General features: G+C 40.0%; 2 protein-coding genes and 1 pseudogene across 5 annotated transcripts; all 3 read right to left on the bottom strand.

Annotated features, from left to right (window-relative positions):
* Positions 1 to 2864: 2864 nt before the first annotated feature.
* LOC125905991 (myocyte-specific enhancer factor 2A-like) lies at positions 2865 to 57489 on the bottom strand. Of its 2 annotated transcripts, XM_049604349.1 has the most exons (11): positions 57356 to 57489; positions 47223 to 47337; positions 32414 to 32594; positions 26165 to 26368; positions 14233 to 14367; positions 13683 to 13881; positions 13082 to 13135; positions 11190 to 11362; positions 5908 to 6034; positions 5034 to 5136; positions 2865 to 3937 (listed from the first exon to the last, which is right to left on the bottom strand). In XM_049604349.1, the coding sequence occupies exons 3-11, from the start codon at positions 32465 to 32467 to the stop codon at positions 3616 to 3618; spliced, it is 1371 nt and encodes a 456-aa protein (XP_049460306.1). In that variant the 5' UTR covers positions 32468 to 32594; positions 47223 to 47337; positions 57356 to 57489; the 3' UTR covers positions 2865 to 3615. The 2 variants fall into 2 exon arrangements, with proteins under 2 accessions (XP_049460306.1, XP_049460314.1); XM_049604357.1 differs by lacking the exon at positions 47223 to 47337 and having other exon boundaries at positions 57356 to 57453.
* A 5655-nt stretch (positions 57490 to 63144) lies between these two features.
* abcc12 (ATP-binding cassette, sub-family C (CFTR/MRP), member 12) lies at positions 63145 to 103550 on the bottom strand. Of its 3 annotated transcripts, none has more exons than XM_049602280.1 (31): positions 103430 to 103550; positions 91752 to 91808; positions 91352 to 91503; positions 91041 to 91187; positions 90648 to 90795; positions 88982 to 89218; positions 86853 to 87026; positions 86159 to 86306; positions 84951 to 85099; positions 82816 to 82923; positions 81114 to 81341; positions 80961 to 81032; positions 80591 to 80715; positions 78151 to 78223; positions 76926 to 77129; positions 76450 to 76584; positions 75177 to 75273; positions 74618 to 74668; positions 73610 to 73702; positions 73402 to 73505; positions 70760 to 70927; positions 70306 to 70532; positions 69970 to 70107; positions 67247 to 67436; positions 67051 to 67140; positions 66719 to 66908; positions 66340 to 66499; positions 66154 to 66232; positions 65077 to 65190; positions 63977 to 64141; positions 63145 to 63899 (listed from the first exon to the last, which is right to left on the bottom strand). In XM_049602280.1, exons 2-31 carry the CDS (start codon positions 91800 to 91802, stop codon positions 63807 to 63809), a joined length of 4110 nt encoding a protein of 1369 aa, XP_049458237.1. In that variant the 5' UTR covers positions 91803 to 91808; positions 103430 to 103550; the 3' UTR covers positions 63145 to 63806. The 3 variants fall into 3 exon arrangements, with proteins under 3 accessions (XP_049458237.1, XP_049458244.1, XP_049458253.1); XM_049602287.1 differs by having other exon boundaries at positions 103458 to 103508; XM_049602296.1 differs by lacking the exon at positions 91352 to 91503 and having other exon boundaries at positions 103430 to 103515.
* Positions 103551 to 113782: 10232 nt separating this feature from the next.
* Positions 113783 to 115191, bottom strand: LOC125904779 (putative nuclease HARBI1; annotated as a pseudogene).
* Positions 115192 to 134781: the final 19590 nt, after the last annotated feature.

Below are 134781 nucleotides of genomic sequence, written 5' to 3'. Positions count from 1 at the left end.
AATCGAACCCTGTGTTGTGTTTTGTGTAATGTGATTGCTCTCATTTCTAGTAACTATTAGATTACTCAAATTAAAGACACTTTCCCCAGATGACTTTACTTCAATTTAGGTGAGAAAAATGGTTGGGTGATGTCACACATTTGGGACTGAGCAGATCTAAAACAAAGTAGTTTTATGTTCATGTAAAAGGAGTAAATTGTGTAACTATACATACTACTGTATGAGTTTACCGTGAACTTTAGTTGTGTGCATGTTAAACTGAATCGTAAGTCAGTTGTTCTCACTAATATGTCCACCATCAATATAAATTGAATAAATAAATATTTGTTGGACGTATTTCTAGAGCAGTCTTTTGTGGCTCACATAAACCTAATCCTTTTCTCAAACAGCTGTTTTGCCTTATCATACCCATTAACCTTGGTACATGTAATCCCTCCACCCCCCAGTTCTCCACCTCAGTGTACTCGGTGAGTGAGGCCTTGGTGTTCATGGTTTTCTTTTTATCTGAGGTAGTGTAATCCTGTTGCTCTTATCTACTGACCAAAGCTCCAAATTTGTAAATGACGTGAGATGGTATCAAAAACATAGCCTGGTGTAGGACTTAATTTCATCAATGGAGCTGCTTTAAGGCTCGACTCACATGTAACCTCTACACACTATTATCTTTTCACACAGTAGATCATATTTTACATGGCAGATAATATCAGCCACAACAGGTGATACAGACACCTCTCACATCAAACAGCCGTCTGGTCTGTATCCTCAACTTCCTCCCCTTGATTCATATCTTACCTCCTGATGGGTTGTAGTAATTCAATTCTTGTTCCAGTTCTTTAACACAAATGGTTTAAGCCAGGTCTGCTTTATGAAGATTTAGTGCACCCACTACATCCTCAGTGAACTACATAGTTCCTGTCTGTTTCCAGCAGGCTATTGTAGTCTAACAATCACAACAATCCAATCTAGTACATACTGATGTTATCAAAGTCCACCCTTCCTGTGCTCTAAGCAGCCAGATTGACACTGTTTTTTGCCCCTTTCATGTCTCATTTTTGCATTCCTATGAACCAAGTACCATGACTTCAACACAGTTGTGGTTTGCACAACTGTATGTGCCACATTTTCCATGTGTGGTCGCCATCCAGAATCCAGACACCTTTGTTTTTAAGGTATCATTGAAATGCTCCATTGCTTTTTACGTATTGTGATGATAGTCTTTTCCACACCATAATCATTTATGAACCCAAGATTTGTTTTCTCTCTTCTGTTAAGAAAAAAGTACACCAGAAATGTGTTGCAAAACTTTCTCTCAGCTGTCAGTCTCTCTGTCTCAGATAGGTTTCTTCCCATCCACACGATCATTCAGTGGAGACACTGTGGTTACTTGCAGCTTTTGCACCCCTAACCACATGCTGCCTTGTACTTACCCACGCCTTCCATTTTCTCAGCGTTAACCATGAAGTTCTCAGTCACACAACCATTCAGTAAATTCCCTTCTCCAATAACCTCAGGAAACTTGTTAACTCTCCTTTTATGAGTTTAAACTGATCCACTGTCATCCTGATGGGAATCAGTCTGTATGACAAAAGCATCTGTGTTGTGTGCATTTACACATTTCTGTACACCATGCTCATCTGTGGTTAGTTATGTCTAATGTGTACATAATTTTTATAGTAACAATGCCTTAACGTCATAAAAGCAGAAATACATCATAACCCTGTAAACATTCATCATGGTATGAACTTCTGCTCATATTTCATTCTGTTTGCATCTTTAAGTTTAGTTCCTTCAATTGTGCCTTTTAAATACACACTAGAGGAAGTGACCTTGCACAATGCACAATCAAACACACAATATTTGCCATTAATAAAGCAGATTTCATCTCTCATCTTATCAGTTTGGCTGGATTTGGCCCCGCTGAGGCTGTCAGACAAAATCAGACAGTTTACTATCTATTGGCATGTTTGTCTTTTCTGTTTGTAAAGCAATAAAAGCTTGATTGATTTTGTTCATTGAAGGTTCTGTACGCAGCACTCAGGGTATTAAATATAGGAGTGAACCACTATTTACTATATAAAGATTGTAGTGGAGTAATGACGTCCTGAGCAGAGAATTAAGTGACGCTATCTCTGTATGTTGTAATAGGGGCTGCTCTGTGGGTTGTCGTGATAGCACTGTTAGCTGCTAGCTGCCAGCTCAGCCACCTCCATGCTGAGAGCCATGTGCAGGCAGTCAGGTGCATATCCATCCATTTCATCCCTTTTTATGCAGAAAAAAAAAACATGGACGGAAATGCCAAAATTTCAGAAAATTCTTTTAGAAATATCACAATAAAGTTTTTACATTAGGAGAAGTAGAAAAGTTGGTGAACTGATAGAAGGTAAATGCAACCAAGTGCAATGAATCTTTGTATCTGGATGGCTTTTAACACGTTTATGTATTACACATGCATTGTTTTCCTTCATTAGCACCTGACTGTAGCATTAGCACCACCTACTGATTATTTTGATGAACCAAAAAGCACATAAATTTGCAATTTCTTTTGCAGATTTTCTGAAAAATCTGTTAAAATTTGTACTACATTCAAATGGAAACCCAACTATAGATACACTCTGAATGTTGCATGCAGCTCCTCAAAAAATTCTAGACTGCATTAACCTTTCCGTACATATTTTTGGAGAGCAGTTTCCACATAATGCAGCATGGTGTACTTCACAGAACAAATGTATCCAACAGACACTTGATGAGACGGGAAAGGACAATGCCTTGTAAATGTGGCAATCGTCCACAAAAATATTCTTTTGTCAGATCTGGTGGAGGTGTCATATTTCACCCTGGCAGACACAAGAGACAGATCAACAATGTAGAGTTACACCAAAAGTGATATATATTAAAGATAGTATATACAAAACAATAACAACATATTTTGGTAGTACATACAGAACAAGTGTCCATGGCTTTGAGTTTTCAATCTAAATGAAATATTGTATTATTCTGTGCACAATATAAAAACACACACAAACATAAAAACAGCATACTGCTTTGGCTGATATAAATAAGTGTTTTTATAAAGAGGAGTAACAGGGGTGATGTGGAGGGAGTATTGCTTTCATGTTGGACTCGTTGATGTTTCAAACCCTGAGTAGATCAGAAATGAATTGGGTGACAACCAATGGGAGACATCCAGAAGGACTTTCACTGCTTTACTACCAAAGTCATGAAGCCACGAGACTGACAGACAATATTTATCTCTCCTTTTGTGATTCCTCTGTTTGCAGTACTGTGTCCCACTGGATAAGAAAATGACAGATTGTACTGCAATTGGACCCACACTATCAGTCTGTGATGTTTAAATGAGTTATATATTTTAAAAGGACGGCATGTTATGACTTAAGTACCACTGAATACTTTCTGAAAGATACTGACATGATTCTGACACGTCCAGAATTTTCAGACTAATTTTGCTTCTGAAAAATTTGACTACCAAATAAAAACAAAAACAAAGATAACTTAATAAAAATAACAAAACACATCAATTAAAATCCACTTTTCATTTGCATAACAGTGTCCTTCCTGTGTTTGCCCTGGTGCTGTGTCGTCACATGACTGTAGGCTCTATGTCACCCAGCTGTCCATTCGCATTCGTTTGACCGTCGGGCTCTCCCTGCCCTCTGAGCGACTCAGAGGGAGTGTGTGGAAGTCCAACCGCTGCTGCTCCTCCCGGTCGCTGCCACCCTCATGGGAGCTGCAGGAGGAGCTGACGCTGTCTGCGGGAGACCTCCCCATCTCTGCTCTGGTGGATGAGTGAGGATGAGGAGGGGCATGAGCCTGGGTCACGTACCCTGATTGGCTGAGGTGGTCACGGGGTGGGGAGATGGGCTCAGCTTTGATGTTGATGTTGTTGTTGGTGTTGATGGAGAGATTGGAGCTCCCTGACCTTCAGATGGAGACAGAAAAGTAGGAATGTTTAAGGCTGAGATGGTGGAGTGAAGGTGCCACCTAGTGGTGAAACTAACACATCTGTAGACAGGGAAGGCTGGCTGATACTGAAACTTGTCCTGTGGTGGAACATATCTGCATTTACCCAAGTGCTGCACCTTATGCACAAATTTGAGGTACTTGTACTTTGCTTGAGCTTTTTTATTTTATGCTATTTTATTTTGCACTATTTGTACTATTTTTCAACTTCACTACAATTAAGAGACAAATAGTTTACTTTTAACTCCATTTATTTAACAACAACAGTTAAAAGTATGTAGAAATGTAAGGTTTTGCAAATAAAACATGAAATCATCTTATAGAATATTAAATATTTTAATAAATTAAACCTACAGTAACAGTGCATACATCAGTTAAAATTAGTTCCATCTTGACCAACTAAAACAATAAAATGCTTATTAACACATGAATGCATGAGCAAAAATAATCTAATAATGTAATTTATAAGAGTAAAATACTTGCAGGAGGCACTGTTTTGCATTTAGTACATGTCTACTTTAGATACTCTAAGTATATTTAGCTGAGATACATGTGTTTACTTAAAGTAACATTTTAAATTATGGACTTAAATGTGGCACCATGTACCTTTTTTAAAGAAGAGGTAACGTATTTTCCTCCTACAAATGAGAAGCTGAACTCATAAGAGAGCATAGTTTGCTCAAGTCACACTCAGGTTTTCCAGCTACTGCTCACTGGTATGACCAGCAGTGATCTATGGTGACTAACAATATCTAAATTATAGCCATATAAAGATCGGCATTGCTGTATAAAGGACACTCCTGATTCTACAACTCTTATCTACTTGTGCTACTGTTTCACTTTGTTTTATCACTAACCATCATTATCCCATAATTGTCACTTGTGGCCACAGTGGCCACTGCTCAGGAAAAGTTACATTGTACATCTCTTGTATATATTACTACTCTACCTGTTTTTGGAGGTAATTTTAACTTATCATTACTACACTTGGTCAACTACCAAAACTGTGTTAACAAACTGTCTAAAGAGAAAGGTGAACTGTGTGAGTTACTGACCCCAGAGAGCTCAGCTGGTGTTGCTGCCATGCTACCATGGAGCCCAAAGAGGGGCCTGCAGGGGAGCTGAAGCCCGACAGGTCTGCACTGTTCAGGGAGTAATCTGACAAAGAGAGAGACAACATGTAGCATAAATAGGGGTGGGGGAAAAATTGATACAGCATAGTCTTGCGATATTTTTGTGTGGCCATATCGTGTCGTCACACAGTGCCAAATATAGATTTTTTTATTATACAAATTATTAATATTCAAATACAAATTAAACTTTAGGTAGCATACTAGAATATTATAATCAATTGCTTTTTAAGTCCAGACATAATTTGCAGCTGAAATAAAGGTAATAAATCACAATATATCACAATATATTTTACAGCAATACTCAACCACCTGAAACTCTTTGACTTTCACTCATGTTTAGCTTTAGTGTCTTCTGATGGCCCAAAGAGGCTCCTCTACCTCAGGAAGAGTGACACACTGAAGATATATGAATTTTGGCATTTGACAATCATTCTGGATAAAAATCCTCATATTTAAAGATACAGATTATCTTTATATGCATCTATATATCTTTGTGTCAATTGAAAACACAGACATAGCTAATCTAACCCTACCAAAATGCCCAAAGAGCTGCTTTCCATATGTAGCTTAATGTCTGAACCACCTGATCTCACAGCCCTGCAGGGTTCTTTGGGTAACAGGGCAGATATTGTGTGTTATTCTGGTTCTCCTGGTCTACCATTTGAAACTTAACAGCATAAAAATAATAATGTGGCCCAATACATAAAGAAAAATAGCAGTATTTCAATGTCCTCTGGTCCTCAGGGGCTAAGCTACTGACAGCAACACAATTCAAATTCTCATAATCATCAGGTACCGTTGTTGTAGGCAGAAGTGATGCCGGAGTAGACCAGACTCTGGTGAGGCAGACTGGGTGTAGTGATGGAGACCACTGGGGTGGACAGAGGCTGGCTGGACTGATTGCTGCTCAGCCTCTGGTTACTCTGAAAATACAAAAAAAAAAACATATACATAGTCATGAAACTCTAAATTGTCCATAGGTGTGAATGTGAGCGTGAATGGTTGTCTGTCTCTATGTGTCAGCCCTGCGATAGTCTGGCGACCTGTCCAGGGTGTACCCTGCCTCTCGCCCGATGTAGCTGGGATAGGCTCCAGCCCCCCCGCGACCCTCAAGAGGATGAAGCGGATAGAAGATGAATGAATGAATGAGGATACATAGTCATTAAGTTTGTCCATTATAGGGGTGAAAGGGTTGCCTATCAGAATATGCTATATGAAAAGGGTAGTAATAATAATAAGCTTCAGCTTTAACCTTCAGCCATTTGTTTGTTTAATTCCTTATTGTTATCTATTCCCTTTATGTGCATCATTTTTGGAAATTTCAATAAGGACGGGAACAGAAATTACTAATACTACTACTGACTATGCAGTTACACTGTAGGCTGGGCGACACACTGCTGCTTGTGATGCCCCATTTCAACCACATGATGTCAGTATAAACTGATTTTTTCATAGTGTCTTTCAACAGCGACTGAAAGCTATTTTCCTTCAAAAATTTTAAATCTCAAACACTTACTTTGTATTCTAGGCATGATCAAAAATGTACCTGCTGGTGTGTCCACTTTTCATGAATCTGCAACATCTACTTTTTATTTAATAATTAACTACATTTCCTAAAATGCCTCCAACTTCCAGAGAGTGTGTCTGATCTTGCTGGGTGTCAGCGTCCTGCTCAAGAAAACACTGAACAACGCATAAGCCTGTTGATGGATGTTGAACATTTTGCTTAACTAAAAGTCAATCAAACATTCATCAACCTGCCAGTGTCTTTCGTTAAGTGTGTAACCCTGTAAATCCATCTGTGATAGATTAATTACTCTGTATTTCAAACACAGAGAGCCTTGCTTGTAAAACATTTCTTAAAATGCAAATCCTTATATCATCTAAAAACTATCTCATCTCCTAAATTGCTTGACTCAGTTTTGAGCTGATTTGCAACATTGAGTGTTTTGCATTTCGACTGGTAGCAGTCTCATTAAGGAATTGTAATCAGGCCTACTGCTGCAACCTCGGTGCTAATTTACTTGAGTGAGTGTTTTAACAATTAATCAAAGAACCACTAAATACCAGCAGGCAATTCATTCTTAATCAGTCACAGTCTCACATTAAGATAGAAACCAAATTGCTTTGGCACACTTCATGTCTGACTGGTGAAGCTGCTGTAATCAAAACTGGTGGCTGTTTAACTTGACACATTTCTAACAGTCATTAGAAGTTCGGTGTTGTTCCTCTCTGGGCTGTTGCCGTTCCAACCTGATAATGTCAGCAATGACATCACCCCGAATGAAGTCATTCCGAAAGCATACGCGCACGTACACACATACAAACAGTGTTACTGATACATGCCTAAAACTAATGTCCTCAAAAACAGAAAGCCAACCCAGAGCTTCCTTCCTCTTTCCATGTGTTGTCTGTGGTTTCCCTGTCACTATGAGTGACAGATGCCATGGTGGAGAAGTCAAGTTCGAGCTAACACTGTCAATGATGATGATTAACACACGCAGCCTGGGCAGTGAAGAAAAGCAAACCTGCTCAGTTCTTTATGGATGTTGTTTGAAAGAAACACAATGATCTAATAAAATAAATAAAAACTAAAAGATGTGTTTTTGTTTGTTTGTGCAAAGCAATACATAAAGCACACTGTACAAACAAATACAGTACACCCACACACACATATCATAGAGAAGGAAGTGAAAGGCAGTTTGAAAATGATCAGAGGAGTTGCTGTCTGACCGCAACTCAGAGACATGTCATCATCTGCGCAGCTACCACCTTCTTCTGTTGCTTTAAACATGGTGGAAAGATTAGCATGCTGTTGTTTATGGTGTTGTCGCATGTTTCAGCTGCACGCCACTGTCAGCCCATAAAAACTGGTGTTTAACACTCTCACACCACTGAAAAAGACCATGCTCATCTTTAACTGCGCATGATGACAAAGTTATTTGTCATCCAGTGTTCAACAATAATCATCTGAGAAAGAGTCAAATGCTATGAAATGATAAAGATTGACAAATGCATGATCACATTTGACTCAGTGCTGTAGAGGCAGTGTGACTGCCACATGTGGCATGAAAGGGCGTGTATTCATTTACGATTTCTACACTTGAAATATAGTCACACTTTATTTCTAACTCTCACAACTATCCCTAAATGAGTCTTAACAAAAGGCTTCAACAGTAACCTATAAAGCACTTTAAATTTGCAATCCATTTCTGACTGCTGTTAACAGCAGATAGCAGGAGGAATAAGAAATGCTGTCCTTTTACTGATGGATCACTGCAAGATGTGAAAATCCCCTGCATCCCACTGCCAGAGGAGTAAGGGAGCTGTTTGGTCACCATAGTAAAGAAGAAGAAGAAGAAAAAAAACTTTCTGTTTGCTAATCGTTACATCATGTTTGAGCACAGTGTGGGAGGGAAGGGCAACAGTAAGGGAGTTAAGGGCAAATCAATAACTTCAATAACCCAGCACAGCTGCTGAATGTACAAGCTGAAGGAAGAGAGACTGAAGACTCCTTCTACACAGAGCAGAGAGTCACTTCACCAAACCATGACCACGCTGTTAGATTTCATATATCTAATCATTGAAACGTCTTGCACAGTGCACTTTTTGAGGGTTTATTTGTGCCACAATTTGAGATGTGAGTAGAATGCAACAGCATATTATTTCCACATTTTAGTTCTCGAGGTGCTGTGTCTAAACCTGACTTGAACAACAAAGTGGATGAGTTGGCAGCCTATCATCATAAATATCATCACCATCATCTTTTTGTGTGTCCAGCAGCCCAAATTTTATGGTAAATTACTGGAATCGTTTGTCTTTCTCTGAAGTGCATCATTTTACTTTATAAGGTTCTTTAAGATAGAGAAATTCAATCTGGCAAAATCTCATGGATACATGAAACATTCTTATCTCGCTGATAGCAGCATAGGAATGATTGGGCATTGATAACTGAGGCAGCTGTAAACAATTGCTATTTACATGTTCAGCCCCCAATATGTTCTGGGTTCAGACACCTCGCCCTAAGAATTAACATCATGGAGAGGTGTAATACGGCCAAGAAGATAATTTGTGAGCTGTGAGTTGCGTGTCACTGTAGGCTTTTACAAAGCATTATATTTTCTTATAGGCTAGTCTACACTTTTTAAAGTGATGAATCTATAGCTGCAAAAACTTGGATGCCAGTCAGAATATGGGCCAAAAACAATTCTCCTACTCAGCCACATTTGCTGTGCTGCACCGCAAGTACATGAGTTGGGACCTGACGTGAGATTTGATCGCAGCCTCCGCTCACATTCACACTGATAAATGCCAAGCTTAGCGTGGAAATGACCATACACCCAGTTTTCTTTCATATACTTGTTTCCTAAATGAGAGCCGTTGTGTGTAAACAAAAACAGCACACAAACAATACAGATTTTTATAGTCTGTAGCAAAAGCTATTGAGATGGTACCTGAAGTCCTCAAACATATAAAAGATAATACACAAGTGATGTGATTACCAGGTGCAACCTCAAACTTTGCTTTCTTTTAAACGCCAGGGTTATAAAATAGAGGATGTCGTCTGTGCTAATGTGTAGCAGAGTTATCAGTCCAATGTTATGGACAACAGGCTGCTATTTGGTACTGTGAGCAGCATATCAAGTCACATCAGTCATGTAGATTTCTAGGATAAAAAATGTGTTTACCTAATAACAACAAATAAATACTGAAATTAAAAGTAAAAACACAGCTTTCCAGTAGGGACAGAATTGTATATGGACAGAAGAAATGGATAATCACAGTGATTTCTAGAGGAGCTTCCGATCACAACAACGTTTTGATGAACAGGTTCCTAAATTGTTTGGATCCTGTCTTATAACCCCAAAGGCATTGGCTCATGATATACATATTGTCAGTTAGTGGCAGTAAAGTGCAGTAAAAGGGAGCAACATGCCATGATAAAAGATGAGACCAAGACTCTAAGCAGCCAAAATGGGGTCGTTTCATGAGATATAAAATGCATGCATCTGTTTGTGAGGCCTTCAGGATGTACATAATGCATTGGGGGTGAGAAAGATTGGATGTAAACAAAACTGTTAGTTCACAATGAAAAGTGAGACTGCAGACTCTACTGAAAGGCACTATGGATGAGGAGGAGGATTACTGGTTATGGCACTGACAACTCATGCCTTGAAGTCAATTCTTTCTGAAAACAGGCGAGCAATTCTTTGCCAATATTGATGTGAGGAACAGAGAGATCCAGTCCTCTTTAAGAGAACAATGATTTCATTTGCACACTCACCAACCATCTGGTCCAGATGGTGTCGAACCAATTGTTCTGAAAAGTTGCTGACCAACTCTGTGGTAATCTGCATCATTTATTTACCCTGTTCTCGTCTGTGTCCAACATCCCTCAGGCTTAAAAAACATTGTGTTCCATCTTGGTTCCTGATCAACCTCAGACTCAGGTGCTGAAAGGTTTTAAAGGGACAGTTCACCTCAAAATCATAAATATATTATTTTTTTCTCTAACCTGTCGGGCTATTAATCAGCATAGATAGTTTTGGTGTGAGTTGCAGAGTGTTGGAGATATCGGTCGTAGAGATGTCTGCCTTCTTGCAAATATAACGGAAAAAGATGGCACTCGGCTTGTGGTGCTCAAAATGCCAAAAACATATATTCTAAAAAACTCAACAGTAATGTCTCTTTCCAAAAATGACCCACTCACTCAAGATAATCCATAGACTTTGCTGTGAGCCGTTTAATTTAGAAACTATTTTCTTTCTACTGAATTACACCCATCAACCGAATCACTGCGCAGAAGGAACTGTCCCTTTAAGGCAACCCTTTGAAAAGCACAACAATCTAGACATGGTTATAAGCTGGCAGCTGTGAATCTATCGGCTAATTTTCATTACTGCCCCCTAGTGGCCACAAATCAAATACGGCAGTTTTAAGTATGACTGTACTATCAACCAGCCTTAAATAGAGCGATTCTTTAAAACAAGTGCCAAAAAAACAGAGGACATTGTTCATTCCTGTTTATGTTTGTGAGGACTTGTGTTAAGGCCCTAAACAGATACCACACACACTTACCAGTGTTTGCATCATTCCTTTGGACTGAGGGATGACCACTCGGAGGTCTGTCTTGCGGCTTGAAGGGCCCAGGCTGTTCCCAGTTGGTGGAAGAGGAGGAGGAGGAGGAGGAGATTTGGGTGGTATGATCTTTCCCATGCTGCCTCCACCAGGTGAGCCCACAAAACCGTTCACTGAACACAGAAACAAAGAAATGACAAGGACATGTGAGATGTGATGGTGAGTAAATACCACCATTCCCTTAAGAATTGACTGACAGGTTGACTGTCTGCGAAGTATGTTAAGTAGGTGCGACCTTTTCATACAAACATTTTGCTGGGATGTTTTCAGAGCCTCTTACAGTCTTTTCAGTGTAAAGCACAATAAATCTAAATTTAAGAATATTCAAAGCTTTGGATATGTGTTAAAAACACGGGGAGTTTACAGTCCCATGTGCTGGATTAAATCCACCACCAGGCTCTGAATGGAGAATGGGGAAAGTACAGCTATATATTATACAGGAGATAATCATGAATAATTAATCTTTTCTTGCTCTTGACATTACATAATTGCAGTGTTCTTACGAGACATGCCGTTCTGGGAGGGAGAGCACGAAGATGACAGGCAGGATAGTTTGCAAGGAGGACAGTTTGTGATGAGGATTTAAGATCCAACAGTATATGTAATACAGCTGACATAAACCAGTAACAAATGACACTGAGGTGCATCCAGACTCGATGAATAACACAGATGCCTCCACTAGCGCTGAAGCTGAAACCATTCAAATGTTCGGATGTTAAGTAGTCACAGAATGTCCTGCAGTACATCAGCTTGCTCATGTGTTTGGTTGAAACTATGCTAAATGTACAGAGCAGACCCTCTAGATTAGTGGTTTCCAAAGTGGGGATCATGACCAACCTGCAATCACAGTCATCTGAACAGCAGATTGCAAATATTGAGCAAAGTGTGACTCTCTCCCTCCTGGGAGGATATGTATACTGTGGGTGCGGCTCAGTGTGCATTCCTCTTTGTTTACTTAAGCTCACAAAATTTGCAAGGATTTGTTGTGTGTGAAATTTTCTTAATTTGCACAGGGATAATGTAGGAAGTTAGGGACAGAAAAATATATGTGTGCTCAGCCTGCACCCTGAGCTGCTAACGCACAACTGTACATGTGGGTTGAACTCACTGATAAGACATGAACACAACAGGGATTTTTTTTGTGACCTTTTATGTCATTACAGCTATTTTTACGTTTCCTCAAGTTTTAGTTCCTCTATAAATAGAAAAAAAACCCCATTAAAATTAAAATGGTATAGTAAATGCTCACAGGCTTACAAATGTTTTGTCATGATTTTTTTGTTCTGCTAGATGATCTCAGATAAACATTTCGGTAACTGTCAGGCATTCTACTGGGTTGAGAGACGGAGGGTAAGAGAGAGAGGTTATAGCAGGTAAACCCCCTATCAGGGAGGATGCTGGGAACAGAGTGAGGAGAGGTGAGGAGAGGAGAGGAGAGGAGAGGAGAGGAGAGGAGCTTACTTAACTTCCTAGGTGACAATGTTCTGAGGCAACCATAGTAAAAAGGTTAGAGAATAATCATAACTGATAATGAGATATTGTATTAAGACAAATGCTTACGTGTTTAGAACATTTTTCTTTTTGCCACGATAGACAAACTTTCATTGTTCAGTTCAGTAATTTTCCAAAGATAAACTACAAAGCCATAAATGAAATTGTTACACATTCTTGTAGACAATTTTGAAAAAAAGTTGCTGTTAAGTGTTAAATGTTAATTGTTTCCTTTGTCCACATTGAGTTAATTTCACTTATTTCAGTACTTATGACAATTGTACTGCTCGAGGGATCAGTTTTGTCAGGGTGTGTCTGTGTGACGCCTGGGAAATACATACCAACTGGTCCAGACCCATTCTGCATAGCCATATCAGAACTGCCCTGTAGGCCACCTGGGGATAAACACACACACACACACACACACACACACACACACACACACAGATTGTTATTTGAATTATTTTCCACCAGTTTGTTTTCTGTAGCCACTGACATGTGTACAACATATCTGGTTTTGATGGACATCAGAATTTGTTTGCTGGTCTTTCCAAATCGTCATCACCTGTGTCATCTGTAATGTCTTCACACATATAGCATATGCAGTTACAAACAAACAGGGACACATCATAGAGAAAGCAAGACTGCACACTAAATGTAGACATCAGCCCCATTATGACAGGGTTTATTCTCTAGAGGAGGTTGGCAATTTTAAAACCGCATCTGCTGGTCAGTAGTTCTTCCTGTTTCTTTTCTTTTCCTTCTGTGGGAACTTATGCAGTCCTATGTGCCTCCTGTGTTGTTTTCACACAGGACCATCCACACAAAAAGTAAACCTCTAAATTTACATGCACAAATTGTTGTGTTTCCTATCATTGAGTTTCATCAGCTCAGTGTGCACAATGCGTTTAGTTACTCCCCTGGAATATTAAGCACACACACCTGTGTTTCCAGTGCTGGGAGGTCTTTGTGGAGGGTTAACGTTTCTGTGGAGGTGTGTGTGAGGTGAGGAGAGGATCCCACTGTCAGCCAGAGCTGCTGTGGCTGCAGCTAAAGCTTGGGAGGTCGCTCCTCCTCCTCCTGCACCGGGGCTGTATGACATGCTGCCATGCATGAAGTTCTGCTGTGGAAGACCGGTGGGCTGCAGAGGAAGTGACAGAAGACAGAGACATGTCAGCATGAGTTGGATCAATACAAGAGCACAATAGATTAGCAACAATCTGATTTGTCTTTTATTTTGCCTGTCTGTGTTCTATATTTCTGTGTTTTTTTAACCAGGTACCTCACTAAATAGGGTAAGTATATGATCACCAACTAACTGACGCACATTTTGTGCCATGGAAACAAAAACAAAGGGGAAGAGGAATCCCAGTCAAAACCAATAGGATTTAGAGCCAGAAGGGAAGATGCCGATGGGCTGCAGTCTCTTAACAGACTTCTGATATTATCAAACAAGGCTTTGATCTGCATCAGCCACTACAGTTCAGCTTACCATTTTATGACTCTTCATCATGTTGTCAAACTCTTCATTAATCTTCTTGTATTTCTCCTCAGTACTGGGGGTGAGGACGTAGGAGGCGTCAGCGTCAGGACTGTCACAGCCTCTGTGCTCCTTCTTGTTCAGGGCCTGTGTATGAAATACAGACAGGGGAGAGGCATTAGAAATAGTGATTAAAAACACTGGTAAAAAAAAAAACAGTGGAAATTGTACCAACATCAAGAGCTCTCTGGCACAGCTTCCAGTGGCCTGTAGTTGACATTCATTATAAAGCCACATCTCCCCAAGAGACAGTGGTGAGCCGACTACTGAGAGCAGAGAGAACTTCATAAATCACAGCAAACCAGTTTGTTAAAAATGATTTACATATCTTATTTTAATTCTGTATGAATTCATCCTGATGGAGAAGTTCTTTATCACAGACCACAATGTCTAAAGTGCAGTAGAGTTTACAGAAAAAAATGCAGCTTTGACACACATGGGTTCAGTGTTTTTTCTAACACGTTACACAGAAATACAGATAAAAACAAAATAAGCACTTCACAAATTTAAATAGAGTCGAGCTGATCGGTTTAAACTTACAACATATCCAGTATTACTATATAATAACATTTGTCAATGTCACAAGCTGAGGCATTGCAGAACACAGGATGTGCATGGTTCTGGTTGCTCCCTATCTAATAGTGGTTTAAGAGCAGGAAGGACAACCAACCACTAACAAGACTAGAAACCAGATCTGATTCTCGAGAGGCTCGCATAGTATAAAGACACTTCCCAAACCCTGAGGCCATGTTTACATTTTTGCACGTCTGTAAATGACATCCTGCTGAGTTCTTTATTGTGATTCTCAGTACAGTAGGACGGGAAACATAAATTTACCCTGTCGTAAAATGCCTTTAACACATTAATCACTTTGCAGCAGCATTAAACAAAAGTTGTTAGTGTGGTTCATTACATATTATTTATGTTTTGTCTAGAAATATATTTACAAGGACTTCTAAGGCAGGATGTTTTACCAGCTGTTCCCATCTGACTGACTGACAGCTCACAGGCTACAGTCATAAACGTTTGCAAAATAGAGTTAGCAATCTAGAAAACAAAGCACAGTAGTTATACAATTTAAGCCACATAGCAACATGGCTCTAGGAATAACATGACTGTCTGTCAGTTCCTCAGTCAGTCAGTCTGTGAAGTTTGACAGTCCCTGAGCTGCTAATGACTTTAAAGCATTCGTGGTCCACAGAGGACACACCCTAATGTCTTTAGTAATCCCGTCTTTTTATGTAGCGTCACCAGGAGGTCAAACACTTCACTTATTCAGTGACACGTCTCTACACTGAATGGACTGGCAAACACCTTTTTACAGACATTCATGGTTCCCAGATGATGCATCCTATTGACTTTGGTGATCCCCTTACCTTACCTCTAGTGCCACCATGTCGTTGACATTTGTGGTTTCAAGCAAACTGTCTCCACAACTAATGGATGGACTGAGATGAAACATGATTTAGACATTCACGTTCCCCACAAGATAAACTGCATCCCCTAACTTTTTATCTAACATCATCACCAGCTCAAAATGTTGTGATTGGTGCTGATTAGCAAATGTTGGCATGCCAAACACGCTAAATTATTATTAAACTATCATTATACTATTAAACTATTATAAATTATAAACGGTAAAACTGTTGTTGTGAGCATGTTAGCATGCTAACTTTAGTGTTTAGCTCAAAGCACTGCCAACCTTAAGTACAACCTAACAGAGCCGCTAACAAGACTGTAGACTCTTTATGTCTACTCAGTCTTTTCATTGTTAGACGACTATGTGCCTGGTATGAGTGAATTGCCCTTTAGTATAATACATTTGTGGGTTTTACAAGATATACATTTGCAAATTGCTCATAAACAGTCTTGGCTACAAACTAGTGGGTGGGTGGGTGGGGGGGGGGTAGATAAATTCATTAAATGTAGGACCTCTTACTCAGTCTGCTATGAGGAGTGAATTTTCTCTCTAGCTAACTGTACCAGCACAGTATGTAGACTGATTTGCTGGTGTGATGTAGAGTTAAATTTATATATACAAGTTCAAATGGTTAAATGCTTTTAAGCAAGACACTGAACTACTTATTGATTATTCTCTGGGAGCTGCTGATGTGGGGTCAACCATATTCAGTATTTTGTGAATCACAATAATAATGGCCTCCACAAATTCAGTTGGTGTCTACTTTGAAAAATGCATTTATGTTTTGCATGTGCAGTAGCTGAGCCACTGCATTCATGCTTTAGCCGAACATCATGTGCTGATAGAGGATATAATATTCTTCTCTCCGGTGTCTGACAGTTTGTTTGCCTTTATGAGCTTTAAAGCAGCGTGACAGACACAAAGCTGGTCTGAGTAGTGCACATATTAACAGTAGTCTTCCTCTAGAGAGATGCTGCTCCACATCACAGACCTACTCATCTATATTCACAGCAGCCTTTTAAACACTACGGACTGGAGTAAGCAGATATTTTTTATAGCGAGCCTGTAACAACTTTGGGTTTGGTTGGGTGTTTATAGTGGTGTAGGGTGGATAGACAGGGAAATAAAAGGCAAAAAGTTGGCTGTTAATGCATCCCCGAGCATGACCAAAGATGTAGCCATCAAATGAGATTCATTAGCACAAACAAATCTGTGGAGGATCATATTTCTGTCAGCAACACAGCTGAGGCAAATATCCACAGCTCTGCAGACACATAGTGCTGGTAAAGAAAACACTGTTTGAGGAAGGCAGAATCTGATCTCAACATCAGCTAAAGTTAGCATTATATTTAGGTTAGGGTTAGGGTAAAGGAAAAATTAAAAATTAAGTTGTGATGGCATAAACAACTATTCGCAACTGTGCACCCAGCATTATCTTGAGATTTTGAGTTGTGTGCACTGTTTCCAAGTACCATAAACAACTATTACACACACACACACACATTGTGGAACTGAAACAAATGATGTTAATATAGTCAGAAATCTCTCTGCTAATGATACCAAATGTATGTGGAACTTCACACCACAGTGGTTTCGACGAAAGTGAACAGCTAGTCACTTTCTGTCATAACATTTTTACATCACTGGGATCATAAAAGTGTCTTTGCATTGCATCATCATTAACGTATCCACCACTTAATCTGACCCCTGTTGTAACAACACAAAGCACATTACATGCTTCTAAAAGGTGTGAGCTCGTCAGTTTTTGAGCATGGAAGCATGACTTACAGATTTGGGTATTGTGTTAGGCAGTTAATAACATTTGAACTTGCATGAGCAGATTTTTTGGCCACTTGAGGGTAGCACATTAAGCACAACACTGACGTATTATCACTTTTTAAGGTGCTATGACAAACTTGTTAGCAAGCAGGTACCTATTTACACATCCGGCAAATACAATGCAGCATCAGCATTCTTTTGGGGGCTGTGTTACTGTCCACTTGATGAATGTTAGTCCTATTTTTACTCTCCATTTAACTTGGTTTTGTCTCCACCGGCTCCTGAGGGAAATATCTGACTCCTCAGCTGCTAAATGCACCACTATGGTCACAAGCTTCTTGCTTATTTTGTCTGTTTATCTCTTGGTGCTGAGCAGGTAGCGTACAGTGGGGTTTTTAAGAGCTTTTTTGCTGGAAAGACAGGAAATCAGCCTGATGAGAGTGAACCAAAACAGTAACAATGAGCTAAAAGACACCGAATGCTCCATGAAGGCTGATAATTCTCAGTGCGTTCGTCACTACAAGCTACACCTATCACATCACACAAAGTTATGTGACCCATTGTTGATATAAAAATATCAATTACAGCAGCTTTAGCAAAGAGAGGAATGCACAATCATACAGCAAAAGCTTCAAATGAAATACCTGTATTTATATTTTGTGTGGATGTATTTCTGTGTGTGTTTATTTGTGCATGTATTTTCTTTTAAGTATTTCATTTTTTCAAAAGCCTCATAGGGACAGGTGTTGCAAATTCACATTTCATTACAAACACTAAACAAAGTGCATCTGGTTCGTCTGCATAAATGTACAATTCTAATGCCAACATGACGTCCATAACAAATAAACTAAACTAAACAAACTGACATTTTATGATGGCACATTTCAAATATTCAAATTTAAAATGTCTATTGCATCATATGAAAAAAACATATGTAATTCCCACTGTAAATAACCATGAAGCCAAGCAAGGACTTGGCATTGTTGAGGTGGTTTAGAAAGACTGGGTTTAGATAATTAGGTTTAGAAACGGGACGGATGAATTGATGGATGTTAATTTACAGCACCTGGACTTCGGTACAGGAGTCACTGTAAGAGAATCAAATCATACCGGCATCATGCGAGCCTGTGAGATGACATCACTTCTCTGGTATCCTTCATCTCATCTCTGCTCCTCATTACATTACACGTCATAGCGTGAAAAGGACAGACCAACACAGCAGCCAGCTGACTGTCTGTCCACCACATGTCCTCAGCATTCCCAGACACTGGTAGTTATTAGGAGCTTTAAACACACACTCGCAAGTCTATTTTCACCACAGGCCTGAAACTACATTTTAGCAAGTGGTGACCAATTAGAGAAGTCACACGCTCAATTCAATGGCTGGTTATTTCCACACTCCAGTAAACATCAAGCTGGCCAGTTAAAATTGAGACACACGCAGTGTTTGGCTTGGTCAGCTCAGGACAAGCTTTCCCTGAAGCTGGCAGTTTGTTTGGTGGACCCTTTGACAGTTCTGCCATTTTGTCTAATTATGGGATGATACATTGTGTGAGTTTACATATAGCAGTGCCAGCAATTTGTTGACAGGTGGCAAAGGACTGATCCATCAGCAATTTAAAAGAACAGTGTGTAAGATTCAGCCGGATTTAGAGGGGATTTAGTGGCATCTAGCGATTGCAACCAGCTGAAACTTAACCAGGCTAGAATTCCTTCCGTTTTATTGTTCAGGAGATTTTTTATCGAAAGCCGAATTATCCGCAAAGGTCTCTCCCTCCCTAGAGCAAACAAACCTGGTGATTAAAACCACTTAAAACACTTAATAAAGCAGTTTCACGTTGTAAATCAGTGTTTCTCCTACTGTTTGGCATGTCGCAGACTAGCCACTAGCCCACCACCTGCTAATGTGTGCTCACCTTTTTCCTTTCATAACTTAGGATCCAGGCATTCAGGAGTTTTTCTTTTCCCTCAAGGTCTTTTTGAGATATTGCATTCATGAGAATGAGACAGATGCAAGGTCACAGTGACATCTGACTATCAATCAGTTCATTGTAACACTTTCTAACGCTCAGTAATGAAAAAAAATACTTTTTTTACAGTGTGAAAGGACCATGCAAAACACACACTTAAGCTCTATCATCAACAATGATCATACTGTGCATACTTTTCCAGCATCAAATGTCAATGGCAATTCAGCACAGACACAAGAATGTGGTGTTCCAATAAACTAATAAGGTTGTGCTGTTTAATATTCAATACTTATTTCATGTAACGGTTAGTGAGAGCAAAGGCCCGGCTCCTGCTACATTAAAGCACTGCATTATCAAGTACCCGTTCTACCACAACAAGTTTATAGCAGGGAAGTACATAACCTGTACTGAGAAATCACACAAAGTCTGCCGAAGCTGGAATGTGCCTGTGTAAACAAGAGGTGCTGTAGTAAGATTAAATATTCATCCCTTCTTACAGGGGCTAAAATTTATGTCTGTCATGTGAAAATAAACTGAGGCACACGCTCTGCTACAACAGAAACAGATGCAGGAGTGATCACAATGTGGCTGTCTGATTGCAATCATAAAATACCTGCAAGAACATCGTAAATATTACAGTAAGTTGACACAGCTCCAGAGCAAAACACAGTGTTCCAGCAATCATATTCCTCGCATAATGACTCAGCTATCGTAATTAATGATGTGAGGAGAAATAAGCCAAATTACCACAGATGGAAAGTTTTTTTTTTTCCTGCTCAGCATCAGGAGTTTGTTACTCTACAATCTTTCTCTGATTCAGGTGTAAACTCTGCTTGACCTTACAAGCAACCAAAGGGGAGGGAGGAGGACAGCTGTTACCAATCATGTGATCGCTCCAGTTTCTTTTAATGTTTCACACCATTTTCAGGTAGATTAACAGTTTATCTTTAAATACAAGGGCATCCCAGCTCCTTTGACAGAAGTTGTTTCCGTCAGAGGATGGACAGTGGGACAGTGTGAGGGCAAAGATGGACATGGAGTCAACCCAGGAGAGAAGGGTCTGGTAGGATTTGGTCCAAGGCCCACCAGGCTATAAGTGGCTCCACAGACACTGGTTTAAACCACTACATCATGTCTGGGCACTGACGACTATCTTAAAGTGTCTGTTAGAGGATCTGAGAGTGTGTGTCTTCTTATCATCTCAAATGTCAGAGTCGGCTTTAGTGGATCTCTAAAGGCATGTGGATGATTGCCACCATGAGGCATGAGCTGCAACGTTAAGCATCTTAACGTGTGAGGGTGATGTCTTGTTGCTGTTGGCTGCATCAAAGATAAAATAAGGCCTCCCTTTTTCCCTGGAGAGAGTCTTTTCCAGTTGGGTGATTGCCCTATGGGCTAAGAATAGGAAAGGTTGTACATTTTAAAGATGCAATTTGACACATCTGTGGCAGCTCACACACGCTCAAAGACCACTCTGTTTCTACAGATTGTTTTTTTATGAACCATCCTATCATACTCGACCTAAACCAAGTAAACCGCTCTGCTGTGTGCCACAGTGTCAGGTTTCAGTGTATTGTAGTTTTCACTTTCTGTTATGGTTCTCATTTATCTCTGGGCTCTGCAGGCTGAAATGACTGCATTGCATACCTTGGACGGCTGCTCTGTTGTTGCAGAAACTCAACTCTGCTGCACACAAACCTGTCTCATTATTATGACAAAAGTAATCTGTCAGTGGGATTAGCTGACCAGTTGACTGACTTTGTAGTTGTTTTAGCTGGCAAACCATCATCACTTAAAAAAAAGAGGCCTGCTGGCATCCTTCATTTTAGGTTGACATTACCCCTTTGTAGAAAGTATTTCAAAAGACTGTTCGCGATAGAGAGGATCCAGACAGTCCAATAAACTCATTCTAGGAAAACCTGTGTATTTTGGAAAAAAAACAAAACAAAACATTTAAATAGTCAAGTTAGGACACCGGCGTCCTCGACTGACATTACTGTCTTTCAGAGGCTGTAGTGGAATGAGCCAAGTTTTAATTATGTGTGATGATGTAAGTCCCCATAGTAGCCATTTCACTGTAGAGAGACCAAGTTTTTAAATGGACATCACTGTATAATATGACCTATTGTGACCTCTCATATAATCACAGCCTCATTTAACTTTACAATTACAATCAGGAGACCCTGGCCATTGGGAGGATGTATGGCTTTCATAGGTAATCTGCCAATAAGCGGGTTTCTCAGCAGTTTCCAGAACAGAAGTACTCACCATGCAAACACTGAAAAAATACAATTCTTACAGAAATCTCCAAAGGCCAAAGGTTTGAGATGCAAAATCACAGCATGGGTTTTTCTGTGGTATTCCTCAAGGTGTCTGTGTCTTAATGTGATAGTTTGTAAGGATTTCTTTAATCAAATCTCAAGTGGCCAAAATTCTTAAATATATCACCAAATCTGTGTGACAAATGGTATCAACCTGAGGGAAATATCAACAACAACAACAACAACAACACAAGGTTTATTACATATTTCTGACAAGAATTTAACACACACATAATCTCAAATTAATCTTCAGGTTCCCAGCTTTCAGATAATGAATACCACTTCAATGTGGCATATACTGTTGACCTGCTATCTCCTCATTAATAAAGGAGACAGGATTTCCTGGACAAACAGTGAGGATCAATTATGATCTTCTTATTTAACTCCAGCAAGAAAGTAAATAAGCGTATTTCCCCAAATGTCGCAATATTCCTTTTACAACACCAAAGTCAGATAGTGGACTCTACCTGGGCTCATTGGAAAGGCAGCAAGGCCTTGTATTAACATTTTACACTACACAGTAGTTTCTCTGGTCAGTAAGGCACCACAATAGCTGAGTAAACACAACAGCTAAAACAGCTTGTCAACAATAGTGAATAACTCTCAAATGTCAGTCAGTGATAGCTTTGGTAAGGGTCCATCCATAGTTTTCACAAATATGCCTCAAATGAATTTATCTTCCTTTATAAATTAAAACACAGACACACCCAGTATTAGCAGATATATTATTATATAAGTGAGGAAAATTCAAATTTCAATCAACTTTAATCAATATTTAGAGATACGTGTTTTTGTTATGTTTATTTTCCCTAGAATGTCTGACCTTGACTTGTGTCTGTCCAAAGTTTGTCACTAGAGAGGTGTTTTTCCCAGTCCTCTACTGAATAGGTAGATCAAGGGTGCCTTACCCTAAAATCTGAGAATCAAATGTAGACAAGGCAGCTCGATTATGTACACCACTGACTTGGAAGCCAGACTTTGACACAACTCTGGCAAAGAAACCTGAAACCTCCAGCACACAGCAGACTTAACACACATACCATAAAGATACATCTTTCGGAAAACTTTAATTAGACTCTGGTATATTTCTGTAACAACAATGTGACACATGGTAACATTGTAGCAGATATTATTGCATGTTTCACAACCACTAACACTGTGTCAGCCCCTGTCACAAGTTAACAAGCTAACAAACAACATACACAAGGAAAAGATGCTAACTTATGATTCTGATACATTTGCACAACAGACTCCTTGCCTGAGTCTGGGTCTGCTGAGGCTCAAACATGTAAGGCTACTAATCTCTCCCATGTTTCCTGTTCCTGTACCATCCTAATGTGCACCACTCAATCTAACGCTACTCTCCTATAACCAGACTGATCTCCCCAGTTTACTTTTTATGTGGGAAAAACACGTTATACATATTGTTAATCATAGCAGAAACACTTCTAGAGGGGGAATTTACACTACTACAAAAGTTAGGAGATACAGTGTTTGCTGGATGTGTAGACTGCTTGTGTGTGACAAAAAACTTTTTCTGCCAGAGAGATAATCATCAGCAAACATCATGTTCCATCAAACAACAACAATGAATCCAAAGCAGGTTTCTGCTGGTCCGTCACGACATGGGAAGTCTGTTGCAGCCAGTGGCGTATTACTTTATTCATAGTCAAATCACATGCTAGAATGTTGCAAATGGGCTGACTGATATGTAAAAGATCAACCTCTCACTTTCCACACTTTGTTTTAACCAGCTTGTCTGTCTGCGTGGCATTTGTGGGGAAAAAAAACAAACAAATAAGAGCTCAAAGCAGGCAAATGGAGCCCGGCTAATGGCTATCACAGCCGACACAGGTGTCTGCATGTGGTTTCCACACTCGATTATGGTATTTAGAATCATAATGGCTATACTGATGAGGCATAATACCACCTCTGCCACTACTATCGCCACATTTAAGAGGATGAATTCAGCATTCAACAGTTGTGTTCTTTTAAGAGGCTTAACTGTTTCACATGCATGTTCCTGTTCATCCCTAAGCCTGTATCGGCTTCGTGTTTTTTTGTCATATTGCCCCTGAGAAATGATGTTAGATTTACATGGAAAGGTTAAGTTTGAGTCTGTGATTCTTCTTATACAGCTGGCTGGATTCTCATGAAACAAACTTTAACAGTAAAGCTTTATCAGGAAGAAGGAAGAGGCCTTTTGAAAATAAACAGTTAGTTTGGGAAGTTTAGCTTCCCTTGCAGTGGACAGTTTCTCAGTGTGTGTGTGTGTGTGTGTGTGTGTGTAAGCAGTAAATTCAAGCTCTCAGCAAGGCAAACACACATTAGAAGCTTACATAAACAGCCAGAACGTGAGTCACGATGGCCATTCATTTTTAATGGCAGCCGCAATGAGTACGTGCTGTGAGAGACAGGACAGCGATGCTCGGGGACCATGATGCAACAGCAGGATCCCACGGAACAGGCGACCAGCTAGATTTTATCTTATCACTGAAAACATCTACTGTTTGAGGGCCGGCTCTGAGTGTGTGTTAATGCTTAATAAACAGTCTCAAACATGATTTGCATTATCCAAAGCAGGAAGACAGACCTATTAGATGTCTTCCATATATTTCCTGCTAATTCATTATGTTAAAATCTCAGTCTTCATTTTAGGTTAGTACAGTTTGTGTCAGCACTGCAAAATCTTGCTGTGCAGCTTTTCCTCAGTAAATAAAACAAGGTACGATGAAAGTCTGACGGAGCAGATGTTCCTCCATTACTGCCATTTCTTATGTTGACGTTAATGTCTTTTCACCCACTCAACAAACAGGTCTGACATGTCTCCTCATTAAAAATGAACAAACTAACAAGCCTTACAGCTGCAACATACTCACTTTTTCCTCTTTTTATGGCAATGCTAATTAATAAAAATGACTCTTTAGCACACTTGTGCTGCATTCATATGGAGTCAGGGAGACAGTAGACTGCAAACCAGATATCATTTAAGTGGACAAGAGTGGTAGGGGAGGCCGGCAGAGAATACTGGTGATAGAGTGGACGGCATTGCTTTTCAAAGTTAAATACTTTAACCTTTTGTCTCCGCGATGGAATTTACAATCAGATGATAGATAGCTTTCTCACACACAAAGAAAACATGGGGGATTCGTAAAATTACATAAAATAATAAACTCAGAAAAATTTTAATCAGATATTTCACTGCATTCTTCGTTAACAATACAGCATCAACATTTCAACATATAGTCATGCGTGTTTGATTTCACCGTCCTGCCATTCCATCAGACTGTTTCTTTTTCCAGTGCTGTTCAGAAGGTGTTGTCAGTCTGCTGTCTGCCTGATTTCACGTGAATGTAGCATTAAACCATATAGCAAAGTGTTAGCAAAACCTTTGTCACATTTTGGCGAGGCTGACAATCTTGCCAAATTTGGTCATTCCTAAACTCCCATCTTTGCAGCATGTGTAACCCAAGATGTCCTCCTTCATGTCTCACTGAATGCATTTTTAATGATAATAAAACTATTTATATTCTACTTTTGCCATTTTTAATTCTTTCTGTTCTGTCTTTACTGTTGGATGTTCTCATTTGTATTTACTTTAATTGTTTTATTGCTTTCATTTGACTTTAGGGCTTAAATTTCCACAGGGTTTTAATCAGTATTATCACATGAAGTCCTGGTTGTCTCTTGAGGTCTTTTGTTGTGTACCATGTAAGTCAGCATGAAATTACTTCACTTCCTGAGCCGTACAGGGACATTCCTGTCCTTTTCTCCTACCTCTCAATTTTTACAGATAGTATTGGCGTGTATTTTGTCCTGTATCTGAAATTAGGCATTTATGTCTCCCCTCGAATGACAAAAAGAAAGAAAGAAAATTTTTAGCCCTGATGGGAAAGTAAAGAAAACAAGTTTAAATCCTCCATTTTATGTTTTACAATGACAAGCTCCCTCTCCCTCTCTCTCCTTCTTGCTTGTTTATTTAAGTATTTTTTCTCTCGTTCACTTCTTTTTTCTCTTCTCTTTTCTTCTTCTTCGTTATTTACATGGGGAAATAACTCCCCGAATGCTCTTTTCTGAACTATCAAATGAGAAACTCTATCAAATATCAAATCTCTTCTATCATTTCATGAGTGTCAATGCAAAATAGCTTGTTGAATGTGAGGCATATTTGCATGTAGCTGACACACAACACTGCAACAGCATATAAGGTTTCAATAGATCACACAGCAAAGTAAAGAGGAAAAATAAAGTTATTTTCTCTACAAACACAGATATTACATTAATAAGACTGTGCTGGGTGCCATGTTTTGTCGGGTCAAAGCTCTGCAACACTAGCACTGATATTATGACATGAGGTGGAGAAGACCGCTGCAATAAAGGACACTGCCACTCACCTCTACAATATCAGAGTTGGTTCTGCTCTCGTGTGGTTCATTGTACTCAGTGTATTTCAGGAGGACTTTGTCCATGTCGGTGCTGGCATACTGGAACAGCTTGTTGGAGCTGTTGAAGATGATGAGGGCGATTTCACAGTCACACAGAACGCTCAACTCGTACGCTTTCTTCATCAGACCAAACTTCCTCTTCATGAAAGTCACCTAGGGAGACAAAAACTGAGGGTCAGTCTTTTTTTCTTTGAACATCCATCCTGATATAAAAGGATGAGCGACTGTGAGGAGAGTCTGGCTTGGAAGTTTCCCACAGAATCAGAATCTATGCATGGTGATAGATGTTGGGGGGAGGGGTCATTGTGTATCTGTTTGTCTAGCCACTCTTAATTCAGAAGTTTTTGTGGGTCCATGAATGCAGTGCAGGCAGAACTTTATTCCTCTGCAGCAGTTTGAGGAGTCACAGGTTGGGTTATTGATCTGTTTCAATCAGAGCTGATCAGATCAGGTCGATGGATGAAAAGGGCAGCTGTTTGTGAGTGAATGCAAACTTTCACACCCAGCACAATAAACATTTAGGTTTCTTTTTCACTGCACCTTGCATCCTGCTGCTCTGTCTGTTTCGAGAGGACACTGTGCTAAGAGAACATGGAGCAATGAATAACTGAACGGTATATATAACAACAGCCTAAATGAATGTGTTGGAAACCCTGGTTAAGTTGGGAAACTAAAAGCATCAAACAACTCGGTCCTTGTTCAGAAGCACTTTTCAGACAGACAAACCATCAGTTTACATGCAGGCAGAACAAAATGGCCAACTGATTGCTTTTAAAACCATTTTGAAACCCAAATTTGATGCTCAGCTGGACATTCTTACCATTTTCTCTTCTTTTGTTCCCCCTAAAACATATTCTTAACTGTCCTCTACATCAAAAGGTTTCATTATTTGTACTATAAATACATAACAGCAGAAGACCATGGACTGTAAAAAAAGAAGTAAGGGACATTGCCACTGTGATGTCACCTATACTGGATTGTGGCTTTGAAGCCTTGAATTTGGCATTTTGGTTGTGGCCATCTGGGACTGAATCCAAATGTCCACCCTCTGACTGAGCCCTCTTGGAATTCAATATTGTGATGTGTTCACTGTCATCATGAGACAAGCAGGGGCATGAGACTACAAGCTAAAGGCTGCTAATAGACAGGCCTTAAGTCTGTTTCACTCGTTGTCTTGGAAATGTTCGAGGGACAATTACAATCATGTAAATTGTCTGTCCCTGCAGACAAGAAGATATAAATCCCCATTTATAGGCTTTCTTTGTAAGTGAACAAAATGATAGTCATACATTTTTATACAACATTTAGGCTACATACACTCAAACTGAAAGGTTGTAAATAAGGACTGGACTATGACTAGATAAATTGGGTATTACTTACACTGGAGGACTTTCTTTTGTTTTTTGGGTTCTTTTTTTGGATTTATATACAGCATGTATAGGCACTGTTACTACATATTAACCATATAACTGTAACATGATGTGGTTGAATATTATTTCTGGTCCACATGATTTGTTTTGTTTCTGTAGTTGGCAGGTGGAAAAACTATGTCATGTCTGTATTGCAGTGAATTGTGGGTTAGTAAATCAGTGATTCAGCTGCTGCTCTTACCCCGCACAACTGATAATGAAACATTGAACACAGCCATAATGCGGGCTATTGACACAAAATCAACTGACACTGAAATACAAAGTCAGTGCTGACAGAACCAGCGATAAGAAGTGATTCAAAATGTGTTTGTGTCACACAGGAAAGGGAGAGGGAGGAGGGTGGAGGTGGAAGAAGGATAGGGGTAACCAAATGAGGGTGGCAATAACCTGGAAAGTGGCAATGACTGGAACGCCACTGATATAGTGGATAAAACATGTGGGTGGGGAAACCAACTGAGTGATGTTTTCCCTCTCTCAATGATTGCTATGTGTTGTGCCTTCATCATATTCCTAGAAAGTCCACATACTGTCAGTAAACCTTTCTCTGACATATGAAACTAAAAAAAAAAAAACCCATTCCACCCACACAGTGTTACATAGTGTGGCATCTAAAATGACAACAAGCACATCTGAAACCTCCGTGTTCCCCCAAGCCAAAAAAAATGCACCTCTACCACAAGGCTAGAATAAAATGTTTGGAGTGCATAGGTCAAACATCGATCATACTCTCATCGCCTCTTTTGTTTTTGGTGCGCAGCTAACTCCCTGCAATGAGTCATCTGTGTTTATCTGCGTATGTTTTCCTTGCATCATGGCCTCCGGGATCCTGACTCATGTCATCATGTATCTAGAGGCTGCCTTCACACCCTCTCACACCTCCAAGTTTTCCAGTAATGCAGAGTATCAGGTATTGGTCCTTGTCTACCTGTTATATTTCTACACATTCACAGCTCTGCAGCTCAAGCGCTTCTTCTGCTGCTGGCTGCTGAGCAGTTTTACTGGAGCAGTTAGTAGTTCAGGTGCTTGCTCAAGGGCCATGAATCAGAAGTTGATGATGATGTGAAGAGTCTTGCTTCTTACAACAATTGTCCCTGAAAACAGTCAAATGTTAGTACTGACACATGGAGGCAGAGCAGAGTAATTTGCATTTTAAGTAGACTTGTACTCTTTTTATACAGTTTCAGTATCTCCAAAGATTTAAATTGGTGTTCTGCCAAGCATTGCAATTCAGGGAAGTTAAGTCTAACTTACCCTATAAACAAGACTTTCAAAAGAGGGGTTAGGAAGAGGAGGGATTTCTGAATCTGACCTGATCAGGATGTTGTCAGCTGGCTGTGGTCATAAGCTGTAGAGATATGGGTCAGTAGGGGCCTGCTACACTGCCCTTCTGGGCCGTTATCAGCCCATCCAATGGCCATTACCACATTGTTACATTTCACTGTCACTTTCCTTGGGGTTAGGCACCAAAATCACATGGTTAGGTTTAGAAAAAGGTCATGGTTGGGCATACATATTTGTTTTACGTCAGACTCGAAGCCTACGTCCTGGGTAAAAGTTCTGTGTTTGACTCATCCTTCACTCATTCCTCCCATCCTAGATGTGGACTCCCATGAAAACCCTTCCTTGAGGAAAGTTTCATTTCGGATACTGATAATGCCCTTCTCAGCCTAATAGTAGGTGTGGCAGACCCCTACTAAAGCATATCTATGACGCTTATCACCACTGATAACAGCGATCTAATGGCCTAGTAACAACCAAACTGGCTGTACAGGCTGGCAGTTTACTTCTGGGGTGTTTTAGGCAAGCGTGTGTGCATCTCAGAGATATTTTATCTGTACAGAAAAAAATGCCCACACATCTCCCATACTGCTCTATTCTTCTTGCTCTGACATGCTCCTGAAATCAAGAAACAAATTCCTTTTTACCATGGCATCTTACATCTTACTACTTCCCATAGCACCTCCTCTCCACTACTAGGAATAAGCTGGTCTATCTGCTGTAACTTCTGAGTGTTGACCTCCTCAGAAGAAATAACGCTTCCTCTAAAGTGGTCCTCACTGAAAGTCAGATGACTGACACATGCAGAGTGGAAACTGTAGCTTTCATGAGTCAGATGTTGGGTTAAATGTGTGGAACTTGGTGACTTACAACCACTTACAGCCTAACTCGGAGGCTTTTACACAGGGAGCTGTGGAGTGTACCATTATATGCATGATAGCACTGGGGCTTTTTATATTTTATAGCACAGGAAGCCAGATAGAAACAGTTATTTAATCTCCTATTTGGTCATTAAAGTATATTTTCATAAAACATGTTAACATTTTTTCCCATTGGGGGAGATATAATGCCACATTTTGTCTCCAGTGCAGTTTAATTTGTTTTTGAAACGTCTGAGGCGCAAAGTGTCCTCAGCCAAGATGTTGGTGCTCATGCGACATCACATGTTCCAGTTAGGGAGCAAAGACTGCATCAGATGGCCAACCAAGTTCATGTTCAACCAAGCTGAACATTTGCACTAATGCCAGAAGCATTTGGAACAGTAGCAGTCTCTGAATAAATGTTGCAACTCATTACCGTAACTAGATTAGACGATAGTGGTAAAACGGACGCCACAGTTCTCAGTGTCATTCCAAGGGCAGTTAAAAGTTGCGAGGGTTTTTTACAGTAACCTCTTAAATAATGTTTGAAATTAAGATAATTATTCTTCAGCATGACTTGCAAATACATTTCTGTAACAAAGAACTACCTTGTTCCTCTTTTAGAATGTAAGTGTGACTCCTGATATCTGGTGTATCTCTGCTCCATCTGTCTACTGTCATTATTAATATACATTCTGCATAGTGTGTAATAGTGTGTTAGTTTAAAAAAAGAGGAAAACCAGCTAAAAACACTTGATGCGCTTGAAAGATAAAATGAGAACACAAGCCAACTTCCCAAAATAGAGTACAAGAAGCTAAATATACAGCAGGCTGCGGCGATGCACACCCGACAGCTAAAGCAGTGTCTATCTAAAAAGACTCTGGCCAAGACAACCAAACATCAAATATAAACATCATCCCAGATATTTATTTTCCAGCCACATCCCTATTTCCAGAGCCTGAGCCTTCCTTCCAGACAGGCTGGTATTTGTTGTGCTGTTGGGGGTGATATATATAGAGGAGACAGACAGAGAGGGATTGCAGTGGGCAGCACTGTGGCTGGTGAGGAGAGAAGGCCACTGTGTGTCCCTGACACTGACCCACCCTGCTAATGACAGGGTGCCGTCCGGACCCAGCTAACCCCAAATTACTGCCCTCGCCACCAGCTGTGACCACTGCACTCTTAAAGTAAAACAGCTTAGAGGAATCATAAGGAGTTCTTTAGATTGAAACCAAAGGGGATCCGCAGAAGGTTCCGTGAGGGATCCCTTCTTGAAATGTTCATGAACCTGTTAATACTTGCATATCCATGTAATATTCGGTCTTTCTAAAAAGAATTCTAAAGGGCTACTTTTCAAATGTCAACTCCAACTCATTTTATTGCTCATTTGGGTTCTTTGAACACAGTGATAACCCTGGTTGTGAGAGTGGGATCTCAGCAGGATTCAGGGCCACACATCATTACATCACATATTTTGAAAGCTAACCAAAGCTGCCTCCAGATGTTGTTTACCACAGTAGAATTATAGAGGGTGTTCTGTATGGAGGTATGTTGTAATACAACATACAGGGGAAATGAACAACAGAGTAGTGTCAGAGATAAAGAGCATATACATTACAGAAGCTAATGTGCACAGGAGGTTTTTTGCCCATTTTTTTTTGTGCTGAAAACAAATACGCATATTTTTTTCTATAGACGATGCAGTCCTCATATGAGTTATAACCATAGACTGTATAAAAATAATGGATGTGGCCAACATGACATCATCCATTGGTTTGTCGACTCCTGTTTTGAAACCCCGATTATGGCATTTTGACGAGGGCACTACTGGTAGATGGCCTGTAACTCAAAGCAGGCACACCTCTAAACATGCATAACTTTAAGCCTTAATAAAATTTAAACTGAGGCGGCACGGAGGTGCAGGGATTAGCACCATCCGGATTCAAATCCATGTTGACTTTGCACGTTTTCCTCATGTCAGCATGAGTTTTCTCGAGGTTCTCCAGCTTCCTCCCACAATCCAAAGACATGCAGGTTAGGTTAATTGGTGACTAATTATCCCGTGGGTGTGATTGTGAGTTTGAGTGGTTGTCTGTCCCGATGTGTCATCCCTGTGATAGTCCAGTGACCTGTCCAGGGTGTGGCCCGCCTCTCGCCAAATGTCAGCTGGAATAGGCTGCAGCCCTCCCAGGACCCTGTACCAGGGATAAGCAACTACAGATAATGGATGAATGAATGAAAATTTAAATGGGTTAGTTTTATATGAGTTATATAAAAAACCCTGTTCAGTTGGTATGAATGGTGAACTAGCTATAGAGACCAGAACAGTTTTTTGTACCAGGCTGCAAACATTTAATTTTACTTGTGAAGTTTAACATGGGGGGTCTATGGGGATTGACTCGGTTTTGGAACAAGCCTCAAGAGGCCATTCGAGGAACTACAGCTTTTAGCACTTCAGCGTTGGCTTCATTTTTCAGCCCCAGAGGTTGCCACTTCAAAAACAATCCAATGGATATAACAAGGCAACAATACTGCATGGGTTATGTTGCTGTACTGCAAGGGGCTTTGAATAAGCATACAATAAATGGCTAAGAAGTAAAATGAGATGCCACGCGAAGAGGACTCTTACCTGTCGGTTCCTCTCATCGACGATTCGCGTGATCTGGATCTTCTTCCTCCCCATTGCCAAAACAACTTCCTCAAACCGCTGAAGATGAATATCAGTGGGCTCCAGATGGGTCAACAGACAATCCTTAACACATAGTTCCACTGTCAGCTCTGTTACTCCAGTATCAGTTTGGCATGGCTTGCTGAAAAAGAGCAAGACAGAGACCGGAACAACTTAAGTCGCAGTGTTTTTCAGCCATTACAGTATGAAAAGTGGCACAAACAGTTATATACAGCAAATGCATTCAAACATTGCACAGATCATATAGTGAGTGTTCACAGGAGTGTCACTAGACAAACAGTCAGAGATTCCTTGCACCAAAACAAAAGGCAATATCAAAAAATCCAAGTCAGTACTTGGGCAGAATATTTTTGCACTCTCTGACTTACTTAACAACAAATACTATTCTTAAAGTTGAACAAATGAACAAATGACAGTTTGATATGGGTCTTTTCTGGAGACATTTTTGACTCACTACTTCAAATAATTCTGTACAAACATTACCATGCAACCATCTAGATAACTGCTTTTTAAATCAGCCTTCATGCTTTCTTTTCATTCTTCTACTTGTCCATTTTCTCCTCAAACTTGGTATTACCACCATGCTGCTTTGCACTCTTTGTCACAATTAATTTCACTTTTGTCCTGGGAAGTATGAAGACAACAGCTGCTTCATTTCACCTGACAGCAAAGAGCTTCACCAGGAGGGCATAAAGTGCACACAGGTTCAGTGACCAACCAGCAGGACTCACTAGTAGAGCAATAAAGACTTGATCTCTTACAGGTTTCCCTGCCACAAAGGCACTGGACTGAACCAGCATTTCTGCCACAGAAGAGCGCACGAGTGTTACTCTCTTTTGTTCTTCTCAGAGGTCTTTTGCTTTGGAATTCAATCTGTGACCACTGGATTTACATTAAATACATCAAGGACACAAGAGCACAACAGCTGAGAAAGACCATTAGAATTAAATCAAGTGCATCTACTTCATCACACACCTCGTCTAGCTGGCTCCAAACTCTCCTCCACAGCAACACTCCTTCATGTGCACCAACATGAATATTCAGCCCTGCAGTCCTGAGAGCAACCGTCTCTGCTCTCCTTCTCTCTCCTCTTGCAGGAGTGCCCACCTGCCTGACTGTGTCTCTCCTCTCCTCAGCCTCAGCGTTTCTGAGCCCTGCCTTCCTCCAGAGCTCCTTAGCTCTTTCCTAATCTCATCTGATCTGGGAGGAGGCAGAGAGTGAGGCGAAGCCAGGCTTTATCCTAACCCTTTCTGGATTACTGCAGCATGTGGATCCCAGAGCTGAGCCACCAAAACCCCCACTGCAGGCCCAGTTCACAGGGTTGAGAGATGGGAGAAATACATTTGTCTTGCGACGCTGGAAATTTATTGGTGATTATTTGCTGATTTAAATGACCTCTATATTTTATCAAAATAATATAACTGTGTGCCAGTCAAATGCCCCATACAGCAGATAAATCAAATTAAATGGAAAATCCCATGATGATTTGAAATGCATTTAAAAGCTATTCACTATTCCCTAGTATGGTATGGTAATGTGGGCCTTTCCCTTTGAGTGATTATTTTAGAGCTTCCTGAGAATACAGTCCTGAAACATTTACACACTTAGTTGTATATGATGGCAATTGGTTTGCAAGAGACTGCACGCTATCCTCTAACCCCTCCAGTTCACCAGCAGCCCAGATCCCAGCTGACCCTGCCAAGTCAGTTCAGGGTACACACTGTAACAGACAAAGGCTCCTTGCATATTTGGGATTTAAAGGTCACAAGGATTTATCTGTTTTACAATCTGGATGATTTGATGGCAAGACTCAAATACTTTGAAAGGAGAAAAAGAGTCCTTTGTACCACTCTACTGTGCTGCTTTCTCCATGAGAAAATATTTTTTTTAAGTACATGCTCTAGAGTGATGGTTCGGTTTAATTTCTATGTTATATTGCTAAGTTTGAATCAGCTAAATTCTTGTAGCAGTGTGAAGTCACTCTACTGCTCTCTTCAAGTTTGGAAAATCCTTAAAAAGTGGAGGGTGTTCTCTTCTGTAACTTAGGGTAGTGATAAATGAGTTATTGTGTTGGACAGGCAGAGACAGGCACTTAAACAGAGCGTTTAGGCCAGAGGGTGAATACAGGTGTTACAGCACAGACAGTTTGAGGAAAACAAAGGGTTTTTTTTAACATTAAAGCATGTAAACATGTTATGGTTGAAACATAAAATACAAGTATGAACCTGAAAATGAGTATAATAAGTCCCCTTTAAACATTCCAAACCACAATAATTAAACTGAATAGAAACTACTTTCTCATCTGCCAGGATTGAAAAGCTGAAACTGGGACTGATGTAGTGCTACTGCTACTGTTACTATGGCCAGTGCCAGTGGTAAATATGGCCACTGCTTATGCCACTACACAATTAGACGATACTGCTTGTCAGATGATGCTTGGTTTTATATATCTAGTGCAATTAGATGTAGTGAAATACTGTAAAATAAAAATAAAGTTTTAACTAGTCATTGCTGAAATGAACAATAGCTTCTAAAATCAAATTAAATTAAGACAGAAATCCAATAATCACTCTTAAATTAAATTGCCAACTTGACAAATTGAATTTAATCAAATTGCTGTTGAGCAAGCATTTCACATCCCTAATCAACTCTGTCAACCCTGCATAGACACTAATTTGTTCTCCCAAATAAGAAAACTCTTGGAAAAACTCTTGCATGGATTATATTCTCTGGCAATGGGCTTTTAAGTGTAGGAACATTTATTTACCACATGGAAAGGTGATTGGGGTGTAAGGTGGAGTAAAATGTCCAGGACTTTGACACAAGAGACTGGGGTTCACACTCTGAGTCCTGTGGGTGGTTCATTTTAAGCATCAAAGGTTCTTTGGTAAAGGTTCGGGGAGAAATGGTTTCAGTTAAATTCAACATGTTTGGTTTCATGCTTCAAATCTGTGGACTTTGTCGATATTAAACCAATTATCATAACCTTAAACAAGTGCTGTGCTGCGAATGCTACAGGCGGATACAATCTGTGACTTTGTAGATATGTTCATTAACAAAAATTTCTCATTATGTTGATTAAAAAAATGGTCACCTGGGCTATATTACATTACTTACAAAATGCATTTGCTGTTGCAAATTAGTGGAATATGAATGTGTTTCTGGCTGAGGTTCATTGTTCACACTGACAGTAGGTACCTAGTGTCCTCCTGCTGTCCTGTGACTGCTTTATTATTTGTAATAGTGGTGAGAAATGGAAACTTAAATACAGCATACATACAATATAAATGAAATACAAATATTACCAACTGTTTATGATAAATCTCTCCAAGGCTGCAGCATCTGTAAAGCAGCGATGGAGCCTGTTCTACATCTACATCTCACATCCCAGACAAGTTGTCCTGATCAATGCAGATGTAATATGTTACTATGGCAGAAACTCTATCTTGCTGAAGTAAAAATCAATACGACCCATGGGACGAGCCAATGAGCTGCAGCAACCGGCAATCACACGAACATCTACAAGGCTGAGCTCCATATTGTAATTTCATTATATCCAAAAGAAAAGTCACACCTAATCTAATGCAATGAGCAGCACAATTTTAAAACAGTTTTTATGGTAATTCAGGAGTGAATCCTCTTGAGTCTCTTTTAATTTTTGAATTTTTAACCTCTGGCAATTTCCAAGTATCTTCAGATGATATATTAAAATGGATTTGTAGTACTTTGGAATAAAACTGTTGGTTACACAGTTTCACACTAAACTCAAAAGTCTAAAACACATCCAATGTATTAGTCACATGCTGCATGAATCTGTATTCATCTGATGTCTGTATCCTTTTCCTCTAATCATACCGGAGTGTATGTTTTTGGTATCATATGATTCATTTTCTGGATATTCAGCATATTGAAAAATAATTTTTATATCTTTTTAATTGATTTCCTCAAATGGAAAAAAAAAAGATCAAACATCACTAAAACAGCTCGGTGGTTTTCTAATCTACGCTTGCCTCTGACCTTCCCAACGCCTCTCTTTAACTTCAGAATATACCCCCCACCCCGGATGGATCCTTAACAAGAAGTGCTAAGCCCCCCGAGCGAACCTCACAGCCAAACAGTCTTCTCTTTATCTCACCCATGAAATCCAATTCCTGTGGATCTTTGGAAGCGTGACCATGCTTTGTAAGGGTGTGAAACACACTTTTCCAAGGTTGGATTGCACAGGATTTCAAATCTGTTACTATGCCTGCCCAAACAATAGCAGAATGTCACTTATTGTGTTGATAAAAGGAGCCTAAGGGTTCCCATTTAACATTTTTTCTACACATAAAATATGACTGCGTGATGAGCAGAACACAATAAAATATAATATAAACAATAAATATAAAACAGTATTTCTGATTGGCAAATATAAAAGATATTTACTATTTTGAAAATTGCACAGTCTCAAGTGTTTGCTTACATGAATACAAGGCAGGCCTCCAGTAAGGGTCTGATATATAAACCACTCTCATGTCTTTAGGTTAAGTATGAAGCTGGAACCAGGAGATGGTTAGCCTAGCTTAGCATAAAGACTGGAAACAGGATGAAACTAGCTAGCTAGCCTTGTTCTGCACCATGCAGATATGAGAGTGGTATTGATCTTCTCCCCAAAGTCTTGTAAGTAAATTAAGTAAATTTCTAAAAATGTCCATTACTTTAAAAGAATTCCTAGATTTTAGGGGTGGAAATGGACGACTCCCACCCCCCACCATCACTAGTTATTATTGTTGGTGCCTCTATTGCAACAACAACTGGATTGCTTTTCCGTTTTCCTTCGAGTTGAGACTACCAACAACACAGAACAAAAGTGTGAGTTTACTCATTATATTAGTCTATAATGAAGACTTGAAAGCAGACAGAGATGTTGCCAGGCTACCAACCTGACTAGATTGCCAGTGAGCCTCCATTTCCCCAGCAGATCTCACTTGGAGGCAGACATAATTGCATCATGAAAGTGAAGTTAATAGGAAACCAGTCTAAACGCAGATGGTGTCATTATTCTATAGCCATTACATTGTGTAATCAACATTGACTTCATAATTATACTCTAAAGCAAAAAACATGTCTATTGCCAGTTTAATTTTGTGACTGACTGATTGATATATTGGTATTTTACAGGATCCCTTAATAGCCACCATTGATAAGTAAGGTACCTAACTCCATATTACATCCTCAAAAAATCCTCAGCTGGTGAAAGTAAACAGTAGACCCTGACCTATGACTGTACTGGACAGTTCTTAGGAAACATGAAGTCTACAAAGTGGGAGTGAGGCGTCACAGCAGTGCAGTCGTGGTGCAGTTCAGTGCTGTTGCCAGCAAAACAGTTGTGCCAGCCAGCCAGGGACTTTCTGTGTTTGCATGGTCACCCTGTGCCTGCGTGGGTTTCCTCCCACAGTCCAAAGACATCCAGACTAGACTAAGATGACCAACATTTAATGGTAATCAATAATGTAATGATCTTTGTGCTCTTGTCAGCAAAGTTGGGCTGCATCTGACAATTGGAAATGTTCAAATACAAGGGATCTGACTTGAAATCACCACATGGTCAAGTAATTGAAAAGTCTTCATACAGTACCACAGAATGATGACAGCAGGACTGGACAGAGCTAAAACACAGAGGAAAACTCCTCCACACTACCGACTTCCTACAGTACTTCCTGTTTCATGACCTGTTCGTCTGATCGCGGCGTGAAAGAAGAAGAATTCCCCCTCCCAACCACCTCCTCCCACACAGATCAGGATGAAAATTTTTCTCAGTAAGTTGGGCATAAATGTGTTGTCTAAACTGGCTTACATTAAGTGAAAAACAGAATAAGGTTCAATTCCTATGCAACACAAATAACAGACATTGGCTGAAGGGTTATCTGAGATAATTAATACCATAACCCCCTTTTGTAGACAAAAATAATAATACCAACTGAGCATTTCAAGGCTAAAATGCTTCCTTAGTAAAGTGACTCTGTTGTGCACAACAGATTTCTTCAGTAGGCTACATTTTTTTTCTGAAGAAATCAATGGGCGTCTCTTTGTGTTCTCTAAGTGGTGTCTTAACTTGTTCAGCTTCATATTGTCAGAAGCTGATGTTCTGAGACACACAACCCACTGTGGTCTGTCTTCATTAGCCTACCCACTGTTGTACTGGTGAAGCTGAGGGTAAGATATGCCTCGTCATATTTTCTTGTCTTTGTTTTGGGCGTTGTGACGTTTGGTGGAGATTATGCTTTTGGTTTACCCGGCAGTTCTTTCACAAACTTTTCCATGCTTTGTTACCAGTGCAGAATCGCGTTGGGTCCAGCTTCATATTTACTGACAAGATTTCCATATCCAACTCTCTGCAAGACTGTGAATGAGAGTTTTATCCAAAATTTCAAGCTGCTGGGGTTGACTCCTGAAAGTCGGAGATTCAATCATCAGTCGGAGAACCTTCAGTCGACTGAGACTGCTTCAAGTCCAGCAGTTGTTTTTCCTTTTTTTGCCTGTCAGTGTGCTCTGTACTTTTGGGGACATTTTGGTCTCTGGATTTTGCTGTTCTTTGTTACAGGCAGCTGCGGACACGACACAGGGGAGGAGAGGCTTTGCCCTTAAGGCTCCGAAATAATGTTGTCTTCTGCCCTTTGCTTAGAAGTGCTTAATCCCCAACCCTGTTTGATCTATCAAGTTCTTCATGGAAAAAAGGAACAAATTGTCGAATATTTGCGTTGAACAGCCAAATCTGATTTGAGTGGCATGATTGTGAGTCAGCTACAGCCATGCAAACTATTCCTTTAAATCAACCATCCAGGAACACAGACAACAGAGATGATTCAAACTCAGGCTCAGTTCGTCGTAAGCTCTTATCTGCCTCCTTTCTCTACAGCAATTAGGGCAAACCATACTGCAATTACAGTATGTGATACAGAGGAAATTACGTTTAGATCTTGTAGACATTGACTGCTCCAAATTGGCCTTTTCACGCTTTAAAGGCCCATTTATGCTCCCTTTACGTATGAAAATGTATATACGTCCGTTTCAAACGATGTTACCGTCACTGCCCACATACTTCCATGCGTCCTTTACGTTGGCATGGATGTTAACCAATATATCCACCAGGGGGCAGTCCAGAGTCAAAAGTTTATGACAACAACAAACTCAAAAACAAACATGGCGACTGTGGAGGAGATATTGACAATGTACCTCTTGCATAAAAGCCATAAACAGAGGCAGCGTTGTAGGAGGCGGCGGTCGGTGAGGCCGTTAAATACATCGCGACTGCAGGACGGAGGATTCCTTTCCTCAAAAAGTTCCACCATTGTTATTTCTTCTTCGTGTCTCACTAGAGCTACGTATCGGGTAGTGACAGCAACACTGCCCCCACGGTTTCCGGTGGTACTGCTCCGTTTGGCCAGTATCCGTAAGCTTTATGGAAACGTGCAGAAATACAGACGAAATGAACGCGGAGCACGGACAGAAGGCTCTGTTCATATCTGGATCCGTATTTAACATTGAGCATAAATGGGCCTTAACACTGACCAATGGTTTTCCATCCTTTGCTACTGTAAGCATTTAAATGTTACCTTTAAAACGATAATGATTCTTCTGGTTGTTCTTCAGATAATGGTTTGGAAACTCTTGCATCTATCCGCATGTGTGTGCACAAAGACTGTACCATGCATCTTTTAGCATCCAGTGTGCAGGAGACCAAAGCAGGGCCCCTCTACCACTGTCCCGGTGACCCCAATAAACCCTGATAAACAGGGTCAACAATAAGTGTAAAAAAGCAAACTCTAAAAAAAACACACAGCTCTAACATCATGAGCACTAATTAATAGCCCTCCCTCCTTCAGCGTCTTCTCATGTAAAGAATAAACAGAGCCTGAGCTGCTGAAGGTTAATCATGCTGGGTCTGAAACAGCACCAGGTTGTTTTCGGCACAAAGCAGCACAGAGTAATTGGCGACCCTTTCATCCCTCCTTCTCATTAAAGACCATGGGTTCATCTCTAATTGTGTTGACCCCACCGTGACCTCTGCTCCAGTCACTCCAACAGTGAATCAATGAGGCGTCCAGCTGTTGCTACCCAGCATGCACCACTATGTAACCCCTCAATCTTCTGCTATCAGTAGAATAAAACAACCACTGTTTCAATATGTGCGAGACTGAACATCATTTTGGTGGATTTTAGATGGGCCTGGTTGTCAGCGCAGAAACAGCCATGGTGAGATTCGTGGCCATTTGCTGGAGGATGAAAGAGTTTCTGTTTCATCACTTTTTAAAAAATGTTAAGGACTGATGACACAGATTCCATATTCTCGTCTTTACCTTCCCTGCAGCTTTGCTCATTTCCTTGCTCTCCTATACTTCCCTTTTTCCCTCAATCTTGTCCTTCTTCCTCTAGCAGCTTATTTGCATTGTATCCATCAGCATGGAGAGAGAGAGCCTCTTTAGCTCAAGGCATAACTAGGCGGACTGATAGAAGATTCTTCTCCCCCGCTAGCCCGGACATTCTTTGAAGTTCTCATAAGTGGAGTTTTTATGAAAGTTCTTATGGGAACTTCTCCATGTTAAACAGGCAGGCAGTGTGGTGGACCTGCTCCCTGAGGGAGGTGGAGTGAGATCAGGCTTGTTTACTGTCTGAAGTGTTTAACACTTCCCTGTTTAGAGTAGCACTCGATGTGCCGACCCTCCCCACATGCCCAGTTGTGAATTTTCTTTGATGTAAGGAGAGCGAATGACAATTTATGTAAAAACATAATGGAGTTGCAGCTACTTAAAAGAACCAGCGATGAAATTAGCATTTTCTTATGCAAATGATGCTCTGGCGCAATACACAATGTTTGAATAAGCAGAAGTTAATTCGCACGTCACAACCAGCAACTACAGCCGCAAATGACTCTCCTTGTAAATCTGCCCAATGACAAAACCTGAGATTCAGTAAAGTCAGTGTTACAGTGTTCCACTTCATCCTTTTCTATGGCTCATTGTGTGTTTTATAGGAAGACAGGACCAAGGAAACCAAGTGCTGCTGTTGTCTGCTGCCAGGCACGGCAGGAGCACGGACTGTGATTAATTCATCACCCACAGTCAGATGGGCTAGCCTCTGGTATCATGCAGCCCAAGTATCGACGCTGGCCTCTGCTGCTTTGCAGGTCACTGAGCTAATGAGTTTTTGCCCGAAATGTAATAATTAAACTCATCTCCCTCCACCAGCAGCCTAGCCATTTTATGCCAGGCTGAAGGCCAGGGAGATTAGATGGCTTAAAGTGTCATCTGCCATACCACCAACTCCCCGTCAGTTAGCAAACTGAGATGCTGTGGTACTCTGTCAAGTATGAGTCACAATAAAGAGATGAGAGTTAAGCAAATGCTCTGTGAGTATGTGTATATAAATTTATGTCAAGACAATATAATGAGACAATACAAAATGTGTTTTTACAAAAAAAAAAGATAATAAATGAGTGAATTTCACATTCAACATGCCCATAGTCTCAGGGCTGAATCCACTGACACCCTTTTCTCCGGCGTGCTGCATGGTTACTCACAATCTCCCAGCCTTGTAAAAACTCCAAGACAGCAGTCTACTCATTTAATTACTGGCCCACTGTGATGTCATTTCATTATTGTGTTGCTTTTATGACAGTGGCAGTGGGATAAGATTTTCCTGTCTCAACACAGAGACACTGATGTCATGCCTGCAGCACAGATGGAAACACAAGCTGCCTTGTAAAATATGGCTATGCTTCCATACTCTCTGTTCCTTTCATAAAAAACACTAATTGGTCTTCAGCTGAACTTTCAATACTGACACAATACGTCCATTTCTACTCTCTGCCACTGTCATATTTCCATGCAAAGTTGATAGAAGAGCTATGATACTGAGGTGAAGTGATCTTGGACTGAGGTGAAGTGATACTGTCTGGATTAAATATATTATTTCCAAAATGTAATCATGCAGCATGTACAGTATAATATCTATAACAGGCAGAAGAGGCCATAGCTTGACTGGGCCAATAACATAAAATAAAAATTCCAACCACAAATGCTCCCAAACAATTCCATGTCAGGACCCCCCAAAACACTCTACTTTGACTGCAGTACCAGGCTACGGCGAGCTGCCATGCAAGCCCATGGAATGCTGCAGCAGCTACTTTAAGCTGTGGCCGTTTGATTCTGCGGCAAGGGGCGGCCAAACTAAAAGCTCACTAAAAGCGAGAATCCTGTAACTGTAAGATGTTGATTTTTCTTCCCACCTGAAACATGAACTCACCAGGTGCACAAAAATGGAACTGTTGTGACAAGCCTTGCTCTGCCGCTACTTGGTGTATTTGTAGTTAAATACCTACTAGCTTTGCAGATTCTGAGAATTAAATGCATATTTTCTTTGCCAAAATCAGTGAAGAAGTAGTACTTCTAGAAGTAGAAGTAGATGTGAATATTATTCAAGAAAGTAAAATATCTGACCAGAACTGCTGTTAAACAGCCTCAACTAACTTCATTTTATCAATATTAACACTACTGAGAAAGAAGAAGAAAAAAAAAGTTACTTGATTCAAATGAAATTACAGTGTTGAGGTACAAGTAAATTCAAGCTCCAAGTTTTGAGACATAAGACACTACACTCTCCTCAGACAATGAACCTGAGATTCATATTTGTCATGTACACATTTTATTTTGTGCTCTCAAAAATCTTTGTGATTGTGAAATTGTTTGGTAGGGGGAGCTACTTCTGTTCCAAAAGTAAGTCCCATTTGTTTTTTTCCATAGACAGTATTATGTGACTTGGTTTAATCATCAGTGCAACAGATTAACAACTGCATTATAATATCTCATTTTGGTTCATACAAAGTCTAACGTTAAATCCTCTTTACATAACAAAGTATTGACTAACAATGTGAAAGCAAACACAACAATGTGAAGGGGGACACTTGTAGTGATGAAGCAACAGCTCCCCTCAATTTTAAGAGCTTTATAGTGAGTTTCAGCTCATTGTTTAGCTGTCTGGCCACAGCTTTACTGTTTTAGTTCGCTCTCACTGCTCTAATAGACGACGTTCACACGGCAAGCCCTTAGTGTTTAATTCAGATTTACTGTTCCTGTTTTCTGTTTGGCTGTCCACATCATTTTCCAATGTGGCTGATATCACATTAGAGTGTGAACTGATCACGGTCCTGAACTGAACCACATGCATTAAGTGTACACCAATATACTGCTCTGCTTGCTGCAGATGAGTTTGCAGAGCCACAAAGCTTCATCACTGAGAAGTATCTCTAGCCTTTGATCTACTAAATGATATTATAATGAATTCTTTAACATTTTTGTTTGTTCCTACTCTCATTGAAATTCTGTGCTTTCAGCAAAGTAATATCATCCTTTTAATGTTGTGAAGCGATGGTAAGTAGATCTGAGGCCTCTATCCTGAGGGTCCTTCAGGCAATCTCCTATCCCCACCCCTAACCCCCCCCAAGATACACACACACATACACTATCATCTCTCTTTGAGATTACCGGGTAAGAAGTGGACTCTTTTTTAAGTTGGGATATGAACGGGACAAGTAGAGTTCAGTCAGAGCCATTATACAAGTTATTCCACAGGCATTCATCCTGTATCAGTCTCACATCAGTGGTGTACACACAAGTATTAAAAAGTGCTCCTTGCAAGTGGCACTTCAAGTGAGAGTACCACTAAAGCATCTTCAGGTGAAGTGTGAATGGATTATGGAGATGAATAACTGACAAAATCTCAAAGCTTTGGCATGCATTTCAAGTGGCTGAACTTTTGTATGGTGAGCTTCAAGCAACATTTTTTTTTTTAAAGTTCAGCCTTGAATTTGTTGTGTTTCGACATCCAAGACAACCATTTCTCCTGATCAATAGCAGGGTGCTTTCAGTATGCACACAAACACATTCCACTTGATGATGTTTTTTACCACTACAGCTTCTGTAAGTTGTAAAGAAGGAAACTACTTAGATTTAAAAGCCACTATTCAAGCCGACAGTAGTTCAATATCATTTAATGAAACAAAAGTACTGCATGCATCTTAATCAGAATAAAGCCTTACTCTCATTATAAGTGAAGATGGATTTTTAAGTGCTTGTAAATGCAGCCAATGTTAAAACAGCTTTTAGCATCATAATATAACCTCATTATAACGTGAATTTCTTGTCCTTGAAAAAAATGTGCAATCTCAGAGTTGGTTAGAATTTGTTAATAGCTGGTATAGCTCCTCTATCCTGCAAACCGACTGCAGGCTATTCTAGGGAGAACTTACTGTATGAGTAAATGTACACATTTTCTCTTGGATTACTGGCGTGAGAGGAGATATTACAGCTGGGATCAGATGGGTCACCTGGGATTAAGGTGTATAATTGGTGGAAGCCATGTGTGAGATGACACTGGGTGCTTCTGTGAGATATTACCATCAGTCTGAGCAGCCTAGGTACAGCAAGGCAAACTGACAAACATCTGTTGTCATTAAACAGCCAAATTACTTCCTCTTTGTTATTGATATTTTGCATTCTTACTGACCTGAATTTACATATCAATACTCACATTTTCAGTAGATACAGACAATCCCATGTACCATATGTCAACTGAGAAGTGCTACAGACAATCAGCCAACCAATATCGTGCATGTACTGTATGTCAAAGGTATGTAAAGCTGTCCAAAATCAATATAATATCAAAAGAGAGCAAAAACAAGCCAGAGACTGAATTTAACCAGAACTGCCTTTTAGCTGCTGTATTTGACTTACAAGGATATATTCATTTTCATAATAATAATAATATCTACTGGGTTCAAGCCTGGTGGGGCTGAAACCCATGTGGTTTTTGCGCTAATTTATTTTTCTTCAAGAACGTTTTTACACATTTCTGTGACATGGTACATCATAGACACATTAAATTTTCACCAGTGATTGGAAGTTGATACCACATGCTGTTCAACAAGTATAAACCCAACTGGCCTGATGTCAACAAATTAAAGCTCAAATTTAAAAAGTCACAACTCCTATGCAGTGAGTCTGATTCATATAAACGTTGGTACAGACTTATGTGCACTCTACTACAAGTTTACCTCAAGAATCATTACAGTATGCCTGACTAGATTTTCCACCATTTTGAATTTTTTGAAAAACACATTTCTGACAACTCCTCTTAAACCATAGGTCTGATTTGGCACATTTCTAATGTACTGACCCATCAGCTTCAAAGTCCTTCTGTTAGTTTTTTAAGGCACAAAATTCCCCCCACAAATTAGTGAAGAACATACATTTAAATTGGACTACATATATGGAATTGTTTATAAAAATCAATGCAAAGCTCACAGGATATCTTTCATAACAATGTTGAACCACGACTGTAAAATTATTTGAAATTGCTCAATAGGGGGCACCACAAGTTCCAAACAACTTCACTAGCTTGGTGCAAATTTGACCATAAATCAATGACAGTTTGTCCAAATACTCAGTGAATATTCTTAATTAAGCTGTTGAAACATGTCCCCAAAATGTTTTAGCAATTGACCAATAGGGGGTGACAGGTTAGCAAAGAGGAGTATGGCCCTGCACAGATTTGGTCATAAATGAAAAAGCATGTTCAATTATCATAAAACCTCTTAGTTATCTTCGTTGCAGGTGTCAGAAACTATAAGAACAAAAGCTGTGAAGGATCAAGACTTCTGACAGTCTGGAGAGCTCTAAGTTAAACATTATATTCTTGAATAGAGTCTGTGGAAGTTGCTGGTATAACCTATTCCTCAACTCAGCAAGAAGTGAGAGTGTCTTCATGTACAGCCATCATTAATAAAGTGTTGGCACCATTAAGAACAGTGTCAGGACTCTGAGCAGACCCAAACCGCTCTCTGGTCTGGACCCTGTCTCTGCAAATCAACACTGAGTTTAATTAAGCCAAGCCACGCTACCATTGACCCAACATTACTGTTTAACTTGGCAGGGCAAAGGGAAACCTATTTACTGTGTGAAACAAAGGCAGTTTTATATGGCTGCAGGAAAGTAGATTGCAAGGCTAATATTTGGAAATTGTTTTATTTGATTTCTGTATTTATTGAGTGTAATTTCTGAGCTCCTCTGCGGCATTTTTAGCATCAAACGTGCGGGTGTGTGGCCCAGTGGTCAGACGGCAGGCAGCCAGAGGTTTGGCTGGTTTGGAAGGACCAGCTCAGGCCTGATTACTGGGGCGTCCCCGCAGGAAGAGTTCTCAAGTCCAACAGATTAGGAGCTCTTCCAGAAACCACAGCAAGAGGAGAGGAGAGGAGACTGGAGAGAACATCGACCAAAGCCTTCACGAGAAGGTATTGCTCAACACAGTAAACATGATTGCAATCTTACTTCCCTATAAAGATACACATAAAATGCATTTTATATTTCCCCTGACCCCTCAACACTGTCTGCAAGTAATTTGAATCAGGAGAGCCAAAGTTGCATAATGCAGCTCTGAACATTTCAGTAAATATTCTGTGCTGAGCTCACTGTAGCTTACTTCAATTAACTGAAATTGTGGTTTTATAACATTAAAACCCAAATAGTTGTGATAATTAGTCAGAGCCATCCCCAAGCAAAGAAAAAGATATGGCCTAAGCAGAACCAGAAAATGAGGTCCAGTCAATAAAACTGTTTTGGTGCTGGATGGCCGACACTTGATTGGATATTGTGGGAGCTGCTGCAAGAAATTTAAGGAGGAAAAAGTGAATTCATAAAGAGGCATCAGATATTACCTGAAAGTGTCTGGTACATGCCCTGGCAGGAGGAGGAACTTCAACCTCAAACTTGAAGGACGGATATAGGGGAGACGATATTACAGACAGCAATTCCTCCCCTAGCTCTGAGTTTCTGAAAGAAAAAAATTAAAAAGCCTTATTTTCCTTATTTCTTGTTTTTTTTTGTTTTGTTTTTAAACAAAAACTGTAGTATTTAGCTAGGATCCCACTGCATGCTGTGATTTGCTAGTGCCTGTCACGTTGACCCGTTGATGTCAGAAGCAGTAAGGATTAGGGCAAAGAAGTCATGGTTTCAGATATTCACTGAGATTAAAGAGGTAAATTTTTGAGAAATGTAGGGTACTACCAGGACAGGATTTCCAACACATTAATTTATTTGTGCCACAAATACAATATCTACCACCACTTATCGATTTTTTATTTTTTGTGCTGGACCATTCATTGGGAGTGCTATGTATACTGTTTGGTATACAGACAAAAGAAAAAGGAACTGATAGGACACAGAGAGTCAGGTGACATAGCAACAAGCACAGGACCTTTCTACACAAATAAAACTGGAGTTCAGGTTCCATGTGAATCAATGTTAGCTTATCATTTTCAGACTTAACTGACCCATTAATTTCATTTTTTTTATGCATAAAGCTGCTAAGAGCACACTGTGTACATACACTTTAGCTGGAAAATTGAATAGACCCATTTGTGACATATTTCAATGCTGCCAGGATTCCCAGGAATATACCTGGGTGTAAATAACATTTTTTGCTAGAGTGTAAGCAGCCACATTGGCTATTCCAATCAGGGTACAAATAGCATTGTTGGCAACAGACCCCTAGGTGCTAATAGCATCTGCCAATTTTAAATTGTAGTTGCACCTAATGAAGACGATAGTGTTCTGCTTTAGTTACCAAAGAAGGAAGGCAATCCTTTCTGTTATTCTGGAGATTTGATAAGAGCACTAATTCACCTCTTAGGAACACTTCTCTCATTCACAACAGACTGCTTTCTCCTAAAATGAGTCATCACACACAGACACAAGTGTGCACACAAATGTTTGTGTGAAGACCATCTGTAATGAATGAAGCCATAATTCTGGTTGTGTTGAAACCATCAGTGAAAATACAAGAATCATTTTTCCAAAACAGATATGATGTCTGTATAATCACATCAAATAGAAGAGGGATATCCCACGTGTGTTGTAAAAACTTGAAGATTTAAGTGCAGCAGGCGGAACTAATACCAGCCTGTGCTGTTCCATAATCACATCAGTCTGGATGTTAGCATCAGCACAGACAGGTAACAAGCACACAACAAGCCTCCACAGCAAGAACAGTCATCTAAACCTCTCATCTCCTCTGCTGTGTGTGATACAGCATGTCATTGGTTTAGCCAGGCATCACCACTGCTAATCAAAGTGGATAAGAAATGCATTAGTCCACACAGGAGCAGTCTGGATTGGCTCGGGCCCGCAAAAGCAGGCCATGTAATTGACTAGAAAAAACGAAGTCAGTCAGTCACTCACTCACTCACGGAGGACTCGAAATAGCCTCTCAATAAAATACATGCTCACACACACATACAGTGCAGCCTCTATTTCTTCAGCGTGTGGTGCAAAAAGAGGAGTCTGTCCTTCAGAAGTGTTGCTATTTCTGTTTACCACAAGGCCCCAAATATTCTATCATTAGGGAAACTAGGAGGGAAAGGAAATACCTCTGGGAAAGACATGGACTCCATACAGCCGCACAAAGGAACCTAACTGCCATGGTGGACAAGTGGTTAAAGACTGTCATGTTACTGGTAACAGCTTTTATTTCCACAATATCCACGTGCGCATTCATGTAGAAGTGCAACAAGTGATATTTTCTCACTTCTTATAAGAAATCATCAGCATTTTCTACTAACTGATTAAACAACCTATAACCAGTTCATCAAGGCTTTTACATTTATGGTTATAAATACCCAAAATTTGGTGTACTTTTCATGGGAAAATCTAAAGAAAAAAAAACTGAATATAATGTTTGGTGAGCTGAACTGAGTTCTAAATAATGAGCATGAACAACAAGCACCATCACTATGGCTAAATCATGCTGCACCACCCTGACTTGTGTAACAATGTGAAAGCCCTTAAATATGCAGTAGAGTTCATGGCAGCGACATGTTAACTTTAAAAAAAATGAAGCTTAGAAACTATTTTTTTCAAATGAAATCATGGTCTTCAAAGTTAATTTTACCTCTACATAATACAGTAATTTTATTTATTTATTGCATGGCGGAGTGTTGCTGGACACTCCGCCATGGTGGACAAGTGGTTGCACTTGCTTACTACCTCTCTAGATGACAATGCACTTGATGTCAGTTCAAACCTGAGCCATTATACTTGATGTATAACGTAAGTCTTCTGTAGCGGCCTAGCAGACATTAACTTTTGCTATGGCCAACTGAAATATAATATAGGCATTATCACAGTCTCAAGCACCAGGCACAAAGAAGAAGAAGCATTTGTCCCAGCTAATCACACAAGCCAGAAGGGACAGACACATAAATCACTTCAGTGTGTAGGAATGGAAATGGAACATAATATTTATACCTATGTTTACATTAATGTATAATCAGCTGAAACTGAGAATCATTGTGTTTTCATTACCTTAAAATTAGCCGTTTGTATCTACTTACAGAGCAGGTCCTTCTCCTCCATGCTGTCTGGTTTCAGAGGTCAATAGGTGGATTTTTTACTCCTAATGCTCCTATTCTGTGATTTTCTGAATTGCTTTACTCTGTAAATGTTGCATAAATAAAGCTCAATCTCTACCAATCTCCAACTAGCATGACACTAACTGACATTAATCACTTCTATCACAGAGATACTATGCTTAAACTTGAAAGGCTTTAGAGTTATTTCAGACACTGAGCACAATGCCAAAAAAACTAAACTGACACGCTCACCAGCAACAACATGGTATGCGTCAAATCTATACTCATGCAGTCACATTTCTCCATAATAAAGACCAAGTGCATTTGATTAAATGGGCGGGGATCCCAGAAATGTTTCCAGCCAGATTACATTACGACACAGCGACGTTTTGATGGCCATTCTCATGAAACAATATTAAACATTCAGCCAGCTGTTGAAGAGTATGTTAATCAGTTTTTGGAAGGTGCCTTGTTTCATTTTGGCAGATAGAATAAAATATCTATGAATGCAAATATTTTCTACTAAGTTATCCACATTCTCACAGTGCTCATAATGATTTTTACATGGAGCACCATATAGATTGCTGTATTATTTAACTGATGCAAAGATGACCAAGGGTTGGGTTTCCTTTGTGTCACATCTTTCTGTTAATAGGCTGACCTAACTATCAAGGGAAGATGGATGCTATGTTCCTTTCAATGTAAACATGTGAAACGTACATCTTAATCGCATTTACAGTAATCAGAACATTCTGTGCATGTACCCATTATGCACAAGATTGTGCGATGAACATCAGTTCTCACGGAAATGCATAGTAATAGTCATACAGTATGTCATGTACCTTAAAGAATTTGAAGTCCTAATTTGATCAAGTGTCTGTGACTTGGCCACATGTAACATTAAATGCATTTCCAACCTTAAGAACACGAGATGTTCTGGGTTTTACTTCAGGATAACTTAGTTATCTGGATTGCTATTAAGTTAGCTATAAAAAACAATTTACCTCTCAAGTGCTGTAGTGCCTTAAACCTGCATTTTTTCTAATGGCCAGCAGGTGGCAACTTCATTGGTTGCAAAATGAAGTCAGATTGTATAGAAGTTTATGACAAAATGACCCAACTTCTCACTTGATGTATTACCTCAACAAAAATGTTCCTAATGAGTTTATAGTCTTCAATACAAAATGATGTTCACTTTGTAAATTATGGTCCCATTTAAAGAAAAATGGACAATAAGGCCTTGTGTCCACCAAAGCATTTCATTCCTAGCTGAAAATGCAAGGAACTCTTCAGAAAATGACCAGATGGGAGCGCTTGGGAGCACTTTGGGGGCGTAGCAGTTATTCAGCTGAGATGCTTTGGTTGTGACTTGTTGCTATGATACAAAATATCTGCAGAAGCAAAAAATGCCGGTGCAGGGTAGAGTACTTGCTCTGGATACAGGAAAAGCTGAGGCATGTAGGGAGAGAGGAGTGACCCATCGGCCTATGTAAGTTCATGGAATAGAGACATATGTTATTATATATACAGTATATTAATATATTTCTGCTGTTGTTGTTCAGCACTTGTGTGAAGGGATGAGCACAGTGTTTTATCGCAGAGTTGAACAATTTTCAACCCTTGGTTGCTCAGGAAAAAAAATGCCAAACATGCAGCGCCCAGCAGCTCATAGCGCTGCTGCTGATTGTAATGCAAAATTTTAAAAAATATGCTGGCCTAACAAAAAAACGCTGGATCTACTTTAAGGTGTGGCTACCTTTTGATTAACAAATCGCTACCATGGCGACCTGTCAATCAGGACAGAGGCGTAGTAATGTGTATCCATGCCAGCTTCACCATCATTTCAAAATATGGTCACTTCTGGCTCCAAAAAACAAGATGGCAACAGCCAAAATGTCTCAAGGCTTCAAAACAGTAGTCCACAAACAAATGGTTGACGCAACGGAGACAACTGGGCTTAGGTGCTATCTGTGTTTTTTAACCATTCATACCTTCCTGACATTTTAGCGGGGGTATAGGGTATATGACAGTACATGATGGTACCCCTCACCCCCCATTCCACAAGCTCTCTTAGCTATTTTAGTGTAAAAACTCCAAAAATGTCAAAAAAGGGAATATTTTTACACCTATTTTCCTTATTAACCAGAAAAATGCAATCATACACACCTCTGAATTCAAGGTTCTCTCATTCTTCTTAAAATAAGCTTAATGCAAACTCTTCAGAAACAAAACAAAACTCACCCAAACCATCTTGGTTAGTCACTGTTCCAACTCTCAACAACTCAGATTTGGTTAAAATAAGCCCTTAATTCACAGAGGTAGATGTGAAAGTATGCTGGCTTTACAAGCTACTGTCTCTCTCTGCCGTTGCTGCTCAGCATTTAACTAGTTCTGTTACATTATCCCACCACTCGCAGTAACCATCTTTCTCAGGTCAGCTGCCTGGCCCACCAGTAGAGACAGAGCTCTGGTGATGCATGTTGTACACTACATACATCTTCAATACAGCATCTGATGTATCAGTTTAATAGAACGTGGAGCTTTTTTGACAGTATTGAAAATCATGCCATCGGGACGGTATACACCCTGGTATACCGTCACAGCTCCTAAGTCTATTGGATACAGTCACTTCTTTTAAACAGTCTATGGAAACAACAACGGCATGTATGTGCTAACCCTGGCTGTGTTAATGGCTCATTATAAAGAGCCATTATCTTTAATGCCATCCACATAATAACTGAAGTAAACTCCACGAGAACAGAACACATACTAGACAGTATCCAGGATATCTAAGCCTGCTAAGAGATAACTGACTGGAGATGGGAGAGTTCTTTCATCCCATATGCTCCCTGTGGTCTCAGCAGTCTGACAGGGTGACAGTGTAACCATGACCTGATTACCTGTCCCCTGAAGCCTGTAATCACTAAAGCCAGTAGACAGGCACTGTCAGTCCGCTGACAGGGAGGATAATTGAAGGTGATGCTACATGCTGCTATCCCTTCTAATGGAATATGAAAACAAAGAGCAGGGACAAGGCAGCGGGGCACCAAAGAGGCATGAACTCCAGAGCAGGATATTTTCTGACTCTTCACCAGCCATTTTTCACTTTACCTGCACATCAGACTTTTAAAATATGGGTCTATGTGAAGTGATGTCCTGTGGATTAGACTCCCTTACAAGCCTGTACAATATCTTTTTTAATGATCAGTCTTTTCCATAGACATTCCCATGAAGTCTCAGGTTTTCCCATTACTCATGTTCTTCAAAGACAAAAGGGTGTTGTAAAATTAGTGTAATGATAAAATGCTGATGCACTTGTCTGTGTCTCCTGGTTCCACAGTTGCAGTGTAGACTATTAAAGAAACATTAAACCTGCATCATTGGGGCCATCTATAACATTCTGACAGGACTATTTTACTGGCTAACTGTGACAGGTTGAAACACCAACAGCAAACAACGCCCCAAAACAAACATCTCCTTTAAACACAACTATGTTCCTAATGATTTAATGTTGTGATAATATTGAGAGAAGCAACATAATTCAAGAAGGAAAGGCCAGAAAATGGTGATGGTGAATAAACAGAGCAGTTCAGTCCAAAATTAGCTATCGACTTTTAGAGAATTTCCCCAGGCCCTGCCTTGTTATGTGAGCAAGTTGGACTATCTTCACGCTGCCTTTAAATACAGGTCAGTGACAGGGGGAGATGCTCTGCGGGATCCTGGGTAAATCCACGAATGTATTGAATTATACTGGAGAATAACTTTCAGTAATGCTAAAAGTACACATGCCTTGAGGCACAAAGTGTGTTGGAACCTCTGCCATTCTCTTCCTGCTGACTTTGTTTTTGGTGATGTCATTTCCCTACCAAAAACCTCCAAACATCATTCAAAAGAGTGAATTTGGAGAAATTGAAAGAGCTATAGGAATGTGAACACAAAATTAAAAGGTCCTAATCCATTTGTTACCATGAAGAAATTCAAAAGCATTTTTTCATCTTAAAATAGTATTTCTCCAGTCAGCCATGCTTTGTCATTGTTCCTCATTTTGGTCCTGACACATCATAAATGTAAGATTCAGTAATTCATGTTTTCATCCTTTTTCAATTATGAAACATACATAAACATAAAGATCAGCAGTGGTCATGAATTTGTTCAAAAATGGTGACTGAATCTAATTTTCCAAACACTTGGTTGATGTCACTGCTGTATTTCCTACATGACATATCTAAAATTAAAGTAACAATGTGTAAGATTTAAGGGAATTTAGTGACATCTAGCGGTGAGGATGCAGATTACAACCAGCTGAAACTTCTCCCAGTTGTAATTCCTTCAGTGTTCATGGTTCAGGGGGCTTTTACCAGGAGCCAAGTCATCCACAGAGGTCCCTTGCTCTCAAAAAAAACAAACAAACCAGGTGATTCAAACTGGTCAAAACAAAGAATAAAGCAGTTTCACTTTACAAATCAGTGTTTCTCTGACACTATTTGGCATGTCAGAGACAGGATGCTAGTTTAGCACCTGCAAATGTGCTCACCTTTATTCTCTGCTAATTTAAGATCCAGACGTTCAGAAGATTTTTACCAGGAGCTGAATTATCAGCAGAGGTATTTTCCTCTCAGATAGTAATTGGCACCTTGATATAAACCAGTAAAACCACTGAGTAAAGCACTTTCACCTTAAAGAAGCGTATTTCCAATGCTCTTGTCATGGAGGGGCTACTAACGACAATGCGAAAACACAAATCACCCTTTCTAAAGCCAGTGCTTAGTTTGTCCGTTCTGGGCTGCTGTAAAATGGTTGCGCAAATTGGCAGTCTCCGCAGATGAGGACCTGCTTCCTATGTAAATATAAACGGCTCATTCTAAGGTAACAAAAACAAGCCAGCTCTTATTTTCAGGTGATTATACACAAAACAGAGCTGCTGTTTTTAATTTACTGATAAAGCATTAGCCTAATGCTTCCCCTCTAAGTTAAATGGTAAGTCTTGAATTTTCTCATTTCTCCCAGAAACCACACTGACGTACATGCGACTTGTTTTGAAAATTAACTGTGCACACTAAATTTAAGAGCTGAAAACCTGTGCCAATACAGAGGAAGGGACTTTTTTAATGCTGTCTTAAAGCAATACTCACATGGCCATATGCACTTTGAAAGCATTATTGGATGCTGTAATAGGTCCTCCTGTCAATACTGGCTGCAAAGAAATCCCTTCTTAAAGTCCGGCTGCTGAGGCATCATATTACCTTTAGTTATACCTAAGAATGTATTTCTACACAAAATGAAGAAATCTGAAGAAGAATGAAGAAAGATTTTTGTTATTACTTACATCGTTACAGCCTTAGGAAGGGATCTCTTTGCATCTGTATTGGAGCTCCCGAGGAACTTCTCCACTGGTAGCATTGGTGTTTAAGTTTAAGTTTTAAGTTTATTTACTTTATTAATCCCCCTGAGGAGAAATTCAATGTTTTCACTCTTGCTTGTCAATTACAAGGTCCGAAAGACACACACATGCACAAACAGGACCTATACATGGACAAAGTGGAGAGATGTCAGAGTGAGGGGGCTGCCCTTGGTGAGGCGCCCCGAGCGGTTGGGGGGTTCGGTGCCTTGCTCAAGGGCACCTCGGCAGTGCCCAGGAGGTGAACTGGCCCCTCTCCACCCACCAGTCCACGCTCCATATTTTGGTCCGGACGGGGACTTGAGCAGACGACCCTCCGGTTCCCAACCCAAGTCCCTATCGACTGAGCTACTGCCGCTCCATCTGTATTGGACCTCCCAAGGAACTTCTCCACTGGTAGCACTGGTGCAACCAACTTTTACACTCAATTGCACCAACACATGACTTGGTCACACTTTTTGTTTTCATTATTACTATTATTGAAATCATCTTTTTTTTTTTTCAATTTTAACAGCCAAAAAATAAATTAATTGAAAAATGCGCTCCTTTGACTCTGATGCAGCCCCTCTGTCTGCACTCATCTCTCAGTAGCCTCACTCAGTGTCACACCCACAGCACTATCTGATTGGTTTCACATCACAAGTAATGAGTAATAGCCTACCAGCACTGAAGGCTGCTATGCTTCTGTGTGTTACTGGATGTGAACTTCAGTTGTATGAGAACTGCAAGGAGAGGAAGAGGGAGTGAGACTACGCCTGTATGCAGCAAAACATGTGACCCGGTGATCATAGTTTATAAAAATGCAGTGTGGTGAGGATATGGACATGTCATACACCATACGTATGTAACACGGACCTGCTGATGCATATTTAAGCAGCATTAGACCCGATTATATAAGTCATCTGTCACCCTATTTGTCACTGTTAGTAGAGACTTTAGTTTGAATAATGCACTGAATGTAAATGTAAAATTTTATATCAAAAATGTTCTACAATGGCTGCAGTATAGAGCCCTGAGAATAGACAAAACAAATAGTAATAGCACTAAATGACCCTGTCAATGTGTATATGTGCATGTAACTATTCTGTAAGGATAGACTTGAGAAAATGTGAAGCTATCCTTTAAATCCAGATGTTCACACTGCTGCATGAAACAAAATGACATCAGCTCTGACAAAACTGGCAAATAACAAAAAGCAATTTGTAGTTAAAATAATTCCCCCATATTACCTCTGTGATGTTTGTAAAACTGGTGCTTGTGGTGTTACTGCTTCAGTCAGTGATTTCCTACAGGATGTCCTTTAGGTGTTAGCTGGGACACACAGTATGGTTGGTATGTTTGTGGTGCTGTAGCATTTTGGGGATCCATAACTACATACTCCATACTTGCAGCACTTTGTGTTCAGCTGTATGGCCTAAACTGAAGTTTTGGTGGTCCAATAGCTAACAACACAGTTATCTTGATGTATTTATTGCCGTGAAGTCATTGTAATGGTACTGAAACATCCCTGTAGGGACTTCTAACATGACTGCTGTTGAATTATAACGTCATATTCTGTATTAGCTGTGCTCCAACTCCAGCACTACAGGAACCTCTCTAAGACATGAACATACACATAAACCATAGCTACCATACTTATTTTTGGAGACAAGCAGAGTCCATTATATTCAGTAAGACCGGATGTAGTAGTAGAAGAAGAAGAATTTGAGCAAAGTGAATCAAAGTTTTATAAAGCTCTCCATCAGGATACTTATCACACGCAAACATGTACAGTAGACGGGTTGCCCTCACATACACTTAGCCACATAATCACAACCACAAGAAACTTAGCGCCATTAAACGGCTGTTAAGTACGTACATCCACTTGTGTGAGGCGTTTAATGTCATTATTTGAAGCTGCTTAGAAAACAACAGCATAACGGGCCAAGTTACAATGTGTTCAAAATATCGCCACATTATATGAAGTACAGAGGCTCCCCTCCCTCTCAGAGGACACACACACAGTACACAGAGTTTCTGACAGAATATAAAAGAGAAGACTTACCCCTCTGTAACCTTCTCTCTTTGTTTTCTTCTTATCAAAGTCACTCCGTCACACCAACACAGACAGATTCCCGTCCGCTATATTTAGGAAACTGACAAACTCAGAGCAGCTCGAGGCGTAGCTCCTCCCACCAGTGTGCGTGCAGCTACGTCCGCGCGCGCGTGCTTGGGTCATCCTACAATTATGGGTGTGAGTGTATGAGTGTGTTTTGTATTATAGTGTGCAAGTAACTGCGTGTATCATTTCAATTATGTCAACATTACTTTACAGGAATGTTTTGAATTTGTCTGTAAGAGTAGCTGAAGATAAAATTCATCCTCTCACACAGCAGCTGACACAGCATCATATCAAACATATGATCCTCCTGATACTAAGTGCTGATACCAGACTTTTCAGCTGCACAGTGTCAACCCAAACACCAGCTCAGTGTAATAACCGATCCATTGATATCTTATTGAGCCCTGGCCCTGAAGGAAGAAGGAGAAAGCTTGTGACTCAAAGGCCACGGGTTCAAGTTCCTGCAACAGCTGCTCGTGACGCAGCCAATGCAGCGTCACTGTCTTCCTTGAACAACACTGTTACTACCAGCACAGCTTTCATTTTCAAAGGTTTTTCAAAGGGAAAACAAAATTTGAATTGATCATACACCTCAGCACTGTGTTGTTGTCATGTAAGCTCATTGATAGAAAAAGACCAAGCTTAAGATTTATGCTCAGGTAAGTCTGTTGATAGCCTGAAGGTGATTGGTTTGACAGAAAATAGAAGATAAAACTAGAGAGTTTACTCAACTCAACTCAAATGTATTTATAAAGCACATTTAAAAACAACTCAGGTTAACCAAAGTTGTGTACAAAAGGAATAAAATGCTAAAAACGCAAACATGAGAGGCACCATAACTGTCAGGTACACAGCTCATACATTTAGCGACACAACATACACAGGGAAAACCACATCAGGGGGACTCAAATGCTAATGAATAAATGCAGGTTTTGAGCCTGGACTTAAATGAGCCGGTGGTGGGGGGCACATGTGATTGGGAGGGGTATGCTGTTCCACAGTTTGGGGGCAGACACAGCAAAGGCACGATCGCCCCTGAGCTTAAGTCTGGAGCGTGGGACAGCCAGGTCCCTCAGGTCAGCTGACCTGAGGGACCTGACCTTGCCCTTTCAAGAAGAACATTTAGTTTCACAAAAATATGTAATTACATGCAATTTATGATGGTGGACTTATTTGTACTCCTACTTAGCTGCCAGAGAAGTCAAAGTTGCAAGGATATTTCTGTTTCTTATTTTGTCTCTTATCCCTGGAATATATATATTTTTTTCAAATATAACCATCTTATATGATAAAATAGCCTATTCTTGTACATGTTTTCTGCAAATGTTCAAAAAGTTGTTGTCCTTCAAACAAATGTATTTGTTTTGACTAGTAAGAGGCTACTTTTAGAACTGTGTGTGAAATAAAATATGCTTTTCAAGCAGTTATTTAAAAGCAATCAGGATCTTTTGAAAGAAAATAAACCCAACCAGATAACATAAGGAACCATTCTGTGTTTTGAAACTAAACCCTTCAAACAAACACATTACAAGATGTCATTCCATCACTGGACCATCAGGAGGCAAAAAAGAAAACTCTGGCGCCACCATGTGTCTTTGAGTCAGATGACAGCTGAAGCAGTGGTTAACAGCAGGTGAGAATCACTAAGGTATTGTAGCAGTGTGGATAAATCAGTACTCTTTATTTTTTGTTTACTTCAAAGACTAGAATGTTGTTTCTTGCAAATAAATCACACAGTGAAACTCAGCATTTTGTTCTTTGAAGTTTTGTTTGTAGGTGTGTTTAACTCTGTCTCCCCCCACAGGCTGTAGACAGAGTGAAGACTGTCCTTCCACGGCCTCAGCGTGGTCCTCCCTCAGCAGTACCTGCTGTATTTTGATCCTGGAGCGCTGGAGTTACAGATAAACTGGGAATTTGATCATCACCAGTTGTTTGGATATGATGTGTGTTTTGCGACGCAGAGAACACACCTGTGTGGCATCAAGGATTTCACACAATAGCTCTAAATCAGTACTGAAAATAATTTAAGAATTAAAATGAGACTTTGTGTCTGCTACAGTTGATGCTGTAGGGTAGATAAACACCCTTTGAAAAAAATCTCCTAAGCAGCACAGATCTGAGAATAAATCGTTTACATTTAAAATGTATGCTTGGATTTACAGCTGTGGAGGTGGTGAACTTGAAACCAACTCTAGTTTACAATGTCTCTCTAACACAACAAGGCAGCTTTACAAACACAGCGCACAATGCTGCTTCCAGTCTGCCCTCATGGGGGATTCTGTAAAATTATTTTCCATGCCATCATGTGTCTTCATCTTCATCTTCTAACCGCTTCATCCTCTTGAGGATCATGGGGGGGCTGGAGCCTATCCCAGCTGACACCCAGGGTACACCCTGGACAGGTATCGCCAGACTATCGCAGGGCTGACACATAGAGACAGATAACCATTGACACTCACATTTAGAGTTATCAGTTAACCTAGTCCTCAATCTGTGGGGAGGAAGCCGGAGTGCCCGGAGAGAACCCACGCTGACATGGGGAGAACATGCGAACTCCACACAGAAGGGCTCCCACACCCGGGATCGAACCGGGAACCCTCTTGCTGTGAAGCGACAGTGCTAACCACCACATCACCGTGCCGCCCTCCATCATGTGTCTATTGAAGTTAAAATGATTAGGGTTATGTACCCTAAAGTGTATATAATATGTGCTGAGATTAGAAGACTGGAGGTAGTCACCTTTTTCTATTTTAATCAGCTCTGGTTCCTCTTACCTGTCACATCCTTGACTGTATATTCATTTCATTTCGACTGTACTCTCGGCTGTTTGTGGATGTTTTTGACATCCATAGAGAGGGAAAACAAAACTAACATATTTTATTTTGGCCTATCATTTTCATTTGTGAAACCTTTATTTGTGTGAGTCCCTTTTTGTCACTGACCTTGGGCCAGTTTGTGACTCTTCCTAAAGGGACAGTTCACCCCAAAATCAAAAATACCTATTTTTCCTCTTACCTGTGGTGCTATTTATACATCTATTGTTTTGGTGTGAGCGGACAGTTGAAGGTATCCGTGGTAGAGATGTCTGCCTTCTCTTCAATATGATGGAACTAGATGGCACTTTTACAAAATGTAAAAAAAAAAAAAAGAAAATTACAAACTCAACAGCAATGTCTCTTTCCAGATATCATGACCTGGGGCCTCATTTATAAAAGAGTGCTTAGGATTCATACTAAAAGTTGACGTGCGCCCAAAAGATGAAAATGGCGTGCGTCAAAAAATAATCTGATTTATAAAACCGTGCGCACGCACACTTACACGCAATGTTCTCTTTATACATCACAGACCTCCTGGAGTTGTGCGCACCCAGATCCACCCCATATTCTGCCCTCTACACGCCCTAGTTCAACCATAAATGGTCATGCAAATCACCTCATGAATGCGATCTGCATATAAATAAGCCGGCATGCGAGTGTTGTGTGAGTCAAGGCGACGGGTGAGAAACGAACCAAAAAACGGAATTTCTCCGAGACTGAGCTATAGACCCTTTAACGGGAGGTGGAGGACTGAAGACAGATTTTATTTGGTGGCTACAGCAGCAGGATCACTAATAAAAGAAAGCGAAAAAAAGTGGCAACACATCAACGCTGCCGATGCTGTCTGCTGTGTCTGTGGGACTGCACGGACAGTGACAGAACAAAAAAAAAAGTGGTCTGATCTAAAGGTAGACCACATATTTCTACTCCTTTACCAACATGTAGTTAATGTGTTGCTTTTAAATTTGAGGATGTTTGACATTGATGTGCGACATAAAGAATCACATTTATTAAGGGTGGAGGCAAAAAGGAGTATGTGCCAGTGCCATCTTGCGCAGTTACGCACGAGGGTCACCGCAGTATTTATATGTTTATGGCAATTAGTCTGATCAGACTCCCGGCCTGAATTACAGCATGAACCAGTGGTATCCCTGTCCCAAAATTCAACGTGTAATTTGAAATACAATTCAAAGATGAAAGTGTAATAGGCGAACACGTTTCTTCATGCCGGTTTAGTCATGAACAGCACATGTCTAAGTAGGGCTGATGAAATGAGTGTAACGGTTGTGCTTAATGGCTGTATTTCGAGACATGATAAATGCACTGGAAATATTTAGCTAAATAAATAAATATATTCCATGCAGTTGCGCCATCCTCCCCCCCTCCTGCGCTCACAGAGTGGACAATGAGACGTTAGAGGCAGTGCGGATTAAATACATATTTAGAAAAAAAATCAATTCGGGATTTGAGTTGGATTTTACAGCGTTGTTATGAAACAATTATCACCCACTCCAAGCGCAAAATAAGGCTGCTGGAATTGATTGATCAGACTGGATCAAGTGGATATAGCGTGACATTAAATTTGTGTGAGACATCAACAAAAATCTGACTCACTTCTCCACCTCGCCGTCTGCGTCGCCACTTCCCAGTGTCTTCCAAAATGTGCGCACGCATGACTCAGAGTTTGCTTACAGGTGCGCACATTCTCCCGCCAAGTTTATTTTTTATAAATCACAGTGGCGTACGCTACTTTCAAGCCCCGTTTTGTGCGTAAGCAAGCTTTATAAATGAGGCCCCTGGTACTCAAGATAATCCACAGAGCTTATTGTGAGCAGTTTCATGAAGAAACTATTTTCTTTCTATCAAACTACATCTGCCAACCGAAGAACTGCACAGAAGGAAGCATCTACTCATGGAGGAGATTCTCGTGCTCGGTACAGCGTAAGATGTAAACATTAATAGTGTCATCCTGAGCTGTAACATTACTTAGCTCAGTAAAATGTCTCTTACTTTTGGAAGTTTGAGTTATGAAACGTGGTTATACGTGTGAGTGCAGCTGGGATTCATTTTAAATCTATCCTTCTTCCTTTCTGCTGAATAACTGGTGGTACACATTGCCCTGTCAGTCTGCTTGTGTGATCACATCAGCTGAACTCAACTTCATGCTTGTTTTTAATCAACAATACAATCTATGTAAACGGTTAAAACCAAGCAACAAACTACACTAAGAGGGAGATTATTTTTCACCTTTCTCCCAAGTTGAATTTCTATGCAACAAGAAACACACAAGTGTGAAATGCTCATTGGATTAGCTGTTAACGTGCTTTTTTTTTTTTTTAAATAAGTGAGGTATCCCTTTATATAGCTTCAAGTGTAAAGATTATATATCTTAATATGTATATTGTGTATCCCTGTGGTTTTTATCATAAGTGGAAGGTGAGAGGATGGAGAGCGGAGAGATAAAGGAGGGATTGAAAGAGCAGGCTGGGGACAAGACCTCGCCTCAGAAACACAACCACCGCAGCTGAAAGGAATGTCATGCCTTAACAGGATTTTAACCACAGAGAAACCTCCTCCTCATAAGACACAGGCTGGATTTGATGTGTGTGAAATTCTCTTTTAAAAGAGCCACAACTGCAGTAGCAAACTTTCTCTATGAAGTGATCCTCAAACAAATCCATTGCTCCTAAACTGTAGAGCATTAATAGCTGCTGTCACTCCTTCAATCCACATTTCCTAATGGTCTGGATGAAGACGAAACTGGGTGATGGGTCAGTTGTCTAGGCAATAGCTTATAGGCAGCTCCAAAGCCTTTAGAAATAAGCAATGAGCAATACACTCTAATACTTAACGCACAAATGTGTCATTGATTGCAGCAAACAGCACGCAGAGAAACTGAAACTTACAAATTTCCATGATTTATTACCTATCTGTGCCAGCAGCAACATTGTCCATGTATCTGCAATCAGTTTACATTAATGAGTTATAGTATACAATCTATTTACAGTTCTTAAACATGATAGAGTGCAAAAGCTTCCACGAAATGTATAATAAATAATACGTTTCAAATATACATTCATATCCACTCTTATAAAAAATCACACAAAATAACATCATCCAACAACACTGTGCAACTGAAATCATGACAGGATAAAAAAAGTAATTTTCTCTTAGTGAAGAATGTAGTCTCCTCAAAGCTTGTGACAAAACAAGCCAACGAGATGCAGTAGTCAAACTCGATGTTTCTCAGGCTACTGTGTATTCTGCACAAACAATGAGAAACAGTCATGGCTGCTAGAGATGGAGACAGAAAAAGAGTGCACTCGGGGAAAGCATCTGTGGTTGAATGAAGCCACCCTGGTCAAGAGGATTGATAATTCCTGGTCATCCAATAAAAAAGTAATAAATATATGTGTCAATTAGATGGAAATCTGCATACGAAAAAAAAAAATGATAATCATGCACCCATAGTGATCAATTTGACCTGCACAAAGGTGATCACTATAAGATATTTCCACTGCATGATGTTGCAGTTATTACTGTGTGGTGGTGCTGTGGTGTCACAGGACCTCTGTTGTTCAGGTGTTGACAGTGTTAGCAGCAGTCAGGAGTGAGTAGAACAGAGACTGTGGTCTGTCCCTCAGCACATCTGGAGGGTCTAACTCTGCCACCTGTTGGACAGAACGCCTACTGTCAGTCTATCGTCAGGATCACACAAACTTTATCTCTGTTTATTTGTAGTTGTTACCTCTCCGTTGTCCATGACCAGAATACGATCTGCGTGCATCACAGTGTTGATCCGATGGGCAATGGTGAGCATGGTGCAGTCCTCGAAGGCTTCTTTGATGGTGTTCTGGATCAAGGAGTCTGTCTCTGCATCGATGGATGCTGTTGCCTCGTCCAAAATAATGATCTATTGGACAACAGGAGAGACAGTTAGACTGAGGCCCTGTTTACACCTGGTACTAACATGGGCGATTCAATGATGAGTGGACGTAAAATAAATAACATCATGCACATTGCTGCGATGGCATCACCTATAGGTTTGAGGCCCATTTTGATTTGGCATTTCAACTGTCACCATCTTAGTTTTTTGGAGCCTGAAGTGACCATATTTGGACGAGACAATACAGTTTTCGTGAATGTTGAAATTTGCTATAAAAACAAAAACTGTTTCTTGTACCAGGCTGTGTTTATTTCTGCTGTGGGCATTTAAACGTGGGGGCCTATGGGGATTGACTCATTGACTTAGCTAGCCTCAAGTGGCCTTCAGAGGAACTGCAGTTTTTGGCATTTTCGCATTGGCCTCATTTGTCAGCCTCATAGGTTGCTGCTTGGTTCACACCTTGCCCCTGTCTCAAGACACCACTTGTGATCACATTTCCACCTACACAGAGTATGTCGGCTGAGTAGGAGGTCCTTTAGTGTGGTCCTGCACACATTAGTGTACACACTGCCGAAAAAACATGGACACCTCTAAATATGGGACTGTGGATGCACTGGGTGCGATCACACCTATAAGTGGAGCTGTCCACTTGGGATCTGATCACCCAAGATGCATGTTAATTCCAGGTGGAAACAGGGCCTTAGATATTGACTGGAGAGCGGGGGAGCTAGGAAGGCATAGGGTGGAGAAGGTTTGGGAGGGAAATTAGGGGCAACTGCATAGACTGACACATGGCCCAGAACAAGATGATGTTAATGTGAAAAACATAAAACATCATACGCATTTATTTAGTTTGATTGTTGTTGCAACACATAGATATGTGGCAGTAGTAATCAAGTGGCTGATAGCAGCACTCAAATTGGTGTGCAAATAAAAAGAAATCAGAAGAGGCTGATAAAAACCTTGGAGTTGCGGAGTAGTGCTCGAGCCATACACATCAGTTGTCTTTCTCCTACAGAGAAGTTCTCTCCATTCTCCAGCACCGGCGCCTGTAGTTTCCCCTCCAGTTTGGAGATCTGAGGGGAAAAAAACAAAAGAATACTTTTAGCTCTACTTTTAATTGTGCAATTAGCTCCTCTAAGAGTACCCACAAGTATCAGAGATCAACCAGTCCATTAAAAGAATAGTCTGACACTTTGTGAAAAACACTTATTCACTGTCTTGCTGAGAGTTAGATGAGGAGATCCATTACTACTAGAGTTCAGCTGTGGAATGTAAGTCAATATGTTTACTCAAGTACTGCCTTTTTCAAGGGGTAGGTTTGCTATTTTTCAACATGGACTCTATTTTCCTGTGTTTTTGTGTCTAAGTGACAACATTTTTTTAAACTGGTCCACTGGCCCATTGGTATTGGGCAATACAACCCCTCGGGCCATGTTCGCACCATTAATTTATGGCCACTAAAAGCACTTGTTTTTGTCACTGACAGGCTCAGATTGTTATTCTAAGTGTCTGAGAACATTATGGAAAGGATCCCTACAGAGACAGACCTTGTTGTTAAAGACTAAGATCGTTTTTGTTTAACCAGAAACAGCCCTGAACTTGTTATCCAAAACCCACCAGACTCCATTTAAATAAACCATCATTTTATCATCATAAAACAAACTTCATTTGAAGTTAACAAAAACAAAATAAAACCCATTAAGCTGTCTTGGTTCATCTTTTCTCTGTTCAAACAATCACCAGTTCTGGTTTGGTCATACTTAACTCTTAATTCTCCCAGTTAAATGTGAAAATATGCTGGCTGGATACACACTAAAATTATTATTTTAATGGAGTCTGGTGGCTTTGAAGATAGTGATTTTGGTATGGTTTCTGGTTAAACAAAAATAAACTTAGATCATTACTCCAGGGCTTCATAAATGTTCTTCCCTTGCTTTCAAAAACTAAGAGACCAAGAGAAAAGGCTCTGTGCTAGCTCGGGGTAAATGATCACACACTGTAAACTGGTGATGTACTTTGATTCATAATGTACATACTGAGTCCTTCATGTAGGTCTTCTCCAGTGCTGCCCAGATCTCCTCATCACTGTAGTTATTGAAAGGGTCTAGGTTGTATCTGTGAGAAAACATGTGTTATCACAGTTGGTGAACCAGGGACAAACCACGATAGCAACAAAAGTGTGTGCCTGTGTGTAAACATAAAGCTCTGTGGAGTTAAGTTACCTGATTGTGCCAATAAATAGCACAGGGTCCTGGGGGATGATAGACAATTTGCTGCGCAGATCCTGCAGACCGATGGCCATAATGTCTACGCCATCTATCAGGATGGTTCCTGCTGCTGGCTCCACTAGCCTGAACAGAGCCACGCCTAAGGAGGACTTCCCTACAAACACAAAGCATAGAGTACCTACTGTAAGAATAGCAGCCCTAACGGTTTCCAGAGGTATGGCTATCATCATTTGTACTGTACAAGATGCATTATTATCATTATAGATTATAGGTTTCATGATGTACTGTACTGCAGTACTATCAATATGACATATTCAAATACATCAAATAACTTCACATGTATGAGTAAAGACTACTGGAGTCAGGGTCTTACCAGAGCCTGTTCTTCCTACAATGCCCAGCTTCTCTCCAGCTCGGATGACGAAATTGAGCCCATTCAGGACAATGGGTGTATTCTCTCTGTACCTCATCTTATAGTCCTGAAAAGTGATGGTTCCATTCTTTGGCCAATCCTCTGGGACTTGAGCCTCCTTTATGTGTCTGGGGGCCTCAGATTTACAACCCTGTTCAAAATAAAAAAACAACTTCCTTAAAATGGGGATAGGAGGTGAGTCAGACGATAATTAATCACATACTGGAAGTAAACGGTCTTTTTTATTTATTTATTTATTTTTTTTTTTTTTTTTTGAGGCAGAGAAGTCTGACCATGATATATTCCTGCATCCGCTCCACCGAGTTAAATCTCGCCTCCACCTCCGTTGCCTGCCGCACTACGTACTGAAGTAGGCTTGTCAGCTGGAAAACACATAAACACATCTGTAAACACAAATGTTGCAGTTGCTTCCAAAGTGTCTTGACAAAAATAAACCCAAATCTTAATTAATTGGCTGTCTAACTTTACCTGTGTGGTGTAGGACATGGCCAAGCCTTTCAAAGAAGGACTGATGAAGTCATTACTGCTGAGCACTACGAGCAGAGATACCAACAAGGACATGGTCGCACCCATGAAGTCCAGCCAGAAGGAGAGCCAACGTGTCCCACAGGAAAACATTAAATGGTGGTTGGAGTTGATGTCACTGAGTGTCTTGAACCTACAACATGATAAAGGACATGCCAGGGTTTGTGAACATATCGCCTCACCCCAACAATCAGTGAAACAATAAGAGACACTGACTAAAACCTCACCTGCTGCTTTTGTGCTACAAATGTAAAGGGGGAAACAATTACAACAGAGCACATATTCAACAAGCTTGAAAACTCAAACTACAGTTACCCCCTTGCAGCTGTACTGCATGTCTCTGCCAACTAATCAAGTTGCAGTTACATCTAGACTTATATGTAGCCTTGAAAACAGACAGTGTATCAAATATGAATGTTGCTGCAAAGAAGCCACATAATCTAAAACATGGATGCTTCATACACATCTTCAACCCAATAGCACAGAAGATCTCTACAATCAGCACAGTTTCAAGATGGGCACTCAAGATTAGTGTCGCCCCTTCTGTTCCTGAGTTATGATGTTGAATAATAGCCAGAAAAGTGATTTTGCAGAATATTATGATGTCACAGTGAAGCTGACCTTTGACTTTTTAGATATAAAATGTCATTATTTCATCATTTTATCCTATTAGACGTTTGTCTGGAATTTATTTACTATAAGCATATGAATTCTTGTGCGATGGCCCAAAACAAAGGTTACAATATTATAACCCTAGCTCTGTTAGCACAGGTGAAGCCCTCCACTGGACTCTATGGGTATTACTCTCCCCCAATCAAGAGCACACATTCACCCACTAAATTCTGCATACACATAACAGGCCAGTCAGGACGTGCCTACCTGAATATCTACCGAGCCCATGGTATTTTATGCAGTACCATGATGCTGTCCACCATCCCAAAACCTCTTCAGTGACAGAGCCACTGGGTAGAGGGCTCTGCCTGTGTTAATAGAACTGCCGTTACAATATCATAACCTTCTTTCTATGTCACACGGTATCCACCCTCCACTAGACTCTGGGTACAGTGGGTTGAGCCTGATGAATGAACAATCTGTTGTGACATAAAATCGACCCAGCCACACTGATCATGAACGACTAATGGTTCGTCGTCGCAGCCCATCTATTTCTTCATAACCTGGGCTGCCTCAGCAGGGAAGTAGAGGGCCCCAGCCGATGTAGGTGGCACATAGCCGATCGGGATTGAGCCATGACCTAACCTTGCAGGGATCAAAAGACAAGCAAATCATCAAGGAGCATGGAAACACGTAGGTTTATCAGGCCCAGAGGGCTGTCAGGTGCAACACAACTGACAGCTGCAATGGAAGTAAGCAGAAGCCCAACATATCCCGCTGCAATGGTCAGCACCGGAAGTCTTGGCACAGAGGTGTCAATGATGGATTCCTACAGTACGCTTAAGTACCGGACACAGGAGAGATGTTGTCATCGTCATCTTCAAATGGAGTTGTTGTCTCTTTAGGGATGATCAAGAGCGGCGACAACGTATTGTCGATTAGATTGGGGGTTTCAGTGTCATCAGCCTTGAGCTCCTGCTCACTCCCATTGCAGCAGAGCATCACATCAGTAATCTCACTGCTGCAAGCGTCTAATCTTTGGCAGCACTTGGCAGGCTTTGCAGGGAGGTGGCTGCTGAACACCACTGCTGGTGTGGCCCGCGCTGAGGCACTTGAAGCAGCAGCTGTGAAGATCTGTTCTGGCATGACAGAAGCCGACAAGGTTGTAGAATGGTAAATGGCACATGGACTTGCATTTGTATTGCGCCTTTCTATTCATCCCACCACTCAAAGCGCTTCTTACACTACGAGTCACATTCACCCATTCACACACACATTCCTACACTGGTGGCTGAGGGTACCAAGGAGGGTGCCACCTGCTACTCAGTTTTTAACATATTCACACAACGATGGAACAGCCATCCGGAGCAATTCAGTATCTTGCTCAAGGATACTTCAACATGTAGGCCGGAGGAGAGGGAGATCGAACCTCTGATCTTCCGATTGGTGGACGACCCGCTCTACCTCTGAGCCATCCGTGGAGAAAGCTGGATGGTGGGAAAATCGCTGATTGCTGAAGAATAGTGGACGGTGGACACGGTCGTGGCACTGCCTTATATACTGCGGTCTCTGCACTTGTCTGGGTAGGAACCAGCAATGTTTATGCAAAATTCAGTGGGAAAACACAAACATCTTAAATGTGGGAAAGTATTACCCAGTCCAGTAGAGGGTGGAGCCTGTGTGAGATAGAGCATGTTTTGTGAGGTCACAGTGACCTGGACATTTGATGTTTGTGGAAAAATTGAACTAAGTCCCTCAAAACGTTCCTGAGATGTCACGTTCACAAGAATGGGACAGACATAAACACAGACACAGTCACCTTGACCTTTGACCATCAAAATCTAATCCATTCATACTTGAATCCAGGTGGGCATTTGTGTCAAATTTGAGGAAATTCCCTCAAGGAGTTCTTAAAATATTGCATTCAATAGAATGGAATGGACAGACAATCTGAAAACATGATGTCTCTGGCCAAGGATGTCGCCGTCATGTAGGCATAACAAAAAGCAAGTATATAAGAAGTTTTTCTTTAAAAAACAACTCTGGTATCTTACAGTTTTATGTGGCTGTCTCTTATGTTGTAGGCATGAATGGTGCTGAGGCCCTGCAGGGTAGAGGTCGTGAGAGAGATGCAGGGAGAGCGACTGATGTTTTCCGTCCTTTTCATCTGACGGATGCTCCTCTGGACTACACTGCAGAGGAGTTACAACCACATATTCAGTATACCTTAAACAACTCTTTACTGTTCATTCATGCACTTGCTTTGAAGATGTGCGAAGAAATTTGCTAGATGTGTAATCAGGAGACGCCATTATTAAGAGTTGCTATAATCCGACTGTCCCTGCAGAAATCTAATTTATCATGTCAAGACTTAAATGGCATCAACTCACAAGAGAATGAGGGCGAACAAAGCTCCCATAACAACCACAGCTACCAGCATGGCAGGGAAGACAGCCGATATGGTGATAATAGTGAACGTGATCACCAGAGCGAACTGCAAGAAAGGGTCCATGTGGAGGGGAAGCACAGTGTCCACCTCCTCTTGATCTCTGGAGAAGCGGTTGAGAATGCGGCCTGTTGGTGTTGTGTCAAAGAAACTCATGGGACTGGAGAAAATCTGAAAAAAAAAAAAAATCTTCGTCAATCATCGTCAACAGCTCATTGGTAAAGCTTCTACAAGGTCTGAAAGAAATCATCCTTTTTAAACACCAAACACTACTTTATATATTATTGAGATTTTTAACTGATTTTTGAATTGATCACATATTTAGTTTACTTATGATGAGTGAACATGGTTAAGTGTGTATGATGGTAGGTGGCTGGGGGTTAGCCGTTCAACAGTACCTTCTTGAACATGGTGTTGTGGAGTTTGCTGGAGGCATTCAAGGTGACCGTGGTGTAGGAAAAGCTTTTCATAATGGCAAGTATCACCGTGACAACTACCATCAAGCCATAAATCATTTGGTAGAAGTACAAGTGCTTGTTTTCTGAGATGTCACCCTGTGGACTTGTCTTATTGGGTGGAAGAGAAAAAACAGAAAAAAAGATATGATGCTGGTGGAGAGCAGAGTCAGAGAGATAATTTATCAACACAATATTTTTTTTGATGCACAAGAATAATTGTGAATATTGTCACCATATAATGCACAGATGTGAAAATAACACATATGTCACCACATATTAGATCTGCTCTTATGTGATCAGCCTATACACTGTTGTGGTCAATGTATGATAGCTGTATAGAAAGAGACTGGTGTATCATAACGACTGGCATTTATATCCAAAGCAAAAAAGAGATGAGAGAACATCCATTTATGTATAGTTACTGTGTGAGTGAGCACTGTGTGATATAAAAGCAATAAAAACAAAAGTCAAATGTCTGATCTGGACCCATGCCAGTTTACTGCAAAAGGTAACAAAGGTGGAATGACAGGTCTTTCTTCAGATAGTCACTATGAATAAACATTTCCATCTCACACTTTAAAAGTGGATATCAATATCAGACAGGATTGTCAATATATGACTCTCAGTGTCCATCTCCACCCTGACGTTGCATACACTCTGGGATTGAATCCACACTGATGCGTAATCATGCCAACACACAAGAGTGAAGCAAAGCAAAGAAAAGCAAACTACCATGTCGGGTGATTTTGAAAAGACATGTAAATTTAGAACAGCCTTGATAACAGTGTCTATCTTGTCTGTAGGGCTTATTATTGTTGTTATTACTCCTTATTGGTTCCGGTGCACTACTTGACAACATTGGACAATAGTTTGACAATGGTGCTAGTCCTGCCCATGGCGCTGATTGACTAGTTGATTCCCCTGAGATGCTCATTAGTTCTTTTTCTATTTTAACTGAGAAACTGTTGTTTCGTGCCCAAGTCAACTCGATCTCAGTGGAGTGGAAAGATTCAAAAGTCTGGACCCAGGCAAAAGTGGCATTATGTTGGCACCACTGTCACAAAGGCAATAGGATCACTAAACGTTTTTCTCAGAGCCTAGCAACTACCAACAGCACAGGACACACTGCATTTTGTTTCACACAGTTATTTTGGTTCTTCCACCTTCCGCCATTTCCACTTTCGGGGATAGCAACTGCAAAGAACTTAGACGGATATTTTCTTATTGTAACTGCTGGGGATAGCTACCGATGCTGCTACTGGGGAAAACTACACTCACAAGTCAGTCTTTAGATGCTTTGCTTAACTAAAGACTGATGACTTTCTCCCTGATTTTGTGTTTAGATGGGTGGATACAATTTCAGAGTTCAAAAAAACTCCCTACGTTGCAGAACCAATAGTAAATCTGCAGGGCGGTCCTTCAGTGGCTCGCTGAACTCTTGTGCTCGTAAACATAGTCCGACTAGAAACACGTGTAGCGGTACAAAATGGCTCAAGTCGCTGTAAGTCCTTCATTTCCACAATCTTGTGGACTGAGCACACGTTTGATAAAACAGAGTTAAATCTCTCGGCATCTATTTTCAAGGTCTCTGTGTGTTTGTTTCCTTGCGGACAAGAAAAGGAGGAACGCACATTTCCGGGAGGGCGTGTCCTTTTCAAAAATGCAAGAGCCGTTGCTTTGTTGCCGGCCGTTTTCTCTGGTGTGTTAAACACACTTTAGAAAGGAGTGTCCCCAGACTATCAGAAGGCGGAGATCTCTGATTGTCTGGTGGCGAGACTAGGGGAAAACAAAAGTGCTATCCTCTTCCTGTTTAGGTTGCACATTGTTTGATGCACTTCCTCTGTGCTGTAAATGAAGTTTCCATTGTCTGGGAAGATTTCACCTGATTACAGATAGAATTGCATGGTGAAAGAGAGGCTTATAGGGAAGCAGGCTTAATGCAGATGCTGTCATCATTCCATAGGCAATACATTGTGTAATCAACATTACTTTATCATGACAAGTTAAAGCAAGAAAAACGTTTGTATTTCCACTTTAAGGTCACATAACATAGTGTGACCTGCCAACTGTGTTTTGGAGAATGTTACTGACTAGCTCTGTTGCAGAGGTAAGAAGTTAACAGAGTCCCTGGCTCCCTCTGCAGGAATCATTTAGATGGTGTATTATTTAACACCACATAGCTGCCTGAGTCCATGTTGATTCTCTTGATCTCCCTGACCACCAGACCCACCATTATTTCTTAGTTCTTTAGTTAGCATCAACAGTTTTAATAAGAATTATTTCTGAGCAGATAATCCGGTGCTGTTCAGCCATAAACAGACAGTAAAGCTTGTGAGTAAAAAGCAGTGTGGAAGAAGTGTGTGGCGGCTGTTGGACTGTCAGTTTGAAAAGAAAAGAGTTTGTAACACAGACCGTGTATAGAGAACTATTCACTTCTCAGACTGCCCGAACAACACGCTTGTTGGAGCACATAAGAATCATTATTGTTTCCAGCTGTTGGAAGTCACACTTCAACCACAGCTGTGTGTTTGTGTTTGTGTGTGTGTGTGTGTGTGTGTGTGTGTGTGTGATATGCTTCTCACCCCATTGCCCTGCTCAAGCCAGAAGCTGAGCCACCAGCTGCTGATGGCTGTGGATCCAATCATCAGGACTATGTTCAGCAATGTGAGGGCGGTGACAATGTAGCCTGCAGCAGCACAGTCACATCAAACTCCATCAACAGGGCTACTCATGTGTGAATCGTGTATTATTGCATAGAACTGTGCCAATTCATATGTGTGCTTATCAGACCTCCAGCTGCCTTGCAGTATCGCTGATAGACTCTCCAGGAGATGACACCCTCTGCGGTGGCCTCCTGACTGACCAGCTGATCACCCACAGCAGCTGCAGAGGAAGGAAAGGATTTTATAGAATCATAGCTCAATCAAAATTACTTTCATTTACACTTTCCATATTTTCAAAAAGTGTAAATGTACACTAGCTTCACTGAAGTGCCAATCACTCAGACATTCACTGAATTCACAATAGTGTAAATGCCTCCAGAGAGTCAGCACCTCTGTGTCTCAGACCACGGTTCTCTGAGGGAAATTGGTGGATTGCCCCCTTGACTTTTGGTCATGAGCTTTGGGTAGTGACAGAGGGAATTAATTCACTGATACAAGTGGCCTATCACTTTGTTTGTTTGTGTTACTGTTTGACGGTGTTTTGAAGGGTTAGTGTGGATTCACTTAAGTCACACAGTAACATCAACAAACAAACTGATCGAGGCAGCAGTAGAGCAGCAGCTCCTGTGTTCAGCCAGGTAAAATTACTTTTTGTCGATGGAGTCTGGTTTTGAAGAGAGCATAGATAAGTTTCACTCTTAGTTCTGTCCGTAGGGACTGTGTGTTTGGGATTTACTGAGCATACGACTAGTTAAATGAGACTTGGATTATACCGCACAAGTTTTGTGAGACTTTGTGAACAGATGTTTTGATATAGTTTTTCTGTTGTTTAGCATGGTTGCTTATGACTTTAACTAAAAAAAAAAAATCCAGTTTTTGGATTCTTCATTTACCAGATGCATGCCAAAGAAACAAAGTTTTCTTTATGATTCCATCTTAACACGATGTGGGGAATTCATATGCAAATGGTAATTTGGGGGTGAAGTACTCCCTCAGCTTGCACATTCTATGTCTTTTTGTACATTCCCACATTGACAATATGAGTCTGGCACCCTTGCAGAGACGGGGTATATTACATCTGAACTGGCTGACGCTGAACATCAAAATTATGATTAAATGAGTTTTGTAGGCTTACGTTTTTGGTCAGCAGTCGTTCCATCATTCTGTTCGTCTGCCATGTCAAATCCTGAGAGGAAACACAGATGTTGGGGAAAATTTATATAAAACAGAAGGAGTTCCTGTCATCTCTAAACTGTAGACTGTAAAGAAAGCATAAAAATACCTAAATATTACATAATAACAGTATAACGACAGGATTGCATATCTGTTGCCTAACAGCTGCTTTTACAAAGCTCACTGTCCTTCATTTTGTCAATCATGGTCTATCTGTCACCTTGATGGACTGCTGTCACTTTTACTTCCTCTTGGCTATATACTGGCTTTTTTTACAATCCACAATTGCGAAAGACAAGCAATGTGTTGCATCTACCCTATACTTTCTTTATGACTATGTCCTGACTGGTTGTGCTCTCTAAGCTGCTTCTAGGCATCCATTTCCACCAGTTGCTATAAAATGTGCCACACTTGTGGTGTGTCATTGCACTTATAAACTTATTTTCATTCATTTTAAGTCGTCTACTGCTGAACTGAATAACTTGGATCATTACACTAACATTTTTTCCTGGTTTCCATACCTGGGTTGACTATCCCGCTGTTTGTGCCATCTCCCAGCTCAACATCCTTCAGCTGGGCAGTTTCCAGGGTTGACACTACCTTCTCCTCATCCTGGGTCTGAAAGTGATAAGCCAAAACACTGACAGACTGCTTTCATCTTGAAGTAGACAAATAACAGTTAAAGGGCAACTTGGGTATTTTTTTTATCTTGAGCCCTATTCCCCTGTGTTTTTGTGTATAATCAGTTCAACAATTTTCTAAATTGGTCCAGGATTGGGAAAAGCCCTGCAGCCAGCAGTGGTGAAACTGGCTGCAATGTAATCTCTGTGGGCAATTGAGCACTGTCAATTTATGTGCACTGAAAGTCCTTGTTTTTGCCACTGACATGATCAGATTATTTATCTAAGTGTCTCACAACATTATGAAAGGGATCCAAACAGATGTCAACCTTTTTTTTTTTTAAAGAGTAAGATCCTTTTTGTTTAACCAGAAACAGCCCCAAAATCGCCATTACCATACCCACCAGACTCTATTCAAATAAACAGTGATTATATAATCTCGAAATACACTTCATTCAAAATCGACAAAAAACAAACAAAACTCAACAACCTTGATTTGTCTTTTCACTGTTCCAACAATCACCAACTCTTGTTTGGTAGAAATAAACCCTGAATTCACCCAGTTAGATGAGTAAATATGCTGGCTCTATTAATGCTAAAATGACAGTTTATTTAAATGTAGTCTGGTGTGTTTGGCGATGGCAATTTCTGGGCTGTTACTACTTAAAAAAAAAGGATCCTGTGGTTTCAAAAAATGTCTGTCCCTGTAGGGATCCTTTCCATAATGTTAGACACTTATATTAACAATTTCAGTCTGTCAGTAGCAAAAACAAATACTTTCAGTGGACATAAATTTACAGTGCTTTGTTGCCTGCAGGGTTGTGAGTGGCTTCAGCTGCTGCTGGCTGCAGCGCTCTTGTGCAATAGTGGACCAGTTTCAAAAACTGTTGTTCTCATTAGTTACTTAAACACAAAAATGTGGGAAAATAGGATTCAGGTGGAAAGAAATACTTAGGTTACATTTTATCTTGTGCCCTTGTTGAAAACATGTCCCTGCCCTCTGTAAACCTTTGACATCTCTCAATTTTTGGTTTACAATGGCAGTTTATTGTGTTGACAGTAAAACAATAAAGAACTGGTGAAAAGGTTTCACAGCAATAAAACAATAAGGAAAGTCACATAATAGTGGAGCATTTTTTTTAATGCAGTTTTTTTTTTTTTTTTTTTTTTTTACATTGGACTCTTCCATCTTGTAGTTGCTGATGAGCTGAGCATAGCGTCCGTTGGCTTTCATCAGGTTTTGGTGGTTTCCAGTCTCCAGCACCTCACCATCCTCCAAAACCAAAATGTCATCACAGAACTCCAGATACTGACAGACACAAGGAAGGACAACCATGTCAACAAAACCATCCCAGCACTGTGGCCAGAGGTCTAACCATCATAATCTAAACAGCATGTGCACATATCTTAAGTAGAGTGGTTTACGACACTGCTCACAGTTCATGTTAAGAAAATACTAGTGGCAGCCATTAGACACCACTTCTTGGCATGTGATTTGCTTTTACTTTGGGGTTTACCACAACAGGATGCTGTCGAATGTACTATAAGTGGAAACAAGTATAAAAATGTTACTGAGAAATTCCATGTTTAATAATAAGCCATTTAGGATTAACTGTCTGCTAAAGAGCAAAACTGTGTCTATTTTCCCACCTGGAGCTGGTGTGTAACCAATATGACAGATTTTCCCTGCAGCTCCTTCTTAATGCATTCTTCAAAAATGTGTTTCCCCACATGGCCGTCAACAGCAGACAGCGGATCATCAAGGAGGAAGATGTCCTTATTGGAGTAGACTGCTCTGGCCAGGCTGATCCTCTGCTTCTGCCCTCCTGACAGATTCAGCCCTCGCTCTCCAATCTGCCAACAAAACAGCAGAAAGCTAAGAAGAACACTGGCAACAAGGTGCGGTAGACCACAAAATCCACTTTTCAGTTTTACAACAATGTAAAATAAATAAAGGTAACAAAGTGCTCAAAGCTTCCTCAGACTTGGACTTGATCCCAAATTGAGTCGCAATTTGAATATGCCAGACTCAACATGCCTAAATCAATAAATCTGGTTTTCAACCTAATTGGTTGAGTCAGATACTATGATTTATATGACAAAATATGCTGTTTTTGGTAAACTAACTGTACTTTGCAAATTAGATGATTGTTCAGTCTCCCTTAAAATCTAGTTTTAGTTATATTTTCATGGCAATGTTTAAATAGGACACAATGTACAGTGACATAATTGGCTAAGTTTGTAGTTGTAGCTGTGTTTGAAATGAAGTGCAAAAATTATGCTAAATCTAAAAAAATACAAGATAAAACTGCCCAAAGAAAGAGATGCTACATGAATTACTGATTGTTTCAACTAATATTTAAATAGTGAGTACACTGTGTCTTAAGTAGAAAAAAAACAAACAAACTAGAGACCACTTTGTAATGGGGTCATTTTAGCCACAACAAAGCGATGCTGGACTAAATATTTGGTGGTTTTTATCCAGCATAAGGAAAAAGTTAGTAAAGCCTCTGAATATTATGTGAACACAACATGTATGCTTTGAAAACCAACTTAGAGTATTAACATTAATTCAACTGTACCAGTCAAGTTATTTGTAGTATCACTAAAATTACTTATCTAAAGCCTTATCTCAAATCTGTTTCTCCCTGAACTGAGAATGCTTAGGTTATATGAGCAAAGACTCAGCTAAGAGCTGCAGACCAGTGACAGGCTTGCGGTACTTCTAAGCAGTGAATTGTTTAAATTTTAAAAAACCATGTGTTCTCACATCATGGAGTGTTAGTGTTAAAACTAATGCTTGTTATAAAAAAAATTAATAGCATAAAAAAAACATTGAGTTTGAACAGTTGAGAGTACAGCAGAGAGCTCCTACCTCAGTTTGATCACCGTATGGGAGGATTTTCAGGTCAGCTCTAAGGCTACACACATCCATCACTCTGTTGTATCTGTGGAGTGAGACAATGAACTGTGTTAAGGTCAAGGGACAGCCATGTATAGTGTATTCAACAGAGCCATTTTGAAGTCACGATTTGATTATTTAATTAAGTTTACTTAACAGTAAAAGCAACATAAATTAAATGTGCCATTTTGGAAAAAAAATGTCTGTTTAGAATACATTAGGAGATATTTAAAAAATACCATTCTGTCTTCAGAAAGACTTTGTTTGCAGTGTCTTATGAATCCTAACATATTTAATACTAACGCATGCTGTAATCATAGGCAGTGGTTACTATTGCTGATAGCTACTGTAGGCTACTTATTTAATTTTGGAACTCTCATCCACTAGTTATTAGTCATTAGTTTACTGCATATTAATAGACACATTGACAACGATTGTTTCCGCAGCACCACAGACGAAACACATAAAAGAGAGTTGATAAGAAAATACCAGACTCAGATATTCAGCATTTCTGTGGACAGTGTCAGAAAACACTGTCGGGGCAGTAGAGCATGTTGACCCTCCCTACAGTATCTACCTCATGCCTACCTATCTACCTTTGAGAGACGTTCTTCTTTTTTTCTTTTGTTTAAGCCTTTGTGCTGGTGATGGCCATGGCCACAGGCATCATATTTCTGTCATATTCTTGTCCATCCTTCTGTCTGTCCCATTCTTGTGAACACCATATCTCAAGAACGCCTTCAAGGAATTTCTTCAAATTTGGCACAAACATCCACTTGGACACAGCAATGAACTAATTGGGTTTTTGTGGTCATATGTCAATGGTCAAGGTCACTGTGACCTTATCTGTTTCATTCTTGTGAACATGATATCTCGAGAACACCTTTAGGGATTTTTTTTTTCAAATTTGGCACAAATGTACAGTTGGACTCAAGGAAGAACTGATTAGAATTTGGTGGTCAGGGTCACTGTGACCTTGTGCCTGTCTATTTCAAGAAGGCCTTGAGGGAATTTGGTGCAACATTCACTTGAACACAAGAATAAACTGATTAGAATTTGGTGGTCAGAGGTCAGGGTCACTGTGACCTCACAAAACATGTTTTTGGCCATAACTCATTAATTCATATGATAATTATGACAAAAAAATCACACAAATGTCTACTAGGATGAAATAATGAAGTGATGAAATTTTACAACCAAAAGGTCATGCAGACATGAGACAAGGTGAGCTCATGAATACGCTACTAAAATATATTATTGACTCTTGTGGTAAAAACAGTTCAACTTTGAAGCGATATTTAGCCAGTAAGCTAAAACGTTTGTATCAACAGATTCATTATAATCTCAGGATTCATATAATACTACTGGCTTTGTGCTTAAAAAGTTGCTCCATCGTCATTTTCAGAGGGTGAAAGTAACATTAGACCAAAAAAGAGGAGAATAATTCCAATTTTAAGATTATGGTGGTTAACTAAGCAGAATCTTTTTAAAATATAACCTATGGTTCTTTTAGATGGCCTACCACTGGGCTGCACTTTAATTGTTGGCCTATTCAAACAAAAAATTAATTCATTTAAAAAATATACAACAGCTTACCTTGTTCTTTTCAATTTGTTACTGGTGCATTTTAGTCACATTAAATCATTTTACTCCTCAAAAAGGGAGATATCTATCTCATAATCAAGGTCAATAAAGTATATCAAAAAGAGGCTATGCTAATCCTGTATGCACAACTTGCTTAATCTGTTTAAGAGTGGTTTAAACTAATACTGCTATGATGCTTGAATTGCAGGCCGTTATATTTTTGCTCTGAGACACTAAGGGGTGTGACAAAGCATCAGTATATGACGACCTGGGGCTGAGAACAGGTTGCATATAGTGTTTGATGTTTACATTGTTTAAGATTTTATATTAAACACACATGCAACATGAAATAACATTGGTGGGATGTTTAAGTTTGAATCTGATCCAGATCTAACATTGTCCAAGTGACGTTTGAGCAGCTCTCAGAAAGGGACTGAGATGTAAGATCCAGCTCCCTTCAAAGATCCGTAATTCCCAGATCTGCTGAGTGCAGGTCAGCAGTCTGGCTTCTTGCCAGCTCTGACAGCCTGGAGTGGTTTCCCAATGATAATCCTTTCAGGCAGAGATGACTTCTGTTCTTTGTTGGACTACCTTGCTATATGTTAACTCCTAGAGATAAGAGGAACTTTCTCCTAGTTAAACATTGGTCATGCACGAGAATAAAGGCCATCAATTACATAAGACCTATGTTTACCCTTGCTCTAATTATCTCTATAACTGCAGTAAGGAGCAACAGTGGCAACATATTAACATTGTTGATAATACATCCTATTGTTTCCACACTCAAAGGTCTGCTGTTACAATTTATGTGGGTTAAGTGATTATGTACTTGAGCTGATCAAAAGGTTCCCCCATCAGGATGTTTTCTTGAACAGTTCCGTGGAATATCCAGGCCTGCTGGGAAACGTAGGCAAATGTGCCATCAGCTGTGAGGGAGCCCTGCAGAAGGTGCATCTAAAATATAAAAATGAGCACATTTGTTAGCTGTGTGTTAGACAGCAGCACTTAATCTGGTTTAAAGGTAACACAATGTCAATAAGACATGAGTTTATGTAACAGTTGCATAACAAATCAAGAGTGGTGGACAGTAAAAAAAAAAGTAAAAATTAACAGCCAATAAAAATTTCAGACATCGAATCAGGGAGTTCCAGATATTGTAAAAGAGAATGAAGGACAAAAAAGACAAATGAGAAAACAACCTGTTCCAAAATACTGGAAATCAGTGATGTCTTTCCACTCCCCACATTCCCGCAGACACCAAGCAGTTTGCCCTTCAGGAGATAACAGAGTAAAGGTTTATTTTTAACCCTATTTACTTCACCTCATCTACCCTAATCAGTGGTAAAGCACACCTTAGGAAGCGTAAAGGAGATGTTTCTCAGGGTTGGCAAGGTTTCAGTCTCCCCATTCTGAGACATCTCCTCCACTTTGTGTCCCTTCACCCCATTGGCTGAGCTGGGGGCAGAGTCTGGCTGGCTGTCTGGTTTGGTCCAGGAGAATGTAGCATTTTTCATTACTATAGCTGAGTCACTGTCTTTCTGGATCAGGTAGGAATCCGGATTCTGGATCAGCAATATTTTCTGAAACAGCCAAACATTGCATTTACAAGCTTTTCCACATTTTAAAATTAAGATTTTCATTGCAAATGAGATCCACAACAGTGATAAATAGAATGGATTCTGGCAAAATGCCTTCAAATACTGAAGAAAAAAGAAGGAAACACAATGATGGAAAAGTAGCATTCAACACAGTCGCCAGAATAAAGTTTCAACTTCAAGTTTCAAGTTTATTTCATTTATATAGAACTTTAAAAAGCAAAGAGCATTTGCACCAAAGTGCTTCACAGGCAACATGTCATATACACATAGGCATAAAGACATGTAAAATACAGACCAACATCAATTTATCAAAGAATAGAAATAAAAGTTAATAAAACTCAGGGTGATCAGATGAAAATAAAAAACAGATTAAACGCTATTAAAAGCCAAATAGTAAAAAGGAGTCTTAAGGTGCTTCTTTAAAGCCTCAACAGAATCAGCCTTTCTAATGGCTTCTGGCAGGCTGTTCCAGAGCCGAGGGGCTTCAACAGAAAAGGCCCGGTCCCCTGCCTTTGTTTTCTGTGAACGTGGCACAGCCAACATACCACGGTCTGAGGATCTGAGGGTTCTGGTGGTGGTGTAAGGGGTGAGATTTTCTGAGATATATGAAGGGGCGAGAACATGGAGAGATTTATAAACAATCAGAAGAATTTTGAAGTGTATCCTGAAATGAACAGGGAGCCAGTGTAATGATGCAAGAATGGGAGTGATGTGGTCTCGCTTCTTTGTTCTTGTTAATAACCTGGCGGCAGCGTTTTGGACTAGTTGGAGACGGGAGATGGTGGTCTGAGTAATACCTGAGTAGAGGGAGTTGCAGAAGTCCAGCCTGGATGATATGAATGCATTAATAACTCTTTCTAGGTCAGAGGGTGATAGGAAGTGCCTGATTTTTGAAATGGTTCTGAGCTGAAAGAAACTGGACCTGACAACTGAATTTACAGGTATAATGGTAACAATAAATGTTGCCATTATTCCTTCCAGCAAACGACAGATATGTTGGAACTTTATATTTCTTTACATTTTAATTTTCACTTTCATGTTGTGACAATGCTATGGTTACTGTCTGGGTAAGTTGAAGTTAAAAAAACCCCACTACGCTTTAGTTGTTTGTTGGTCTCAAACAATGGTTTACTGATTGCCATGTTGCCTAGGTGTCACACCATCCATCATCCCCTCCTCCACTTGATGAGAAACTCAGCTCATACATGTGATGCGAACTATGTCACTTTAGAAATGTTGATATAATATGTATGAAACGTACAAATGTAACATATCCATATTTGTTTGCATAAACGTACAATGCAAACATTTTATTCTGAAGGTAACCTTGCAGTTTGTACTGCTGAATGACATCACAGCAAAATAACATTATGTAAGATCAGAGTAGTAATGAATACTTCTACTATTACTAATAACCATTGCCATAACTGCTGAGTAGGACACATAAAGAGTTTACCTTCAGTCGTGCTAGTGACACAGCAGCCTCAGCCAGGGCCTTCATAGACAAGGGCAGTAGAGCCAGGCAGAACCTCATGGCGTTGAAGATGGCGATGGTGGTAAAAGCCTGGTAATAACAAAGAATGATGCTCAAACACTTCACACTATACAACACTGAAAAGGACATATATTTGCCTTAAATGGACCACAATCTGTGGTCTAGTGGCCAGCACTTGTTTGTAGTCTGCTCTGGGTTGGTGTGAGCAGAAACATACAAAAGAAAAAGGTGCGTTCATCTTGATTAAGTGGTGACAAAAACTAAAAGATAATCATCTAAACACATACAGTACAGGCCAAAAGTTTGGACACACCTTCTCATTCAATGCGTTTTCTTTATTTTCATGACTATTTACATTGTAGATTCTCACTGAAGGCATCAAAACTATGAATGAACACATGTGGAGTTATGTACTTAACAAAAAAAGGTGAAATAACTGAAAACATGTTTTATATTCTAGTTTCTTCAAAATAGCCACCCTTTGCTCTGATTACTGCTTTGCACACTCTTGGCATTCTCTCCATGAGCTTCAAGAGGTAGTCACCTGAAATGGTTTTCCAACAGTCTTGAAGGAGTTCCCAGAGGTGTTTAGCACTTGTTGGCCCCTTTGCCTTCACTCTGCGGTCCAGCTCACCCCAAACCATCTCGATTGGGTTCAGGTCCGGTGTGGAGGCCAGGTCATCTGCCGCAGCACTCCATCACTCTCCTTCTTGGTCAAATAGCCCTTACACAGCCTGGAGGTGTGTTTGGGGTCATTGTCCTGTTGAAAAATAAATGATCGTCCAACTAAACGCAAACTGGATGGGATGGCATGTCGCTGCAGGATGCTGTGGTAGCCATGCTGGTTCAGTGTGCCTTCAATTTTGAATAAATCCCCAACAGTGTCACCAGCAAAACACCCCCACACCATCACACCTCCTCCTCCATGCTTCACAGTGGGAACCAGGCATGTGGAATCCATCCGTTCACCTTTTCTGCGTCTCACAAAGACACGGCGGTTGGAACCAAAGATCTCAAATTTGGACTCATCAGACCAAAGCACAGATTTCCACTGGTCTAATGTCCATTCCTTGTGTTTCTTGGCCCAAACAAATCTCTTCTGCTTGTTGCCTCTCCTTGGCAGTGGTTTCCTAGCAGCTATTTGACCATGAAGGCCTGATTCGTGCAGTCTCCTCTTAACAGTTGTTCTAGAGATGGGTCTGCTGCTAGAACTCTGTGTGGCATTCATCTGGTCTCTGATCTGAGCTGCTGTTAACTTGCGATTTCTGAGGCTGGTGACTCGGATGAACTTATCCTCAGAAGCAGAGGTGACTCTTGGTCTTCCTTTCCTGGGTCGGTCCTCATGTGTGCCAGATTCGTTGTAGCGCTTGATGGTTTTTGCGACTCCACTTGGGGACACATTTAAAGTTTTTGCAATTTTCCGGACTGACTGACCTTCATTTCTTAAAGTAATGATGGCCACTTGTTTTTCTTTAGTTAGCTGATTGGTTCTTGCCATAATATGAATTTTAACAGTTGTCCAATAGGGCTGTCGGCTGTGTATTAACCTGACTTCTGCACAACACAACTGATGGTCCCAACCCCATTGATAAAGCAAGAAATTCCACTAATTAACCCTGATAAGGCACACCTGTGAAGTGGAAACCATTTCAGGTGACTACCTCTTGAAGCTCATGGAGAGAATGCCAAGAGTGTGCAAAGCAGTAATCAGAGCAAAGGGTGGCTATTTTGAAGAAACTAGAATATAAAACATGTTTTCAGTTATTTCACCTTTTTTTGTTAAGTACATAACTCCACATGTGTTCATTCATAGTTTTGATGCCTTCAGTGAGAATCTACAATGTAAATAGTCATGAAAATAAAGAAAACGCACTGAATGAGAAGGTGTGTCCAAACTTTTGGCCTGTACTGTATGTATTTTATGTCTTAGACACATTCATGGCTGTAATCGGACAAAGCTTTTTGTTCTGTTTAACTACTCACAAAATTCTCTCTGTCCTTTTCTTCAGTGCACCTTTATTAACCACGTAAATCACACAGTGAGCATGCTGGCAGAGGTTGTTGTACTGTATGCACTGCACTGCTGTGGTACTCACATCAGATGAGTTGAGCTTTAAACCCAACAAAGTGTGTAGAATGAAGGTGAGAACGGTGGCGATGGTTGGGATGATGGTGCTGATGCTGACATTGGCATTCTGAATGTAACTGACCTTCCTCAGCTCTTTCTTCTCAGCTTTCCTTAACTCTATTAGAGAGATAACAACACACATTAAGAGGTTGGGTTTTTTGAGGGTTTTTTTTACTACCTTTACTTCTCCTAGTGTAATCACATGTCAGCCCAGATTTTCCCACTGAGCACCTCCAGTGTAACAACTGAGGAAACGTTATTTGCTCAAAAGCACCTAGAAGACACGCAAGGTATTTAGAAAAAGATCAAATATAATTCCAAAGTATTTAAATGTGTGAACATTAGAGCTGTGTGGAGTCAGTTCCAAAAGTTTACACACAAAATACATCAGTGCACACATGGACGAGTCCCTTGTCCCGCCTGCTGCAATGGACCATAAATGTTGACAAGAATTACATTATGAATATCAACATAGATGTTTGTGAGCAAGGTGGAGGTGAAGTGGGCTAAATATTTACATTTGTGGATAGGTATAGAGATTTCCAGCACAACTTCCCCTTCCAAGATGCATAGAGAAGGAAAAAAGTTGAAAGAAGTAGCTCCATCAGAGGTCTCACAAAGCAACAAAAGTCAGAGAGGCTGACGGCTGCAGCAATTTATAATGCAGTGGGTTCAACAAATAGGACGGTGTCTGTAATGTAAAGTGGTAAGATATGAAGCTAAATTATTAGAAGCACACCCCGCAGAGCATGGACTGGTGGAGGCAAGGGCACATCAGAGCTCACCCCTAGATACTTGTTGTGCATCCCATAGATGTTCATATAGAAAGGAAGACCCTTCCTATATGGGTGAGGTGGCATGGAGGGTGGAGAGTATGTGGCCGCTGCAGCCTCATCTCCAGCCTTGAAAAGCATGGCTGTGTGTTCACTGAGGTGATTTTTTTCATCAAAAAAAAAAAACTGTTACAACCAACTACAACTACAACTAAACTACTTCCCCATATGTGTTTCCCATTTCAACAATCTCCAGATTTCTGTAAAGGTACACACAATTTCTTTTCAAATCCCAACTTTTTGGACCATGAAACATGGAAAGCACACGCATCTTTTAAGATTGGCTTTGTGTTTACTCAAAGTGGACAAGACAAAGATAACGTGCAGAAGCCTGAGTTCATACCTGTGATCGTCTTCTCAAAGGATTCTTCCCAGGCGTACATCTTGATGAGTTTGATGCTGCTGAGAATCTCGTTCATTGTGCGAACACGGTTGTCTGTTACTAATATGGCTTTCCATCTGAACATGTTAATGAGCTTGGCCAAGAAAAACTGAAAGCAAAAAAAAACAAAAAAAAACATTATTAATATTAGTTATGGAATGGAAAACTAGTAGAAGAAGACCAAACATAATCAATTTAGGGTTTTTTTCTTGTGGCTGAATTATTCATTGGCTACAAATCATAGCCAATTAAACCACAGAAAAATAAGGTAAGACATAAGAGGATTGATAACCACAATCAAACAAATATTGCCCTTGTAACTACTACAATCTGCAGTTGTGACATGTTTTAAATGAGCTATAGTCATTTCCTAAATTCCACATACCATGGAAAAAACAACACACAAACACGATATAATAAATCTGTAATGACTTAGACCGGTCCACACACTACACATAAATAATGATCTATATGAATGATTCATATTCATTCATGTATTTCTTTTTGACCATATTTGTTTATGACTTTTGATAATTGCAGTAACCCCTCTGACTGTGTTTTGCCCCTATAGGAAAATCTGCCTGTCTTTTATCCTGTTCATGAAAATATGTTTGTTTTCAAACTACTGTAAATGTGCAGTTTCTAATGTACAGACCTGTATGGGGATGAAGATGATATAGGTGGCGACTCCAGTCAGTGCGGTGTAGCCCAGAATGTAACAGGCATAGATAATACACACAATGAAGACCACTGGGCTAGACAGCGTGAAGCTCCCAAATAATACTGCCTCAAATAATCGGTGACCATCGTTGGTCAAAACAGTAATCATCTGGAGGGGACAGAAGTGGAGAGAAAGAGAAAGGCATTATTTAAGAAGCCCATTATGCAAAAATGTCTCATGTAACACACCAGCATACACTGTTATGTTTTTGCTGAAGAAAGGGAAATCGAGGTTCCAAAAACAAAAAGAAAAAAAAAAAAAATTAAGAGAGCCATGAGCCCCTTTTCCACCAACATTTCCAGGAACTTTTATTACCAGGAATTTGTTTACCTGGGTAAAATAATTCATGGTAATCTGTGTGGTTTGCGTTTCCACAGCACCTCAAAGTTCTGAGAAATGTATTTAAATTAGCGTGATGACATAGATGATTTGGCCTGTGCCCTGTATTTGGCTCCACCAGCTTGGCTGGTTACATGCTGGTGTAGAGAGTTAGGGCTGTTTGTCTCAGCCAGCAGCTAAATTTAAAAGTATTTTAAGTTAAGTGTCAAACTAAGTTAGTCTGCATACAGACAGCCGTCATTTGAGCTTATTAGTAACAATTCACTATCAGCTGAACTAGCATGTTGTCCTTGTGTAAGACACAATGTTAGTGACAGTGGATGAGAGACTGTGGACAGAGGTATTGGCTTCTTCCTCGCTAAGCTTTAATGTCACTTACAGTAACAAGTGTAGCTGCCGTCAACTCAAGTCATTTTCGAGTTATCTTAATTTCGTTACACCATGGCCGTTCAGCTGTTCACCGGTTACGGCACTGTGTGTGTGTGTGTGTGTGTGTGTGTGTGTGGAGGAGTTCAGCGCCTGCACAAAAGAACCGATACCGTTAGCGCTTATCAATACTACAGTCTTTGATAATTTAGCCCCAGGGTTAATTCAGTACTGGGTTTTGGTACCCATCCTCAATCACAACACAAACAAAGTGGAGCCTGTAGAAATTAAATAAAGCTTGCAGCGGCTGCCCGTACCAGGAATTGCGGAAGGCTGCGTGCTCCACCGATCAGTATTCTTCAGCAAACGGTCCCGCCCCTCAAGAATTCCAGGTAATCTGAAAAGTCCTACCCCCCTACTAGGTACTTTTTCCAGGGTAAATCTGGGGTTAAGCGAAATTTTTTTACCCAGGTAATTTTGGTGGAAATGTGCGGAGGTTTTTCAAAAGCCCAGGTGAATGAGAAAAGTTCCTGCAGTGAAAGAGGTGCTATGGATCAACAGAGGAAGGGCAGGGGGCCCACAGAGACTGCGTATGCATAGGGCCCAGAATGTGGTGCTATGCCCCTGCACAAAAAACAAGACCTTCCACCAGGAAATCGGCATTTGGAATCTTGTGAACTTTGAGTCATTTTAAGGCATGTCCTCACCATGTTTCTTCCCCCACAACTTAGCATCTACTAATCACTTTACAATGGAAGAAGTTAAACTTGCAAAGCTACCAGCAACTTAAAAAAGTGGTTCAAACTACTTTGTAAAATATGATCAAAATGACAATGTACATGTGATTTGATATTATAACAAAATATAATATAAATATAAGTCACATGTCAGCAAAAAATATCAGCCAATTGAGTTTATTGCAAAAAGTGTCCACTTAATCCAAAAAAATAGAATGCTCCACTTTTCATGAGAAGGTGCAGAGAGAGTGAGCTCTGGTTTTGTATACAGTGTCCATGAGTCAGACACCTGCCTTCAGACTCTAGAGTCCAAGTGGGGGATGCACCAAGCAGGATTACTCTAAAACAACATGCAACAACTTCCCTGAACATTTTTATCATTAAGCTATAATGAATATCTATGAGGTCAAAGAAACATACATATATATATATAATTTCCTTTTATGGCACAAAGTTTTTTATAGCTACGATAAATAACTTCACAAAATATAGGGGAAAAAGTCATTTGAATCATTATGCAAACATGAATGTAGTTCAACGACCAGCAAGCTACTGCAAAATGTAGTGAAACTGCATGTATTTCACCACCCCCCAACACTGTCTATATAATGTGGTCTTTACCTCTCCCATTGAGATGCCGCTGTGCACCCGCAGAGAGATGACTTTCTGAAAGGCCACCAAGGAGTAGGCACCCTTCATTCTGACTGCAGTGCGCAGGTTCAGCGCCCACATCAACGATATTAGGAAGGCTTTGGAGAACTCTGAGGTGAACAAAGCAAAGGCCAGACCGACACCATAGTATACTGTGGACTTCTCCGGGTCTTCAACATATTTTAGGATCTCATAGACCACAACAGCCTGAGAGGACAGAAAAGATTGAACTTGTAAAGAGCATCAAACATTAAGAAACCAATAAGGCTGGGCAATATATCAATTTTATAGATCAATTACATTGGTTATATATGGTATATAATATATGGTAATAAGTGTTTAATAAGTGTCTTTTTCTGGTTTTAAAAGCTGCATTACAGTAATGTAATTTTATGAACTTATCAGACTGTTGTAGCTGTTCTATTATTTGCCTTTACCCAATTAGTCATCATATCCACATTACTGGTGATTATTGGACAAAAATCTCATTGTGTGAACATCTTGTGAAAGCAATATTGGTATGGCGGTATTCTGATCAAAAATATCATGATATTAGATTCTATATATCACCCAGCCCTAACAACCATTCATTTTATCAGTCACAAAAGTAGGACATGTAGTGGAGTATTTTTACAATGTTATACTTTACTTGTAGTTATACTTGAAGGGACAGTCCAACCCAAAACCAAAAATACATATTTTTCCTCTTACCTGTAGTGCTATTTATCAAATCTATATTGTTTTATAGTAAGTTGCAGAATGTTGGAGATGTCTGCTTCCTCTGGAATACCATGGAACTCGATGACACTCAGGTTTTGGTGCTCAGAGCGCCAAAAGATATATATATTTGAAAACTCAATGCCATCTGTATCACAAAGAAGAAGGAAGCGTGCAACTACTGCTAGCTCATCTGGCACCAATGAGCTTTCTAACATTACAGCTCAGTTGAGGAGGACGTCATTAATGTTTACATCTTATGCTGTGACAAGCAGGAGCCTCTCATTCATAAGTAGATGCATGCTTCCTTCTGCATGGTGATACGGCTGGCAGGTGTAGTTTGGTATTCAAAGTTCAATTAACATGCACATTCTCACTGGTTTTTTTTTGTGGTGCTGGGAGTTAATCCCCTTGGACTTGTACTTTTAAAGAAAAGATGACTCCTGCACTCACTTTTACTCTGCTTTATTTATTCGTCAACGTTTCAGTCAAAGTTTTTGGTACAAAGAAAATAGCTCCTGCATGAAACTGCACAACAAGGTTTGTGTATTATCTTGAGAAACAGGGTCACGATTTCTGGAAAAAGACATTGTTGTTAAGTTTTCAAATGCATTTTTGGTGCTTTGTGTGCGTTGTCTAGTTTAATTATATTCAAGAGAAGACGTACATGTCTACAGCCAATATCTCCAACACTCAACAACTCAACAAAACAATCTAGACTTGTAAATAGCACTACAGGTAAGAGGAAAAATTTATATTTTGGATTTTGGGGTGAACTGTCCCTTTCAGAAAAAGATATGAATACTTTTTCTACTGCACTTACAATGAATGTGATATTGGGAATAACTTCAGGGAGGGCCACTGGATGTGGCCAATAGGGGAAGAACAGGTACTTTTTATTGTAATCAAACACAATTACCGGGCCTATAAACATTGACGCCATGGCAAGGACACCAGCAAAGGTAGACAAAATCAGTCTGGTTCTTTGAAAGCGAAGGATCACTCGAAGCAGAGAGGCCTTCTCCAGGCCCACCTTTACCACTTCTTCCTCCCAGAGCCTGAGGAGCCTGTGCACAATGCATGGAATCAGCCATGTCAATGTATCACTGAGGTTAACCATTAACACCAATGAAATGTACATCATACAGTCACTGTTGTTTAATTTCCTAGCATTTTCATGATTCCTTGCAGATATGAGTTTTACCAACTAGGTATGTCATGCGTCATGTCTAAAATTTCCTGTACTGTACACACATCAAAGGACTTTAGAGAAATGTGGGGCCACCATGAATGAGCAAAAAGAGAGTCAGACCTTTCTCCGCTTGTTTCGGCCACATCCAAAGGAGACAGTGTGAGAGAGCTGATGTCCAACCTATTCCTGAACATGGCCCACATTGTAGAGGTCATCCAGGTAAAGGTCGCAAAGGACAGGAAGCCTGCACTGTCCAGAGGGTGCGATCTAGACATGAAAACATCAATATGCAGTGAGTGAAAATACAGAGTAGCCACAGCCAATAGAACTAGTGATAAACAGAATTAGTCTGTAATCAAGTTACATTAAAATTTTTCATTAAATTGTACAGTGCATCAAAACAGACAAAGAAAGTCATCTGTGACACTGACTGGGGTGAGGACCAGCGGAAGGGTTTGAGGGTCTGAAGGCTATGGTTGTATTTTCTGAAAAGGGAAGGGTTGGCTGCATTGCTGTTGCCCACATTTGTATGTTCTGGACTGGAGACCGCAGATTCAGATCTCTCTCGGAAAGCATCTTCTATCTTAAGGATCAGTGAAAGAATCAAGTGAAAACAGAGGTCATAGGGACAGAAAGACAGAGAAAGAGAGAGAGAGAAACTTTACACAATATTCAAGCTAAAGAGCCTCAAAACACTGATCAAACAAATCTGCAACAAAAACACAGGATGCAGGAGAAACAATGGGAGAGGAAAAGATCTCAGTCAGTGAAAGCAACATGTGAAGAGGCCAGGGGTGTTAGGGTGGAAGCTGCTGTTTGTTCTGTACTTACAAAAAAGACTCCTTGAGTATTGTTCTTCTCCAGTGAATAGTTGCTCTTCATTTTGCCCTGTAATGAGGGGCAGCAAGCATGTTAGGTCACTTTTTTATGAGCCAACAAGAGATTTCAAGTAGAAAATATACCTGAAGCCCAATTAACCAGGGACCGGTTGCACAAAACACCTTAAGTTTTATCCTTAAGTATAACAATTAAAGCTGAATTTCTCCTTAGCTGATGGACTTACAAAGATTTCCTTTGTTAAGGGAAAACACATTTAATGCATTGAAAGAGATTTTACAGTGGTAAAAGTTTCCATGGAGATTGTTTGCTTAAACTCATGCTTGTGATGCCTGTTGTTGTCTCACAAAGATGGCTTAGAGTTCGATCGTGAAAAAATGGCAGAAGAAAAGAAGACAAGGAAAACATGCTGGTCAGAAGAGGAAAAGATTATACTTCTGGAGGAATACAATCATAGAGAGCACATAATGCACAATAAATTGTATCCCCAAATACCAGAAGACAGAAAACAACTGTAGGAAGAATTGCAATGAAAATTGCTTAAGTCAAATCTATAGTGTAAAATTGAAAGCGTATCCGTTGGGTTCTCCTGGTCACAGGACACTCCTATTGGGGTGTATTAGTTCTAAACTCAGTCATGTTGCAGTTGAGACAGAGAGGTAGCTTGAGGGTTGTTTGTTTTTTTTTGTTTTTTTTTTACATTACTTTGGGTCTTAAGGCATTTTGTGCAACAGTCTAGGGATTCCTTAAGTATAAGACCAAGACAGGAAGAAAACCATAAAAACTTTTGAAGTCAACATTTTAATGAAATATTATATGAGTGTTTAGTGCAACCAATTTTATATAAACTTAAAACAGCATCTGGCTGAAGGCTGTGAGCATCTCTCATTCTGCTATATAGCATGTGTAATGTCATTATGATGAGTTTGAAGCTTCATATCACATCACAACACAATGAACATGTCATCAGAAGAGTTGCTGTAAGCATTCAGGTTGTTTTAGGATGTGTTACTGTACACATATAATATGATATGACAAGTAACAAGGCATTAAGTGTTGACAGATTCAGTTTAAAGCCCAAGTTTAAAGCCCAATCATAAAAACCCATAAGAACCAACCGAGAAACATACGTTTGATGGAAAGCCATGTAAAACCGTAAAACCATAACAGTACATATATGCAATAAAAACACATCACAAGCATGCAAAGCTTTATATCCACATCAAATAACCGAAGATAAAATATTAGATAACAGGCTATTTTAACCCACAAATGCCATCTAAGAATGCAGACAACCAAATACACAAAGTGCGAAATGCACCTCTGGCATCTAAGCACCACCACAACGAAAGAGATCAAATACTGCCATGAAATGTGAGCAAAAAACCCCAACCAAAATCCAACCTATTTAAGAACTATAACAGGATATATGGAGGATGTAGATGTAAATATAAACAAAGGTGGGCTCACTGTAGCTCCCTTAAGGGCAATTTATCAGCAAATCCACAAGTGATGTTTTGAACTGTTGCTCTACATACAAAGACGCCATCTTGAAATACCAACACTCTGTCTTATGTATTTGTGTTTAATATAACTTGTGGTTATCAACAGGTTTGTTTACTGGGATCAACACATGACCGTCATATGACCAGAACATTAGTATTCAAAGATGGCGTCCCTGTATGGATATACCGGTCTGAAGAAAACATCACTTGTGAATGTGCCAAAAAATTGCACTTAAAGAATAGTACGATTTTTTTTTTTTAAAGAATATCTTTATTATTAATTATGTGTCACATCTTATTCACATATACAAACACATTTTTTTTTTCACATTTATCCCCCTCTTCGAGAAAACCCCATTCCCCCGCCCCCCCTCCAAAGTTGAACATTCAGCACAGCAGTCAGTCAGTCACAAGCATGGTAGAATATCATATGGCAATAGTAACGACAAGAATTAATAATAATATAAAATGGAGAAATAAGTATACATTACAATAATTAAGAAATGATATAGAAAATAAACTAACAAATAAAAATAGTAAAACAGACAGAAACACCTCTCCTTTAACATTCAGCTGTTACTCCCTGGTCTGGGAAGCACCTTCCAAAATATGTTAGACATTCTAGGTCCTACATAATCGAGAAATGGGGTCCATATATGGTAAAATAAACCAATTTTCCCTCTGGACCAGTATGTCAGATATTCCATGGGTAAAAGGTCAAATATTACCTTATGCCAATCTAAAACTGTAGGTGGCTTATTTGAAATCCATTTCAGCAATATAGTTTTACGTGCAGCATATGTTAAAACATTCCACAGTTTCTGACAATGAAATCCTTTTATTCGTGGGTGTGGTAATCCCAACAACAAATACTGGGTCCAGGTCCAACTCCTTATTAAAAACCAAATCTAATTTCAAAGCCACTTCTACCCAAAAATCCTGGATATGCACACAGGTCCACACAGTATGTATAAAGCTACCAACTTCCTTATTACACTTCATACACAGAGCTGATTTCTTTGGGTCCATCTTATGTCTGAGTTCAGGTGATATCTGAAGGCGATGCAGTAATTTAAATTGTGATTCCTTTGCTCTATTACATATGGATATGTTGTTAGCATGCTCCCATATGTCCGCCTCCATAGCTTCGTCTATTATCACCCCAAGGTCCTGAGCCCATGTTTGCATAATTGTAATGTTAGCCTTATTGGACTTATAAAAGGCCTCATAGCATCGTCTTACTATAGCCTTACTGCTATGTATTTTGTACAGTAGTTGTTCAGTTGGTGACATTTCCAGAGTAAATTTATTCCGAATTGGATTCTGTATAAAGCTCCTGACTTGAAGGAATCTAAAAAAATGTGTGTGTGATAGTTTGTATTTCAATCTTAATTGGTCAAATGACATCATTCTGTCCCCTTCAAATAAGTCTTTCAAAGTTGTGATACCGGCACTTTCCCACAGAGCAAACCCATTATCTGTCATCCCTGGGAGAAAATCTGTATTTAATTGTAATTTGGCTAATTTAAGTCGTGGTCTTTTGCAGTTCCATATAAATGACCTAAACCAACCATTCACCGTCTTGATAGTATTATTGTTTAGCAGGACCGGGATCATTTGAAATTTGTAGAGCAGTCGAGGTAAAATATTCATCTTAATCAAAGAGATTCTTCCCAGCATTGAGAGCGGCAAGGAAGACCACCTCTGTAGGTCATCGTGGATGCGTTTAAGCAGAGGCTGAAAATTTGCTTTAAACATCCTTTGCAGCAGAGGAGTTATAAAAATACCTAGGTAAACAAAACCTTCTGTTGCCCACCTGAAGGGTGATAAGCTGGAGGGAAGGGAGTGGTGCACCTCACCCAATGGCATGGCCTCTGACTTACTGAAATTTATTTTATAACCCGAAAATTTACTAAACTCATTAATAACAGAAAGGACTGACATAATAGATATTTCCGGTTGCGTGATAAACAATAAAACATCATCAGCATACAAGGAAATCTTACGCTGTCTGTGATTAATCGATATACCATGAATAGTAGAGTGGGTTCTAATGGCTTCTGCCAGTGGCTCGATTGCAATCGCAAATAACAAAGGTGATAAGGGACCAATCATCCTCTAGAGCAAAGTAGGGAGAACATTTACCAGTCGTGATAACAGCCCCTAGTGGATTATGATAAAGCAACTTGACCCATTCAATAAATTCTTTACCTAAATCAAATTCCTTGAGTGTGAAAAACAAGAAATCCCATTCTATACGGTCGAATGCTTTTTCTGCATCCAGTGACACAACCATACCTTTAAGATTATTTTGCTGACACAGCTGAATAATGTTGAGTAACCTTCTAACATTATTACCTGAGTTCCTTCCAGTAATAAAACCTGTCTGATCATTATTAATGATAAATGGAAGAATTTTCTCTAGTCTTAAGGCTAGTATTTTAGATAAAATCTTGAAATCTAAATTTAGTAAACTGATAGGTCGGTAGGATGAACACAAATCCGCTGGTTTATGCTTCTTAAGAATCAGGCTAATGTTTGCTTCTGTAAGCGTTTTGGGAAGAGCTCTCTTCTCAAAGGAGTGATTAAACATGGCAAGTAAAGGTTTCACCAACAGCAGCTTAAAACGTTTACAAAAATCCGAGCTAAAGCCATCAGGACCTGGAGCCTTTCCTGATTGTAAAACACCAACTGCCTCAGTTACTTCTTCCAGTGTTATAGGTCCATTCAGTACTGTCTTTTGTTGGTCACTAGGTTTGGGCAGGTTGAGATTGGAGAAAAAGCCCTCCATGAGTCTAGAGACCTCTGTTGCTCACTTGTATATAACTTTTCATAGAATTCTGTAAAAACCTTATTTATGCCATTGCTATCCATTTTCACCTGCCCAGAGGCATCTTTAACTGAAGATATGTTCTGAGAATCAGATCTACACTTGACCAGGCTGGCTAAGTACTTGCTGGGTTTGTTACCAAATTCATATAGTTTTTGCCATGTGAATCTAATACTCTGCTCTGCCTTCTGAGTGAGCAGTGAGTTAAGCGTAGTTCTTGTGGTCAGAGTCGCTTTAAGATTAGCATCGGTAGGGTTCTGGTTATATGCCCTCTCACATTCAGATAGCTGTATCTCTAATTTACGTTGCTCTTCTTGACGCTTTCGTTTTGTGCTTTTTTCATAAGACATAATCAGACCTCGAGAATAAGCCTTACATGTCTCTCATTAAATAGAAGGAGATACATCAGGTGTGTTATTACAAGAAAAAAATATCTGAAACTCAGTCTGAGTTTGATCTCTGATCGGAGCATGGTCCGATATTGTAATGCTCCCAATCTCGCAGGATGAAACAGAACACAACATTGTTTTAGGGACGAACAAGTAGTCTATCCTAGAGCTACTTTTATGCACTCCAGAGAAGAATGTGAACTCTTTGTTGTTTGGATGTAACGCTCGCCACACATCCAAGTAGCCTAGTTCGTCACATACATCAGCTGTTGCTTGCGCCCGTTTAGTAGGGTTAGTTCCTTCAGCAGGTGATTGATCAATGTGAGGGTCTAATATGCAATTGAAGTCTCCACCAGCAATTGACTGAGCACGGCCCAGCTCCGCTAATTCTGAAAAAGCTTTTGTTATGAGATCAGGAGGATAACCCGGTGGGGCATAGACATTTAAAATAGAAATAATTTCGCTAAACAGGCGTCCTTTTATTGCAACATGTCTTCCTGCGTTATCCTTGGTACAAGACTCTAGCGTAAAAGGAAGCCGTTTGTTAATAAGGATGCAAACTCCTCTGCTATTGGACGTGAACGACAAAAAAAATACCTGTCCTACCCATTCTCGTTTAAGTTTTTCATGTTCTGTGTCTTTTAGATGTTTTTCCTGAAGTAGTGCTATATCAACCCCTTCTTTTTCTAGATATGTCAATATTTTTTTTCTTTTCACAGGATGATGTATCCCTCTAATATTCCATGTACATACCTGAAGTACAGAATTAGTCATGGTAGCTGAAAAAATTAAATATAGCAAGGGTCGGTCATTGCCTTAAGTCTGTATGCATTATACTATCCATAATCTAATTCCCTCCATGCGCCATACCTTGTGACCAGAAGAAAAAATAAATAAATAAAAAAATAAAAGAAACTCAAATTGCTGCTCTGTCTCCCAAACCCCTAGAATAAACCCCTGAACACAACTATATACACACAATCTCCCATGAACAAGTAAACTAATGGGACTCAAGATAAAGAGAAGAGTGGAGACCCCGACTTCAGAAGAGAAACCCTCACTAGGCCCTCTTAACCTTACTTCAGATGCGGCTATGATGTTCCTGAGTCCACAAGATCGAGTGCAGTCAATTATTTAAATCAGCCCTACATCCACTAAGCTGATGTTCCTCCATCACTTGTATTTTCCACACAGAATATTACACACAAAGAACAGGGATATCTCAGTCAGATAATGTGAGTAGTTGGTATCCATACCGTCAAAAAGTAAATATTATAAAGTCACAGAAAAAAAGGATAAGAAAAAAAACCTGTGCTACCACCCAGTGGTGACAGCAGGATACGCAGGTATGACAGGGCCTGTCAATCAAATGCTGCTACTTTCGGCCAACTCCGGCCATTTCCGGGCCATCTCGGTCATGTCCGACATCTGCCGGCTCCTCCGAATACCTTCACTTATGACCGGCAATGTGCAAATTTATGGCTGCATGCCGCGCTGGCCCCGTTTCCAAGATGAACTTCTGACATGAAACAGAAGGGCGAGAACAAACAACGAGACAAGAGTCCAAAAGCCCTTAACACGATAGTCTTAACGTTATACTGCTACTGCCAGTCTCTTACATTAGCTCTCCAGAACATTGAGCTTAGGCAGCAAACGCTACAGCAGCATGAACTATATTTTCGTTCGTCACAGGCCATGACTAAATTGTAAGATCTTAAGATCTTAATTACTCACACTTACTCGTCCGGTACAGTGCCTTCACCACCCAGTGTGTTTATATATGCCATAGCTTCTTCGGGCTTGGTAAAGGACTTGGTAGTGTTATTCACGGTGATCTTCAGAATTGCAGGATAATTTAGGCCATAGGTGTGTAGTCTGAGTGACTGGAGCCTCTTTCTGGCCTCGTCAAAAGCCTGACGTTTTCTCTGAGTTCCGCTGGAAAAGTCCTGGAAAAAAAAAAGATCCTGCTGTCCTCAAAACGAACAGCCTTCGCCCGCCTGGCCGCCTCCAGCACCCGGACCCGATCGCTGTAGTGGTGAAATCTTAGAATCATAGCGCGGGGGTAAGATCTTTTGGCCCCGACACCCGGTGCGCCCTTTCCAGCTTTATTTTCCCGTCCTTGGTGATCAGTGCCAAAACTTTGGGAAGCCACAACTCCATGAACTGTACGGCAGAGGAGCCCTCTGAAGATTCTGGCAGGCCGATTATTCTGAGGTTTTTACGTCTGCCTCGGTCCTCCTGGTCCTCCAGACGCTCCTGCAGCGAGACCACAGCTTTTTCCAGGCACGAGACACGTTGCTCCGTCTCGACATTTACATCCTCCACTTCGGAGATGCGTTGTTCAGCTTCCCCAACACGCTTGGTTGTGTCTTGCAGCTCTTTCAAAATGTCTCCAATCTTTTGCAGAAAAGAGTCAAACTTAGCTTCTATGACCTCGGATATATTTGCCGTGAGTGTGGCCATGGCTTTGGTCATTGCTGGGCTCAAAACTTCCGTCTCCTCAGTCTCTGCTCCGCCATCTTGTGCCCTCTCCGTGTTGCCAGCCGCAGCGTTCTTCTTCTCCTGTGTCTTTCTCGCGGTTTTCAAAGCCATTTTAACAAAAGCTTCACCCCAGAAGTGGCCCAGTGACGTCAGCTAAATTTCTACAAGAAATTTATCGAATTGGGCTGAGTTAAGCATCAGTATCAGGATATTTTTGCATCGACAATGCAGGAGCTCACACCGAACGCTGCTATTCGGTCCGCATTACCGGAAGTCTCTAGTACGGATTTTTTGAAGTGGGATTGTATGGGGCTCATATTAGAGAAGCAGCAGGAGTCTGACATGGAGGGTGGCTTTAGGTGGCTAAAATATGTAATACTTTGCTGAGCTGCCATGTTGGACTCTAGCCTGCTTCTCCAAACTGGGGGCGTGCCAACTGACATCTATTGTATGTAATAAACTGGCTATGGATAGTTACTTCATACAACCCCACTTCAAAAAATCTGGTCTGTCCCTTTAATAGAGCTACAGTGTGCTGATCTTTGATTATGTTTTTGGATTTGAGCGGCCACTACGCATTGGATAAAGATATAAATGGAACCAATGTCAGTGACGATGACATCAAGGTGTAGGTCCTTCCTTAACCTTGATGATCAATCATGTCAATCAAATAGTTCTCAAATTAACTGAATCAATATTATAGAAGAGTGGAAACTAACAAAGTTACATTACTTCATTTTTTTAACCTGTTTTTTTTTTTTAGCATAAAATGACAGCTTTTTTTTTGGTACTACTGTTTTCACGCTACTTTTGAAAGTCTGCCAAATGTCAACAAAAGCAGCCCAAATTTCATCTATCAGCCCAAATACTATTTGGGCTGATTTGTCCCCACCCAACATAACCAAAAGTTGCCCAACTGGGCAGAAACCTGCCCAATATGGCATCACTGAAGGCGTCACAAATTTGATAATGATTTGAAAAAATAGTTCATTCATTCATTCATTCATTCAATCATTCATCTTCTAACCGCTTCATCCTCTTGAGGGTTGTGGGGGGCTGGAGCCTATCCCAGCTGACATTGGGTGAGAGGCAGGGTACACCCTGGACAGGTTGCCATACTAAATAGTTTACTTGGTAAAATATCACAAATTACCCATATTGCATCAACACTTAAAGAGTCTTACTAACAACATGGTGCTATCAGAAAGTAAGAGTGTACTAACATTAGTAAGGCTCAGACAGAGGTGTAGGAATCATTCTGAACAGTGGTGTATGTCATAGAGTAAATGAAACACAGCCTTATTAAAATATATTCTGAGTGTTTATACTGGGTCTGCAGGACCTCTGTATACCACAACATTTGATACCACCTGAAATTACCATGTCAATGACTTACAGTTACCTCTATCTGCCTCTGACCTCCATTCGTATTCTGTCAAAGCTCTTACAGCCAAATGAAATGCACATCCATAAGACAAGTCCCTGTGCCCCTCAATAATGCATAGTAAATACACAAAGAGTTGAAAAAGCAATGTATTAATATGCATTTTAGTATATTGGATCACCTGTAACACCTGTATGTGTTATATTTTATGAGGATACATATACATATGTGGAAGACCTCAAAGGTCCGTGTATATTTTGATAGTTTGATGTTTCGTTTTCAAAATAAAACGGATTTACGGAAATACGGCCGTTTTTCCGTTTTTCGTACACCCGAGTACTCCTTTTTTTAAAATGCACTGAGGCTAACAGGAGGAGGCCATCCATCTATCTATCAAACTAATAATAATAATAATAATAATAATAATAAATGTTCCTAATTAATTAAAGATTCCTCATTATTTATTCTTGTTGGTAGACACATTTTGTTGAATTAAATCAACATGGCTTCACCACTCAGACAAACAGGTAGCAAAGGCGTTGTAGACACTCGGGGTGGCGCTGTTGCGCTGGTATTGACATCATATGTATCCTATCGTATAATTGATAAATGAATGATTATAATTTAATACACACAAGTCTATAAGTTCTACTACGTTTTCTTTGAACCAGCATCAGTCAACTGGGTCATATAAAGATGCCAGGGTAAAATTAATGAGTTTATAGTTGCCATCAGTGGTGGCTGTCCGTCTGTGAAATAGGTTCTGTTCTGGAACCGAAAACTCAGAGTTTCCTATCTCAGGGTAGATCAACTCAGAGTTCAGGGTTACTTTTAGAGTTTGTTGAACCTGCTTTGTGAAACGGACCTCGGGTCATATAAAGATGCCAGGGTAAAATTAATGAGTTTATAGTTGCCATCGGTGGTCCGTCTGTGAAATAGGTCCGGACTGTACATTTTGGAATACACGTTTACTGTCAGTTAAATTGAGGTCACATTACAGTTTACATTGCTTATAACGGCTGAGTAGTGTAGCAGTTAAAATACAGAAGTCATCACGGCCAGTTGGCCTCAAGGATTTTGACTCGGGAAAGGAGTCTCTGTCGCCGTTGTTATAGCAACCGATGACGCCCGGTGCAAAGCCGGGAGAAATGACTAGCAGTCGGATAAAATGATCGCCAAAGGACTAATAAAACACAATTTGTATTCCTTGCAGCTCCCATTGAATCGACCTCCACACACCTCTCGGTTGAAATGCAATGATTGATGAGACACAGAGCCTGCTGTTTTGAACCTCAAAGCATGTCTACTATTTGTGTAAACACTGCGCCACCCTGTGGCTAAACACCAAGTACACTAAAGCCATAACAAGTTCTCATTTTCTAATGATTAGCCTGTAAATAATGCCTCCAATAATGCCTGCTGCTGATAATAATCGCAATACTAACAGGCCACTAGCCTATTGACCGGGACCTCTGTGACTTAACGTTATAGATGCTCAGGGAACGTAAGGTTTTTCCACAAAATGCATTCACGCACTCAAGCTTAAATGACAATTATATGCCTATCGCATTCTTCCAAACAACCAGCTCTTATACTTTCACAGTAGTAAAATAAATATGAACCATATGGTTTAGAAAGAGAGCGGTAGCCTGTAATATAAGAAGTTAGCAGTTAGCACGCTAAAGTTTTATTTTGAAGTTCTTACACTTAACTTCCGCTTCCCGTGGGTCGTTGTCACCGGTAAAAAAAAAAAAAAAAAAAAAAAATAATAATAATTTGCAGAAATCAAAATTGGGCCGTTTTGTCGATTTGGTTTTTCCGTTTTTCGTTTTGAAACGTTTTTCCGTTTTTCTCAAAACGAAAAACGGAAAAACGGCCGTATTTCCGTAAATCCGTTTTATTTTGAAAACGAAACATCAAACTATCAAAATATACACGGACCCACGGACCCTCAAAGACCACCAACTGCTAAACCAACACAAAACCACAACCAACAACAAATCTAAGGAGTTCACTCCTGCAGCACAAAAGATGCAAGAGGTGAGAAGCAATATATTAGTTAGTTAGTTATTCAATTGAGTTAAATCAGACCCAACATAATTACATATTTGAGCTAAATCATAAAACAATTAAATATACTTAATGCACACAGCTATTCAAAAAACTGGGATAATCTGTTACATTGATGATTTTCTTCTTTCCTTCCATAACAAAACTTTTGAATTATCACAACGGTATGATTTAGACATCAAATGAATTGAATTTGTTTTCCAGTTGAGCAAAGAGTAAGTGACCCTATGGGCTCTAAAAATTTTTGGGGGAACATTTTCCCTCTGCAGTCCACTCAGTGGTTAGATTGGATAGGTTTAAACTGTGATTTGTTAGTCTATAGTATGTTCAGCTGATATTCCCTTATTAAATTCCAACATGACTAACCCTAGACTAACCTTCTGTTCTCTATTGTGAGGACTGAAGAATAGTTTTGCTACAGTAACACCTTGCCTGTTATTTCAAATTTGTCATAGGCATTATTGTGCACTTGACACCAAAACAAGAAGCTGTTCATTTTAAATTTGCACACAATTTGATGCTATGATTCCAAATAATTTTACCAATGGCTGATTTCTTCTATTCTTACTAGACTGTAGCTCAGAGGGATCTTTGTCCCTTTCTGCCTTTACAATTTTCAGTCTGGTCAAGCCATTTACAAAACAAACCCTTCATACAAAACAACATATAATTGTAAGAAGGACTTTCTACAACCTAAAAGTATGATAGACCATTCAAACACACAGAGCAGTCCTCTCACACATCACACTGGACCCAATCAAGCTTTTGTGGCAAGATTCCAAGCTACTGAATGGCAACATATGTTAATAAAGAACCTGCTCAAAATAAGCTAAACTCAGAATAAACAACAACAAACAACATCCAGCACTAGATCTTAAACAAAATAACACAACCAAAGCCTAAACTGATAGAACTGAGCTAAAATACAAAGACTGAAAAAGGTGAACAACCAACACTGATCAAAACTCATTTAATGTTGAGTGACAGTGTAAAGTAGTGAAATGAAACAATACCTCTGTGTAGAGGACAAGGAAGACTCACTGCGGCTTGTTGATACTGAATCCAAAACCAGCACTGGAGCTACATTATATAACCCACTTTTATGAAGATCAAAGGTTGGTGTGTTCAGAGGTAAACGTGTCTCCTGACTCCTTGGAGGGCAATTGTGTGGTCAACCTGCCAAAACCAATCAGATGAGATGGAATGTCAATGATTGTTCCTGGTAAGGACAGTGTGGTGCTCCAGGATATTAACTGACTGAGAGGAGGGACAACATGACTGTGTTGAGACCCAGTGAATGTAGAATGTTGAATTCCTCCCAAAACCTAAATCTGTCCAATATGTTAAAATGACAAGTAGGATTTTGGAGACGAGTCAGGCCAAGCTCTCAGACATTTCTAACAGGCAGATTCTTAGAAGGGTTACAGCTATGGTGGACTGTCCTGACCATCCCCTGAATTCTTGTACATGTGTACCCTGTTTGGTAAGAACTGTCAACAATGGTCATTGATGGGGTATTTTGTATTCTCCTTTAATGTTTTTATGTTAACCCTGACTCCTCTAGGGCAGGGGTCAGCAACCTTTACTACCAGAAGAGCCATTTTTGGTTCAAAAAAATTGATTCTGTCTGGAGCTGCAAAACATATTTGAGCTTCTAATGACAGTAACATAGCCTTGTTAAGTTTAAACTAGCTTATCAACATTACTCATAAGTTTAATTATTAATATGTTTTAACATTAGGTGGCTACTCTAAGTATTTATGAATATTTGGTACCTTGCGGCGACAGTAAACAAATCTGTCTATGCACTATTAGATTCAATATTTTCCTCCCACACTTTTTCTTTCTGGATTTGGAATCCACAGCTAGCTTTGCTACGGAGACTCAAGACAAGCCACTGCATATGATGTTCAGAAAATTTAGAGAAAAGGCGCCAGGCCGTTGACATAGTTGTGACTCAAGTTTCAGTTGACAAAATGTCAAACATTTTTTAAATGTGTTGTAGGCCTATAGGTTGCATATTTTTACAACTGGATAATGTAAGAATCACATTAGGCCTTCAAGAATGACAAATGAAAATCAAAATGTAAAAAAAATAACTTTGATTAATTTCCATGTAGCTGAATTTTTGGTCAAAGACATAGGGGGGAGTTGGAGAGAGGTTAAAGAGCCACATGTGGCTCTGAAGCCACAGGTTGCCTACCACTGCCCTAAAAGGACAATAGCCTTGACCTTGAACCCTTACAGTATCTGTCACACGCCTCCTGGACTGACTAAACACTTCCGCCCTCATTTTTTCATTGGCTTACAGCCATGTTTAAGGGAGTTGTGTGTTTAAAGAGGCACTCCACTGAGGTAACATGTCAAAGCCAATTTACTCGACAATAAGTAGCCCGATACAGGTTCTAACTCTGAAATAGCTGTGCATGTAAATGTTTGACCCTGCAGTCAAACCACTGTGGTGTAAGTCAACTATTTAGGGCTTCAACTAACAATTATTTGTTAATTTACTGATTCATGTCTGGATCCATCAATTAACTGTTTGGTCTATGGAATGTCAGCAACTAACATAATAAACAAATAAGATCTTAAATATGTTATATCTAGCTATATCAAAATAATTTGGCCATTCGTTTATTGTCAGTCAAGAAATCAATTAATTCGTCGTGTCAGCTCGACTATTGTTCTGCACCTGTAGACAATGTGTTTACAGAGCTTGGTGAGGCATGTATTGGAATTTTTGATATAAGTTAGGTTGCTTGTTTTGTGTTGGGTCCATTCTTTTCTCAATGAATGCAATGGCAAAATGCAAAATGTCTCATGTCCACTCAATATCAACACATATTATTAGCCTGTTCTGTCCTCTAGTGGCTTGAATCCCTCATAACACTGAACTTGTCAACACTTAGCTAATTTAACAGACAATCATACCCACTGATTTATAGGTATTGGAATGATTAGAGGTGACATTTAGGTCCAGCAGTAACAAGCCTACAGCACAATTAATTTACAGACAACCCTAAAATAGTCATGTTTATTTGAAAATAAGAGTGAAATTGACACATTCTGTTTTGTTTATTGCTAGACTCTTTTAGATTCTCCTTTTAAGAAGTCTGTCTCCCTATTTTAGGTTGTTTTGCAGTGCAGGCAGTTGCTGCCAATGCCCGAACAGCAACTTTCTCTGCAGGATATTCTACCATTGAATCAGGCTTCACTATCTGAAGGCTTTTGTAAAACAGCCAACAGGAACAGCCCCTCCCTGAAATGACCTCTGATTTGTCTCTGATCATGGGTTACATTTTCTAAAGTCTAAGATCAGAGCCAAGGGGAGGTACAGAAGGCTAGTGTTCTCTCATTCAATTTAATTTACAATATGCTCAGCGTTTATTATGGGATTTTTGCCCAATAATTCCAAAATGAAACAGCTTACCTCAAGTTATGAAAAATTACAAATAATGAATTTTGAAAGTTTTAATCTGACAGACTGTCTTCTGAATACCAGACAGAGTGCTGCATTTAAAGCACACACTGCTGAGAGTGCAAATATAATTTTGAAGATTTACAATTTTGAATCTGTCTTGCTCTTTGAATTAAAAAAAATAGGCCCATTATCATTGTTATTATTGATAGTAACATTAAGCACTGAGTGCTTCACATGAAAATACATACATAACAGACATAGAACAGACAAGGCAATTGGAAAACTATAAATCATGAAATCAAGTAAGATTTTAAAGAGTTGTAGCAGCGTCAAGCGTAAACTGTCAATCACTGTGCATTCACACCAAAAGCGTCATGAGCGTCATAAGCGGCCGGCAGCCATTCATTTTCAATGTACGCTTGCTACAAAGGGCGTCAGGGTTGTCGGCTGCAGCGAGCGGCGCGATGCCAGCGACCAGAGCGTCAAGTAGAAGTTGAGAGAAGCTGAACTTTATGCAAATGAGCAGCACCGCTGCCAAAGCAGCAGCCAATTGCAGACCGGGATTCGGGTACGGAGGTCTGGGCTTTCCCGGAGCTGTACGAGCCGGTGAAATTCACCGTGGAGTTGCCGGGTTTGCAGGACTCTGTGGACCCAGACGGCCCGACGGCTCCGGTCCCTGTGTTTCCTCAGCAAATATGCCGATGCAGTACAAAGCAGGCTTCCGAAAGTGCGATTAAAGAGCTCCCACTTATTTACCACCAATTACATTTCTCAGTGGTCCTACGTGCCAACAGGAGAGTAAAATCATAATTATAAAGGACTCTATATTGACTGTGTTTATTTGCGTTATTTTAATTGTGTAATGAAAGTCATGGATAATGCAAAGTGAAGACATATATGATATATTTGTTCATCCTTGTAAAGTGAACAGCCGTGTCAGCCTTGATGGACACATCTGCAGCAGCCGGCCCCGCCCCTTTGGCCGCTGCAAGCGCCTGCTGGAGCTGCTGCCGAGCAGCGCGATGCCAGCGACCTGAGCGACCGCTGGCGCTCAGGTCGCTTTTGGTGTGAATGTACCATCACACCAAAAGCATCATGAGCGTCATAAGCGGCCGGCAGTCATTCATTTTCAATGTACGCTTGCTACGAAGGGCGTCTGGAGCGTCGGCAGCTGCGAGCAGCGCGATGCCAGCGACCGGAGCGTCACTGTGAAGTTGAGAGAAGCTCAACTTTATGCAAATAAGCAGCGATGCCGCTGAAGCAGCAACGAGCAGCAGCCAATTGCAGACCGTGAATATTCTCAAGGCGGGACAGTGAAAGAAAGAAAGAAAGAAAGAAAGAAAGAAAGAAAGAAAGAAAGAAAGATCTTCTGCAGCAAGCAGAAAGCCCTTGGCAGCCTTCTGCAGCCTTCTGCAAGCCCTGCCAGAGCTGCCAGGCAGCGCAATGCCAGCAACCAGAGCAACCGCTGGCGCTCATGACACTTTTGGTGTGAATGCACAGTATAGAAAGCAAAACGTAAAAATTTTCAGACCTGTATCAGGAAAGTCAGAGCTAGTTAAAGGCTAAAATTAACTGTATACGTTTTAGCTTTCTTTTACAAATATCTAACGAGCTAGCTTCCCTGATATCTACAGTATAGGTGTGTTCCCTAGCTTTGGGGCTGCATCCCGAATCTTCGTCCAGCTGTTGCTGGATCAATGCTAAAATCTTCTCCATTCTGTTGAATTCTAATGCTTCATTTCCACTGCATGGTTTGGCTCAACTCCACTCTACTTGACTCATTTTTGGTACCAGGTGTTTTCTTCATTTTGCTTCTCATTGTAGATGGGACTTTAAGCTGACCATCGCTGCATGAAACTGTCGTGACATCATCTTCAACGTGACACAGTGCACATTGCTCCATCCAGTAATTTTAAAAATGCAGTTGCTGTTGATGGTATCTTGGCTATTTAAAAATGTGGGTTTGTTTCTCATGTCCCATGAGTTATAATTCTCTCTGACCAATCAGTGGTGTTTTAACTCCACCTTGTAGTACTGGCTTAGCTCATTTGGAACCTACTGAGGTGGTACCAAAAAAAGAACCAGGTTCTACCCATAACTTTTGCCAATGGAAAACAAACAAAAAAATGTTGGTACCATGCTGTTGAAATGAAACTTGTGCTGCTGTATTGATGCCGGAAATGTAAATACATATGTTTATTTATATATTCATACCATATATAGGCCTACATGCATGGAGGTTGCAGATAAAAAGCAGTCTCTTTGATATTCCTTTTTTATTGCTAGTTGTTAAAACACATGTGAAAATGTTTCTTGCGAATGATGCTGTGTCTGAGAGGCTCAGTGCCATAATTTGGCTTTTCTGATTCCTTGGAAAGCTGCAGGTTTTGCCATTGTGTCAGGTATTAGGAGTATCCATTATAGGTGTCTGAGGCACTGCACTGCTGTCATGCTGGTCTGTGTTCATCAGCAGGGATTTGTGGTACGTCTCTGCGTAGACAGTACTCTGCCTTGTGGTATCAGTCTAATTCACCTTTGTGGTAGTGCCACAGAGATGATGTTATGGTGTCTCAGTCACAGAAAAATCCGTTATGTGTTGGTTATGTCTGTATTTGGTAGGGAGTGCTCTAACTACTATGAAGCCACTGGTTTCACTACCTTCAACAATTATTCCTATAAAAACTTTCAAAAAGTAAAACTTTGAGTCACTTCCATTTACAACTATAATGTGTTATGAGGGCATTTATAGTGAATTATAATGCTTTTGTGTCAAGTGCTCTTGACTAGTTATAAACTAGAGGTTGACTGACAGGGGTTATAATGCATTGTGAATACCTGTGCTCACCTATACACACCTCAACAATCAACTGTAGTAAGGTCTCATAGTATGCTATAATAGTCCATGCAGTATCACAAGTATTCATTGTATGTGTAAAGTAAGGTGAAGTACTTGTTGCATCTATAATAATGCATGCTTCTTCATAACATTTCATTGTTGATGTTAAGTGTGATGCATTTTCATGTGTTTAAAAGAATCTGTGCTGCCTCATATATATTAGGTAATAATATTCTATTATACACCAGAATACTTTGATAAAGACTTTGAAAAGACTAAAGTCTGACATCCTCTCATGCTTAAAGACAATGGGTCTCAGAAGCAGAAGCAGAAGGAATTTGTGTGTAAACTGTTCGCAGACGGAAATTTACGTGCATGTCCACATTCATCAATATTTTAGTAGCTCCGATCTTTTCGTAGCTACTAACAAAATCTACTCCTGCTCCTGACCACTCGTAGTGCTTGTGTAAATGTAGTAAAGCACATAAATATTGCTTGTCACTACTGGAAATTACAATTTTAATTCGTATTGCGCTCTGTTATGTACACAATACACAGATGCCTTTGAAACACGTAATCTAAACATGACAAAATATTAAAAATATAACACATTTAGTTAAATTAGTTGGCAATTAGCAGGTTTAAGATCCAGATTAGGTTCATGATTGTGAATTATCTATGTAAATCGACTCAATAGATTACACGTTCTTTCTACATGTTGAATGACGATAATAAAAATATCCGTAAGGACAGCTGGATCACAGCCTCTGTGGCCTCGGTGCCTGGGTTCAGCAGAGGCAGCACGAAGGAGCACGCGCCAGCTGAAACAATTATTTGAGACAACACGTTTTTTTTGTGTGTGGCTTTTTGATCATTTGAATGAATAAATCTGGTTTGAAAAATGCTTAATTTATATTGTATAAAACAGAGCTTTAGGCTATTAAGATTCAAATAATTTGAAGACGATACATACAAAACTGCTGAAGGCTATATGTTATCCGTATCATTTGTTAAAATAAATGTTAAATAGCTCTACATTCTGACAGCCATCACTGATTTAGAGTTTATCCATTACGCACAAAACTTTCTAGTTTCCCGTTCCCACTTCATTCAAAACCCCACAAATGAATCTTCTGTTTGTTTGGTGACCGCTGTACTTCTGTGTGTGCTTATGCATTTCATTGCCTCTAGTTTCATATCAAACCATTTACGCTTCACCTCTGACATGGTTCTTTGTACTATGGAGACAACATTAACAGCATCTGTTACCTCCCTCCAGGTCTGCGCTTTGCCTGTCCCTGTCACACCACTGCTAACTGAAGAAAATAAAATGTTTTTTCTTAAGTCCACTTCAAAATTCTTTTGTCTTTCTCTCCCTTTCTTTCTTTGCGCCATGACTGACAGGTCGACTGGATGCACCTACACCTCCTTATATGGTGGTCATTGGCTATTCATGGGCGGGGATTTTCTGCTGATTAGCGGGAGCGCGCTGTCACTTTACGATGGATTGGCATTTATGATCATACACACGTGTTTACGATCAAATCTGAGGGCCGAATTCACAAAGAATGAACTGCGGCTGCTGATAGCACCTTGAAATGCACTTCACTTCCACCCGCAGTTTGCGGCATCTTAACGTCCTATTCACAAAGGATATTGTGCTAATGATATACCAGCGCAAACGCGCCCACAAAGTTTGGCAGCTGAGTGCAGTTTGCCCCTGATTGCAATTAGCCACACATGGCAAAGTATAGCCTAAATGCTGGCTTTGCGCCAAGAACACCGTGGCAGAACAATGGCAGCTAGGAAGAGAAAGATGAAATTTTCAGAACGCGAGCTTGAGGTCCTCCTGACCAAGGAGGTGCGAACCTATTCCTCAAAACTCCAGGCAAGAAATACAATGGCCGGAGAAAGAAACCGTATTTGGGATTTGATATCCCAGTCTGTGAGTTCCATAGGAGTTTTCAAACGCACGCCATTGGAATGTAAAAGACGATGGCATGATTTGAAGCGGGGGACCAAAGAAAAATTATCATATAATGCCTCACAAGCTGCACAAGCATGTGGCTATTAGCGCTGTGGCTAACTAGACTTTGTTTGGCAAAGTACTGAATACTGTATACCCTCATGTAGCTAGTGATATCTGCTGGTGAGTCAGTCTAACAGTGTCGGATGGGTTGAGGCTGTGGATTTGACCAAGTTTGACCACTTTATCACTATGCCCTCTCACTTGTAGCTGTTTTTTTCGTTATCTTTTGAATTTAATATGAATTATGGAACCGTTTTTGTTCATGTTTGTTTCCCCCGTTTTGTAAAATAAAATATTGAAAGCTGCTTTTGAAGTGCGTGACACAAGTGCGTTTTGAGAATGACCGCAGACTGTCACCTGTTCAACGCATCAGTATCTTCGGATGCCATTAAAGTAATAATGATTATAATAATAATGTCAAAATATTATTTACAGACTGATTTAACAGACAATCACTGCTGCCACGATCACTGGAAAGTCTGGGCGAGAGGCTTCCACAGAGGAGCGCCCAGTTTGCACCAGCTTTCTAAAGATGTTATTTACTTCACTCAAACTGCGTGTGGCTATTAGCGCTGGTGTTAGTGAATTAGACGTTGTTTATCAATGAGGCTCATTTGCATAGAAAGGGGCCATTTTTGCACCAAATGTATGTATATTACCTCATTTAAATACCTGCAAATAACACCGGAGCACCGAGACGCAATCTGCTTGGCAGCACAGTTAGTGGAGCATTTCACCCTCTGCGCGTGCTTTGTGAATTAGACCGTATCTGTTTGCTCCATTTTTACCGGTTTAGCGGCCGCAAATGCCACGCAATCCTTTTGTGAATTCAGCCCTGAGTTTCCCGCGGTGTTCCTGAATCCGGAGTAGGTTTTTAGTAGCGTAGGCTTTTATGTGCAAATCTACACATAAAAAGATGCAGAAAAATTGGTCCATGCTTTTGTTACCTCAAGGCTGGATTACTGTAACTCTCTATTATCAGGTAGCTCTAGTAAGTCTTTAAAAACTCTCCAGCGAATTCAGAATGCAGCAGCACGAGTACTGACAGGAACTAAGAAACGAGATCATATTTCTCCTGTTTTAGCTTCTCTGCACTGGCTCCCTGTAAAATCCAGAATTGAATTTAAAATCCTACTGTTAACTTATAAAGCTCTAAATGGTCAAGCTCTGTCATATCTTAGAGAGTTCATAGTGCCATATTATCCCACCAGAACACTGCGCTCGGAGAATGCAGGGTTACTCGTGGTCCCTAAAGTCTCCAAAAGTAGATCCGAGGGCTGTACTACGAAGGAAGCTCAACAGAGCCAGGCTTTCTTTGCATGTTCAGGATCGACAAAGTCTAAAGCCGCAATCAAAGATAATTGGTATCACGACGGCGGTTATCAACTTGATTTGTTAACCACGGCTCTCTTCTTAAGGCTTTGTGCGCGTTCACATAAAAGGGGGCGTTTGGAGCGTCATTTGACTCAACGTCCGCACAAAATGGATAGAGCGCGAGCTGCGTATTTCAGTCAGGAGGAGCAGGTGGAGATCATACAGGGATATGAAAAATATAAGACAATAATAACCGCTAAAAGCAACACGGTGTCAGCAAATAAAGCCAGAGAGGAATGCTGGCAGAAAATTGCTGACCGCGTCAATGCGTAAGATAACACTTAATTCTAAGAACCTGTTGTTAATTCTCACTGCTGGACATTGTCAGTCTCAAATATCAGATGCATGTTTAATATGATGTGCATTCAGTCTGACACTGTCCAAAATTCAGGGAGACGTTAAAATCAGTTTAATCTGTGGCCACTGCAAAGTGAAATAATGTCATGAGTGATTATCATCTGTGATAAATACCAATAGATTAATGAATACATTATTCCTCAGCTGTGGTACCAACACCGTCAGGCGGACGTGGCAGCAAATCCGCACCAAGCATAAAAACATCATTCAGAGTGGTATGTAACCGCTTCATTGTGTTCTCCACAGTGTGTAGTTAATATACTGTGTCAAATTTTAAAGTTGCAATACTGTCCTCAGCGAACAGAAAAAAAAATGAAATGCGGAAGACAGGAGGGGGGCCAGCTCCTCCGCAGTACACCGCGTCAGAGGAGCTGGCCCTCGCAAACAATGAGGGGAGGCCCATCATGGAGGGCATAGAGGGGGGCATAAAATCTGACCCCTGTGCCAGCAGCTCCCAGCATCACCTGTATGTCCAGGGTATGTATGGAGCCTTTGGTGTAAAGAACTCAATGCCTGTTTTGTGTGGCTTTGAGATGTGAAAATATCTATAACAATATCTGTCTACGTCTAATTTCTAGTTGAAGGAGACACAATGGTGTTAATGGAGCCACCGCCACATGTCCCTTGTGACCCCTCCCCAGTGGTAAATATCATGGCAATTTGTCAAGCACTCTCAGTCAGGTTTGCTGTGCAGAATTCACATCATGCAGTGCTCTCCAATTGTTGTTCAGGTGGAGATAGATGACGAGGACACACTGTCTGTGTACTCAGAGAGGCCTTTAGGGGTAAATATACCTTTATCACTTAATTCTCGAATTTCTCCTTTAATCATGTAACCAAGCTTTGTTGCCCACTTATTTCACAGGGAGAGGAAGATCTCCATCAGTCCCCTCAGCCTACGGCCTCCACCTCGAGGCAAGCTAAAAAGCAAAATGTAAGGGTTTTATCATTTCTAGAAAAGTGAGCACCATGCTAAGTGAATCATGAACACAGTCCGACACCAACATGACTGAAAACATTAGTCATCTCTGCTGCTGAAGGTCTTTAAACTAAACTGCTCATACAGGTAGGAGCAGATACCATCCGAGCCCTCTACAAGAGGAACCTGGAACTTGATAATGAAAAAAAAGAACTGGAAATAAAAAAGCTCAAATTAGAAATTGGCATCCTGGAGATGAAGAGCAAGGTATTGTTGTGAACTGCAGTTTAAAATATTTTAGTTAGGCACAACTGACATTGTAAACTCATGACACTCTCTCTCTCTCCCCAGCACATGCAAAGACAATTAAATGAATAGATGGAACATTCAGCAAGTGGGTGATTGATTGTGTTTATTGCTGTGGTTGGTGTTAGGTGAAAAACTGGTTGGTGATTGCTTGTCTGATTGCCACACCAGACGGTTGGTCCAGGGTGATGGGGTCAACGACATCTGGTGCCATGAGTGGCACATGGGGTGTTCTCTCTTTTCTAATGGTTGCTATATTGTGCAGCACGACACAGGCAGTGATTGTCTCACATGCCCGCTCTGGGGACACCTCCGTCCGCGCAGGCAGTTGAATCTGGATTTGATGACCCCAAATGTCATCTATATCCTGACCCGGCACTTACTCAGAGCCGCATTGAAGCGACTCTGAGATGGAGTGTCAGGGTCAGGATAGGGGGTCATCAAATACTTTGTGAGGATAGCCCTGTCCCCACGAGCAGTCCATCAAAGAGCCCTGTTAATAAAGTGAGAGGAAATCACATCATCATTGCTGACAATCAAGAATTGACTGTCTCTGGAATATCTGCTGTACCTTGCTCAAACTGGTGACCCAGCGATGACTCTCTGAAGATTCTGGAGTCGTGGACGGATCCGGGCCACCTTGCCTCAACACTTGTGACCATGAGTTGGTGGTCACAAGTCATCTGCAACATGCATTTCAGGTTAATTTCACAATGACAGCACTGAAAAGGGGAACTAGTGAGTTCTTTTTAAAGGAGACTCAAAAGGCTTATTAAGTGTGATGAAGAACTATAATAAAATGTGCTACGGGTGAATATTTCTGATACATATGCATACTACTGTGCAACACAATTAATATACCTGCATGCAATGTACATATGTGCCACCAGTCACCACACAAAAATGATACCAAATAATTTACCTGGACATTGATACTGTGAAAGGATTTCCTGTTGACAAAATCACCTTCATGTTCACCCAAGGGCCCTGTGATGGGGACGTGGGTGCAATCAATTGCACCTAGGATCCTGGGGAATCCTATTAAGGAATGTCATACAGCTTAGAATAGGGAAATAGTAATGTAGACTACCGGCTATTTTGTAGAACGATTCTTTCACAGTTAATGTGCGCAAATGACTGGGGAACACCACAAACATATTCAGTCTCTCAGTGAGAGCAAGAACAACTTTGCGTATAGCGCGGCAGACTGTGTTCTTGCTGAGATTTTCAGCATCACCGACTGAATGCATGTAGGTCCCCGTGGCGAAAAAACGTAGTGCCACACACACTGTCTGTCCAACCGTGAGCGCACAGCTTCTCTTTGTGGCATTCCTGATGTCTGCATCAACCAGCGCGCATATGTACCGTATGCCCTCAGCTGAAAATCTATATCGCTCATGGAGCATATCATCAGGGAATGCCAGCGGGTCCGTGCGCTCACGGAAGACTCTCTCCCTCCGGAGTGATCCTCTTATAATCCTCGCACCCAGGTCCACCGGTGCGTCTACGAACGGCGATGCCATGATTAGTGGAGTTTGAAGGGGTTTAACAGTGAAAGGGGTGGCGCTTTTATGGCCGATTTGATCCGAAACTCAGAACATAACCTGCTCCCGACCAGGTTATGAGCTTAGCATAAGTTACCATGGTGATTTAGCCAGGCTGAAAGAGAGCCACCTTCGTGACACTGAAAACCCTGGCTTTAGACTCAACAGAGCTCGCTAACCCATTAATCTCGCTTCGTAGTACACGACTCAGGAGCCAGAGCCTTCAGCTATCAGGCTCCTCTCCTGTGGAATCATCTTCCCGTGCAATGTCCTGAGTGATGTGCTGATCACTCAGGACATTGCACGGTTAAGGATACATGTGGAGAGTACAATCAGGCGCATCAAAGAGAGCCACCCGTTTGACACTATTATCCCTCTGACCATTGCTGGCAGTATCAACCAGCTTTTTGCGGTAGCCTGCCTCCTAACAAACTATCAAAGCAAGCCACTGGTCAAGGCTTGGGCCAAAGAACTGATTATGTGTTAACCTCACTGAGCTAGCTTCTCTGGATATTTGTGGCACTGAATGGCCTGTCAGTATGCTTGTCTCAGATCTGGGGCCTGTTTCAGAAAGCAGGTTTAGTGAAAACTGACTTTGTTTACCCTGAGATGAGGGAAACTTTAGGTTTTCAGTTCCAGAAAGAGAGCTAACTTAAACTTGGGTTCAGTTACCGCAGTAACTCTCTGGCAGTGAAACTCTGTGATGCTAACCTGCTCGCTCCTGACCTGAAATCTTTATTGCACATGTGTAATCCCAGTTTTTTTTAAATTATTATTTTATATATTTTATTATTCTTTTTATTTATCACTCACGTGCTTAACTCAGAGTGAACATATTCAGAGTTGATTGAACTGACTCTGATCAGCTGTTCTGAAACTGAAAACTCTGAGTTTCCCATCTCAGGATTCATCAGCTCAGAGTTCAGGGTTATACTCAGGGTTTTTCTGAACCTGCTTTCTGAAACAGGCCCCTGCTCATCAAACTGATAATGAGCCTCCCTCAGTTGTGTATCTTTTGTCTCTCTTTGTGATAAACAATAACACTACACAAAAATGTCATCAAGCACTAGATTTTTTGATGTTGCAGATACATACATACATATTCTATGATCCATTTTTATGTAGCAATACAAGTTATACATCTCGACTTAGTGGTTTAAGTTTTATGAGTGGTTTAATTGATCAAATTGCCAACTGTTTTCATTAACTGTCTCCCTTCTCTATCTCTTGTATGTCTAGTAAAATGTATCAATCAATCAATCAATCAATCAATCAATTTTATTTATAAAGCCCGATATCACAAATCACAATTTGCCTCACAGGGCTTTACAGCATACGACATCCCTCTGTCCTTAGGACCCTCGCAGCAGATAAGGAAAAACTCCCCAAAAAAACCCTTTAACGGGGGGAAAAAAACAGTAGAAACCTCAGGAAGAGCAACTGAGGAGGGATCCCTCTTCCAGGATGGACAGATGTGCAATAGATGACATACAGAACAGATCAACATAATAAATGAACAGTAATCCGTATGACCCAATGAGACAGAAAGAGAGACAGAGACAGAGAGAGATGCAGGATAGACGGTAATGACAGTAGCTTACAACAACATTAATGAGGTCATAATATTATAATAATATTATAATTATAATTGTGGTTATTGTTGTACAGTATGTTGAAAGTATATATAAATGTCTGATAGTATACATATGTGACAATAACCATATGTGGAAAATAACAGTAGAAGTATGACTAATGATAACAGCAGCAGCAGGAGGCATCTGACAGGACCACGGCAGCAGCACAAGCACACACGTCACACTATCCAGGCACCGCTGTGATAGAAGTTAACCTGCGAGGCAGTGGAGCACAAAGACTCCGGAGAAGAAGCCAAGTTAGTGACATGCAGTACGGCTGAGTTAGTGACATGCAGTACGGCCGAGTTAGCGAGATGTAGTAACAGGACATGAGAGAGAGAGAGAAGGAGAGAAGGTGCCCGGTGTATTATAGGAGGTCCAGACAGGAACTCCGTCTGGATGATAGCCGCTTTCAGCTGTACTTCAGGCTGACTGGGGCCCAGTTTGAGGACCTGTTGGTGAGGGTTGGCGCCAAGATATCCCGGCAGGACACCAACTACAGGCCGCTCCATTTCAGCTGCGGAGCGTCTGTCCATCTGTCTCCGGTGAGCAGCAGTTTATTGTTGTTGACACACGCCAGTGACGTCGGGAGAATCTCAACAATGATTAGCTTTTGCGGCACAGTGTCAAGCGAATTCGCCTCAAAAGTTCAATATTTTCAACTTGAGCGATGAGGCGTTGGACGCGAATTTCGTGTCTATCGCACCGCGCTGGACGCCTCTATCGCGAGATAACCACCATCACTGCTTTGTACCTGCTCTGGAAGTCCCAAATGTGTCGGAGGGCCAAACGCCATCGTTTTTGGGTTCACCCTATCCTGCAGAAGCGCATCCAGCTCGGCGAGTTTCACCACCTCCTCCAGGAACTCCGTCTGGAAGATAGCCGCTTTCAGCTGTACTTCAGGCTGACTGGGGCCCAGTTTGAGGACCTGTTGGTGAGGGTTGGCGCCAAGATATCCCGGCAGGACACCAACTACAGGCTGCTCCATTTCAGCTGTGGAGCGTCTGTCCATCTGTCTCCAGTGAGTAACAGTTAGCAGTTTATCAAATCATGTTTAAATAAGACCATTGTACCTCACTTTCCAACTCCATGTTGGGACCAACTTGCCGAATGTCCCAGTAGAAAAGTTTGTAGGCCCCTATCCTTGAAAGGAAGATGTGGACATCCTTTCTTGACCAGGCATCCTGTATATCTGCCAACAATATAAAAGAATGATAAAAGAGTCAAGTAAATTGAAGTGGAGTAAGTCGCAATTAAAAAAAATCATCAGCAAAGCTATCTAATGACTCAGTACATTTTTTTCACACACTATAATAATCCAATGTAACTTGTGCAATAACCCCATTTCACCCTGACTGTATATATTCTGTTTGTGTAAATAATCTTGTTCAACTTATATGTATAGTAGTCTCGCCACCAGACAATCAGAGATCTCCGACGTCTAAAGACTGACTTGTGAGTCTATATATATATATGTATATATATATATATATATATATATATATATAAAATTATTAACAAACATAAACGTAAATAAATATTTATTTAACTGTATATTTGTAAATACTATTGTTTAAATTTCTTATATTTTCATGTATCTTTCCTCTCTTGCAAGGAGCACCTGTAACATTATTTCCCCTCGGGGATAATAAAGTATTTATGATTCTGATTCTGATTCATAATTATTGTAACCCAATTGTCAACAACATATATACAGAATCATGTAAATTATTAAGGGTGATTGAGGGGTAATTATGAGAATTGTGTGCTTGGATATTAAAATGTATTTGATTAAAAATAAGAAGAAATCATACATTTCTCTGCAACAGCTTGAGTGTCACTTGGAGTTGCTGATGGTGATGCTGGTGGTGGAGGTTCGTCGTGGGGCTGTGGTAGCTGGTGGGGCTGGTAATTGTGGGGAGGTTGGAGCTGGTGGTGCTGTGGTAGCTGGTGGTGATGGTGGTTGTGGGGGGTTGGAGCTGGTGGGGCTGTGGTAGTTGGTGGTGATGGTGGTTGTGGGGAGGTTGGAGCTGGTGTGGCTGTGGTAGTTGGTGGGGCTGGTGGTTGATTTCTCATCTTTTCAGCCCAGTGTGGGGCTCTGGGTGTGTCCTCTATGTTGAGCTTTAGATGGTCCACATTAATTTTGGGAAAGATTGCCCCACTCTTATTTTGGAGATCAGCACTTTTCCCCTGGATTGCAATATCCGTATATAGTCCCAAAAAGTTTACATCCAATCCCCCCCCCCACACCTTCCTCTGTTGGCTCCTTATATTCTGTCTCCAAACTTTGTGCCCGACTTTAATGACAGGTGTTTTGCCACTAGAGTCAATTTTGCCCTTTGTTTTCTCATTTCCTTTGGCGAGATTTTCTCTCACCAGTTCCAGTAACTCTTTGTGTTTTTGCATATCCTGTGACAACTCCTCCTGTGCCACTACGGCCTCCACAGTGCTGTCAAGCTTTGAACAAACACATTATATTATGTTAGAAATAAAAGCTTACATGAATGTGAGTTTTACATGTGTGTTATTACCATATCTTAATAGACAGACAATAAACCAACCTTGTAGTGTTCTGGGACTTGTGATGGATAGCGGGCCTCTCTGCCAAACATCAGGTAATAGGGCAAGTATTTGGTGGTCATCTGCTTTTTTGACCAGAGACCAAACATTGCAGCATTGAGATAGTCATCCATTGTTTCTGGATGCTGGCCAACCACTTTGCTCAGAGCTCTGGGAATAAAGAGAATTTCAAAATATCAATACTTGTGATTAGGATAATTTTTCAAATTGCATTGATATTGCTCTTTATGGCAGTTCAGTGGAAAGGTACAGTAAAGTAATATAAACACATATGCATTTAATGATACATAAGTATCAAAACTTAGTGTGGTATAATAAAGGATTCAACTCTGAATTGTGCCATTCATTCACTCTACCAATCCATTTGTTTGTGGATGGTAGGGCAAACAGAGGCTTCTTTGGATCGCAAGTATTTCGCATACTTTCTTGTTGATCTGCAATCATAAGAGAAAACTGTTTGAAGAAATACAGTAATTGCAGACTCTAAAATAAACTCATTACAGGTACAGTAAGACTCCAAAAACTATACTAGTCACAAAGTATTGCCAGAACAAAAGTAACAAGATGCCAGAACTAAATAAGGTGCTATCTGAATTGAAATATAATACATAAGAGATTAGTTAAAGTAATATTTAATAGATCAAGAACATGTAGACAATTTCTGCCTAGGACTGAAGTACTTACGGCATTGACAAATTCTTTGCCCTGGTCAGTAAGAATCCTTTTGGGGGCTTCAAACTGATAGACAAACTTTATGATGCACGACGCGACTTCCTTGGCTGAATTCGACTTCAAAGGGTAAGCCTGTGGCCATTTTGTGAAGTAGTCGATGATCACGCAGATGTACTGATGCCCATTTTTTGTTTGTGTCAGTGTCCCAATGAGGTCCATCCAGACCAATTCAAATGGCTGAGAAACCTTATATAGAAAAAGATTTTCACATTATTTTTTTTTCTTCCAGACACTGCTTAATTTATACTGCCTGGTTTATAAATATACAATTGAGAAGATTCTAAACAATCAAAATATCTGTGATGTAAAAGTCACTCAATGCATATTTTCAACAACTTTTTTTTTTTTTTTTTTAAAGAAAGCACATATTTTCTTTAAGCCATGTGCCACTTACACACTAAAAAAATTTTGCAGTGTTTGGATGAACTAACCTTTATGGGAGTGTATTCTGTTGGCCTTTTTATTGACACTCCGCTGGCCTGACATGCTGAGTATTGGGAAACCTGATGATGACATGTTATGTAAAAACGTATTAATGAACACATGTAATGTAAACACCAGGATGAAATTTTTTATAAATCATTTTGAAGAATATAGAAAAGAAGTTCCAGAGAAATAATGAAATTATAAGCCTTATCACAGAATTATTATATACGATTTGTATGTACTGCTGACTTACCCACTTGTTGATGTCTACAGACATCCCTGGCCAGTAACATCTACGGGATATGCTGTCCCTTGTTTTAGTCTGGCCACAGTGTGCCCCAGTAGGGCTGGCATGAAAATCCACAAATATCCTATTTGCCTCATTGGCACCATGGACCACTTTGGATTTAATAGAGCTCTCCTCCTAAATGGAATAAAAAAACAAAAGTAAAAACAATGTTTATAAGGTACTTGAATCTTATTTCCATTTGATGGTACATACTTTCACTCCACTATATTTCAGAGGGAAATAACTTTCTACTCCACGACATTTATTAGTTACTTTTCAGATGGAGATTTTACATAAAATAACGTAATCATGATCCAATAAATTAGACCCCTGTGACCATGTGCTCCAGCTGTGAAGTTTGTGTGGTGTCCCTGGGGGTGCACACTCAGGGTTCCCAAACTCAACAGCATTTAACACCTGGTTTGACATATCACCTTTGTTCGATGTTCATTGACTTCGACTTCAATTAAAAACACACAGATGTTAAAATGGATTGTGCCGGTGGGCGGGGTTATAGAGTATAAAAACAGTGTACTACCTTCCCCAGTTCATTTCTCATTTCTGCTAAAGAGGTGCTGTGAGAAGCTCCTGTCATTTTGCTTTGAAGGTGAAGTTCATGTAATTTGTGTTTAAAACCATGCTCCAAATTATTAAATTTATTCATTATTACACTGTTAAGTTTTGTTTTATGGTGTTTAATACTTCTGTGTTGACTTCTGATTACAGGCAACCCACGGTTTGGCTCGTGTTTTGCTGCTTTTGATGTTGGGAAAATAAATCACCCTGCACCTTGCCTGATTGTGTGCTTGTCACCCTTTGTCGACCTATGTGAAGAGTCAGGTTGTAGTGCTGGTTACACTTCCCTCATCTAAGCCATAGGTGTGACAACCCCTCAGATTTATTATATAGCCCAGACAAAGCAGTTAAAAGTAGCTCCACCTCAAGCAGTTGCAACAATAAAATGCTGGTTATGCAACAACTTATTAGTTTTAATAATGTACTACTTTGTTAAATGTAGGCTATTTAATATATCCGTCGCAGCCTAAATTTCTGAAAAACAAGTAATTTTACTTTAATACTTCAAGAAAATTTGGCTGGTAATACGTTATATACATTTACATAATTAGGACTCAAAATGGAGGACTTTTATTTTGAATGAAGTAGGTACACTGTGGTATTGATACTTCTACTCAAGTAAAGGATCTGACAACTTATTCTACCACTGTTTATTACAACATAATATACTGTCTCAAATGTAGGCCTAATATGTATTGTACTGCACAGCTGTTGCATGACAATGTAGGACAATGTCAATGACATGACAAGGACTTTTTGTCAGGTGCATGTAAAGGTCAAAAAAGCATACTTTTCATATGTTGATAAATTGGAAATATTATTGGGGAGTAATTGGACCAAAGAAAGCCCTAAGGCTGAAACCAATTAGTGTTGTTGGTAGGCTACTATTCGGTGTTTTTGCTCAGATGATTATCTTACCTTCAATCTCATACAGAGAAGCTTTTCTCCGAGGAAGAAACTTCTCTCTCTTTGAGAAACGCGATGGATATTCGCTTTCTGTTTATAGTTGACAATCCTTTAATATTCGCTAGGATCCATCCTCTGGTGGTGTTTTAAATTGAGCGATTACCGCTGTACCACCAGCGCTGTGATTACCCCTGACCTCACTTAATTGGCATAATTAACCACGAAGGAATCACGTGTCCAGGTAGAGTAAGTTGAAAAAACAGTCTGAAATAATCTGTTCCCCCCTGTAATTGTGCCTAGAAAAGAGGAAAGTTGTTCATATGCACTAAGGTTATTGATTATGATCTGAAGTACACAGAAAATAAAACACTTGATGATTAGGCTTCATCTGTGCATTACAGTACACTAATGTTACATTTCGAGTGAAATAGATGTAGACCTACTTAAGGCCAGCAAACAATTACAGTGATCTTGATTTTTAATATCAAAGTTATTTAATTCAATAAATCATTTACAAAATCGTGAATTACAGCGCATTATATGGCAATTTATAGGAGGAAAAAGACAAGGTTGCCTTGGTTTTTCAGTTCAGCACAGTGTGCAATACGACGTTAACACGTAGGCTACAGAAGAATACAAGGTTGCCGTGGTTTTTCAGTTCAGTAACTACAGTGTGTAATACGACGTTAACAGTTAAACATCTCTCTGTCTACCCTCATCACCACCCTCTGCCAGGTCCCAGAATTCATTCCCACCACTCTCCACAGCTACAGCAGTAGATGAGACCTGACAAGTGGCTGAAGAAAATGTAGTTTCAGATCAGGTAAAACTTAAAATGATTACAGATCCAAGTATTTTAGTTATATGCAGTGTTAAGTGGCAAATATAAATGTTCAGTTCAGTTGGGGATATTGGAAAAGGGCATACAATACTTTACCACCAAAATAAATAGCATTATAAATCAAGCATCCAAGAGAGATTATTTTGAAAGATATTACTGCTGTATGTTTTTATTTCTCTTCCTGAAGCAGACAGATAATTTGTTTTCTGTGTACTGTCAAGTGACACCTACATTCTCTGCCATATCCCAGAATTCATTCCCACCACTCTCACCTGCCCCAGTACAGGATGGGACCATCCTTGTGGCTGAGAGTACCCAAGCTCAAAATGTAGTTTCAGATCAGGTCATTCTGACAATTTATATCTCAGAATTTTATTATTTTTTTCTTTTTTATTAATGTTTGTCTGTGTGTCTGTACTATTTTATGGTGATTTATGAGGAATGTCATTTTGGATGATTTAGGCTCTTCAAGAATGGTGAGCAATACGTGCCCAGCAAGACCAAGAATATAATAAAACCTTGTTGGAGGACCAGGAAAAGGTAATATTCTCAAGTGTTTTTGTTTATGTTTTACATGCTCATACAAAAAGCATAAACACTTGTTTTTTATATGTTCTTTTTTTTAACAGGAGATGAAGAAACGGGCTTATCAGGCCATTGAGGAAAGACATCAAAAGCTTTGTTTTTGTAGTGTGTTAGCTTGTTTTAGTTATCAACCGTTTTCTAATGAGAGGAATCACATTTCAGGCTATTCAAGCAAGATGTCAGATAATGGCTGCATGTGAGGAACCCTCAGATGGGGTGTCATTAAAATTTAAATATCCCAGTGGATATGTCAACATGAGGAAATTCTGCTTGTCTGTTCAGCTTCACAAAATATGAAGGGTCTCCTCAGTGGTTCGGGGGGTTGTAAAACCTGACTGGTATGACACTGTGTCTCATTTTTTTTATTAGGTTTTGTTTGACTTTGTTGGTCAACATGAAATGGCCAGTGAAATCTTTAAGATGCAGGAAGCCACATCATCAAGATCAACTGAGAGCAATTCCTCTGGGTCAATAATGGATCATGACTTAAAAGCATCCTCAACTCTATATGTTCTTTGGCTTTCAAACCAGAATGTACAGGTAAATGTATGTTGCATATCTTAGGTCCTGTCTCAAAGCCTGAGCTCATCTCTTGTGCATGTTTGTCTTCAAATAAGGAAATTATCTCAGGTCAGCAAAATGACGGAGCTTATGCCCTACACCATGCATCTCCTGGTCAGCCACTGCTGTCTGTGCCCTCCACCCAGCCACCACTCTCTGTGCCCTCCACCCAGCCTCCACTCAGCCTGCTCTCATACACAACAGAAATCCAAATTCTTGAAGATGGACCACTCACTCCTTCATCTGCCCAGGATCTACACATTATTGATGATGAACAAGAGGAGCCAGTTTCACAAAGTCTGTCACATGTATTACAACATCAACTGGGAGAACCTGTGGATGAGTATGTTTCTTCTCATTAACCCTGCCTTTATATTGTTTTGTTTGTCTGAGTGTACATTTCTCTTAATCTATATCACACAAAGGACTCACTGTAACCCAAAGTAAATATATATAGCCAGTGTGATGTTTATGTCCTGTTGCATTTAATCATGTGAGCCCAAAAATTAGAACTGTTATAAAATGTGGTACATTTGACATATGATTAAATGCATTAACTTTTTTGGTTGCAGGACTGATCTTCAGAACATACTGACAAAACTAGTCAGCAAAGTTGATGAAAGCTTCTGTCCAACCAGCAACCGAATAAATGTATGCAGGAATAATGTCTTGCTGTGTAGCCTGCGAGCATTCAAACGTAGTAACTTGAAGCCTGAAGCAAAATTGAACATTGTGTTTGTGGATGAAGATGGCAATGGTGAAGGGGCAGTTGACAAAGGTGGCCCAACAAGAGAGTACCTAAGCCTGCTGATGAGGGCCATCCACCAGTCAAACATCTTTGAGGGCCACGAGAAAGATCGGCAGTTATCTCTTGATACTCAAGGTAAGTAAGCCCACATTCTCATGACTGTCCTTTGGGTCCTTGCAAGTTTATACATGGAAACTAATTTTTAAGAAATGCTCTCCCTGAACTCTTTCTCCTGCCTGATTTGCCAGGTATTATCTTGTGTTATCATTGTCAGGGTATCATCTTACTTGTATCTGTTATTTTTGTTTATTAATTATTTTCGCCTTGAACTGTTTATTCTGTTTTTTACCTGTGTTCTTCATTGATTCATGTTTTAAATTGACTGAAACACATTTTACATGTTTTGAAATGTGCTACAACAATTTATTATCATCTGTTGTAGCACTAATGTCAGTCATTACATTTTTAAGACATTACATTTTTAAGAACAGAACAACAATTTACAGCTTTTTCTTTCATTTTAGCTTTACAGACTAATCTCTACACATGGGTAGCAAAAATGATGATGATGATGGCAAAAATGATGTGCGTCGTTCATGGAGGAGTTGGACCACATTTCTTCTCTGAAAGGCTTTTCCAGCAGATGTGTGGGATACCAACATCCCCCACCATTGTAGATGAAGTTTGTGACCACACCTTCAGGCAACAGTTAATCAAAGCAAGCAGGAGCTTATTATACATTGAATTTACAGTTTGATGTGACACAGTCCTCAAGTTGCTTTCTATTAAATTTCTACTAAGAAATAAACTCTTTTTAGATACAGGAAGTGACAATGGTCCAAGAGGCAAACGGTGCCATTGCAGAGGCAGCAGACAGTCTCAGCATTGTAGGTGCCTTGAGACATGTCTCCAACCTGAAGGAGGAGGACTCCCTTGTCCAGTCTGCTGCAGACTTTTTTGTCAATGGAAGGATGCAGACTGCCCTGGACCAGTAAGCATTTTCTCATCCTGTCTTTGGTCAGATTAATGAGACTGTCATTAGCCTGGGAAAAGTCAGAAATGATGTAACATGTTTTACAGGTTTGTCGAGGGGTTTAGAACCCTAGGATTACTGGAGGAGTTTAGAGAGAATCCAGCAGTGTTCCACAGCATGTTCATCAGTGAGGAGAGGCCACTGCAGGCGAAGGACCTCTTCTCTCTATTTGGAGTTGACTACTCTGTGCAGGGCAGCAACAAAAGAGCCAAAGAAAACAGCACAATATGCTACTGGCGTGACTGGCTCATTGATGTCGAAGGTATACTATTTATGGCATTAGTTATAACTTCACTTTCACTTTCAGTTTATATCTTTTATTTATGAATGGCACTGCATATCAGTCCAGGTATTACCTCTCTACTACCATATGTAAATTTGTAGAAGATGGATGAGTTGATGGAGACATCCAACTGGTAAAAGTAGCTGACATTGCACTGTTTGCATTGTTCACAATATTGCACTGGAAAGATGAAAATGTCTTTAACCTCAGGGACTATTTTCCAGCTGCATCAAGGAGTGAAAGGCATTACATACTGTTAGCTGTTTAGGTAGAATAAAACAAGTACTAACAAGAACTATTTAAATTTGTTGGTTTTTTTTTTTTTTAAATACTTGTGAAACAATTTCCAATTTTGTCATTCATACCTATAGAAGGTTAGGTTGTATATGTATATACCATACATTTTTCACCACTTTCTGTCTTACAGAAGGAGAATGCAGTCCAGTCACACTTGAGAAGGTACTGGAGTTTAAGTCTGGAGCCTCAACAGTGCCTCCACTCGGATTTCCACACCGTCCACAAATTCACTTCATCCACGATGCCAACAGAGTGTTTCCAGAGGCCAACACCTGCCTCTTAATCCTCCGCTTGCCCATACATAGTGATTATGAGGACTTTAGGACATACATTGAGGAGGGCATTCTGCAGGCCCCTACTTTTGGTGTGTGAACAGTCTCTGAAAGCAATAGTTCACCTACAACATGTGTCTATGCATTTATGTTGTTCTTGCTACTGTTCCACTGTCACATGTGACACAAAGAACTTAATCAAATACTTTTCCACCAAAAAAACACTGTTGATGTGCAGTTTTGCAATGTTTGTCCAAGTTTTAACTATGATTTCAAACAGGCATTTTATAATGTTTACAAAATTTACCATGTTTACATTTGGTACAACTCGTTGAGAGTTAAAATTAAGTGTAGAACTGAACCGAAATAAATGGATTGTTTAAACCGAGACCAGGGGTGTCAAACTCATTTTCACTGAAGGCCACATCAGCATTATGGTTGCCCTCAAAGGGCCAGTTGTAACTGTAAGATGGTATAAATGTAACTACTCCTTAACATATTTTTAAATAACTGTCTCTGTATTTGACTATTTATTCAATATATGATTTACAAAAATTGTATATGTATTTGCATAGATGTAGAAATATATGTAAGCACATTGCTTTTTGACTCACCGGCCAAGTTGACTGGTAGATGACAAAAATCCACTGGTCAAGCATATTTTTCATTGGCCAGATGCAAATTGGGTGAATTTAGTATTTAATTATTAATAAATGCTGCAGTAAAACAACTTGAAAATGAGGTATTTGAGGACCTGTTGTACAAATTTGTACATTTTGATAAGATTTCTTTTTTTTCTTTTAAAATCTGCCTATGTAGAAATGACTGGGATATTATTCTTATTTTAGCACTAAAAAATATGTAATTAAAGAACAAGAAAGTAATGTTAGATGTAGACAGATATATTGCAACAAAGGGAAATAAGAAAAAAAAGAAACTTTCCCGTTTTAAACTAACTGTGGCATTTGAGGACTTTAAGATTTCTGACTTTATGATGTGCACTTGAATGCACCATGAAGCCTGTCAGTGCCATACCACCTGGGCGATTTACCGTACAAAGTCATATAAATTTCAGACTTTACGCGGGTCACGTAAATGCACCATGAATTCACTGTATGTGTGACAAACACAGACAGACAGCAGAGGACAGAGATATAACTGACACCAAAACGCAGCAGATACTCACAGAGTTTTTAAATCGATTTACTCGCCAAACAGAAAACTGACCCACTTTTGGCGCTTGGCGGGTGTTAATTTTGGACCCTGCATCCAACTAATGAGAGATGGTTTGAAACATCTGGCTGCATGAACACATACACCTGTAAACAAACTAAATACACTGCTACACATAGAAAGTAGTATACTGTATGTAATTAACTCAAAATAATAACTTTATGGTCAATGTAAATTTAAAGCAGCATAGACTTTTATTTTAAGACAATCCTATACAGCTTACATATGGCTCTGGGGGACACATAAAATGAGGTGGCATCCCGTGACCTAGACCATTGCATTTGTTCTATAAAATGTTGAAAAATGTAGATCAGTGTTTCTCAAAGCCCATGATGGTGTCCCCAAATGTCTTATTTTGTCCACAAACCAAAGATATTCAGTTTACTGTCATAGAGGAGCATAGAAACCAGAAAATATTCACATTGAGAGAATTTGAACTTTTTTTTCCTAAAAAACAAAAAAATTCTACTACTACTACTAATCGATTATCAAGCTATTAATTTAGCTACTGATTATTAATCGATTAATCATTGCAGCTCTAAAAGTTTCAGACATGTCTTATGGCATCCCCATTTGAAAAACGGGTTAAAAGTCTTAGGTTGCCATAACATTTTAAATTTCTGCACAGCATGTCAGGTACTTCATCTTCAAATCAGAAATGTGATCAATGGCATGAGAGATTGACTCCTGTTGCTGCTGACTGAGATTGATTCGAGACTGCTCTACAATTACAGCTAAAAGATCATCATCATAAGTACCAGGTAAACAAAAAAGACCAATGAAATAGTTAGAAGGTGTTATGACAATACAGTGTTAAATGTCAAATGTAATTTTTAATGACATAGCAGAAGAAATATTTGAGTTGCAGCTTTCATTAGCAAGACTCAAATGAAACAGGCTGTGAGGATCATACATGTTTACACTATAACTTTAATAATAGCCTGTTTCTGTGATGTTTATGTATTCGTTGTGGATAGATAGTTTTTATGCTGCAAATGTTTTAAAAAAGCCATCATTTAGGCAGCCTGTGAGAGAAAGTGAGAACACTCTGCTTTTGTGTTGTCCCCTTTCCCCAAATTATCACAATTATAAAACAGTGAATTCAGTTTTGACTAGTCAAAACTGAATTACAGATATCTGTAACTGTAGTTTTGACTAGTCAAAATGACGTTATAGATATCTTCAATTAAAATTCATACTAGTCACAATGACATTACGACTAGTCACAATGATGTTGTTGATATCTATAATGGTAATTCCGGATAGTCAGACTTAGTGATTAAATGTTAAAATGGCTTGTCATAGGTACACTCACTGTTAGTGTTATCTCGCTTCTGGTATTTTATTGGACTTGACAAAGACATTTGCGCCTTCTCACTAACATTCAGATATCAAAATCTAATAAAACGGCAACAGTAAAAAGTAGGTTACAAGCTGGGCTAACTGATTACAAGTCCGCAGTTTATGCCGTCAGTGTGTTGTTACCGCCCTCTTCGACAAGCGGAAGTGATAAGTACTGATTTCCAGTTTAGTCACGTGACGTTCCACATAAAACCTATTATGGGACACTACAGTTTAATTAAATTATATTTATAGTTGTAGCAGGGACACATTGTGTTCAGGCTGCATGACTCCCTGTTGGTTTGAATTAGGTCAACTCCTTCCTGGTCCAGCTCCCTAATCAACCAGAGAGTATTTAAAGCACCTGTAGCAACACAGCTGCCTTTTGCTCTTTCTGCCTGTTGGTTGCCACATGGTCCCCTCTCTGTGATTCTGGTCGTATTGGTGTCCGCCTGCCTTAGGTTTTGGTGATTTCATTTTATTTTGGATTAAATTTTTTAATTTGTTTTTCAGTTCAAAAATTGACAACAGAAAAACAACATAATGATGTACAGTCAATGAACATACCGCAACATCATCTCCCTTCCCCCCTTGTTTTGGTGATTCCTGTCTGTGACCTGGATGTTAACCCCCTCAAGTTTGCAATGCATCTTTATGTCAAGGTATGGGTTATTGTATCTAGCAGTTGATGGATATGAGATACCTGCTTTACCATGTTATTACTCTGTTATAAACGTGTTATTAACATGTTATATGCTTGTACTTTTTAGGTCTTATTGGCTGCTGTTTTGCCTTTAGTTTTAGCTTTGATAATGCTGCCTTGATACATGGTGGCCTTCAGACAGTATCGTATCGGCCTTGTCTGTAGCTGCCTAGCCGTGAGGCTAGGTTGTATTTTAGAGTGAACCAACTGGTTGTTACACTTATTTTGTTTTTGTTCTTTTTGTCCCCTTTTAGTGGAGCTGGTTGCTGGCTGGTGGTGGAGGCTAGGACACTCTAGTGTGGTTCCCTTCACTGTTTGTAGTGGTAAGAGCACTGGGACACTATATTGAACACCTGTTTGCTGTGATTGCCAGTTGCTGTGAGAACACGAGTGGTGGGTGAGTTTGCACTGTTGGAACAAACCTTTAGGTAGACTGCCTCGCCACTACTGGCCTCAGTCCACTATTCCCTTGCCTGTCACAGTTTAAGTTATTCCTGCTGGAAGCTGTTTTTTTTTAAAGAAAAGTAATATTGTTAAGAAAAAATTCATAATTGTAATAAAACCTTTTCTACATTTCTATCCAGAGTTGATTAATTCTTTGCACTCCTAATCAACTCTCTCCACAGATGCTTCCAGTTTTTATTCACTCAACTCAGTAGCTGAGTTGGATATGTTTGCCACCATGGTGATGTGATGGTGAACATGTGTATACAGTTTTGTGTCTTTCATTTTGCTCTATTAGGCTACATTTAAAATGCCCATCACAATTTATCTAATTGTCTACATTTTACCATCACTGAGCGTTATATGTTGCTTCACTGCCAATGTTTGTATTTGGCTGATTTTCTTTTCCTTTTTGAGTTTATTAAATATTTGCAGTCATCACACAGCAGCTGGATAAATATGTGCGTCCCCACATTGAAAGAGGTGCTGTGCACATTTGACTCATGTGGCGCAGCACCGAAAACTTCATTAATTAGATCTGTTTATATTGATAACAGGATCAGTGACGATCTAAAGGGAAGTGGTCCTCAGATCTTTCTACATATCAGGTAGGTTTGCTGTTACACACAGAGACCAGATTGATTGAGTGAGAATATTTGGAACACAGCAGCCGTCTCCAGGATGAGTCCAGCTCTATTAGAGCTGTAGGGACATTTTTATTATCACTACAAAGAAAAACATGAAAACTCCATTTTCCGTAAGTAAATATATGTTTCGTTCTTGTTCCGTCCAGGTTATTATTATTATATCAAGTTTTTACTGATGTTGCTAAATGCAAATTCATTGTGCTACATGGAAACACACCATTCACAAAGTCTTTTTTTTCCCCAAACAAGTTTTCTGCCATTTTAAGTGCTTTGCACTGTGTGGCAGCTTTTGAGTTAAAGTGATGGCTTAAGTTTTAGGGTACCACTTCCTGATGAGTCAGCTTTTGTAAAGGGTTTATAATGGCTTTACTAATGGTTAATCAGTCCTATATTTTTTCTATAGATTTTTTATAGATCATCTTTAAGGCATTAGTACTAAGATTTGGGATGTTTCCATCATCATCATCATCATCATCATCATCATCATCAAGATCAAGATCATCACATCATCGAGATCATCATCATCATCATGAGACAAAGCCATCAGATGCAGTGCAGAGGACTACTTTGTCACATGAAACATTTGGAACGCTCTAATTCTAGTTATTAAGGGTTACCTTCAGAACAATGTGAGACAGAAACCATCTTTCTATCCAAAACATGAAAGTCAAATATCTGACCTGGTCGTCACTACAGCATTGGTACCCTTGGGTAAATGATTTTCATCAGTGAGGCGGCCATTTTGATTGTTTATGTGCAGTTTTGTTATTTTTCAAACCAACAGATGAATTGATCTGATACAGTTTTCCCTGCAATTAATAAACATTAATATAATATAAATTTAGATTTTTACTTCAATATATTTTGTGTACAATGTGACACCTGGAGTTGGGGGAGTGTATGGAAGCAGATAAGAGACAAAAAGTCTGCTAATTTAATTTTAACAGCCATTGAATGCTCAAGATTTAAATGTAAACACCTCTGAATTTATTTTATTGAAATATCTGACTTTGAAAACCATGTATCTGAATTTATTTGCTCTGAGTTCACCTTTTTGGGATTAAAAAAATTAAATTTCCTGATTTGCAATTTCAAAAGCTGAATTTGAATATATTTTCCACTTATGTCTCTTATTTGCATCTATATGATAATAATGTATTAGTGATTAGTGATTAGTCTCATAGATAAAACACACACACACACACACACACACACACACACACACACACAAACAGTCAAAAGTATTGGAAATCTTACAGTTTCCATGATGGAAGTAAGTTGAATGGCGTTCAGTCAGTCTCTGTGAGTCTTTAATCTTTGTCAGGATGCAGCAAGTCCTCAGGAGAAGCGTTAAGTTTGAAGAAATCATGGAGTGATAAACTTTTCTGGACTGCTCTCTGTGTTGTCTGTGTTAAAATGATGACCTTGTGTATAAATAATGTACCTGGAGACAAACCATAGCAACCGTGGAATCCTTCACCTCCATTTTGTGCATGTGTGTTCTTACAGTTACATCTCACCTCTGTGTGTGTGTGCAATCTTCTTCAATAAAATAATTTCACTTTGCTATCAATGTGACCATTATTGTTTTTATTTATTAATAATTCATATAAATAATAATTAGTATTATTAATAATTAATAAAATAAACAATACCGAAAAACAGAGCTGTCCAATCAGTCACACATAAGAAAAGTCATAAAACTTTACAGAGTCTGCAGAAACAGTTCCTCTACAGAAGAGATATGGATTAGGCATTTCACATTTTTGTGGGAGGCTCTACAGAGACTCTCATGTCTGTAAGTTATTCCTTTCAGTCTTCACTTACAACTCACTAGAAATGTGTTTACAGATAATTAGAATCAGATATCATTAGATAAATAAACAGACAACCATAATGCTGCAGTGTTTTTATATGCAAAGACTATGCCCGCTGCCTTTATTATTTTATTTTATTTTCATGCTGCTGTGTTCAGGACATTTCTGGACATATAGCCCCGAGCCAATCAACAGCATGCAGGTGAGGTCTAAACTTTATATAAATGCAGTGACCAAACTGTGAGCAGCGCATATCCAATAACCTGACGTTATCCTTACATTGGGTGAATACATATTAACCCTAAAGCAGAGGCCTGTATCACGAAGCGAGATCAACCTTTCCTGGGTTACCCAGACCTATCCTGGGTTGACTAACCCTAACAATGGCAATCAGGATAATCAGTATCACGACGCTGGATATCAACTCGGTATCTCAACCCAGGGTTGCTTTATCAAGAACTGTGAACGCGCACGCAGCGGACCAATCACAATCATGAGAGAAGCGCAGCATCACTGAGCGTCACTGAGCATCCTCACTGAGCGCCATATGTGAGGGAAAAAAAGTATTTCTCGTGAGGATCAGAGATTAATTCTACTAAAATATGAGGAGGAGAAAGGCAACATTACAGAAAAGGCCAACACCGTGGCAGCTGTAGAAGGAGGAAACATGCGTGGCAATGTATAACGGGATGAATAATGTTTTAGTTTAGATTAGTTTATTTGCACATAGGCTAATGTTAAAAACAGACAGTATAAAATTTACAAGATTAAAAAAAAAGAAAAGTGCCGGAGAGGTTAGAAGCCACTAAAAGCTTATCAAAGAAATTCCCCTGTCAAAACATCAATGAAATCACATAATAGAGAAGAAAAAAAAAACAGGTCAGGAAAGAAGAAATAGAGGAGGAGAGAGGGAAAAATCAAGACAAAACAAGGTAGCAAATAAAATTATGTGTAGGTTAAATTACTCATCACTGGTTCAAGTAGCTGCAGTACCTGTACCTGTACATCTGACACTGATCACACCCTTGAATCCCATGAAATCAATGCTGCGCAGATGAATTGCGTGTATTACAATTATCGTCTAACATCATTGCGTCTGACAAATTGGTCTTCTTAGGCCTATGCTACAATAAAGCTTAAAGCTGACGCCACAACTAAATCATATCAACACCAAATTGATAGTCTGAATAAAATCATCCTGATATTGAGCTGTGTTAGAAATTAACAGCTGCGCAAAAATATACCTAGTCTCCCTCTTTAAAAAACAAAAAGGAAAATCCCTCAAACACCATGAAGTGCAGACATGATAGGCTACTTTCCACATTTCCAGCAGCAAAGCTGTCAATTAGGCCCATTATCTTTAACAGGGATCATTTCCTCCAACAAAAAAAAAATGTTGCTATTAAGTGTCCGCAAATTATCAGTTTCTTTCTTATGAAGAGGTGGGATGAAATTTCGACTTCTTTCCACTCCTTTTTGAACAATCTTTTCATTGTCTGTTGATGTTGCTTTCTTTTCTTTTTTAATGTTCAAAATAAACTTTAAAATCAAAATCAATCAAATTAATTAAACTTAATTAATTAATTAATTTAATTAATTAAACCCGTCATGACTGGGCTGCATTTCTGCGA

The sequence above is a fragment of the Epinephelus fuscoguttatus genome, linkage group LG2 (genome assembly GCF_011397635.1).
Source record: "Epinephelus fuscoguttatus linkage group LG2, E.fuscoguttatus.final_Chr_v1".
Taxonomy (NCBI): Eukaryota; Metazoa; Chordata; class Actinopteri; order Perciformes; family Serranidae; genus Epinephelus; species Epinephelus fuscoguttatus.
The sequence above is the reverse complement of the archived record's forward strand: the minus strand, read 5'-3'. Positions and strand labels throughout refer to the sequence as shown.

Coding starts and splice junctions, on each gene's coding strand:
- LOC125905991 (XM_049604349.1), bottom strand. CDS start 32,467: ATGGGGAGGAAGAAGATCCAGATCACGCGAATCGTCGATGAGAGGAAC. Junction 26,369..32,413: donor TCGATGAGAGGAACCGACAG/GTAAGAGTCCTC, acceptor TTGTCTCCCTAG/GTGACTTTCATGAAGAGGAA. Junction 5,137..5,907: donor CACTTCTGCCTACAACAACG/GTACCTGATGAT, acceptor TCTCTTTGTCAG/ATTACTCCCTGAACAGTGCA.
- abcc12 (XM_049602280.1), bottom strand. CDS start 91,802: ATGAAGAGCAACTATTCACTGGAGAAGAACAATACTCAAGGAGTCTTT. Junction 89,219..90,647: donor CGTCAATGTTTATAGGCCCG/GTAATTGTGTTT, acceptor CTGTCCTCTCAG/GCTGTTGTGGTCTATGAGAT. Junction 64,142..65,076: donor CACTACTCCGCAACTCCAAG/GTTTTTATCAGC, acceptor GTTGTCCAATAG/ATCATTATTTTGGACGAGGC.